The 109,714-nt window shown below is 32.8% G+C and overlaps 14 protein-coding genes across 18 annotated transcripts; 11 read left to right on the top strand and 3 right to left on the bottom strand.

Annotated features, from left to right (window-relative positions):
- The first annotated feature begins 6,210 nt into the window (after positions 1–6,210).
- Positions 6,211–7,392, top strand: LOC122598235 (ethylene-responsive transcription factor WIN1-like). Its single transcript, XM_043770837.1, has 2 exons — positions 6,211–6,391; positions 6,634–7,392. The coding sequence occupies exons 1-2, from the start codon at positions 6,306–6,308 to the stop codon at positions 7,157–7,159; spliced, it is 612 nt and encodes a 203-aa protein (XP_043626772.1). The 5' UTR covers positions 6,211–6,305; the 3' UTR covers positions 7,160–7,392.
- A 7,726-nt stretch (positions 7,393–15,118) lies between these two features.
- Positions 15,119–15,502, top strand: LOC122597695. The gene has a single exon (XM_043770265.1). It carries the CDS (start codon positions 15,119–15,121, stop codon positions 15,500–15,502), a length of 384 nt encoding a protein of 127 aa, XP_043626200.1.
- A 4,223-nt stretch (positions 15,503–19,725) lies between these two features.
- LOC122597694 (embryo-specific protein ATS3B-like) lies at positions 19,726–21,744 on the top strand. The gene is made up of 3 exons (XM_043770264.1): positions 19,726–19,833; positions 21,270–21,377; positions 21,505–21,744. Exons 1-3 carry the CDS (start codon positions 19,726–19,728, stop codon positions 21,742–21,744), a joined length of 456 nt encoding a protein of 151 aa, XP_043626199.1.
- A 3,867-nt stretch (positions 21,745–25,611) lies between these two features.
- On the top strand, positions 25,612–26,988 carry LOC122597693. The gene has a single exon (XM_043770263.1). The coding sequence runs from the start codon at positions 25,612–25,614 to the stop codon at positions 26,986–26,988; it is 1,377 nt and encodes a 458-aa protein (XP_043626198.1).
- Positions 26,989–33,770: 6,782 nt separating this feature from the next.
- Positions 33,771–36,836, top strand: LOC122595785 (probable polygalacturonase At3g15720). Its single transcript, XM_043768228.1, has 9 exons — positions 33,771–33,932; positions 34,200–34,340; positions 35,196–35,366; positions 35,526–35,549; positions 35,677–35,884; positions 35,974–36,055; positions 36,133–36,238; positions 36,314–36,430; positions 36,571–36,836. The coding sequence occupies exons 1-9, from the start codon at positions 33,783–33,785 to the stop codon at positions 36,802–36,804; spliced, it is 1,233 nt and encodes a 410-aa protein (XP_043624163.1). The 5' UTR covers positions 33,771–33,782; the 3' UTR covers positions 36,805–36,836.
- Positions 36,837–40,408: 3,572 nt separating this feature from the next.
- LOC122595786 (probable polygalacturonase At3g15720) lies at positions 40,409–43,732 on the top strand. Its single transcript, XM_043768229.1, has 9 exons — positions 40,409–40,609; positions 40,726–40,866; positions 41,315–41,485; positions 41,613–41,636; positions 42,106–42,313; positions 42,403–42,484; positions 42,615–42,714; positions 42,816–42,932; positions 43,404–43,732. The coding sequence occupies exons 1-9, from the start codon at positions 40,409–40,411 to the stop codon at positions 43,632–43,634; spliced, it is 1,275 nt and encodes a 424-aa protein (XP_043624164.1). The 3' UTR covers positions 43,635–43,732.
- LOC122595784 (DCC family protein At1g52590, chloroplastic) lies at positions 40,611–46,766 on the bottom strand. 4 transcript variants are annotated; one of them, XM_043768226.1, is made up of 8 exons: positions 46,526–46,766; positions 45,920–45,977; positions 45,183–45,290; positions 44,607–44,699; positions 44,425–44,507; positions 42,603–42,665; positions 41,911–42,029; positions 40,611–40,879 (listed from the first exon to the last, which is right to left on the bottom strand). In XM_043768226.1, exons 1-5 carry the CDS (start codon positions 46,731–46,733, stop codon positions 44,426–44,428), a joined length of 549 nt encoding a protein of 182 aa, XP_043624161.1. In that variant the 5' UTR covers positions 46,734–46,766; the 3' UTR covers positions 40,611–40,879; positions 41,911–42,029; positions 42,603–42,665; position 44,425. The 4 variants fall into 4 exon arrangements, with proteins under 4 accessions (XP_043624161.1, XP_043624160.1, XP_043624159.1 ...); XM_043768225.1 differs by having other exon boundaries at positions 44,416–44,507; positions 46,526–46,764; XM_043768224.1 differs by lacking the exon at positions 41,911–42,029 and having other exon boundaries at positions 46,526–46,765.
- A 15,286-nt stretch (positions 46,767–62,052) lies between these two features.
- Positions 62,053–63,030, top strand: LOC122598549 (metallothiol transferase FosB-like). The gene is made up of 3 exons (XM_043771142.1): positions 62,053–62,292; positions 62,411–62,516; positions 62,624–63,030. The coding sequence occupies exons 1-3, from the start codon at positions 62,135–62,137 to the stop codon at positions 62,894–62,896; spliced, it is 537 nt and encodes a 178-aa protein (XP_043627077.1). The 5' UTR covers positions 62,053–62,134; the 3' UTR covers positions 62,897–63,030.
- Positions 63,031–67,617: 4,587 nt separating this feature from the next.
- On the bottom strand, positions 67,618–70,727 carry LOC122595839 (probable polygalacturonase At1g80170). Its single transcript, XM_043768295.1, has 9 exons — positions 70,370–70,727; positions 70,020–70,151; positions 69,757–69,927; positions 69,657–69,677; positions 69,349–69,556; positions 69,060–69,141; positions 68,844–68,952; positions 68,215–68,331; positions 67,618–68,062 (listed from the first exon to the last, which is right to left on the bottom strand). Exons 1-9 carry the CDS (start codon positions 70,592–70,594, stop codon positions 67,778–67,780), a joined length of 1,350 nt encoding a protein of 449 aa, XP_043624230.1. The 5' UTR covers positions 70,595–70,727; the 3' UTR covers positions 67,618–67,777.
- Positions 70,728–73,118: 2,391 nt separating this feature from the next.
- Positions 73,119–76,203, top strand: LOC122598201 (DNA replication complex GINS protein PSF1). 2 transcript variants are annotated; one of them, XM_043770803.1, is made up of 7 exons: positions 73,119–73,358; positions 73,562–73,666; positions 74,625–74,692; positions 74,782–74,895; positions 74,990–75,146; positions 75,266–75,412; positions 75,932–76,203. In XM_043770803.1, exons 2-7 carry the CDS (start codon positions 73,592–73,594, stop codon positions 75,956–75,958), a joined length of 588 nt encoding a protein of 195 aa, XP_043626738.1. In that variant the 5' UTR covers positions 73,119–73,358; positions 73,562–73,591; the 3' UTR covers positions 75,959–76,203. The 2 variants fall into 2 exon arrangements, with proteins under 2 accessions (XP_043626738.1, XP_043626737.1); XM_043770802.1 differs by having other exon boundaries at positions 73,120–73,358; positions 73,546–73,666.
- A 2,992-nt stretch (positions 76,204–79,195) lies between these two features.
- LOC122598030 lies at positions 79,196–82,624 on the top strand. The gene is made up of 3 exons (XM_043770635.1): positions 79,196–79,482; positions 80,973–81,204; positions 81,989–82,624. The coding sequence occupies exons 1-3, from the start codon at positions 79,382–79,384 to the stop codon at positions 82,250–82,252; spliced, it is 597 nt and encodes a 198-aa protein (XP_043626570.1). The 5' UTR covers positions 79,196–79,381; the 3' UTR covers positions 82,253–82,624.
- Positions 82,625–83,476: 852 nt separating this feature from the next.
- LOC122595687 (biotin carboxyl carrier protein of acetyl-CoA carboxylase-like) lies at positions 83,477–88,275 on the bottom strand. Its single transcript, XM_043768110.1, has 9 exons — positions 88,124–88,275; positions 87,553–87,741; positions 86,345–86,424; positions 86,168–86,227; positions 85,838–86,071; positions 85,692–85,754; positions 84,511–84,579; positions 84,324–84,369; positions 83,477–83,870 (listed from the first exon to the last, which is right to left on the bottom strand). The coding sequence occupies exons 1-9, from the start codon at positions 88,131–88,133 to the stop codon at positions 83,803–83,805; spliced, it is 819 nt and encodes a 272-aa protein (XP_043624045.1). The 5' UTR covers positions 88,134–88,275; the 3' UTR covers positions 83,477–83,802.
- An 8,167-nt stretch (positions 88,276–96,442) lies between these two features.
- On the top strand, positions 96,443–104,562 carry LOC122595662 (lys-63-specific deubiquitinase BRCC36). The gene is made up of 10 exons (XM_043768077.1): positions 96,443–96,770; positions 98,240–98,365; positions 98,858–98,945; positions 99,187–99,272; positions 100,616–100,831; positions 101,887–102,047; positions 102,512–102,670; positions 103,202–103,282; positions 103,367–103,421; positions 104,053–104,562. Exons 1-10 carry the CDS (start codon positions 96,660–96,662, stop codon positions 104,245–104,247), a joined length of 1,278 nt encoding a protein of 425 aa, XP_043624012.1. The 5' UTR covers positions 96,443–96,659; the 3' UTR covers positions 104,248–104,562.
- A 2,613-nt stretch (positions 104,563–107,175) lies between these two features.
- LOC122597692 (late embryogenesis abundant protein Dc3-like) lies at positions 107,176–107,466 on the top strand. Its single transcript, XM_043770262.1, has one exon. The coding sequence runs from the start codon at positions 107,176–107,178 to the stop codon at positions 107,464–107,466; it is 291 nt and encodes a 96-aa protein (XP_043626197.1).
- The last annotated feature ends 2,248 nt before the right edge of the window (positions 107,467–109,714 follow it).

The following is a 109,714-nucleotide window of genomic DNA, read 5'->3' as shown; positions in this document are numbered from 1 at the left end:
TTGTTATGTACCTAGCTTGGGTATAGAATCCCTCATATCTTGTTTTTTTTAATCCATAAAATACATAGGAACCCATAATTTATTCAAAATATTAAAAAATTTAGTATGTGAGTGGTTCTATACCTAACTTAGGTACATGACAACCACACACTCACTTTTCTCATATATATATATATATATATATATAAGGGAATATGAGGCTGTTAGGCACCTAAGTTCGGTGAAAACCTCCTCAAATATCTTTTTTAAAACCATAAAAATCATGGGGGGCAAACATTTATTTAAAATATTAAAATATAGGTATGTGAGAGGTTTTCACCCAAATTGATTGCATAACAGTGTCATACTTATTTTTCTCATATATATATTGCCTCATTCCATAGTTATGTTAATATTTCTAAAATAGAATTTCAAAATATCATCTAATATATATTATATAAGATATATATTGTTATGTACGATTAAAAAACATAATAAAAATATAATTCTTTATAAAAAGATGACTTTTTAAACTCATAATATTCTATTAACTTTTTTCTAAAAAATAACAAAATAAACAAGGTAATGAAAGATTAGGATTAAAATGAATAAATAAAAGCTAATAATCGTGTTATTTGGTCAGGTTTGGGAATACCCAATTTATATATGTGACCATCCAATACGCAACTCATATATGACCACCTAACCCAAACCACCCAAATAAAGTTCGGGTTATTTGGCCAGGTTTTGAAATACCCAAAATAACGTTTTCATATTTTATATATTTGAATAATCACGTAGTCCAAATGTCAATATACACCATTTTATTTATTCATGTGATGTTATTCAAAATAACTAAGGGTCTGTTTCTTTTTTTAGTCATTAAGGGTCGAGTGTATTAAGTGGTTGAATGCATAAAAAAATGTCTGTATGTATTAACTAAAATAAAGGTAATTGACAGTTATTGTTGTTTATTAAGTCAAAAAAGAAACATAAAATTTGACTAAATAATTAAGTTTTTAATTATTAAGTTCATTAAGTAAAAGAGAAACAAGGCCTAATAAGTACATTTAGATTTTTGGGATCAATATATTTTAATAATTGAGGTCGTATATACGTAATTTAGATTAGGTTATTATAGTTTTTATTACCCAATTGATAATTTTCTAAACCAAAAGCAAACCATTTAACGACTTCCTCATTCGATTTCACTCAAACATTACACCAAATTCGAATAACCAAATCCAAATAGTACAAATGTCAATGGATAAAGGGTGTTTGAGATTGCGTTATAAAGTGATTATTTGATTATTGTGTTTATAAAATGCAGATAATCTGAAAAAGTGTTTGTATGAAAAAGTAATTATTGGCTATGAAAACGCAGTTTTAGAGAAACATGTACCTATATGCTTTTTCAAAACTTTAAAAAAGCATAATCTATTTTAAAAATACAGATTCTGTTTTGTAATCGCAATACTAAACACCCCTAGGTTGGTTATTTAGTTAATCCAAACAAAACAATGTACACCCCTCACTAGAGATATCGTTCTCTTTTGAGTTTCTTCATATAATTATACTATGGACTATATGCATTTTTAAGACTTTTAATCAACGTAATGTGGCCCAGATAGCCCAAATTCGTGGGCTGTACAATTAGATTACAGAATCGCAAAATAACATAGACATGTTTCTTTATTATTATTATCATGGGCATAACATTTGTACTCGGACAAGAAAATGATGTGAGCAGAAATAGGGTACTGTGTTTCCATCATTTCCCATATTATTATTAATAATAGGAGTTTACAAAAGTAACCCCGCCCCATTAAGTACTACCAATGTTATGCTTACTTAGTTACTTTTAAAAATAACCGAACATTTTTCAAACTCCATTAGTTTTAATCACAAGTTTATCCAAGCACGAGAAGGAAACTCGTACAATACAGTGATAGTGACAACGATTGACAGTAATGATGGTGGCGTCGACAACTGACCGTGGCGGGTGGTGGTAACGGTGGCTACGACGGTGACATCGAATAGAGTAGGTTAATTATTGATTTATTTGTAATTGATATAAAGGATATTATAGTTATTTTAGGATTTGATATTTTATAAATTATTTTATTAAAGATATTTTGGGATGTCACTCAACAAAGTAAGTGGGGTAATAATAAGTAATGTTAGTTTTTGGGTTACATTGATTTTAACATTGATTAAAACACAATTGATTAAACTAGCACTTTTATACTATTTAATAGCATTTCTTCACCACTTTTACTTTTTTATTTTTTATTTTGACAATTGATTAAACACAATAATCATAAAACACACATATAAAAGAGAAACAAAATGTAAAAAAAAAGGCATTACATTAATTAAAAAACATATTATTTTTTTGAAAAAAATTACACTATACATTCTTCATCATTCTCTTCTCTTGTCATCGCACCAAACGCAACACCATATTCCCGTCATATAAGATCTTTTAGTATTTTTTCAAGCCTTTTTTATTATGTTTCTCCAATTGTTAACGGGCAAACCCAATTAAAGAATAAGCCAAAAATAACCATTTTATAAAAAGAAACAACTGTATTTGAAGGGAAAATATATTACGATTATGACACAGGAAGTAGTAACTTGTTGACAAAAGTATGCAAATGAGTGGGCATGTGTTTAAAATTAGAATTCAATTAAAAAACATGAAAATTTATCCATGTTTGCTCATAGGGTAAACAAACAAGGAAAATACTAAATGAAATTCTTAAGGATTCATACATTTCAAATAATTGTTAAATAATTTAAAAAATTATTATTAAACCTTACTGTTCAAATAATTGTTTTAAATGTACCACTTTATTATCATTATCACCATAGCCAAAAAGTAAAGTTTACATTAAATGCAAAAATTGACACTGCATTTGTTATTCTTCAATTTTTGGGGGGAGCGAGGGTACCTTCACAATTCGCATTACATCTCATGCCATGTGAGAGAGTCTTTTTCAAATCATGAATGGCGACTAACTAATTTGATTTTGGTAACGACGTACGTGGAGGACAGATTGAGATACACGTTTCTTCGTCTACATAAAACCAGTATAGCTAGGTTTGGCCACCTAACGTAAATTACTACGGTTTAGAGTCTTTCATGTAAAATCTTTGATAAAAACCATTTTACGCATTTTTCATATGTAAAAATACACACTATAGATATATTTAATTTATTAATTACAAATAGTACTTTTAATTAGACATGCTATAATATCAAAAAAAAAAAGAAACATCATCACATTGATAATTGCTATAACATCATCACATTGATAACTTGTACTCATTCTGCTTGCTAGTTAAACTTTATCACTAACTAAACAACATGTCAGTCGCGAATTGAAGTTAATTAACTACGTTTCGAACAACTAGCTAGTGTTAATGTGTTATCATTTTATTTTTTCTTTTAATTATAATCATGAGGCTGAATAACAATAATTTAAATCATCAACTTAATTACTTCGAATAATTTATCTAGAAAGTAAAGCACCTAACAATAATACAAGCACTAACTTTTCACGTTGAGTTGGTGGTGGGTTCTATCGCAGTAATACTGCCGACGCTAGCTAGTTAATTGATAGACCCGCAAAATAATTAACACAAAATTTTGAATAATAAACCAATTGTATATACTCGTGTATTATCGATCCAAACCAACATTTGTTAAAACCAACCGTCGGCCGCTATCAACCATGTATATACTCCAATTTAAATTGTTTCAAGATCTTTATACGAATATATATACGTTATCACATATTATTCGGATAGTCGGATACAATATCATCAGTAATATTATAAAAGAAGCAAAAAGACGTACTTATAACACTACAATCATGTAGAAACCGGACAACTCATTAACATCATCATGTATAGTTGTTACTCGACGTCATTTAAATAGTCCTTGAAGGTGAGAACGACTATATAGACAACTTTATCGAATGAATGGTTTAACTATAGGTTTCTCCAAAGGGCATGTTCAGTTCAAGATAACATTATCCTTTGTTTTTAATTTTTATATTCGACGTCCTTTTTTGAATCAATGTGGAACAAGAAAACAAGTTTCCTTTTCTCTCTCCCTCTCTTAAAGTTGACACATGGGTCAACTTTTGGTGCTTGATGTCCGATCCCGATTTTGACCCGATGCGTTGTTCTGACCCGCTTGTTATTTCCAAATATATTTTTGGAAACTTTTAACTATTTTAATTTTTAATGGATTTCTTGTTATTTATATAAAGTTCAATTGAGCCCTCCTTGTCCTATGTGTGCGACCCTAATGATCCATAGAAATGCGGCCGTATAAATATATTAAAATATTGTCATAATTACAACAAAACTCCAATCATTTTTTAAAAAAATTATAAATGGAAAGCTAGATAATAAAATTTTATCATCAATTTACGTTCATGTAATTAACATTTAAAAAAAGACACTATATTATATCTCCGTCGTTAGAGTGTTATTCTTTGTATTAATAAAGTTATTGCTTTATATTATCACTACAAATAATGTTGCATTTCTCAACACTTTTAGTTACTGTGAACAAATTAAAAATTTTGTCATGCTTTTATGTGTGTAAAAATATGTAAAACTAAAGGTGTGTAAAAATTTCTAAAGTGTGTAGAATTAAAAGTTCACACTTTTTAGTGTGAACTTTCATAGTTATTTTGTAACATCCCATTTGTCCACGCTAACTAAAAAGGTAGCGTGAACAAATGAGGTGTTACAAAATAATTATGAAATTTCATACTAAAAAGTGTGAACAAATGCAACATTATTTGTAATATATGTTTTATATATCTTATTATTTTTATTGTTTTGATACGCTTTTGTTTTTTCTTTTACTATTTATATCACAATATACTACTCTATATTGTTTGTATCTAAAACTTTGTCATGTAAATAATATGTTTCACATCAATAATGTGCTCGTACAATAATGACTCGTTTTTTCTGATTAATAAACAGTTAGAAAGTTTTACTACAAAGTACACATGGTAACATAAAGTTGGAGGGGTCGTGAAAGTATTGAACCAAAAGCAATCGTCACATCATATATATGAAAGACGGGGCTTTGCTGGACCACGTTAAAACTTTACATTGTACTACGTACTGAACTTTTTTAATATCACACTTTTTAAGTTTCTAAAGTTTATACTATTTGTTATGAGACGATGCAAACATATGAATGAGTGCCAACGATCAAATTATCAAGATATCATCTAGCATGGTACGTCAATGAATGTTTGACTTGGAAAGACCTAGTTTGGAAAATTACATATGAGTTCAAATCACACTTCTCAAAATATTTGTGTGGGTAGATTAATAGAAGATTTTTTAAAGGTAGTGATATTACTAGAATATAAATTAGTGATTTATAACAAATGTACAAATTTTATTGTATAATATAACTATATAACGCATGTATTATTGTAAATAGCTGGATAAATGTTGTTGACTTGTAGCAATATCATTTCTCATTTTTCAAGAATCTTGGGTTTCAACCACTATATTCATGTAATTTATGAATAGAAGCAAAATAGAATGTCGTTCTAAAAATTGTTGTCATGCTTTCAGAAAGAAGGGACAATGGGTTTTCTATATGGATCGTGGAGGTGCAAGGCCCGCGATTCGTATGGCGGAGCTTGGCTGGCAATGGTGGCATTTTGCCAATGGGTCATCATCATTCCCGAATGCAGATGCACTACAAACAATATTGCATTTGTTTACACTTTTAGGTGAGTGTGAACAAATTAAAAATTTTGTCACGCTTTTTAGTGTGTAGAAATATATTGAATTAAAAGTGTATGGAAATTTCTCCACACTAAAAAGTGTGTATAAATAAAAGTTCACATTTTTTAATGTGAACTTTTATAGTTATTTTGTCACACCTCATTTATTCACGTTAACTTTTTTAGTTACCGTGAACAAATGAAGTATAATTTCATTTAACAATACACTATACTATAACAAATTTTCGAATACGTACATGCATTTGTACCCTGGCCTAAATCCTCATATATTTCTCAAAGAGAGATACTTCTCTACATGAAGCATGTTACAAAACCTCTCAAACCACATTCCATTACATATTTAATTACGTACAATTAGACATATACGACATTTACTCTAGCTAGCTAGCTAGGCTAGGCTGGATATATATGTTAACATTACTATTGGCTATGCTTGTACACCATTACTTCCCCCCTCTCTTTATATTCTCACCACATATGATGAGTCTGACAACATACTACAAGTAATTTCACTTTCACAATCACACATATATGGGAGCTCGATCTCAAAAAAAGTTCAGAGGCGTACGTCAACGCCATTGGGGTTCTTGGGTTTCCGAAATTCGACATCCTTTATTGTATGTATATACTATTATCTTCTCCATCTTCATTTCTTTAATTTTAAAGTATCATAAAAATTGTTACACTATAAGGGGGTTATTGTCTTTTGACTACTATACACAACATTGACCCATGAAATGTCTACGCATATCCAAATATCTTTTTAACTACTTCATTTCTATAATTCATATATATGGTTAATTATGGTTCAATTAACCGCCCGCATTTTATTTATGTTTTGTGTAATGTGTACGTGTAGGAAAAGAAGGGTATGGCTAGGAACGTTTGAGACCGCAGAAGAAGCAGCTAAAGCCTATGATGAAGCCGCGATTCTAATGAGCGGTCGCAATGCCAAAACAAACTTTCCTATTGTGAAACCGGAGTCGGACAGTAGCAGTACTTCACCTTCACCTTCACCATCAACTACGAATACATCTTGTTCCTCTAGTAGTACTCTTTCCACAATGCTAAGTGCCAAGCTTCGGAAATGCTGCAAGTCGCCTTCCCCTTCGTTGACATGTCTAAGGCTAGACACGGAGAGTTCTCATATTGGAGTGTGGCAGAAAAGGGCGGGGGTACATTCGGATTCCAACTGGGTCATGACCGTAGAGCTCGACAAGAACAAGAAGAAGCAGGCCGCCAATACTACTATTCATGATCAGGAAAACCTTATTAAAGAGGAATTAGGCGTGACTTCTGATCAAGTTGAAGGTTGTCGTACAAGTAATGACGAAGAGGATAAAATTGCTTTGCAAATGATTGAAGAACTCCTCAACTCAAACTAACTACATCCCTGGCTAGTAGATGTAGCTGCTATAAATTATGTAGAATAAATTAATCTGTCACTAGTGTACGTAATTCTCGAATTAAAGGGATCGATGGCCGGCTTTTTCAAGTTTAATTAGTGTTTTTCTTTTTCTTTTTTAAGAGGTGATTCGTGTGATTGTATCTTGCATAAAATTATATCACAATATATATATATAGCATACTACAGTACTTTTTAGTTTAGTTGTGAAGTTATATATGGTCTACCATTGATCATTTTTATTTATGATATATTAATATTTATACTTTTTGGAAGTACTGATTTCGAGAAATATTCTCTTATGGAGCGAGTAATAATATTTACTGTGTTTAGCAGACACGCACGAACATATATATGCACTACTTGGAGTTTAACTATCTGTGCGGTGATCAATTAATTGTACTTGAAACCATTTGACAGGCCGAGTCTAGTACTCAAAAGACCCAACTTCCTACAAGAGGTCAATTTTCACTAAGTAACTTCTTGAGATTGTCTAAAATTAATATAACTATATGCACATAATTTTTATCTATGATTTTATAAAATATATAGTCTGTACGCTTTGAATGTGCATTAGATTTTGAAATTTTCTTAATTAAAAAATTTATATGGGTGTCTAAAATATGAGTCCGCGCGCACCAAAGATCATTCTAATTAAATAATTTGATGTTTTTTATTTTAACTTATTCGTGATTAAAATATGTGACTCAAAAGTCAATTAAAATGCCCAAGTCAAAAGGGTCTACTCCCTTATAAAGTCGTATAATATATATATATATATATATATATATATTAAAAACAAAGTCTTAAAAATCGTGTAAAAAATAATATATTTTTTATTTTTTTATTTTCACCACATAAATTTCAATCTTTACATTTTTAGCATTAAACTATAATATAATTTAGTAAACTTTTTGTTTAATTTATTTTCACCACAAAACTTTCAATCTTTACACTTTTAGCATTAAAATATAATATTTTTTTAAGAATAGTATACTTTTTATTCTTTTTACTTTCACCACGGAAGTTTTAATCTTTACACTTTTAGCACTAAACTATAATATTTTTTAGTAAATTTTTTATTCTTTTTATTTTCAACACAAAACTTTCAATCTTTACACTTTTAGCACTAAACTATAATATTTTTTAGTAAACTTTGTATTCTTTTTATTTTCACCACAATATTTTAACTCTTTACACATTTAGCACTAAACTTTCATAGTTTTTAATTTTCTTTTATTTTAAGATATGGGAAAACGTGTATAGAATAGTAAACTTTTTATTTTATTTTTTTATTTTCACCACAATAGTTTCACTCTTTACACTTTTAGAACAAAACTTTTATAATTCTTAGTAAACTTTTTAATCTTTTTATTTTCACCACAATCTCTTAACTCCTTACACTTTTAACACTAAATTTTTCTACCCTTTGATAATCTTTTATTTTAACTACAACATTTTAACCTCTTATACTTTAACAACAAACTTTTTAACACATATATTAAAAAGAAATGTACGGGAAAACTTGTAAAGAATAATAAACTTTCTATTCATTATATTTTCACCACAACATTTTAACCCCTTATACTTTTAGCACTAAATTTTTATACTTTTTGATTTTCTTTTATTTTCACCACAACATTTAAGTCTCTTACACTTTTAGCACTAAACTTTTACTCGAACGACTTTCACTTTCACACAAAACTTTTACAGTTCATTTTTTAACTGACAAATGTCAGTTTTTAATAATTTGAATAATATATGTTTTCTTCAAAAAGTTTATGACACATTATCTCTTGAATAATATTTTTTATTAAATCGTTAACAAATGTAATGTCTCACGGGGCAACGCCCGGGTGCATATCTCGTTTCAGCTAAAAAGTAAATAATCAATTTATCAAATGTTAAAAGTTTTTAGTTCTACAAATCATTTCATTGCCCTTATAAGTTATATCCAACAAAAATTTAAATATATGTATGCAATTTAATTAATTTTTCAAAGTACAATATAGTGAAGACATTGCATTATATCTAAGTACGTAATGAAAATTTTAGACAACGACAAAAATGAATTTTATTTGTCCTTGAATCGATGTCTTGGACTGATCCAACATCGTAGAATTGCAAGATTTTGGTAGTTGGAACTGAAGTATCCTATGATCATAGTAAATTGATTAAGACATCGATCATTATCGTTATTTCTAGCTAGCTAGGAAAGCAAATTATCATCGAAAATGCTAATTAAACCTTAAACCTAGAATCCGGCAAGTACATTACATTTAAGGAATATGAATCGTGATTTAGCATAATGACTAGAAAAGTATTAACAGCGTACAAGTACATGATAATTGGAGAAGTATTGAAGATTCAACAATGTTCTGGTCCACACCCACAAGTAAGCATTTCAAACCAGCCCGATGATATATATATATTTGGAGTTCATAGTCATGTTACTATATGTGTTCATAGCCATATAGGCATTATAATAAATGAATATTAACGTCTCTTAAAAATAAGGGTGTATATTTAGGTACGACACTTTTATGTACGTGTACAAATATTGTTTTTGACAACACATACAAGATAATAGCACAAACACGAATATATGTACTACAAATCTACAAGTTAAGGATAAAGACAAGGAAGGTGTAGAAGATTGGGATTGAATTTGGTTTGAAAAGGAATAGAATGAAAATCTTCACGTTCTAAATACAACTTACAATTTTTGGGACACATCCTCCATGTGAATACTGTTAATTTAGGTGTTGAATGTGAAATTTCAGTATGTACTGCTGCTACCTAGGTAAGAATCTCAACAAAGTCTAATAACCTCAATTAGGTGGTTCAGTTATTCCGATACATGATTTAATGGGATTAGTGACCTATTGGTAAAATTTTATACTCTGAGAAAATCTACCAGATTTCAAATTTTACCTTCTAGAATTGTAGGGGTGAATGAAGGGATTTTTCGATAGTCTTGAGTTTCATCTCAGACATGCATGCGTGGTTCATCAACCTCTGGATCTCGAATGCAAACTACTAACTCGTTGTAACAAAAAAATAAATTTGAATTTAAAAAATTTTATATACAAACGGAAGAATTTGTTGGTAACTTTGTTAACGAATTCCATCTTTAGTGACGGATTATACCGATCTATAGTTTCACTATTTTACTTCCATGAATAGAAGTAACTTTGTTAACAAACTCCAAATATAATATTTGACTCGATCGAGTACTCCACGTACGTACTTTCTTTGTGTATCATTTACTTTCTTATTTTCTTTAAGGTTAAATGCTTGTTATATTCATCCAAATACTTCTTAAGAAAAGAGCCAATAAATGGAAATTGAAATTGATGTGAATGACATAACAAGCAACAAGAAGTACGTGGTTTTATATATGTTTCACAAGAGTGTTTGCTTAAGTTGTACAAGAAGAGTGTATCTTGGTTGTTTTCACTCTTGGGAATGGTATAAATGATGGGTCCAATTCGGTCTAACTAGTTTTAACATATATTCATTCATTCTTTCATTCATATATTCATAATATATAAGCTAGTACACAAAAGTGACATTGCACAAAAACATGTATAAAGTAACTCTTAAGAAAACACCAAACATAGGAGTAACAAATATTGGGTGAGAAGAAAAGATTAGGAATTAAATTACGAAAAAGACACCATACATGATTCATCTGAAGCTACTATACAAATCTTATTTCCATTAATGATACTCACCAACCATTCTTAAGGAAAGGAAGAAGTTTTGAGACAAAGGGTAATGATTAATCTTTTTAAGTTATTAGCATAAAAATCTTCTTAATTAATAAAATTGTGATATGTAAAAAGTTAAAAGATGAAATTAATAAAAAGAATTAATAGAATTCACATATTATATTTATATAGTTTTAAAAAGATTATTAAGCTAACGTTTAAAAAGATTATTTTTCTTTGAAAACGTAGTACTCATTCTCACCATTGCAGAAAAAGTACACCAATTACCTGTGTACTGTGCGTGTACTAGCCCGTGGATTGAGGAAGATTAAAAGGCCCAAAAAAAGCCCTTACCAAAAAGGCAAAAAGCCCCGCAATTAATCATCAGTTAAGCTAAAGTAGCGATAATAAAAAATTAAAAAAAAAAAAAACATAGGCGTATCATTAGTTGTTAGTATAATCAATACTCCTCTATAAATCAATACTAGATTTTAGACCCGTGTTTAAAACTGAACATAAAATTTACGATATCATCAATTTTAGATCTTCATACATGTAATTCATAAAAGCTTATAATCTCCATATATGAAAATGACTACTTTACTCTTTCATTTATCTATCATTTCCTTATTCTTAGTTAATTTAGTTAACATAGTTGATATTTAAAAATAAATCAAAATCAATTAAATTGCTAACAAAAGTAGTATGTACCAACACAATACAACGGACCAGATACTTCATGATCAGCGATGAATAGTAATGGTCGTGAATGGTTTACTTTTCGGTTCTTTTTATATAGATATAAAATCAAAATGAATGCATAATTGTGCAAAGTTAATTATATATCAAAAAGATTACGAGAAATTAAATTTCAAAATGAATGTTTTAAATTATTTATTTAAAAATTTTAAATTAAATATGAAACTAGCGATTTGATTGATATTAAATGTCTAATTTTGAATTATCAAAATTTTACTTTTAATATTGTTTGTAAAAATTTTTGTTTAACAATTCATATAAAATATATGAACACATTGAGTTATAAATATAATTTTCGTTGATATATGATTTTATCAACTATTATATAACATAAAAAATATATTTATGGTGAAAGTCGAAACAAAAAGACTTTTTTAATCTGAGATAGAGGGGATATTAGACTTCTATATTTTCTCCCAAATCAAATCTCTTGCTTAGTCAAAGGCACTCTCGATTTATCCAAGGTCTTCAGTTTGATCCCCAGGGATGACAAGCCATGGAGTTTTTCTCTCTGAATACTTGTAACGACCTATGATCAACATCTCGTTGTTTGGGGTACGTGCAAGGCTTCACCATTATACAATGAAATTTTTGATATCGTATTTCGACTGAATTTCCAAGAGAAAATCTCTTACTTTAATGTACTTTCATTTTACAAACACAAAAATATTTCAAAAAAATAAATTAAAACCTGAAAATTTAGAGGCAAACCTATTAATAATAAAAATTTTGTGGCTTCTGCCAGTGTGTGTATGTATTTCTTTTCTCAAACTTCCCATGTTATCTTTTAAACTATAACGAGAGCAAGTACTCGCGCGTTGCAGCGGTGAGATGGTGGTGGTGATACTTAGGTCATAGAGTGTGATAGGTTATAGGAGTTGATATGTCATAAAGTATGATAGTCAAATGCCTTATACGGGCTCCGCCCTCGGATTTAAAAATTTGTCGAAAGTATATCGAATGACATCTCTAATGAAAGAGCATGAAATTTTAAGAACACCCATACAATTTTTATAATTTATCGATGTACGGTTTTTGAGATAAAAGATTTTGAATGAATAGGAGGAATAAATGATTTATGGAGGAGAGAAAAAAAAGATGATTGGTTGAGATTTGAGGAGAGAGAAAAAGTATTATAGTTATTTTAGGTAAATATAGAATAGATAGAAGGGACATTTTGGAGAAGTACTTAAAATCAATATTGAAAATTTCAAGTTCAATGTTGAAAATTTAGGGAAAATCTACTTTATAATATAGTATAGATAATATATTAAAAATAAATTAAAACCTTTTCAATGTGAAAATTTAGAGGCAGACCTATTAATAATAACAACTTTGTTGCTTTTGCTAAGTGTATGTATTTCTTTTCTCAAACTTCTCATGTTATCTTTTAAACTATAATAATATATTTCAAAAAAATTAGGGCTGTCAATTTCGACCCAACTCGAAACTTAACCCGAACCGAACCCGAAAAAAATCAGGTTAGCGTTGAGTATTTTCGACCCGCCAACCCGTCAACCCACCAACCTGATTTTTTCTGGGTTGGGTCCGGGTTGGGTTGTTGGGTTGTCAGGTCGACCCGCCAACCCAATATCTTTAAAATAATTGAATTATATATAATATTTCATACTCCACATTACACTAATTCATACGTCCTATTCTCATTTTTTATATTTTTAACCTAAAGTAACTTCAAATATGAAATAAAAGGAGGATTCAAAATTCTGTGAGATGATAAGTGATGTACGATGAGGCGGTAAGTTTGTTAACTTTGTACGATGAGGAGGATTCAAAATTCTGTCAAAATTCTTTTTTGTACCATTCGTTTTTGGCTTACACCATCAATGATAAAGCTTTATATTGGTTGATTTATTCCATTTTATATTTATATATATTTGCTTCTCGGGTCACATGGGTTGGGTCATGGGTTGGCGGGTTGTGAGTTAGGGTTGAAATTTCTGACCTGAAACTTTTAGTGGGTTGGGTTAGGGTTGGAGTTTTTCAACCCACCAACCCGCCAACCCGAACTTGTCAACCCGAACACGAACCCATTAACAGCCCTAAAAAAAATAAATTAAAACCCTTTCAGTGTAAAAATTTAGAGGCAGACCTATTAATAACAACAACTTTGTTGCTTCTGCCAAGTGTGTATGTATTTCTTTTCTCAAGCTTCCCATGTTATCTTTTAAAGTATAATAATATACTGTTATTTTAATTATTTAAGTTTTTTTTTTCGGATTTTGACCGTAAATATCTTTGTTTGTATTATATATTAGTTGATAAAAATTATATCAATGAAAAATATATTTAAAACTCAATCAATTCATTTATATTATATAAATTGTGTTATATAACACAAATAATAAAAACTACAGTCAAAATTGAAAGAAAAAAGACTCAAAAAGTCAAATTATGACACTAATTAATATGAGACGGAGAGAGTATTAACTAACCGTGATCTTGTGATTTGTTTAGCTAAAGCTTTCGGGTGTTTCAAAATGAAAATAATTTTTCTATACACATTACTGTATTTGTAATCATGTCACGTTTTGGTTGTTGTTGCTATCTTGTAATCATTGTTTCTACGTTGTGGTGGTTGTTGCTATTTTTTCATGTAATCATTGTTTCTATAGTATAACTTGACTATGTTGATTTGTGATTCCTAATCTTGCCTTATTTTTAATATATTTTTTTCCGAACATTTAGTCGGTATGCGACATCATGAAAACCTCACCGTATAATGGTGAAGCCTTGCACGTACCCTAGACAACGAGATGTTGATCATGGGCGTTGCAAGTATTCGGAGGAAAAAACCACAAGACTTGTTATCCTTAAGGATCGAACTTAAGACATAGGATAAAACCTAATGTTAGACTGAATATTCAAAAAAGAATATAAGGCAATCTAATTTATTTACAAGTTTAAGTGTTTAAATAACGAATCAAATCAATCCAATCCATAGAATAATAGATTTTCGAAACCCTTGTGGGCCGGGCCGGGAAGACGCCTATATATAAATATAATTAAAGTGCGCTCTTGTTTTGAAACCAAAAGATTTAGTCGTCGAATAAGTTAGGCCGGTGCTTATAACCGTCCTCCCGAGCGTCCTAGGTGCTCCAAGACGCAGCCAAGCTATAGGCATCGATCTTCCTTGCTTTAGCGTCCTTGTGGTTGTTCTTTGCGGAGAAGTTGAAGGACGACCATTGTGGGACCAAAACTAGTTGTTTGGCTTTTTTTTTTTCCTTTAATGGTAAACTTTTTTTTTTCCTATTTAAATACTAACCTTATTCTCATTTTATCACACAAACAATTCATCAAACAAACTTCTCATTTCATTTTACATAAACATTTCATTTCAAACACCACTCCAATATACTGTTAACGGTGAGGAGTTTGCCAAGGGATATTATCTAGCTGACGATATTTATCCAAAATGGGCGATACTAGTCAAGTCTTTTAAATGCCCGATGGATCCAAAGACTGGAAAGTTCAAGCGCTATCAAGAGGCTGCAAGAAAGGATGTCGAACGAGCTTTCGGGGTGCTTCAAGGTTGTTGGGCAATCCTTAAACATAATGCCCTCCCGTTTTCGGTGAACAAAATAAAACGTATTATGTATGCTTGTGTTATTCTACATAACATGATTGTTCAAGACAACGGTAACGCAATATCCGACTTTGAGGAAGATTATTTGTCCAATCCAACTAATGTGCCAACACGTACGTGGGATGAAAGGGTTGCAACGCAAATGCGGGCCTTCGGGGAGTTACGTGATAGAAGGACGCACCATCGACTTCGCAATGCTCTAGTGGAATATGTTTGGAACCTCCCGGAAAATTACCGTCAACGTTGATGATGTTTTATTAATGTTTTTATTATGTCTAGGATCGTAACTTTTTAAATAAATGTTGTAATGTGTTTTTATTTATTTATGTTATCGTGTTGTTGTCGTTATGAATAATTGTGGTTTTATAATAAAATGTGCTTTTTCAATTAATTAAGTGTGTTTTAATGTTAAATATATATATAGTTATAAAAAATGTTAAAAGAATTGATAATGTGGTGAAGAAGTTCCAAAGAAGCTGTCCTTATAGGCAGTGTGTGTCCTGGTAAAAATCCTGAGAAATGTGATGTTGACGTGGCAAGCAAGATGTCCTGAGAACGGCCTGCCTATAAGCACATGCCTTAATAAAAATTAGCCAAGATTTAATTAGTCGTCGTCGATTAACAATGTTGTGGTGCGGCGATTTCAGGTGGCCTTTTTCTTAAGCTTGCCATTCGCTTTGGTTGCCGTAGTTATCTCCCTCGTCGGGTCTATTATATATGGGATTGGGTACGTATATTATTCTTATTATGTATACAATTTAACTTATAATTAACTATATCTATACAACTAATAAAACAATAAGAATCCTAGCTTTATAAAGCCATCCAACTCAACTTAAAAATATTTTTAGACTTTGCCACGTAGGAATTTTCTTACGTGTCGCCTCCATATTTTTTTCGAATATTTATATACAATATAATTAAATAATAATATAAATATATTTTAAAAATATTTAGACTTTGCCACGTAGGAATTTACTACATTATCAATTTACATTTGATTTATTTTTACACAAATGGTGTTGTTGATAATATCAAAATATCTTAGGGTAAATGTTCTCAAAAGAAGTGTTTAATAACCACGGTAGGTTGAGTGATTGTAATATTGACATGTTAGAAAAGTCAAAAGGTGACCAGAATTTAATCATGAACTATAACATAATCAATTTCCACATAATAAACTTATAAAATACCTATTTACTAATATATAAAATAACCTTTATAACTAGCCGCGCATCACGCGGGGTAAAATACCTAGTATATTATAATCCAATTAATGATTGCGTTATCGAGTTATGTATAATCAATTTATTGTTTTTACTTTGTGGGCATATTTTTGTTAACGGTATATATGTAAATCAATGAGATGATCATACATATATATATATATATATGTTTGTGCTTGATTGCAGGAAGTTGGTGACTTGCACATATATTATTAAGGATATTACCTAGTTTAAGTATAGTTTCCTAGTTATATTATATTTAATAGATTGATATCTTTTATATATTTAGTAGATTATAGTTTCTTAATAATTAGTTGTCTTTACTTGATAAACAAGTTATATATTGGCTATATAAAACCCTTCATTGTATCATTAATATCAAGAACAATTCACATCTCAATATGGTATCAGAGCCAAATCCGCTTCAACGAGCAAATTGTTCTTCCGGAGAAAAAAAAACCGCATCAATTTTTATCACTTCGTAGCAGACTTTTTCTTCGTTAAATCATTTTATGCATCGCCACTTCGATTCATTCGCAGCCATCAATTTGTCAACAAAACAACAACAATTGAAATTCATATTCCCAGCTCCTAGTTGCCGACAAGCCTAGACGTGGCAATCCAAATTCCATAACTCCAAACATAGTTCGACTCCAACTCGAAAAGTCGATCAACCTCTAATAAATAAATAATTAAATACCTTTTTTTTTTCTCTGTACAAGCTATTTTTCTTTTCGCTTTAGTTCGACCAAGAACTAGACAGCATAAACAACAACAAAAATCATCAAACTCCAATGATCAATTTCATCTCTCCCATACTGTAGTGGCAAGTTAATTTTTTTTTCCTCTTATGCCCATACCGTAGTGGCCGGTTTGAATTAATGTTTCTCCAACGAGCAACCTCTCTTTGCCCATACCGTAATGGCCAAATTTCTTTTTTCGGGTGTTGCCTTCCAACAATGCGCAACAACCTCACTTTACATCTTTTTACAAAGCTCCAATGAGCAAATTCATTCGTATGCCTATACCGTGGTGGCCGGTTTCAAATTTTTTTTTTCTTCTCTCAGCCCATACCGTAGTGGCCGGTTTATTTAACTTGTAGCCTTCAAATAATGCACAACAGCTTCTCATAGCCCATACCGTAGTGGCCGGTTTCAATTTTTGTTTTTCTTTCACAACCCATACCGTAATGGTCAGTTAATTTTTTTTCTCAGCCCATACCGTAGTGGTCGGTTTCATTAATCAAAAGCTCCAACGAGCAATTTCATTCATAAGCCCATACCGTAGTGGACGGTTTTTATTCGAACAATTTTTTTTCCTCTTATTGCTCCAACGAGCAACCAATTTATTTATTTATTTTTTCTTTTTGCTTCAATGAGCAACCTACTTTTTCTTTTCTTTTTTTATTTATTTTTCATCAAATTTTTAGCCCCTCAGTCGGGTTCTTCGCTACCTCAAAAAAAAACCGGTAGTCATAGATCAAGCTTTCAAGTTCAAGTCCAAGATATGGTCAATCATCTTGCGGGGGCATATTAAGGAAGTTTTCTACAAGTTCAAGTACAAGATTTCAAGTCCAAGATTGGCTTCTCTAACGAGTCAGTCATCTTGCGGGGGCGTATTAAAGATATTACCTAGTTTAAGTATAGTTTCCTAGTTATATTATATTTAGTAGATTGATATCTTTTATATATTTAGTAGATTATAGTTTCCTAATAATTAGTTGTCTTTACTTGATGAACAAGTTGTATATTGACTATATAAAGCTTTTCATTGTATCATTAATATCAAAAACAATTCACATCTCAATATATATGCCCTTGCTTATGTTGTATTCTTCCACTCGTAGAGTTTGCATATGGCCTTGTGATGCTTCCAGTTTACGTAGTCCTATGGTTTCTTGATTTTATACCTTGTTGACGATCATCGCCGCCAACAAGAGCTTTACAATATTCCTGCTCTCGTGGTCGTCTTCTTCTATCTGCTTTTTTTATTTTTTATTTTATTTTATAATAGAGTGCAATATCTCATAGTATCGCGTTGTAGTGATCACCGAATATATATAGATATTGTTGACTAGCTAGTGCTTTCGTGGTATATACATCGCTTTGGTACCTATTTTTTTTGTGTTCAAACAATGTGTTCTGGTACTTAATTTGTTTGGCTTGACATTACGACTATAGGACTAGGACCGTAAACGAATGGGATGACCACAAACAAAATCTTGTTCATATTTGCTCATTTCACTTCATGAACAATTTACAAATGGATAAACAAACATAAAGTTGTCTTTATGTTTGTTCATTAAGATAATTAGTTAATTTGTTTATATTTGTGTTTATAAACAAATGTTAACACAAATGAATGAGCATGAACAAACACCAATAAACAAACATATAACTAGGAAGATAATAAGTTAAATTAAAAATTGTAAACATATGATTATGATATTACCCAACATTCCTAATTATAATTCTAATATTTTAACACAAAAAGGTTTGTTTTTGAGTAGTATATTTGTATTTAGTTTTTGTTTTAGTATAGATAACTGACTATTAATTAAGATATTTAGTATTTACTAAAGATATTTATATTTAGATAAAGAATTCCAATCAAATTATGATGCTATTTTTATAATTAGGGAATTATCTTTATAATATAATACAAACATTTATATATATGGTTCATGAATTTGAATGAACGACGAAAGATTTGTTAAATAGTAGTTCTTAATTAAACAAACAAACACGAATAAATTTTTTGCAAATGGTTCATGAACTTTTTAGTTAATACAAAGTCTATTTACTTAGTAGACTTGCACATGCCTAACAGGGTTAGCTAGAAAACCTATATACTACGTGATTTAGAACATATATGTTGTAATAAAACCAACCAACAATTGTTTTGCATTTTATTAATCTGAATTGAAGTACCGAAAGCTGTGAATAAAATTTTCTGTTACGTAACCCCTCCAAAAAAATGACAAATAAATGATTTTACAACAACATTGTAAATTTATAATCATATATTACTCACACATAGATGCATGTAGCTAACAAGTGTAAGTTGACTAGCACTCCCAAACGTCCTAACCTCACAAGAAAAAACACAATAGTTTGACAAGTAGCTAATCGATTCAGAACGATGATCAGTAGTACTACTTTATCAACACACATATCATCATGCTGATCATCATACAATCCTTCATCAAAACAAAGTAAGAGAAATAGCAAATAGCAAATTAAATATGATGAGATCATCGTCAGCTGTGTGTTTTATTGTGTTGTGTGCCATAATAATCTCAACAACATCACAAGCAAAATCAATCATCAAAACACCACTATCTAGTCATCAGGTTCGTACCAGTAATATAACTAATTATCATAAACTTTAGGCGTTAATTTAGCATTGACAAAAAAAAAAAAAAGAAAAAAAAAGGAAGAAGTGTATTTAACATGCACATTTGTTTTATTTTGTCACTAAAGTCTATTAAAATCTTAATCGTATGTTTCGAACTTCCAATTTCTTTTTGGTGTATTTGTTGAAATGGATGTAGCATATTATAACTTGTATACATATGAATTATGACATATTATCAAGTTTGGTTCTTTTAAGTTTTGAGATGACATCTATGACTCGAATGATAAATGGCTCAATTATTGACTTTTAATTAATGAAAGGATCACCTATGGATGTTTGTAAAACCCCAAGGACCATCCGTGTATCTAACTCTTTGATATTCAATTCAGAAATAAATGAAAAGAAAGTAGGCTTGCCGTCTTTTTACATTCTATTACACATCACCCTTCAACTTTTGGCTTTATGCACTTAGCCCTTTTACTTCTACATAAAGATATATATGTAAAAATTAGTTCCAAAAGAAATTCTCAGTTAAATACACATACATGATAATCAAAAGAGATGCATGTGTTTAAAGTACATTTTCATGCACTTTGTTTTTAAAAACTTATATATATATATATATATATATATATATACTAGGTCTTTTACCTGCACGATGTGCGCCTGTTTAGAAAGTTTCTTTAAAAAAATGTAAATATTTTTAACATAGAAAACCCCGATAAAACATAAAAAAAAATTTTTGTTTTTAGCTCACTCACGGAATTAAAAAAAAAATTTGGGACCAAAAATTAGTTGAATGAAAGATCAAAATTTGCACCGAATAAGAAAAATACTTATAATTAGTTGAATGAAAGATCAAAGTTTTACATAGTTTTGTTTTGGATTGGAATTTGAGGTTGTATAGGCCTATAGGGTGTAGTCAAGTTCACAAAAAAATATAGTAAAAACAGATTTTAGGTTTTATAAAATAAATATATTTAAGTAAATCACTAGTTAATATACCAAATTATTAATGAGATGTATATATGATATAAAATGTATAGGTATTTGATAAATATATAATTTAAAAATATATGTTAAGTTTGTACGGGATTTAATTTTGATATGGGATGTATTTTTGTTATTTTTTTTATATAATTTTGTGTATATTAAGTGTTTATTTAATTTAATATATTGTAAAAAAAATATGAAAATGACACATAGGATGAAATCTTAGGTGTCTGTTATTTTTTTATATATAAAGTGTTTATTTAATTTAATATATTGTAAAAAAAACTTGAAAATGACACATAGGATGAAATCTTAGTTGTCAAAGTTTTAACATAATTTTAGGTTTAAAGAGGCCTTTAAAAAATTAAGATTCTTACTCTTTTAATATATATACAGATATGATGACTAACCTCATGATATGTATATATATATATGCAGAATGAAAAAACTTGTTCCTACACCGTACGGATCGTAACGAGCTGTAATTCAGTTGCATACACTCGAGACCAAATCCATCTCTCGTTCGGTGATGGGTACGGTACTCAGGTTAGATTTAATATATAATGTTCAAGTTTATAATTTCTACTGATTGACAAATTGTTAAAAAGATATATAGAACTATATATCATAGTGATAATAATGATCGATGATAAAACTGACGATAAATCTGCAGGTTTACGCACAGGGTCTAGACGACCCGTCAACAAGGACATTTGAACGGTGTTCAGAGGATACGTTTGAGATATACGGTCCGTGTACGGAAGACATATGCTATATAGACTTTTACAGAAGTGGATACGACGGATGGTTACCACAGAATGTAGAGATATATGGTGAGAATATGAGACCGGTTTCTTTTGAGATAAATGATTGGATTCCAGGGGATATGTGGTATGGAGTCAATTACTGTTAGATCGGTCGATGGATGCTTGGCTTTCTAGCTAGCTTGGTCTAGCTACTTGTGTGTATGTAGTTCGATAAATAAATGACTCGCTCGATGATCCTATTTATATATACATTACTTTGATAATAAATGGATCTTGATGTCTAGCTTGTTGAACCCCACTTCTGATGATTTTAGTACTTGTTGCTCTTAATTAATTCGTTTATGAATTCTATGCTTTTCTATGCTAATTAGTTCTTAATTTCTTCTTTACAGTTGCATATGTTTCCGGATTATGGCCGGTTATCCTTACGACCTTACCATGTCCAACTTAGCCATTTCAAAGCTTAAGTTTGGATCGACTTTAAAGCTTGATTGATTTAGTGAACTTTTCCTCAAAAGTAGCTAGGGACAGGGCTGTTTCGTTAAAATATCGAGTAGGCAAAACTTTTGCATAGATATTAAGAATAAGTTAAATTCGGACTAAATGATAAAATCCTTTTTAAGATTAATCTAAAAAGCGTCTTAAAACCACATGAATATAACACGTAATTTTTTTATTTTTTTTATTTTTATTACTTTTTCATAAATATCTTTATCTTATAACTAAGAGATACTCTCTTAGATCCTAAAAGAAACTAAAATTCTGGGCCTCTATTTGGGCTACATCATTAATTATATACACAATCAATAAAAATAAAAGTATAGGCCCTTATTCAATATAGGCCATGCTCCATTGAATATTGAATATGTTGGACAACCCAATATTTGGCCTTGACTAAAAGCTTAAAAGGGGCATAAAGTTGGTGACAATGTGATGATGATTGGTGTGTGATAGAACAATATACCAAATGATCATGGGAAAGATTTGACATTCATAACTCATTTGCTTCATAGATGCTATAACTTGTAAAGAAAACCATTCTGCTTTTTAAATTTGATCATCTTGGCCACATTATTGTGGTTATACACTTATACTTTTAAAATTAGAACGGTGTAAAAAAAATTAGAACGGTTTAATTTTTAAAGCTTAAATGATGCTCGAAACCTTCTAACTAGAATTCATCCCGATAAGACTTTAAAGCTTGATTTTTAAAGCCTAAATAATGAACACTTTCAATTAATTTCGTGTCCCACTTGAAACATAACATATTATTAAAAAAGATACGATTTATCAAATCTTTAGAAGAAAACCAAAGCGTATCACGTATTTGAGATGTCACATGTCACAAAGTAAAATAGCATATGCAAATAGCATAATAGAGGGCGCTGATTACTAATATAATATATGGATTAGAAGCTGAGTTGACCTTTTACATATCATAAAAAGTCCCACCAAGCTTGAGTAAGGGTGACCTTTGCAAATATTAACTTTTCCTTCACTTGTAAACCAACACTTTACGTTAAACCGGAACTTATCATTGGTACTTCGTTTAAATTGCATAAATATTGTCACTGTTATTGTTAAAAAAAAAAAGAAAAAAAAAAAAAAAGAAAAGGGAAAGATCAAGAGAGAGAGACGCGAATAAAGTGCACATCTCTATAATAAATAAAAGACAATTGTCTTTTAAAAGTATTTTTAGAAAAAATGTGATGTGACAAGTTTACAGTTTTACTTAAAAGGTTTTTATTTTAATTATAATGTCATAAATAATTTACACTACTTTTAACTAAAAATAGATCACTAAATGCTTATTTAAAGCTATTAATCTTTTAATACAAATAAAGAAAATTATTTTATATAATATAATACGGAGTATCTTTTTATGTTTTGTTAATGTAATAGGTATTTTATTAATTTATAAATATTGTGTTATTTAATTCACTATCTCCAAAGATTACTTGCATATTTTTTAGGTGATATAATTTTAATTAAAATGTCCCGATTAAATCCGGATAAATTCGCTAGTTTATATATAATTTTATCAATTACTACGTTTGTAGTTTATATGCGGTTGTAAGAACGAATTTTAATCAACACTTTGAAGGGACTTTGACTCGATCATTTGATCCATGAGACATGTTCTTTAATTTTTTTAGTCAATTTTATTTCAAGAAATACTAGACTTAAATACTTATTACCTAAGAAACTTTTACAAATAGACTTGGCAATATTTGTTTCTTTTTTTCTTTTTTACTCTCTTTAATTATTATTATTTTGATTGATGATAACACATTAGTTTATAAAAATCATTAATTTGTTTGTAACTTATCATAAGTTTAGTGATGGCGTATCCATATTACGCTACGAAGGGCCTGTCAAACAAACAAGTACTAACCCGCAGCGCTACGGAGGAACCTGCGTGTGAAAGGCGCCCAGCTGGAAATAATACTCAAATAAAGAAGAGATTACCCAAATCTCTTCTTCCCTAAAATAAGGACGATCGGTTCCAACTAATTTAGGAAGTTAAATCTATTCCTTTAAACGGGGGAAAACCTATCTACAAGGGAGTTTTCCATCCTATATAAAGGGAGACGAGACGAGATGAGAAGGATATAACACTCCGACTTTGATTGGCGTAAAGAGGCTTACACTCTACCTTCAGGGAATCGCTAATAATCAGAGCCACAAACCTCCCCCATCTATCCCTAGCGCGATCCGGTGCACAAACATTGGCGCCATCCGTGGGACAAGTGCTATTTTGATCTTGCAAAAAAAAAAAAAAGGTACCGAATCAAGGCTAGGAAAATGGCTGACATACCACCAGGTTTCGAATCACAAGTTCAGCGATCGACTGGAAACGAACCGGTTGGGAATACCCCACCCACTTCTGGCCCAGCAATTGTAACACCTGCTGGCGATAATCGACAAACAGGTTCCCTCGTTGAAGGCGGCGCAGAGCTCACTAACCAAACACCCGAAGGCCGCGGTAGATTTTCACAGGGATCCCCGACAAGAAACCCAATGCTGTTTGACCCTGATTATATCATCAGGAATTACGGTCATATCCGACAAACTATTAGTCATCTTAGGAGAACTGGAGCACTGGGTAGCACCAGCAGGGTGCTAGATTTTGATGGCGAGACAGATGACGATTATGATGCAGAAACTCCGCCAAGAGGACTTCGGAGATATCCCAGAAATTCAAGATCTCGAACTAGAGCCGGATACGGCTTTAACCTAGGTAGCGGGGGCCTCGCACGCCAAGATCCTCGAAGTCAACCAGAAGGAGGGAGGCCCGAGGGCTCCGAACCCGGGGACTTGCCCCCAGAAGGAAGGACTCGAGATGACACCCGCACTAGGAGTACAGGACCTGAGGATCAACGTCCCGAAGTACCTAGGGGACAACCTGCTCCAGATCAAAACCCGCAGCACACTACAGAAAATCCCGGAGGTAACAACAATGGCCCATCACGAGGTGCGCCTCAAAATCATAACATCCCTTCTGGGGCAAACACAGGACTTTCAGGCCAAACCACCAGGCACCTCCGGGTTACACCTATCAGAGACCTCCGGGGCTAACCATCACAGGACCTTCGGACCAAATGTATCAAGGCTTATATAACCAAGGATACACGGGCCAGGGTTATGGAAACACGAGCGGCCCACAGTATCATCCACAGCCATATGGCAATCAGGCGATGGGGCCCTTACAACAGTATTTTGCACCCCAATTTGCAACACAGACCTTCGGGTCGGCACCAATTCCAAGACCATATGGGCCCCAGAACTGGGGGGCTACAACGTACCAAAATGCCCTAGAACTCAGTTTGGTTGGAGGGAGCGTCGAAAACTCACCCTTCGTCGCCTGGATAGAAAGTTACCCCTTCCCGACAGACTTGAAATACCCTTCCCACCTTGGGACCTACAAAGGAAAAAGTGATCCGGATGATTTCCTGGAAGCATTTGAGGGGGTGGCAGAAATGTAAGCATGGAACGTACCCATTGCGTGCCGAATGTTTAGGTCTGCTCTCAAAGGGGATGCCAGAGAATGGTTAAAGAGCGTAACAAAAGGGTCAATTGTTAGCTTTGACGACCTCAAGGAAAAGTTCAGAGCCCGATTCAGTCAGCAGAAGAAACACAAGAAAATCCACGTGGCAGCCCACGGGATAAGACAAAGAGAGACAGAAAGCTGTAGATCGTTCATCGACAGGTTTACCACGGAGACAGAGGATATAGTAGACCTCGCTGAGTCCCAAAGGATATCAGGACTAATTCATGGCCTTCGACACAAACCGTTGGTAGAGTTCCTATATAGGGATCTTCCAAATACTTATGAGCAAGTCCAAAAAAGAACGCATGTATTCTTGGATGCGAGAGAAATAGCTTCTAAAGGGGACAATAGTCCCCCACATGACAAAGACACTTCGGCAAAAAGGGGAAAATGGGGAAATGATAGAGAAAAACATAAATATAGCCCATACCAAAAGGAAGATAGGGGGTTCCACAAGACTATTCTACCAGAACTGAATAAAACCCCAAAAGAAATCCTGCTCACCGAAAGCGTAGCAAAGAGTTTCTCCACACCACCCCGATTGAACCCAAGGAGCAGAAGAGACACTTCCAAATATTGTGAGTTCCACCAGGATTACGGTCATGATACTAACACCTGCTGGCAGCTAAAGAAGGCCATAGAAGAAGCTATTAGTGAAGGAAAGCTGGCACACCTGGTTAAAAGTGTGAGGCAGCAAAACCCCAAAAAAGAGGATGAACAAGGAGAAAAGAAAAAAGGCCTAGAAAAAACTATCTATGCTATCTTGAAGAAAAAACCTGTGGAAAAGCGCCCACTCCCAAAGATGTACCGGGGCGATGTAGGCAATATTTCATTTCCTTCAACATACAAGGTCTTCCGTGACCCACTGGTAATCACTGCCCTTTTGGAAATATCAAAAGTTAAGGAGATAATGGTAGACACAAGGAGTGAATGTAATGTGCTGTACGAAGAAGCATTCTGGAAGTTACACCCTGTGTCACGAATGAACCTCAAGAGGACAGACGCTTCGGTACAAGGGTATTCCGGAGAAACAGGTAACCCCATGGGAAAGCTATCGGTTAAGATGACTATTGGAGAGGGAAGGTGGAAGCGAACTGAGAAAATTAGTTTTCTGGTAGTCAATGGAACTTCCCCATTCCAGGCGATCCTAGGAAGACCCGGGATACAAAAGTTTGAAATGATCCCATCCGTCATCCACGGCATGATCAAGTACCAATCGAATAGAGGCATCGGAACCTTAGTAACAAAGAACAAAAAGCTATCTGAAGAAGGCCAGGATGGACCACATTACCTGACATGGAGCGAAGGACCTTACCTAGGCCGCATGGATGGATACTAAACCACCTACCAAAGACAAGGCAATTTTAGTAAGGGAAAACCTTTTTATTAATTATTATCTTTTATTTTGAAAAGCCTAGAGGGTATGGTATGTAACCTCAAATGTGTTATTAAATAAAGGCTTATGTTCCTTTTATTTGTGTATCTCTCATCGTATTTAAATAGAAGTGCATAGATTTGCGCATAAATTTAAAAACATACAAGGAAAAAGAGATACAACATTAATTCGTATACGATGAAAAAAGAAAATGGGGACGCCCATAAATGTATAAAAAATCTCCGGAGAAATTTGCAAACGTCCGCCACAACGGACGTTGACATGTAAAGCATGCTAAGACGGTTCTCAAACCGCACGTAGCATAAAGTACCTTGCTACGCATAGGTTGTTCCCAAACCATTTATAGCAAAATATAATTTGCTTACCGATAAAAAAGGGTTTGGTTCTTAGACCATGTAAAAGTAAAATGGTTCCCAAACCATATAAGAAAAATTTTCTTTTATGAAAGATTATATAAAAGCAAATGGCTCTCAAACCATACAAAAATGGTATATAACACCACATAGCGGTTCGCAGACAGTATAGCGCAAACACAATCTGCTGCAAACAATTACGCACATATAGTATAAAAGATTGTAGATGTAAGTCATAACCACCCTGCGTTATATTCACAAATGCAGCACTATAGGAGTTGCACAAAATATCCATAAACACAGCCATATAAGGCTGTAAAAAGATGATAATTGTTTCAAATCCACAGGCACCATAGTTAAAGATGAAATTGTCTGAGTTGGCACATACGCCAAATACCAAGGCACGCAGGCCTGATCACTGGGGTCCTTCATTGTCTTCCGGTTGAATCACATCAGGGACAATCTTAAGCAAGTCTTCAACAGCAGCATGAGGGTCAGCAACAACCTTCTCCAAGAATGGAAAAACAGCTTCCTTCCACTTGTGATCAGCTACCTCCAGCTCATGAGAGGGGTTAGGGACGAAATCACCCCTGCAGGTCAGGTCATACTTTCCCTCGGCCGAAAACTCCTCCAACACAGTGGACCTCTCATCAGCCCTCTCAGCAGAGGTCAAATCACCCAACAGCTGCCCAACCTCATCGCTATAAAGCAAAGACTTGCTCACATACGGGATCACCTCAGTCACTACCCTTGCTCTGTCAATCTTCAGCAAATCAACCTGATCACGCAGCAAACAACTATTTTCCTTTTCCTGATCAATTTCTTTTTGGAGTTTGGCCAAAGACTCTTCATGGACAATGGCGTCTGCCTTCAACATGTTCAGTTGCTGCCTCAAACTCTGAACCAGATCTGATGCTTCAACAGTAGTCACGAACCTGGCCTCCCTGGCTTTCAAATCTTCAACAGTGGCTGTCAACGAATGCACCTCCAAACTTTTAGATCTCAGATCAATAGCCATTCTGGTAAAACGCCTAGCAGCAACAACATCAAGGTAAGCATGGAACTGGCGATCTTTTTTGAAAACCTTCAGGAAGGTCTCGTTGTCCATGTTGTCAATTTTCTTCACATCCTCGGCATTCATATTGTCACCATTCAACCAATTCAGAATTTCTTGATCATGCAAAGCTGCAAAAAGGGAAAAATCAAACAAGAATTTTGGGGAAAATACAAGCATGTCAGGAAAATGAAGCCACTAAATGATACATAGCTATTGACAGAGAAAAATGACAACGAAGCAGGATGTAGAAAAGTAGGTACCAGTCTTAGGGGAAGAGGGCTTACGGAACTCAGAATCCTTTGCTTCATCGCCTACTTTCCTTCTTTTCAATTGACCTACAACAGACTGGGGGACACTTGCGCTTGGAGCTGACTTCTTCTTCTTCTTCTTATCAGTAGCAGATACTTCAAGAACTTCAACATCAGAATAATCCACATTCAGGATTGGTGGATCTGCAGCACTTTGCACCTCAGGATTGTCGTTATGGATGCAAGAAGATCCTGCGTTCTGGGAAGGCGCATCAGCAGTACCACTTCTGATGTGACTAATTTATACCCATTACCCACATCATTATTGGACATTTATTTATATGTTTTAAGTCTACTTTGTGTGCATTTGGCGCGTTTATGGTGTTTGTTAGTAGTTTCAGGCGCTTAGCAGGTTACGTAGTCATTTGGCTCACATTTGGAAGACTATTGGCTAATACAATAATTCATGAAGTCGAGAGTTGATTTATGCAAAATAAATGATGAAAGTGGCGAGTTGAAAGTTGAAAACGAGGTGGTCGAAGTCTTTGTGTCCACTGCGACGCAGTGGAAATGCACATTTGCCCACTGCGCCGCAGTGGTTATTCATGCACGAGTGATTTTTGTCCAGTGAGATTTGGCTGCGCAGCAGTGGTCGTAATCGAGGATCACTGCGCCGCAGTGATCAAGCAAGTCAACAGAGACAAGTCGTAGGGCACGACTGCGCCGCAGTGGTGGGTTTGTACGAGTCCACTGCGCCGCAGTCACCCCTTTTGCACGCGAAGATTTGGCAGAGATATTTGGCTGCGCCGCAGTGGATGGCATGCACGATCCCACTGCGCCGCAGTCATCCATGTTGCATAGGAAGGGAATTCCAGTGATATTTGGCTGCGACGCAGTGGAGGCCTTCACATGACCACTGCGCCGCAGTGGGAGGCTGGTCAACAAAAGTCAACGGCCGACTTAAAGCCTTATTTTTCAAGAGGTATAAATATAAACCCTAGGCACGAATTTCGAGGTATTCAAACTCTTTCTAGGAGCTGCTCTATCAGGATTCTTCCTTCTCCAATCAAGTGTTTCACTTAGGCGGACTCATTGAAGATATTACGGGCACCCATCTAGATCGTATCTACATTATTGTCTTGCAAATTATTTTCTTCAAACAATTGGTACTTCATGTTTCTTTTCCGTTTCTTTGATTATTGTGAATTGATCATGAGTGGCTAACTGTTTAATCGTCCACCTTGATGAAACTAGACGGATAATGTGATTGCTATATTTTTAATTTAAAAGGGTTTATTTAATTATCGTTGTTCCGTGATCTTGATGGTTTTAATTCTTTTCATTTAATTAAAATCGATATTGGTTGCATATGATTCTTCGTTGGTGGTACCAGTCGAATGTGTATGTGATTTTAAAACGGTTACTTGTCTATAAGTAATTATCACTAGTTCATGGTATGATAGTGAATATCATTTTAAGTAAAGATTAAATTTGTCAACGTGATTGATATCGGTTGGTGGTACCACGTTATTGTCACATAGGTTCAATTGATAATTTGATAAGTAGATAAAAACTATCGTTAGAAGAATTGTCTTGGTCTTGGTGGTACCGGCTTGGGTAATTAGACTAGTCAGGTGGATCGATAAATTATTCATGGATGGTGGTACCATGTGAATAGTTTAATCTTGTCACGACTACTTTTCAAACTCTTAAGAATTTGTTCCTCATCAAATGCAATCACATTTGAAGTCAAGGGAAGTCAAGGTGGATGACTTTTAATTATTTTGTCTGAATCTTTCTTTAATTTTATGCAATCAATTGGCAAATCAATTTGTTTAATTGTCAAAGGGAATTTCGAGCAACACCTGTTTTCCAAACCATTTAACAAGCAATTAATCATTTCACAGTCCCTGAGAACGAACTCAGACTTACCTCTTTGCTATATTACAAACGATCGGGTCCACTGCCCGTGAGTGCGTAATAGTTAGTTCTTTGGTAGTTTTAGTTTACAAATATTAAAGCTCGATTTGGCACATCAACTTCCCTGTCCTTCAATGCGAGGCACAACAGTAACCTCCTTCACTCCTTTCCTTACAAATTTCCTAAAAGTCATATCTGCAAAAACAGATATCAAAAACTAAAGTATTAACAAAAAAGAGGTAAAAAGGATGATGCGATACTTACCATCAATATTCACACCACCAGACAGAGATGGTATCAGTTTGGCTTTATACAAAACAACATCAGGATATGCTACAACTGTTATGGGATGCAACCGAATTTCTCGACACAATGTATCAACGACATAGTCTGGGAAAGGGTTGTCATATTTGGCATGGACACACAGTAACTTTTTATCGGTGACAGACTCGTATTCCTTAGGGATTAACGATGATCTCATGAACACAAATTGACTTTTCCAGTCATGAATATCCAACCCACCCCTCTTAAAACAACCCGCCTTAGAGCGATTGCCCACTGTAGCCCAATCACCAGAGGGGCAAGTTTGAACAAAGTACCTAAACAAATCTAATGACGGCTCTCCGCCATATGCCCTACACATCACCTCAAAGACAATAATCCTAGACAACCCTAAAGGAGTGATGGTAGAAATATGGATTTCAAAGAAGTCAAGGACTTCAAGCATGAAAGCAGAAAAAGGGTACCTAACATTGCCTTCAGATACTGACTGCAAATAAAAACCCACATACCCATCAGGAGGGGTCAAAACAGTGTCACCGTCAGATGGTATTTTAAACAAAGATATTTTACCAGGGAAAAACTTATCAACAAAAGTAGTTAGCTTTGATCGAATAACGGTGGACTCAGTAATTTTTATGCCCTCTTTCGACATCAGAACAGAGAAACGATGAACAACAATAAGAATTAAAGGGAAGGAATGACGTACCTACTGCGATGACCGGAGATGACAAGTTCGGAAAAAACCCTAGAAAAAAGGGATTTTGTTTTGAAAAATAAAAAAAGTGGAAGTCGAAAATAAAATCTAAATGAAGATGAAAATCGGCTTTATATGGAAGGCTGCATGCTAATCAGGGCCGTCGAAATCGTGCCTTGAGATACACGCCGAACTACCACTTTTAAATACTGATTAAAACCTTTCAAATCAAGAGATTAATTAGGATTCAGACAAATTGCAATATAGCCCCTGGTAGACACCAACATTCAGTATAGTCCAAGGGAATGACCATTTGGCAAAAATCATCCCCTTGGACTGGGGGGCTTGATGGCGTATCCATATTACGCTACGAAGGGCCTGCCAAACAAACAAGTGCTAACCCGCAGCGCTACGGAGGAACCTGCGTGTGAAAGGCGCCCAGCTGGAAATAATACTCAAATAAAGAAGAGATTACCCAAATCTCTTCTTCCCTAAAATAAGGACGATCGGTTCCAACTAATTTAGGAAGTTAAATCTATTCCTTTAAACGGGGGAAAACCTATCTACAAGGGAGTTTTCCATCCTATATAAAGGGAGACGAGACGAGATGAGAAGGATATAACACTCCGACTTTGATTGGCGTAAAGAGGCTTACACTCTACCTTCAGGGAATCGCTAATAATCAGAGCCACAAACCTCCCCCATCTATCCCTAACGCGATCCGGTGCACAAACATTTAGCTAGTATTATTTCTCATTTCTTAAGTCATTTACCCGATCACCATTCAGCTGGTCGATCAATTTAGCTAGTATTATTTCTCATTTATTAATCATTTACCCGATAACTATTCAGCTGGTCGATCATTGTTAATTAGTAAAATGGCCTAGAATTTATTCTAAAAACAATTTTAGATATAAATTAATAGAGGGCGACAGAAAGAATTATTTAAGAACCCTTAAATAAAAAACAACGTGATAACCATTCTGGACTACACATTCTTTTTTCTCTCTCTTTAATAAAAAATGAAAATTCATGTGTATCATTCAAAATGTTTTATCTCACAAATCGTAAATCGTTAGATGGAAAAAAACATGGTAGTCTTAAAATTTCGTACTCTTTCATTAAAGATGCGATTCGATATACTTTTGACGACTTTTAATTTTCATTATTTTTTTCTCCTTGTACTTGGTAACTTACAAATGTGTATGATCTTTGTTTTCACATGTAAATTACTAAATGATTATTTGTAAACAATAACGAAGGTTAAAGGCGGAGCCTGTCAAGCCATAGCAGCTAAGGGCAGAGCCCGTTAAGTAGATCACTCATCACCGATCACCCCATATATATGACCTATCACGCTATGACTCATCATCCTCTATGACCTATCATCACACCAACTACCCTTTATGAATTTCCTTAAGGGCGAAGCCCGTTCCGGATAACAATTTTTGTTTAACGTATACATGCGTAGGTTATGTGTGTAAGTAAAAAAAAAACCTAAAAAGTCCTGAAAAATATAATCGAGTTGTATTGGCTTTTTATAATTTGTTTGAGAGAATATAACCGGAATAAGAACCTTTTAGTTACATATAAGTAATCCTTCATATCATTGGAAGTCTTATATAGCAAGTCAACCATACAAAATACGGAGTACAGAATTATGTACTACGAGTATCTAACTTAATTCTAACGTTAATTAGTGTAATTATATATGTGTAGAAATTAAGAGGAGTATATATATAATGTGTGCACACACCGTCACATAGATCGAACGTATAGTAGTACGGACAGGCAAATTAGTAAAGTCCTCATTCATTACACATTTTATGGAGTCTGACAGAATGGTGAGTTTAGTTGTCTTTCGTTTGTATATTTTTGAAAAAGATATATAATAGTAGGGAAATTATATAAATTTATATAAAATAGGCTATAACATTTGGTAATTGCATGTGTACCCTCCGTTTCGATTTTAACCGTAATTATCTTTGTTTGTGTTATATATTAGTTAATGAAAGTTATATCAATGAAAAGTGCATTCAAAACTCAATCAATTCATATATATGTTATATCAAGTGTTATATAATTAAACAAAATTATTTACAGTCAAAGTTAAAAGAAAAAGACTCAAACTTGGACATCTTGCTAATTATTATTAGTAGTAAATTTATGCATCACAATATTATATGCAGGTTCAGTTGATCATCTTGCTAGTAGGCATGTTGTCCACTACTTTGGCTTCAACTAGTCTCTCTAGAATTAGTCTTGTGTCGACCACCATCTTCGATGTGACAAAATTTGGAGCTAAGGGAGATGGGAAGTCCGACGACTCCCAGGTAATTAATTTCTAAACAACTATATCATCTAGCTAGCTAACTCTAAGGTTGTTGTCGTATTATGAGCCCATGCATGATGCATGTACAAGTTTATGTTTTACACAATTGTATAATCGTATAGGTTTAGATATGTTTATCTAGGGGTAAAAATTCTAACTTTAAATAACTCATAACTCTTTCGACTATTTATATTATGAAAATTAGATTTCGGGAAGTAATATAAATACTTACACAATACACAGTATGATGAAAATTATGTATATATAGGCATTTGTGAAGGCATGGAAGGCAGCATGCCAAGCGCAACGAATCGGTAGGAGTATAATAGTCATACCAGCAAGGAAGACGTTTTTGTTGAAGCCAGTTTCTTTCAGTGGCCCCTGCAAGCCCTCCCGTGTTTTTGTGCAGGTACATATAATACATATGTATGATTTATCCTAGCTAGCTAATTGATGGCGCGCATGGGTTAACAACATAAGTTGCCCTGCTAGCTATTGTTATTGTTAGTCCCAAAACGTTTTTTAACTTTTTTTTTTTTTTATTTGCAAATTGGTTATTGTTTAAGCTTTAAAAAGTAAACCGTACATTCTAATTAATTTGTACTAAAGTACTATATAACCACAATACCTCGGCCAAGATTATGATAAAAAAAATTTGAAAATTAAACACAATGGTTTTACTAACAACTTTTAGCATTTTATTAGTAAATGAGTAATATATGTGAATGTCATATCCATCCAAGATCATTCGGTATGGTGTGTTCTACCACTAACACCACATTGTCCGTGTATTATACCCCTTGTCCCTATTACTCAAGAGTCAAAACCGTAAATTAAGATTGTGCTATATGTTCTATGAAGTACGGCCCATATCCAATAAGGGCCTATAGTTTTATTCCAAATTATGAAATAGGGGCCCATATCAAATAAGGGCCTCTAGTTTTATTCCAATTAAGTGTGTGTATATATCAATAGAGCAGCACAAGTACATGACCCAATCCATAATTTAGTTTCTTTTAGTATTATTTATTTAACTAATTATTCTTAAGTTTATGCCAAACCTTGGAATACAAAAGACCTAATTTTTACTTATTGAGCAAGGCCCATGAAATAGACGGATTGCCCTGCTTCTACTCAATCCTTTTAGTCCTAAAGGCCCATGAATTAGACCATCTATACAAATTGGTTAGCATCATAATCCCATGATTACCCAATGGAAAAAAATTTAAAAAAAATATGTTAACTTTATCTTGAACAAAAACAGGTATCAGGAAACATTGTTGGTCCAGCAAAGAAATCCGATTGGAGTGGTTATCATCTCGATTCATGGCTTTCTTTTTCGATGGTCAACGGTCTTACAGTGAGTGGTAATGGACGAATAGATGGTCAAGGCCCCATGTGGTGGAAAAATGCCTGTGTTGGTAATCCCCCACCAGTAAGTTATATCCACTTCATTCATTGTTGTTCATAACGCCAAAATTTAATTTGCTAAGTTATTGAATCTTGAATTTGTAAAGTATATATCTTGGATTATGATATCATATCATATAAAAAACGAGTACAATCTTATTTATATATGTCACTTAATTTGCAGGGTACAACTTGCCATGCTCCAGTTGTAAGTTTCCTCATATATCACTAGCTACTTGTATAGTTAACAATATTTTCAGCTCAAAATGAAGTATGATCGAAAAACTAGTTTACAATCCTATCATTATTATGGTTTTACTTTTGTGGACCGGCAGGCATTAATGTTTAAAAGATGCAACAACCTGCGACTCAATGGTTTAACACATATAAACAGTCCACGAGTGCATATCACAGTGACCACTTGTAAAGGTGTCATCTTGTCTAATCTGCACATCATTGCCCCCGAAACAAGCCCAAATACTGATGGCATTAACATAGCTAGCTCCACCAATGTCAATATACGCGACTCCATCATTGGAACAGGTATGGTACTCTCTGCGCGCCATTCCTCTTTTGTTAATAACGATCTTATCTCACATATTGATCATTTTCCAAACTCATCATAACCATAGGTGACGATTGTATTGCTATTAGTGGAGGTTCATCTAATATCAAAATTAGCGGGATCATGTGTGGGCCGGGCCATGGAATTAGGTATATATATCGGGTTGCACTTGTTTTAATGAAACAAATTAAGACGATAAACAATTTACACATGCATGTTCGTGTAGCATTGGGGCACTAGGGAAAGGAGGAGTTGATGTGGTAGAAAATATACAGGTTCAAAACTGTACCATGACAAAAACCTTGGCTGGAGTAAGGATCAAATCTTGGCAGGTAGGTAATCTTAAATTAGTTATTATATCTTACTCAATAATGATCTGGTCTGACTCTGTATGATTTCTTTAACAGGGAGGAAGGGGTTATGCAAGAAAGATTTCATTTAAGGCCATCAAGTTTGATGCAGTGTATAACCCTATCATGATAGATCAATACTATTGTCCCACCCAAAAGGACTGTATAACCTCTGTAAGCATATATATCTTGTAGCTACATCCTTTTGATTAAGTTAATCGAATATATAATACTTGTTTCGCATATTAATTAATTTTGATTGATTTTTGACGCTTCTTTTGTGTACGTGGAATATATAATATTTGAATAAACAGACATCAGCTGTGAAGATAAGCGATATATCGTTCATTGGAATCGCGGGGACATCACAAATGGACAATGTGGTCAATCTAAGTTGCAGTAAAAGTGTGGCATGCACCAATATAGTAATGGATAGTGTGTATATCAGCTCATCAGTAACTCCAAAAAGAAAGGTTTTTGGAACATGTATTAATGCCCATGGAAGAGTTAGCCATGTGAAACCTTCTATTAATTGCCTCAAGCCTTAGAAGAAATTCATAGTTAATTTAATTTATAGATGTTGCATTTCATATTTAATTTGTATTTGTATGTCATATCTTTGCTACTTTAATTAATCATGTATAATAAGATGAAATGTAAGTTCCTACACATGATCATTTAATTAGCAATACGTACATAATTAAATATCAATCTTGTGATACACGTCTTCACTTGATACACCTAGGATAGGAGAGCGTTACACCGTATATATACAATTAGTACAAAAACCTTCAAAGTGTACGCGATGTATATGGCATATCCTTAAAACTAACAATTTCAACTCACGTTTTTAAAACTAAAATCACCATATGAGATAAAAATAAAAAAGTAAAAAAAAAAAAAGGGGCGGGTGGGGGGGGTGGGGGGGGGGGGGGGGGGGGAGTCCCTTGTTTCATTCGAGGATAACTTACAAAAAAAAATGTTCAAACGAAAGCTTAAGGTTATTTAAAAAAATAAAAAAAAGAAAGAAAGAAGTTAACACTGGAAGAGAACTATTAAAAAGTATGCTTAAAAGTGAAATGCAACCACATCTTAAGGTGTAAATTGAATTGAAAGTTAACGGTTAAATTATAATGATATTAAGAATTTAGGGTAAGAAGTTAAAGATGGAATTAGACTAGATAAGGTTTTGATTGAAAAATTTTTGAGTCAAGTCAGGAAAATTAAAAAAAACTTCTGGGTAAGTACTTAAAAGTTGGAAAGACTACGGTACAAAGCGAAAAACTTAAAAGTGAGCCTGAAAAAGTATGTTAACACGGACCAATTAACCTTTTCCCAAATGCCTTGCAAGTAGCAACAAATTTTGTAATATTAATAATCTTTTTTTGTTGAGATCATTTATAGTTTCTGTTAAGTTTAATATGAGTTCGATGCAGTTTCAGTTAAAAGCCACATGGTGATAAAAGAAAATAAGAAATAACCTGAAACAGTTTGCTTGCCAAAAAAAAAAAAAACCCTCAAAATAGCATGTAACTCATTTTTTTTTTCTAATATAGCATTAATATTGTTTTCACATTTTCATAATGTCTTTCCTACTATACCTTCAACTATAGCGGGCTATGGTAACGTAGTATTATCGGTACAAAGAGGTTCATATATTGTCTCTGAACGGTAGAATTCTTGTTTCCGATCGTTACTTTTACAACAATCAACAAATAATGATAATGAGCCAATGAGTGGCACAAATACATGTGAACTATCAATGTAGCGAATCTGGTTAACTTACAACTTACTAGAAGAAAAAAAATACAATTAAACCATATTGTTAGCGTTTACAAGTTATTGGTTACTTACAATGAAAACAAATCTAATGAATCTTATTTCGACTTTCGAGTTACACCCTGTAATGATTAGTGATTAATTACTCGTATATCTTTATCGTTCAATTTAATACTAGTTGGAGCTTAGAGGGTATGAATTGTTAACTCTATTCATATTTATATTTTTGTTTAGTTTAATTTAATTTATTTTTTTGGATAAGGGATTTTAGTTCTTTCAAGAAAGATACATATCTTCTCTAAATATATAATGGAAAACGATGATTTAATCCGAAAACTCTAGCCTAGTATATAGACATTGAAACCCAGTTGTAGGAAGTACGAGCCAAAGATCTATCCAATAAATTGAAAAGATAATAAAACCAGCAAATGAAAATGGCATAAGATACATCGAATTATTTCCTCCTCAAATTATGGGTATTTGTCTATTTAACATGAAGATTAGCTAAGAGCAAAGCAATGGTTACTTTAGATTATAACCAAAGTTTTTGTTTTTAGGTTAGTTAAATAGATATTATGAAAGTCCAAATAATCCCATTTCCAAGCATAACGGGTCGTGGTATGAGTCATTCGATCACAAAATAAGTACATGTGAGAGTATGTAATATTTGCAAAGAGCTTGCTTTTCCTACACTTAAGACACCCATTTTTTTAACCATGTGCATTATGCAACACACATTCTGCCAGATATTTCGTCCTAATGTAACAAACATGAAAAAGTCATACACCCAAAGCATCTTCCATTTATCAGCAAGAAACTTGCATTAACTACGTTGATGATTGATCACACTTGTCGTGTATATAGAGTGAAGATATTGACATCGTGTAATAAAATAAAAATTAGATGGTTAAGAACTTGGAAATGAATCACAAACAACCAAAACAATACGAGTTCGAGCTCCATCTAGGAGTCTAGGACAAAGTAGGAATATTTGCCATTTCAAAAATAACCAAGAAATAATTATTCGATTAAGTTTTGAGGATAATTACTAGGCTCCAAACAATAGTTATCGCTTTCCCTTTCCAAACCGGCACCATTCCTTGTACTTAACTCTACATGGTTATTGGTGTAAAATTCATCTAGGTATCCCATTACCCAAAAAAAAAAAACCCGGCACCATATGAAGCACCTCAGTGGGTTGTTGGTTTCTACGATTAACCAACGTGGTAAAGAAGAGGGGTGTGGCCGCGTGTGGTTTTATCCCTTTTATATATGTGTGGATGCATGTAGATATGTGTATAAATTAACAAAAATGTTAAGAAAGCGATAAATAGGGTTGTTATTTTTGAAATGAGATTAGTATTCTGAAATGTAACAAACTTTGCACGAATGTCTATAATGTGAAATAACTAAAGTTGTGTTCATTGTATGTAATCATCTTTAAATAATTTGTATTGTACGTAACAAAATGTATACGACCAATAAAAAACTAACAAGTGACAGCTATATATAGTTGTCAAGCATGCATTCTTACATACAATACACATTTTTTAAAGATGATTACATACAATGAACATAACTTTAGTTGTTTCACACTATAGACATTCGTCCAAAGTTTATTACATTTCTGGATTCTTATCCCTCTTGAAATCAAAGTGATAAGGTGTGGCAGGAAATGACGAGAAATGGCATACCCCATTGGGAGTACCTGTAGCCTAAGAATCAGCTCCAAGACAACTTTACTTGGTTCTCAACTTTCATTTTTCATTCATATAAAGATCTAGTTAAAACTTCTTATTGCAACTTTGAAAATGCAAGTCAAACGTACAAATTGTGTCAAAATACGCTGTTTGAAGCTATGTTCTTCATGTACCATGACTTAAACTTAGCAGTCTCAGCAAAAGTAGATTACATACACAAAATTTTACCTGATAAAATATTGTTTCTAAACCTTACCCGTCACCTTTATGAGTTACTATGAGTATTTAAATCGGTTGCTTAAAGTCAAAAACCTTGATTGATAAATTAGACAAACTTATAAAATTAATAATAATGTCTATGTAACTTGACTCTGAAGTACGTGTATGTATATATACATGTATACACAAATGAAAATGACAGTACGGACACATTAGTGAGAGTTGATAGTTAAATATGTTGTCTTGGCAAATTGGCAGAATGGTGAGTCTTCTTTCATTTTCAATGCCCTTTAGCTGATTCTTGATTTAGTAATACATAAAACAGAACATAAGCAGATTTTGGAACAGGGACTGTTTTGTCTTTTTTGTACCATGATATAATAGGACAATTTAGTCAGAATATATATGTGGTAAAATACTTGGCAGTAAGTTGTCACAAGAATGGGGATTTAAAATGATGGTTTTGCTAATAGTGAGCTTTTGTATTATGTTCTTGCAGGTTCATTCAATCACCTTGGTTTTGGTCTGGCTATCATGCATGCTCTCATGTGCTTTAAGTTCTACTACTAATTCAAGAGTCAGTCTTGCATCAACCACCATTTTCAACGTGATGAAATATGGTGCTAGAGGAGATGGAAGAACCGACGATTCACAGGTTAGTCAAATAATCAAAGTGGTACTATATGGATTGCATGTTTTGAGCTTGTATAGTACAAATCTATGATGTACGTATTTGACCACACCCATATAATATATGATGTAAATATACAGGCTTTTACAAATGCATGGAAGGCGGCATGCAATTCACTACCAAATGCTAAGAGTTTATTAGTCATACCGAAAGGGAGGACATTCATGTTGAAGCCTATTACTTTTGGTGGTCCATGCAAGCCTTCACGAATCTTCGTTCAGGTATACGTTTATCCTACAACAACACTCGTAAGAAAAAATCCGTATGAACTTCAAAATATTGTGCTCTAGAAAACAATGTAGAAGTATGACTATATGCAGAAATAAGTTAAATATTTATGAATACAATTAATGGGAAACATTCCGGGGTTTTGACAAGTGTATGATGTTTTGTACATATAATAATAATGGTGTTTTCATTCAAGAAAGTTTACTAAAAAGACTACAAACGGAAGGATCATGTGACTACACTTGCTAGTTTTACATGATCTCATTTTGACTACAACCAGACCCAAAATCATTTTGACCAGTTTTACACAACTCATCCTTTTTTGACAACTTAAAACCTCCTACATAACAAATAACATTGCATGAAACTTATAGATCAATTCTTGTACTTCATGTCAACATATTATATGTGTAATCATATCTTCAATACTATCAAAAACAGGTATCAGGAAACATTGTTGGCCCAACCCAGAAAACGGACTGGCTTGGCCATCACTATGATGTGTGGCTTTTATTTGAAAGGGTGAATGGTCTAACAGTGAGTGGAAGTGGACGAATAGATGGTCAAGGTCCCATTTGGTGGAAAAATGCCTGCATTACGACTCACGTTCCAGTAAGTAACCATCTTCACAATTCACACTTATAAGTTTCAGCATTTCTAAAAGCTTTGATGGTAAATTTTGAGTTAGGTTATAATCAAGAAAATATGGATTCTTATATATGTGTGCCTTTTATTTCAGGGTACAACTTGTCATGCACCAGTGGTAAGAAACCAATATCCTTGCATTGATTTTTTATAGGAATTGCAAATTTACTAGATGCGCAAGTTTTGAGCCATCACTTATTGCAGAAAAATTCTGATTATAACTATCTCTAACAAGTCAAATGGAAAATGGTACAAAGCGTTGATGCATAAACCTCTAAAATCTTTTTATTCAGATTATTAGTATATTATCAAACTAATATCTATTTTTTATGACTTTGTTCATCATATTTGAACATCCTAAATGTTAATAAAAAGTTTATAAGACTACTCACAAAAAGTGTCAAGGTTCAATCCGAACTCATCTCAGAAGTTTTGAGGCAGTATCCAACCCCGCCCAACCGGTTCATTTGTCGGTGCATTTCAATACAAAATAAACTCGGTCCAAATTTACCTGCAGAATGAGCTATGAAATTCGGCTCTATTGTGCAACTAATCAGATTGTTAAATTATGTAACTTCTATGAACAGGCCATGCAATTCAAAAGATGCAATAGCTTGCGACTCAATGGTTTAACACATGTAAACAGCCCACGTGTTCATCTCACTTTTACTACTTGTAATGGTGCCATTGTATCTAATCTAAAAATCATAGCCCCTGAAACAAGCCCGAATACCGATGGCATTAATATAGAGACCTCTACCAATATCAATATACGTGACTCAATCATTGCAACAGGTATTTCCCTTTCCTCCTACCAATTTTGTCATAGTAATCTTATATCCACATATCCAACGTATTTTGACCAATAATTTGCATAATCGTAGGAGACGACTGTATTGCTATTGGTGGAGGTTCATCTAATATCAAAATAAGTGGTATCATGTGCGGGCCAGGCCATGGGATAAGGTAGCTTGCATATATTACTGAACTCGTAATATAAGGGAACAAAAAATTGGGAACAATAATTAGATCTTAAATTTATAATCACATAAAGCATGTTCAAGATCCCTAATAAGATGTGTACCTTTTCATGTAGCATTGGAGCCTTAGCAGGAACTGATGTGGTGGAAAATGTAGATGTCCGCAACTGTACCATGAGAAAAACCTTAACTGGAGTAAGGATCAAAAGTTGGCAGGTAATATAGACTGTAAATTAACCGGATACTGAGAAAAAAGTTCTTTTTTCTATAAATCTTTATCAAATAAAAGTCAACTTATGGTTGCTTTCATTCAACAGGGAGCGTTTGGTCATGCTAGGAAAATCTCATTTACAGGCATCAAGTTTGATGCAGTCAACAACCCGATCATAATTGACCAATACTATTGTCCCAGTATAAAGAGTTGTCCACTCTCTGTAAGCATATTGATGTTTGATACACTCACTGCAGTTAGAGTTGGCAATCATGACTCATTTACTAATAATAGGGTCAATTTGGGATATGTTCATCTCTAACAGATCAAACGGGTATAATAAAATAGGTTAGCTAGGTAGGGAACGGGAAATTGATGCAATCATGCCATAAAACCTCAAACTATTTTAATCAAAAATTTATACTATTTTCGTGAAAAGTTTCATTGTAATCATATTCGCTAACTTTTTACAAAATATCAAAACTCTAGGACAAATTGGGATGTAGATCAACCCATTTCAACCCTTACCAAAAACCATGCTTTTTGCCCGTCACCCAAACCACCTGACCCAACCATTTTACCTCCTCTAACTTTAAATTTTAGCTCTTTTTCGCATAAGATACTGAATGAATGTTGTTTCAACTTACTTAAACTTATTGGCCTTTTTATTTATGTGGGATTCTGGAATACAAAGACATTGGCTACGAAGTTGAGTGACATCACTTTTAGAGGAATATCAGGGACGTCAAGCATGGACAATGTAATAAATCTAAGTTGCAGTAAAACTGTTGCATGCACAAACATTGTGTTGGATAGCGTGTATATTAAGTCAGCAATTCCGGGAAGAAAAGTTTATGGAACCTGTATCAACGCCCATGGAAGAGCTAGCCATGTTAAACCTTCTCTAAATTGCCTAAAACCTTAGAGCAGTACTTATACGGCTCATTCATGGTGTAGCCCCACATTTCTTTTACCCTGATAGCTGTTGAATCATATTTATGCTTACTTTACCCATTTGTAATAACATATGAACTACTTCAGTTCATCAATATATTTATTTGATATCTAATGAAAATACATTCTGTGCATACGAACTCTAGATAGCCAATTTAATGAAGCACCAAAATACTTGTCCGCTAGACTAAAATCCCAATCCGGGTTTTGACTTAGTCGAGTCTAAGTTTCCAAAAACTCATGACCCCCCCCCCCTCCCAGTCCTTCTCTCTCTCTCTCACCGATTCGAGTCCTCCCCGAGTCAGTAGTTTCTTAGAAGACGACAATCATTTTGGGACATACTAAATAGCAAGGTGGATAAAAATCTTGGGATAGAGGAAGTAGACAGGGTTCTGATAGCAGCAAAATATGGCAGTACAGAAAAAAAAAAAAAAAAAAAAAAAAGATCCATGTAACAATTATGTGCATTGTAGACAGCCTTACCCCTACCAAAGGTAGAGAGGCTGCTTCTAGGTTCTACCATAGGTAGAAAAGGACCTCCAGCCTTGCTGGGCATGAGGATCGAACCCATGACCTCTGTTTCTAGAGGCATGAGCTCCAACCACTGATCCAACCCAGTTGGTTAAAGATGGTACATGACACTAAAATGATAAAAGTGACCAGAGCCGACTATTAAACATACAATAATGAACATCCACCCCTAGACATATCGTGAATTTGTGGTAAGTATAAAAAGGCATAAGATGCCTTACAGTGAGTACCCTATAGTTCACAGGATTCTGATCGACCAAATACAGCGTAACGATTATCTGCAATATTTTCATACACAAAATCCCTAATGAATCTGCACCAAGAAACGCACAAAGTTATACAAATGATGGTTATTTAAATCATTTCACTTGTGAAAGACAACAGTAACAGATCAACATTAATAAGTCCTTACAAAGGTACAAACTGAATAAAGAATGCTAGCTGGGGAAAGGGCAAGTCTATGTACTCCATGATCTTCAACACAGCTTCTGATTTGATATATGATCTGGAATGATACAGAGTTATAGCTTTAATGGTTGCAAGTCTAACGTCAATATGACTGATGTGGTCAACGATGGAACAATGAACAGGTCAAGCAAGTTGGGTAACGGGTCAAAACAGGTGTATGTTGAAACAGGCCACATTTTAGCAAGCGTCCCCCGCATACTTAATGATTCAAAACAATAGTAATTCAATAATAATAAAATCATTAGATACAAAAGATTATAGAGATTCTATATATTAGATATAGACCTGCAACCCGTTGGACCCATTTGACTCATAACCCCTTTAGCTAAGTGCCTAAGTACGAGTATTTGATTTGGCCGGTTAGAAATGGAATACAAACTAAATCAACCCATTCAAAAATTGATGAGGTGAAAGTGATACTTCTAGTCGTGAATATCTTACTTAATAGTACAAAGGCACCATGTTTCTATTTACAAGAGCATGAAGATGCAACATTCACTCAACATGAATACAAACTTACCTATTTTGCTCTACAAGTACAACACTTGAAATATCATCAGGAGCTCTTCCAGACCTCCGTAGTAGACTTTTGCCTGCATCGCTTTGTAAGGCTTCAAACCTTATATTTCTGAAATGAAGGCATGGTATTCTATATAAGCGGATTTCATTATCATAATTATACAGAAGATGGTCAAATCTTAACACCTGGATGGGTTGTAAATCTTAACACCTCAAACAATAGACTTTAGAGCCGATAAATGATAAGATAGTAACCCCTTTCAAAGTATAAGAGGCCAACCCGTAATCGTTTGACGCTTTTGGGAAATAGAGCATTAAACCTGAACTACACAATGATCAAAAGATATTGTATTTCATGCAACTTAGCAAGAACTAGTCCAAACTGTTGGCCCGTTTAGTACATAATGATATTCTAATCTGTAAAGACTCTACTGCCCAACTGGTCAAGTTAGGGTATATAATTCTAATACACTATTGAGTACCCTAACATATCTTTGGATTCGCAACGACTATGAAGGGAAATCAGTGTTAACAACATTTTCTTGAGTTATGCAAAGCCAGTTTTCTAAATTACCCAAATACGTAATTTTCTCATCACAAAGCAATATTCATAACTCTGACTCGAATAATAAAGTAGATAAATAAAAGAGTGAAATGACTAAATACAAATGTAGTTAAAAGCCAGTCAAAATAAAGCACAAATAAGCAAAGTTCGGGGCATGACTAGAAAGTAGAAACCTTTGCCGGTCATTATCACGTACAAACTTCACACCTCCATTACACAGGTTGCACACACCTATGAAAATTGAACAACTCAGTTTTAGTATGCAATTGGAATGGCTTATTGTCTATAGATTGTATCGTGTAGAGTTATAATAAGCAATAACAAACACTTCCTTACGTCAGAAAAGTCACTCAACACTTTGTTTCTCTGGTTGAACCAGACTTTTTAATCCAGTATTGTATTCGGATGATTTGTGTCAATATTTTTTCTACAAACAAAAACAATTGAATAAATCTTTTTTACAATATCTCTCCTTTTCAGACAATGACAAATAAGTAACGTTGAATTTTGATTTTGCTAAACACACCCTTGTGATTATATAGTTAACATGCACATGGATATACTAACACTCATAAACATTAACAAATTAAACATAGCCTCCTCCAGTATTATTGCCCAAAAAATGCGATTATTATTTTTTTACCAAATATTCTCTAAGTAGTAGTTATAAAAAAAAATTTCCTCTAAGAATAACACCTTGTATGTGTATATCATTAATTAATTAATTAATTAATGGAAAAATAAAAGTAGCCAAAAGAGAAGAAGAAAAAGTAAATAACCGTCAAAAAGCATGATAGGTCTAGTATCTTGTTCAAACAAGTATGATGTTGCTTCCACCCAGTCCACTGCTTCGACGCCACGTGGCGGGGAAGATAAGCTAGCTTGAACTGCCCATCTACGGCGAATTGGGGGTTTAATTCGTACCACGGTGGGTAACACGCTGGTTGCAGCCATTGTACACGGAGCTGCGGGGATCATGAGCGTCATATGTTACTTTTTGTTTATTATTATCATATCATTATTTATTTATTTATGGAGTTAAATAAAATGATTTATGAGCGATTGGGGATGTCCACGTGGAATTTCAAGGTCCGGATATTATTGCATGCGAATCTCCTCGGTCTCTCACTGGAATACATTTTAGAGTTAATTTTATTAGGTACCTGTGGTTGTCGATAATATTTCTTTCCATCTTGTGTTTTTTTATACCCTTATGGTTCATGTTAATTTCATTACATGCCCTTTTGGCTAACAGACGTTAATCTCTTTCCGTTAAAACGCCCATGTGCATTGCACATGAGGACATTTTCGTACTTATGCATCTAAAACACCAGCTGATTCTTCTTCATCTTCTTTTTTTTAGATCAAACCTATTTTTCCATCAAATACAATAAACCATCAAATAATAATTACAATACACAAACAATAAACCATCATCATCCATAACACAAACACATACCATACATAAATACATAAACAAAATTACAGCCGCCCTTTTTTGGATATATCATAAAACACCCACGAAACTTCTTGATTTGCTTTAAACAATGACAACAAAAAAGGAAATACGACAAGTATATATATATATTATATATATTTATTATATATATATATATTTTTTTTATATATATACATGTTTTCCCCAAGTCTCAACATCATCATCATCGTCGATATCAACAACAATACGGCAACCACCACTGCTTGGAACCACCACTTTTTTTCTTCTTCACATGAGTTCATCTCCGATCTTGAAAATAGTGATGTTGGTGGTGGTGAACGGATTTTGTATATGTGGTGGTCGGAGTAATACACACACACATATCGATATTGTGGTGGGGTGCCCAGATTTGGGTTATTATTGTGATATATATACAACAACGATCGTGGGTACTTGTGGTGGCTGGAAGTAATGTGGCGGAGAGAGTGGTGGTTCCATGGAGGAAAGAGGTGAAGAGATTTTTTAGGGTGGTGTATGTGTGTGTTTGTTTAGATCTTTTGGATAATATATATATACTAGATTTAGATATGTATATACTAATATAGATACAGTATCTATATATAGAGAGAGAGATCGATCTAGTTATGTATAATGTATTTGTGAGGTTAGTTCTGTGTTGTTATTTTTGATGATATAAACCTGGGAAAGAAAGCATATAAGAAGAAGAGGGGTTATTTTAGAGGCACAAAGACAAAGATACCCTACCCTCACGTGATGAGCACATGAGGAGGGTAAACGGAAAGAGATTAACGTCTGTTAGCCAAAAGGGCATGTAATGAAATTAACATGAACCATAAGGGTATCTAGCAACGAAAAAAAGCACAAGGTGGAAAGAGATATTATCGACAACCACATGGACACCTAATGAAATTAACTCTACATTTTAATTAGTTCGTTAGTTTTTTCAAATCTCGGAATAGAGAGCCACTCATAAAATAATCTTTAAATAAACTTCAAAGAATAAAAAAATAGAATCATTCAAATATTTAAAAAGGAAACTTTATTCCAACCTATCACGTGAAATTTAAATAATTGTTGCCACATCTTAAAAATGTCTAGTACTCAAATATAAAAACCTTTTGTGAAAAAATATGCATCCTTACCACTAGACTATTTGATACTCTTATGTTATGTTTTTGAGTTTTTTTAAAAGACGAAAAGAAAGAAATTCAAATGATTTTAAAATGATTTGTGTTTTTGAGTTTTTTTTAAAGATGGAAGAGAAATGAAATGATAGGAAGTGGAGTGATAATCTAGTTGATTTTGTTTCCAAAAAATTTTTTCCACTTTTGAGATGATTTGAAAGGATTCAATATCTTTTAATCTCATCTTATCACTTCACTTCTTTTCTTTTAATAAACAACTCAAGAACATATACCACTAGACCATTTGATGCTAGTTTGGTTCACATAATTAAACATTTTTTTTTACATCCAAACATGTTATCAAATGGAATTCAATTCTTATTATATCATAACCCATTACGATCTATAAAATCAAATTAACTTAAATTTTTGTTTTCAACTGTATAATAGCTTTAATAATAAATTGTGTATTTTTCAATATTAGTTATCGAAACAATAACAAAAATGTTTGATGGTAAAAAAAACTTGGTTATTAAAAGTGATAATCAAAACTATATGTTTAATGTTTGTTTCAATGAACACTTGCGGGCTATTTAAAACACTATCACACGTCAAGCTTACATCGATTCAATTAAAACTAATAGATCGATCTCACGGAATGAATATCTAAATATCTTGCTTTCGCTTAGCTTAACCCCTCTAAATGTACACATGACGAAATAAGACCATCTAAAGCTTGTGGGTTTTACAAGCCAGACAAACAAAAGCATTTAAAAACCACTGGGTTGATAGCCCAGTGGCCAGTCGGGCCCCGCCATGTGATGCCCTATTGAATATAAAGGATTGCAAGTTCGAATCTCGGTTTGCATACATGAGGATTTATTCTGCTGTGGGGTATTTGGTGGAGGGGTTTCACAGGGACACGGGTTGTGCGGCCTGTTCGTGTCGGAACCAATGCGGTTCCGGGGATCGGTGTTCCCTCCAAGCTACACCTTTTTGAACAAAAGCATTTAAAATGGTTTATGGGGTAAACGGATAAAAATCTCTGGTAGTCTGGTTAAACTATTTTTAAAAAAGGGATTAGTTTCCTGGAATGTAACTATCTTTGACCGAATGTCTATAGTAGGAAAAAATTAAAGTTATGTGTATTGTATGTAAGCAACTTGAAAAAATGTTTATTGTATGTAAGAAAACATACGTGGCAACCATATACTGGTGCCACTTGTCAGATTTTAATTGGTTGAAACGAAATTCTTACATACAATAAACATTATTTCAAAGTTGTTTACATACAATACACACAACTTTAGTTATTTCTTACTATAGACATTCGTTCAAAGTTTCTTACATTCGAGGAAACTAATCCCAAAAATTGGTTTTGATGTACCCTAATTAACCAGTATTCACTATTCACTTGTCACTTTTTATAGTTTTCTTAGTGAACTCGGTTTTTTATATTAGGGATAAGTACCTGATAATGTAATAAACTATGCACGAATGTTTATGTTATGTAATGAACTACCTATATGTTTATTGTATGTAATGAACTTTCAAATCTCGGTTATTGAATGTACCCGGGTATATGTGGCAACTATCTAAGCTGCCACTTGTACGCTTTTGATTGGTCGAATACATCTAATAACCTAGATTTGAAAGTTCATTACATACAATAAGCATCTATGTAGTTCATTACACAACATAAACATTTGTGCATAGTTCATTATATTTCTAGGTACTTATCCCTTTATATTAAGGTTCAAAGTGGCTATTTCTAATAAACCTTACTTTTCAACTTGAGTGCATCCTTTAATCAAATTAAATAATATTAAGAGACTTCACCTAAAGTGATAATGAATATGTTGAACAGGAGACATTACTTGTTAAACTGCCTAAATGATCCTTAGTTCCTATACGTATAAAAAATGTCAAAGTCAAGTTCCACTTGTATGCTTAGCCGTCACATATAATCTAACATAAATGGCACTACCCACGCATTCGTCCACCATGTGAAGTGTTATTTTCATGCCGCTACCACCCGAGCTCTTGCGTTTTCTTGTCTAAGCTCCTTTGACTCTCTTAACAAGATTACATAGATATAGATATGCATATTATAACTCCAAAGTCGTCAACAATATTTATTGAGTACAAGGTACGTCTATTATATTGTAGTATTTAGGACATACACTCATATTCATATAATAATAACGAGATGGGTATCCGCGCAATGCGGTGGCGGCAACGTGTGGTGCTGGTGGGGTGATGGTAACGATGTGGTTATTGATCTAAAAGTGATTGATGTAAATGGTAGTGTAGTTATTTTATGGTTATGGGATGTTATCTTTTGTAAATAACTTTATTAAGAGTATTATAGAGATATTATGCGAAAATATTTAAATTAATGAATAAAGAAGAGAGATAATTTGGATAAATATGGGTGAAAAATATTTTAAGGATATATTAGGTAGATTTAGTATGTGAGTTAAGAATGTGTTGAAAATTAAGGGTATTTTCAGTATTTTAAAGGTAAAGAGTTAAAACGCGGGGATGTTAATTTGTTTATTTATCTAAATCTATATCTATACTATATTATAAAGCAAAATACTCTTTCTCTCTCTTCAAATCTTAACCAATCATTTTTTTTCTTTCACCTTCATAAATCATTTATTTCTCCAATTCATTCAAAAAAGTTTATCTCAAAAACCGTACATCGATAAATCATAAAAATTATATGGGTGTTCTTAAAATTTCATGCTCTTTCATTAGAGATGTCATTCGAAATATACTTTCGACGAATTTTTAAATCCAAGGGCGGAGCCCGTACGACTAAGGCATTTGGCTATCACACTCTATGACCTATCACCCCACCATCTTACCACCGCAATGCGGGGATACTTGTTCTCGTTAATATAATACTACTACTACTACTAATAATAATAATAATAATAATAATAATAATAATAATAATAATAATAATAATAATAATAATAATAATATCTTCAAATTCACAAACATATTATAACTCCAAAGTCTTTGATGTGTATCTCTTTATCGTATTAGTAGGTTTATTATTAAAACGCAATAAAGTGATCTCCTCAAAAGTTTTAAAATTGTTGGTTAACTAGCTAAGTAACCCAGATTCAACCTGGGTATTCGAAACGAGTTTCCTAAATACATGTCTATTATCATAATGAGGCATAAAAAACCGTAATGTGAAAATGTCTATATTTTTGCTCGACAAGTTATCAATGTTGTTATAATGAAAAGAAAAGATTCGACCTTTACTACATCATAAAAATAATGTTATTATACATTATGTTTATTTTACATTAAGCTTGATAGTTTTAAAAACTTTAAAATGAAGGGACTAAAATTTAAAATTCAAAAAATGATATCATAAATTAATTAGATAAAAATAAATAATTAATAAGAAAAAATCTAATGATTCCAAATAAGATTTTCTTAAAAAATATAGATGTTATCACAATTTTATTTTATTAATATAAGAGATTGGGTAGTATCAGAGACGGTTTTACCTTGGGGGCAGTACAATGTAACTTTTTTAGAGGTATATTTGAAATGTAAATAAATAAAAAATACATACAAATTAATACAAACAAATGTCACGGTAGTTGTCATAAGCTTTTTCTTCAAAAGTACGTTACTTATGTTGGAAGCATTAGTTTTAAGATAAATCTTCTATAGATAAAGTAAAAATCTTGAGTTGTTTTGTTTTTAAATAGAGTTGAAAAAGAGAGGTTCAACAAGGGTGAATTCTCCAATTTAGACGTGACTTGAGCAGAGACGGTTTTACCTTGGGGGCAACTGCCCCCATTATAATTTTAGTACAATGTAACTTTTTTAGAGGTATATTTGAAATATAAATAAATAAAAAATACGTACAAATTAATACAAACAAATGTCACGGTAGTTGTCATAAGCTTTTTCTTCGAAAATACGATACTTATGTTGTAAGTATTAGTTTTAAGATAAATCTTCTATAGATAGAGTAAAAATCTTGAGTTGTTTTATTTTTAAATAGTGTTGAAAAATAGAGGTTCAACAAGGGTGAATTCTTCAAGTTAGACGTGACTTGAGGGTAAAGTTGAATGGTTAATGAAAAAAATGTTTTCTTTGTTTGGGTAAATATATTATACATTAATATAGTATAATTGTATGTGAAAATGTTATTTTCTTTAAAAAATTAGTACGAGTATATACACAATAGTCATGTAAAAAATATATGTACAGGCTAAATTGTATATCATTTGAAACGCCTCGACTCAATTTAGTCCCAAAAGTATGATCATAAAAGAAAAGAAACGCAAATTAGATAAATTATACTTAGAAAAAAAAATACGGTCAATTTTCGCGAAAAAAATCAAAATGTTCCAATTCAAGAAAAGACACTTGGAATGTTCTTAAAATGATGTTAACAGACTACTATGCGAGTTTCAGGACCCGAAAAGATCAAACGAAGCCTCGATAAAAAAAGTGTAAGAATTACAGAGGAGCACGGCTCTTGTGTCCTGCAGAGGCCGTCCACAAGAGCCGTCCTCTGCACAAAGGCCGTCCTTTCTGCTGTACACCAAAAACACTCCTTTTGACGTTTTTCAACGTTTCGACTCAAAAATACGCAAGGTAAAAGTATCCGTTGACCAAACATTCACTTTACCACCAATGGGTCAATTACCCGAGTTGACATCTTACAAATGACGACGTACAAAATTAGAAATTTCGGCATGACCCATTCGTAAAATCATCATCCAAACCTGTTACGGATTATGAGTTTGTCCCAAACACGTTTAAACAAAATCAATACATTACAACTACAAAACGACCCATTTAAAATCCCCAAAAACTCAAGTCCAACACTAGACATCATAATAATTCTCCAAAAAGACATAACAAGTGTACAAAGAGCCGATAGTTCAAAGGGGTCACTATGGGTCCTATTACCCATACCATTATCCCATTTAACCAAAGCAACCCATATCCATTAAGCATCTTTAACTTCAATCTTTACAATACTTACCTTCTTCCGCATCCGGGACAACCTATAAAAGGGTAAACAACTAAAAAGTAAGCAAAGCTTAGTGAATAATCTTGCATACGTTTATACCTACGAAGGAGGGCAAAGTGCAAGGACTTTCACATGTAACCTATGACACCGTCATGCCACATTTACATGCTCACCTTGCACACTATCAACACATATATGGATCCATATAAGCTAAACAATCATAACAAATCATATCTATCGGGATTCTTAGGCCCGGAGGTTCTTAGGCCTCATTTCACATCAACTATCGGGATTCTTAGGCCCCGGAGGTTCTTAGGCCTCATTTCACATCAACTATCGGGATTCTTAGGCCCCTGAGGTTCTTAGGCCTCATAAACAATGCCCCACATGGGCTTCACGCCAAATCAATTACCATGCTTGGAACATTCACATCTCATGGTAATTGACCCAACGTAAACATAAAGGTATGCAAGAGTACTCACCTCCTCCGCGACAACCAAAATCATAAATCAAGAGGCCGCATGAACACAAAACATGTATGCTTCAACCTAGCAACAAATCACAACGCATATAGGATCATCAATCCCATACTAGGCCATCTAGCCATAATCACTAACATTTCAACACCCAACCCATCATTTACAATCTTATATTAATCTTGGGTTGGTTCACATAACATGTATCTCTTACATCATTTTCAATTGGCCAAGAGTTACTTTCGCATCAAAATTGTCATTAACATATTTGACCTAGCAGACTTCAAACAAGCATAACTCAAGTTCTACTTACTCTTTTTACTTGATTCCAGTGGCCAAATTTAGGTGACACATATACCTACCTTTTATCTTTAGTGACCAATATGTGAATTGTCCTTCAAAGGTGACTTCTGGTCGTTTTAAAAATCAAAACTGCTGCTGTTAAACAGCTTTGACCCTACTGCCTTCAAATGACCATAACTTGAGTTTTACACCATATTTTGACCTCATTCCAGTGGCCACTTCTTCTTAACACATTTTAGTACATTTTATATTCAGTGACCAAAACATGAATTAACTTGCAAGAATGTGCTTTACCCGATTTAACAACAGACATCAGAATCATTTTGCTGAAAGATCAGCATTGCGCCACTGGATTCAAAAATTCATAACTAGAGTTCTACTTCGAATTTTGAACTCATTCCAGTGGGAAAATTTTGCTAACACAATAACCTACATTTTCTTTTTAGGACTCAACAAGTGAAAATGCTGTCATGAGGGCGTTTAACTCGTTACAACATCAGGGCAGAATCTGTCCAGATTTCCTCTTACTTCCATTCATCAAAATTTACCATCCAACCCAATTAAAACCCTAAATTTGATTAAACCCTAATTTGTATTATAGAAATTAGCTCATATATATGAAAACCCCCAAATTTCCCAAATTAATTTTCTAGCATGAACCCTAATTCATAGGAACAATTAAAACTAGGGTGACAATAGTTAAAATTACTCATACCTTCAAGACATGGAAATGATATAGAGTTAGAATCACATTTGCTTCTTCCCCCTTCTTATGAATTTGAAATTCACCATATTCATACACCTTAATTCACCCAATTAGAAAGCTAGAATACATGGAGGTTGAATTTCTTGTTATTATTACTTGAATTGTTATTTGATTGATTTAGTTAGAAACAAAGTTTTCATAAGATTATAAGATTGGAAGATTTAGGAGAGGATAGAAGAGAATTAGGAATGGGATTTGAAGGTGGAGAGTGACTCACCAAGTAAAAGAGATGGCTGGCCTCACCCCTTAATGCCACGCCCCTGATGAAATTAAGTGGGTAAAAATACCGCTATTCGCTAAAGTTCCAACTAATTGAACACTGTAACTTAATTTTAAATGCTAGGAATTTATTTTAATGTCAAAACTATAATAAAGGTTAATTTTCATTGGCCTAAAAAATTTGGGATGTTACAACTCTCCCCCACTTGGAACGGATCACGACCTCGTGATCCAAGCCGCATCCAACAACGACAGTAATTAGAACACCTCTTAAAAGCACACGTAAAACCTTGGCGGCATAAAATTTCATAAAACGAGAAATGTGAGAGATAGAATAGATTTCTTGGAAGCTTCTCGGATGATTCCAAACAATCAGTAATCTTGTCGTCTCGAGCATGTATTATGAATGAACAATTTAAGCAAGATCTGGCTTCTTCGCATGCAGAATTGTAACACCCCGCTCCATATTATATAAAAACCAAAATTGATCTTAATAAGTCTCACTCTTTTATCTATCTAAGATTCTTGCTGATCACGACCCTCCTTAAGTTGTTATCTTATCGCTTTGACTCTCTCAGTCGATATCATGTCCATACTCATGACATACAGCTCTAGTTACTCCACTTCTCTCCATAAATCAAAAGATCAACTTGTCCATTTCTTCTTGACATTTACTTCAAATGCATGAAGCAAAACGTGCATTTCTGCCAGAAACATTGAATGACGGAAACTCCATGCCTCGTTACAACTTTCTCGACACAAATGTTGACTACCATTCCTGACTTGTGAGTATTCGAATTGGTAGGGTTTACGCGCCCTTCATTAAATGTTAAGCAACAACCAGATAAAATCAGATTGGTCTCCAGACGTCTTGAGAGATTTCGTAACCGTGTCCATCATGATGTACTCCCATTTAACTTGAAGGTTTCCAAAGATTGACATTTCCCATAAGACTTTTGGTGTTAGGATTTTGCTTACGCAAAAGTGTGGCAACTTTTAACATATTTCATAACCTTCTACTTCATTTCGAGTCACTAATGTCCTTTCTTTAAATCTTCACACACCTTTGCTGTACCTGGCTAAAGAAGTATTCAGGTTTCATGGAGCAAATTCGCTTTGGTTTCGTTAAAGAGAGGATTCTAAGTTCTGTCATGACATCTAGTGAATCCGCAAAATTCTTTAGAAAATATTTCGTGTAATCTGACTCCTCGTTTCATTAGGTTCTCATTGCAACAATCTCTTCGGGCGACACCAAACTTCGTAGACATAATCTTTTGAAAGAGTTAATCATTTTACTCGGCAATTTTCACGAAAAGAAAATACTTTAAGACTTATATGATCAAAAACAAATCGTAAACTTGACGGTATATAGGTAAAACACGAAAATTTTAAAGTACAAACAACTCCGATGGACTTTGAACCGTGAATGAAACGATTCTTCTTCCGTTCTTTTATTACCTCGATCAACATCTCATTCTTTTCTCCTAGTTCACTTCGCATTCTTTCTAATTAGTTCAGTCAACGGTGAGACTATCTTCAAGTGCAGAAAGTAAAGTGACATTTATCGCCTGTCAAATACGAAGCTTCTAATCTATATTGATCTTGTAGGTTGTCTCCACTTCATCACCGCACCATTCCAAGTCGAATCAACCTCGATCCCTCTTCTGGGTGATCCCACGATAGAGATAATTTCACTTTTCTTAATCTACTCATCTGACGATTTGACAGGGAAGTCTCCCTTTTTATATTATCTCCTTTACTTCGCGTAAACGAACTTAGTAGCCGTGTTGACTTTTAGAATAAACATTGTCAATGAAAACATTTACGATAACGGAAACAATTGAGGTTCGTAAGACTCATGAAAATTTGCAAAATCATGGATAAAATCGAAGAGCATAACCACAATTTCAAACTTCTCAAAACAAGTGTAGATAGCATTTCCAGAAACCTCTTCCTCGCTCGTCTTGAGTTGATGATTAAAAGGAACGAAAATTCATCTTAGAGTAATAAGAAGATCGAGTAGAACATGATTCTTGTCGACGGTACTCTTCTTCGACTGTTACCTCTTTTAACTCACGAAAGATAAACACACGCGCGTAATGCCATCTTTGATTTCGTCAAAAAGGATAATTATACCACTCGGAAATGACTAGAACGAATAAAAATCAACGGAAAAGACATTGAGGAATTTCCTGAACAACAAGAACATTTTCCATAGACCATGGTTTCCATTCGGCGTCGGTGATCCAAACACATGAGACTAGACTATCATGCAACGATTATCAATACGTACGGGCGAAAGCACCAATAAAAGTCGACCGTTTTCCTTTCTACCGCCAAAGACAATTACATTCACTCAATTAAGGATATTCAACTAGGTCGCCTTCTCCTCCCACAAATTTCTGTATCATCCACACTTAACCAATCTATTCTCAAGCATTGCACTACGCGCTTGTGAAGGAAAAGAAAAACGATTTGGCTCGAAGGATTTCCGATTAGGTTTCTAACTCTTATAACTACCATACTTATCAATTACGAATTCATTGTTACCATAATATCTTCATGTGTTCACTATGCCAATTCCAACTTAACTTCTATTATCATGCATCAAGTAGTCAAATACTCATTCAATAAAAATAGGTCAATCAAAGTCAAAATCACATTCACCATACTCCGTATGGTCTTTTATCATACACATAAATAATCATCATTATATTAGAATTTCTAATTTCTAAGACTTTATACCAATATGTAACATGCATTCATTACATTAGACTATGAGTCTCCAACTCTACAATCTTATATTAACACACATTATGTGCCTTCATAACATTAATCAACCAATTTAAATCACATCACATCACCGCACAATTGATTTTCATTGCCATATCTTGTATGGCCTTCTTAACACAATAATGATGCCACGGGTCTCACTACCCAATGGTCTTACACAAAATAACATCACACTTCATTCGCATACATTCAACATTCATCAAGCATTCAACATACTTTTTCTTTATAAGCGACAAACCATCTCTTAAACTTATAAATCACTTCAGCTTTTCACTTTTATGACCTCATGGCCACTGGATTCAAACAAAACTTATGCTCTATCACATTCGCATACTTTTCACGTTTATCATGTATTTATCATGCCTTCTTCTTTACTATCATCAAACAATATATTAAACTCCTAAACCAATCTCAAATTTTCAATTCTAACCATTCAATAAACCAGTTAGCATGCAAAGCTAATATTCTATCATAATTAGATATCAACTAGTAAAAACATAACACAATTCACATTGCCAAATAAGGTCTCCAACCTATGGCTTCCTACTAACATACTTCCATATTCAACGGACTTAACTTGAGCTATTATAATATGTGATCATAATAATGCTGCAGTCATTATCATGATTACTTATCATAACACCTCAAGTGAACTGCGCTAAATACATCCATATGTCACTAGAAACCAACTATGCACATAAGGTCAAGTCACATCTATGGTTTAAGTCTAGGTATCCGTGTAATAATAAAATACCTAAATCCCTTAAACCTGGGCTCTGATACCAACTTGAAACGCCTCGACTCAATTTAGTCCCAAAAGTATGATCATAAAAGAAAAGAAACGCAAATTAGATAAATTATACTTAGAAAAAAAAATACGGTCAATTTTCGCGAAAAAAATCAAAATGTTCCAATTCAAGAAAAGACACTTGGAATGTTCTTAAAATGATGTTAACAGACTACTATGCGAGTTTCAGGACCCGAAAAGATCAAACGAAGCCTCGATAAAAAAAGTGTAAGAATTACAGAGGAGCACGGCTCTTGTGTCCTGCAGAGGCCGTCCACAAGAGCCGTCCTCTGCACAAAGGCCGTCCTTTCTGCTGTACACCAAAAACACTCCTTTTGACGTTTTTCAACGTTTCGACTCAAAAATACGCAAGGTAAAAGTATCCGTTGACCAAACATTCACTTTACCACCAATGGGTCAATTACCCGAGTTGACATCTTACAAATGACGACGTACAAAATTAGAAATTTCGGCATGACCCATTCGTAAAATCATCATCCAAACCTGTTACGGATTATGAGTTTGTCCCAAACACGTTTAAACAAAATCAATACATTACAACTACAAAACGACCCATTTAAAATCCCCAAAAACTCAAGTCCAACACTAGACATCATAATAATTCTCCAAAAGACATAACAAGTGTACAAAGAGCCGATAGTTCAAAGGGGTCACTATGGGTCCTATTACCCATACCATTATCCCATTTAACCAAAGCAACCCATATCCATTAAGCATCTTTAACTTCAATCTTTACAATACTTACCTTCTTCCGCATCCGGGACAACCTATAAAAGGGTAAACAACTAAAAAGTAAGCAAAGCTTAGTGAATAATCTTGCATACGTTTATACCTACGAAGGAGGGCAAAGTGCAAGGACTTTCACATGTAACCTATGACACCGTCATGCCACATTTACATGCTCACCTTGCACACTATCAACACATATATGGATCCATATAAGCTAAACAATCATAACAAATCATATCTATCGGGATTCTTAGGCCCCGGAGGTTCTTAGGCCTCATTTCACATCAACTATCGGGATTCTTAGGCCCCTGAGGTTCTTAGGCCTCATTTCACATCAACTATCGGGATTCTTAGGCCCCTGAGGTTCTTAGGCCTCATAAACAATGCCCCACATGGGCTTCACGCCAAATCAATTACCATGCTTGGAACATTCACATCTCATGGTAATTGACCCAACGTAAACATAAAGGTATGCAAGAGTACTCACCTCCTCCGCGACAACCAAAATCATAAATCAAGAGGCCGCATGAACACAAAACATGTATGCTTCAACCTAGCAACAAATCACAACGCATATAGGATCATCAATCCCATACTAGGCCATCTAGCCATAATCACTAACATTTCAACACCCAACCCATCATTTACAATCTTATATTAATCTTGGGTTGGTTCACATAACATGTATCTCTTACATCATTTTCAATTGGCCAAGAGTTACTTTCGCATCAAAATTGTCATTAACATATTTGACCTAGCAGACTTCAAACAAGCATAACTCAAGTTCTACTTACTCTTTTTACTTGATTCCAGTGGCCAAATTTAGGTGACACATATACCTACCTTTTATCTTTAGTGACCAATATGTGAATTGTCCTTCAAAGGTGACTTCTGGTCGTTTTAAAAATCAAAACTGCTGCTGTTAAACAGCTTTGACCCTACTGCCTTCAAATGACCATAACTTGAGTTTTACACCATATTTTGACCTCATTCCAGTGGCCACTTCTTCTTAACACATTTTAGTACATTTTATATTCAGTGACCAAAACATGAATTAACTTGCAAGAATGTGCTTTACCCGATTTAACAACAGACATCAGAATCATTTTTGCTGAAAGATCAGCATTGCGCCACTGGATTCAAAAATTCATAACTAGAGTTCTACTTCGAATTTTGAACTCATTCCAGTGGGAAAATTTTGCTAACACAATAACCTACATTTTCTTTTTAGGACTCAACAAGTGAAAATGCTGTCATGAGGGCGTTTAACTCGTTACAACATCAGGGGCAGAATCTGTCCAGATTTCCTCTTACTTCCATTCATCAAAATTTACCATCCAACCCAATTAAAACCCTAAATTTGATTAAACCCTAATTTGTATTATAGAAATTAGCTCATATATATGAAAACCCCCAAATTTCCCAAATTAATTTTCTAGCATGAACCCTAATTCATAGGAACAATTAAAACTAGGGTGACAATAGTTAAAATTACTCATACCTTCAAGACATGGAAATGATATAGAGTTAGAATCACATTTGCTTCTTCCCCCTTCTTATGAATTTGAAATTCACCATATTCATACACCTTAATTCACCCAATTAGAAAGCTAGAATACATGGAGGTTGAATTTCTTGTTATTATTACTTGAATTGTTATTTGATTGATTTAGTTAGAAACAAAGTTTTCATAAGATTATAAGATTGGAAGATTTAGGAGAGGATAGAAGAGAATTAGGAATGGGATTTGAAGGTGGAGAGTGACTCACCAAGTAAAAGAGATGGCTGGCCTCACCCCTTAATGCCACGCCCCTGATGAAATTAAGTGGGTAAAAATACCGCTATTCGCTAAAGTTCCAACTAATTGAACACTGTAACTTAATTTTAAATGCTAGGAATTTATTTTAATGTCAAAACTATAATAAAGGTTAATTTTCATTGGCCTAAAAAATTTGGGATGTTACATCATTGCTCCAAAATTGCAAAACCAATATTCATGTAAAAGATAGATATTTACATAGCCGGCACTCACCTATGGTAAACCCGGTCTTCCCAACTGATCATTGATAATCTGACTAAACCTGACGTAACGTAATTCTTTTAGGAGTCTATTTTTTTATTCTCGGGCTAGGGCCCATTTTTTAAAAACTTTTTCCCTGAAGATGACTCTAATAAATATAATAAACGACTCCTAAATTTGACCCCTTACAAAAAATATTAGGGCTTCGTCCCTAAGGTAGTATGTTGGAATAAACATAGAAAATCAAACACGTCCTCACACCCACGGCCCACCAGTCCACCACACACCACGTTCGCAACCACACTGACCAACACACCAAGTGCTGTAACAACAACAATCCGAGGTCTTGATGTGTTGAGCCCGAACCAATTCGAACCTTTCTTGTGAGCACATGTTATGTACAATATGGGTAATACCGTTGCCACTTGGCTAGAATCACAAATGGCTTATAAAATCATTCCCTTTTAATATACAATTTATTCCTTTTTTGCTCCATATCCAATTTGTACCATCAGTCAATCACCCATATAACTATATAAGCCATTTTATATGATATCTCTGCCTCATACCCTTTATTTTTAAGGTGATCAACAAACATTCTATTTGGTCATAAACCAACAAAACAACATTATATCCTAACTTTTATATCTACAAAAATACTCGGTCACGAAATGAAAGAAATAGTAGGAATTAATCCTCTACATCTAAAATCTCTGAATCATGTATCTCTTCTTTGCAACTCAGTTGAAGAATCAATTAATTTCTACACAAACATTCTTGGGTTTGTTCAAGTTAAGAGACCTGGGTATCTTGATTTTGATGGTGCATGGTAAGTTCAAATCATTTAAATTTATGTGTATAAAAGCAAAACAACCATAATACTCTGTGGTTTTCCTCTGTCTGTAAGTGTTTGTATGTTTTTCATTTGTTTTGATGGTTGTATATAGGCTTTTTAGCTATGGAATTGGAATACATCTGCTTCAATCAGAGAAACCTGAGAAAATAGTGAAGAAAACAGAAATTAATCCTAAAGATAACCATATTTCCTTCCAGGTACTGAACAAATGTCTCTATCGAAAAATGAACATTACAAGATGTTTGTAGCTAAATTGATGTTTTCCAAATGGGTGATGAATAACAAACAATTTATGTAATTACAGTGCGAGAACATGGGAGTTGTGGAGAAACGGCTAAAAGAAATGGGGATAGATTACAAGAGACAAAGGGTGGAAGAAGGTGAAATTTACGTGGATCAGTTATTTTTTCACGATCCAGATGGGTTTATGATCGAGATTTGCAATTGCGATAGTCTTCCAATGATACCCATAGCAGGAGATATGGTCCGCTCCAGCTGCTCCCGGATTCATGTTCATGCTACAGAAGCTGCTGTAACAACAAATACATCAAAAGTTTGTTCAACTGTGAAAAGCTGACAGAGTTTGGAATTGGTAATTGTGTGTTTGAAATTAAATTGTATTCATGTTATATTGAATTTAATTTAGTGTTAAAGTTTATTATAACTTTATAACAGCCAGGATTTGATAAAAAAAAAATAATAATAATTTTTTTGTGGATATATTCATAGCAACAAGATCATATGTTTATGATATATAACGCTACATAACATTCGGCCGCAACTGCTTTGATTGGAAACAAGTAGTAATGTACATCATGAAGGCCGAAAATACAAATTTAATTGGTCATGATGTCAATGTGGACTCTTGACCCGTTTGGTTCATTTGGCTTTTGTTACTGCTGGTGGGATCAAGTCAAATAAGGTCGATCGACTTGGGTTCTATAATCACGTTTGAACCTTTTGATGTGATTTTTAAAATTCCGTAAAGTTATTAAAATAAAGGTTTGAAGCATGTTTGCAAGCGGTTACATTCGAACTCCGGCAATGCTGGATGTTCACTCAGCAATGTTAGACTATATTTTCTTTCTAAAAAGGAAAATATTGTCTATGATAATGAAGTTTGAAAATACAGACTAGGTTGAAACTTGAAAGGATATTTCTTATGGATGAAATCCTACTTAAAATGCAAATACTGGTGGGCCAAATTTAACTTAACCTCATGGCTTTACAAGACTTATAAATTCGAGATTGAGTATGGCTCAAAATGAATCAAACCATGGATTTAAGCTATAAAGAAAGAGTTTGATGCAATACTACCTTCATCAGATAACGAATGACATAAAACTGATATAATTAATATAATCAATCGTAAGCCTTATAAGAAAAATATTTCTATCCCCCAAAAAAGTAACTCGACACAGATATTCTAAGATAAGGTCTTGTTAGTAAGACCTTCTTGACAGTACTTTAGACGGTCAAAAGAATCGCATAACTCGGGTAGATAACTCCCAGTGCCCCATTCATAACTCGGTTAGATGAGCGGTCCACAAAGTCTAATAGAGCTCTGTCATGGCCAAAGCAAACATATTTGATGATGTACCCTTTCAGCGATACGCAGGACCTGCCACACGAAGGAACAGTAACACGTTATGACACGAAGGCTGTTTGTAACGAAGGCTTCCGCGGTAAGGTAAAAAGGATAAGAATTATTCTCTTATAATTTCGGGATTTGATCTTATCACTTGCAGCCAATAATTAAGGAAATAATATTCCTGGCCTAAGACTTAAGGAAACCCTAAAGAGGCTTAACTTTCTCTCCAAGATAAATTCTCCTATAAAAGGAGATTCATAAGACCTCACGAAGGCATCATTCATTCATTCTTACTCATTCATAAACTCTATCAAACAGATCAGAGTACATCTAAAGTATAATAGCACGATCTTAATCAGCTAACAATCAAATCATAATTGATTGGCGTAAAGAGATTCACTCTGCCTTCGGGGAATCGCCAACAAACAACCAAAACACTAATCATTCCCCTTTCTAAACCTAATCTCGGTTTGGTGTACAACCAATATTTGTTTCAGTTTCTTCAGCCAACCTAGTTAACAGTTAACACCCGACCCTAATTTGATGCAAAAATCTCATATTAGTTCCTAATTTTTGCCATGATAAAGAACCATATAATGACCAATTTATAGGTCATCTAAACAAACGTGTTTTACTTAGATATAGACATCATAGAAAATTGATTTGTTGTATTTAACAAATATTGACATGATAGCCCTAATTAAGCACAACTAGCCAAGACATGTTCTACTAGCTAAATGCGCCCATTAGGTTGTAGAATATATATATATATATATATATATATATTAATGTGTACGTATATATATGTATTCGCAAAAATGATACTGCAAGTTCAAGATACTATGTATAATTACAAAATAATTATAGATAACAATAATACGTACAAATTAATGAATGATATATCATCATACACTCGTTATTTAAGTACTATTTATAACAAAAGTGTGCGTATGATATGTATGTCATGTCCCACGGGCTAACATTTTATTAAAGTTATCGATGGATTCCATCCTCTGAATCTTCAACTGGTTTCTAAACTTGATGATGAACTCCTCCGCGCTTTGATCAATGTCAGACGGCTGCACCACCAGTGGCTTACTACTCTTCCCTTCCTTAGCCTTTGTTGGTGGCCCTGCCATCTTTATGGGCGGAGCCACCAATTCTGTCTTCTTCAAACCTGCCTTTCGTCCTCTTTCTTGGGCCCCCGTTTGTAGATCCTTTCTATTGATATTGTTGTGAGAAAAAGGTGATTTGCTATACTTCTCCATATCTAGATATATAATTTGGGTTGTTCTTACACATAACCTTGTGCAATTTGCTCTCATATTTATAGGTGAGTAAATAAAAGACCTAAAAAGGTCAACGGGTATCAAAAGAAAAAGTTTGGCATAGCATGTGATATCTCTCGACCATCTACCGTCGCATTAGGGACGGAAGTACACTTATAATTTTTTCGTTTATACAATCTTTTTGAGATGGTAATATTTTATGTATCGTGAAGTTCATGTATAGTCATCAGTCAAAAGTCAAAACTAGAATTATAATCAAGTACTTTTTAACAAAATTTTTCCATAAATACAATTTTTAAACCCATAACAGTTTACAAATATGCATGCGATTTAGCTAATACAGTTTATAATAATTAAGATGATAATTTACATATTAAAAGACTTTTAAATTTAAGATGCATTTTCCTTCAATCTAATATAAAAAATATACACGTACTCTAAAAACAATTTATAGAAAGCAAAACTTTTCTTTTTTAAGTAATTTCCTTTTTAAGGATTTGGATACGACCCGCACATTGTGTAAGTATAAGATATGTAAATTAAAATGAATACAAATACAATAGACCGATGAAAGCGTGTGATGTTTTTTTTCTTTCTTTTCTTTTCTTTTATTACGAAAGGAAAATGTGTTTGCAAAAGTTGACAACGTTTACGAGTAGGTTGTGGCTGAAGTTATGGATTTGGACGGTGACCCAGCTTCCTACGGATTTAACATCCATCCCCTTTGTCTTTGATTTGTATCATTCCAAGTTTCATCATTTTGTGTCTTGAATATAACTTCTTAACTATTAAATTATTATCTTTTCTAGTTTCTAACTTCGAAATGGAAGTGAACGAACTCAAAGATCAATCAAAAAATAACAAAGGATTATTATCCTTTATTATTATTATTTATTAATTTGTAAAATAATCAGTCGGCTGTAAATATCGACTTATAGAGTTCGATTATTACAATGATATGATCAAGATGATCAGTCAGGAGATTGATCAAGATAAATCAATCTTTATCTAAAATAGAATTACAAGAGAAATATTGAGAGAACAACGATTTTACAGAATATGTGTATGTGTGTATATACTTCATATATAACCCTAATTGGGTATATGTACTTCTAATCTTCCAGCTATCACACCGACCTCCTTCCACTTAATCTTCTTTATAACTTTAGTCCTTCAAGAATTCTGAATAACAACCCTGCACAAACTCTTAACCCTGAAGTTAGATAGACCTTGTAAATTCAACCCTAAGTTTATATTAGTTATTTTAACAAGAAGATAAGGGGAAAGACTAATCTAAAATAACACTGTATATTGAAAAATAAATGTAACTTTTATTATTATTTACCTCGAGTCCTTGCGTTGCAAAAAAAAAAGAAGATAAACGGGCTATTAATTTTGTTGTCTATCTTCTCAATTACTTTACTGAATAGGTCACATTTTCCTACGATCGCACCGTTTTTCTACTTTACTGAATAGGCCACATTTTCCTACAATTGCACCATTATTTTGTGTTTGCTATGGAAAATTAGTGATCATGTCTATATTAATGATAAAATGGGGGAAAATCAACTACTTCTTTTCCCCCTCTCTCTTTTTTTTTTTTTTTTTTTTTACTAAGTCACCTCCAAAAGATATATATCCTAAATTCCTAATATCCAAAATTCCAAACGATGTTCAAATCTACAATATATGTGGACTTGACTCTATCCCAGCATAATTGAATGTAGGCCCAAAAGTTCATAATAGTGTACAGTCCAGATTAAGGCCCAAATACCAAACCAGATAATAATCATAATTTCATGATCTTTATTAAAATATTAAAAACGAAAAGGAATGGATATATAAGGTTTATACCTAAGTTTAGATGTGAAACACTCACATATTAATTTTTAATCCATAAAATACATGGGGAGCCATACATTTATTCATTAAACAAAAATTATTAAAAGAATTATATGTGGGGTTCCACATCTAAACTTATGTGTCAGACAACCTTATTCACTCTTCCCATAACTAAAATATGGAAGGAATTCAGCGGCTAACACACCGTCGGTCACCGTAATTCTCCCTATTATAATGTGGTTTTTTCTAACCGTGACCTTTAGGGCTGTCTAAAGCTTTTCGTGTACGGAAGGTGAAGTGCTAATGGGTCAATCAAACCCAACATGCCCTACCCTAAAACTTGTCAATTACATGTTACTGAAGTTGCCCCCAAGACATGACATATACATATATATATATCCACTATAATATGCAGCTTGGGGTTGTGGTATTTGTTGGTAAAAAACTTAAAGATGGAAATAATTGACCTCATATTAGTTAAAGGAGGCCGTAACAATAATATAGCATATTTTAGAAAATTTAAAAGTTACCCTGCCTCAAATGTATTTAATAATGTAGTAGAGATAAAACAGCCGCGATACGACAAGGGCTGCTTTCAACTTATCCAACATTGAGGTTTTTAACAATAAGGTGCCTTTTGATTAATGCTCGATCAAGGACGACATACAACTTTCATTGTATCATATACAAGTATAACCCTAATTTGTGGGAATTAATTTACTGTCGGAGATGCTAGTCATACGTCTTGAATATGAGAGATATTAGATAAAATAGTCTCATTAATCAAGCTTCCACTAGTTGAGAAGCAAGCAGGAGGGTATACAGTACCGGAACTTGACCCTAAGGCATCCCAGCAAAATGAGGTTGCGATATCATCTGAGGCTGATACAAGTTCAACATCTTCCAAATATAACCCTTCACAAGGAATAACGTCACTACAAGCAAATATTATAGCTTCTTTAGTAGCTACAGTTCCTTTAACATTGACAAAGGATATGTCGTGCACATTGATTGCTTCTGTCTGCAGATTCAAGAAATACATCTTTTAATCAAATCAAACATATACTTAGATACCCACATTTGCATTTTTGTATATTAGATCCATACGAAAATGGAACCTAAAAGAAAAGGGCTAAATGACTAAAATGAATGAGATATCTGGATAATATGTACCTTGTTTGGGCATTGCTTCTTTGAGTCACAGTAATATTGGTCAATTATGATTGGGTTTGATACGTTTTCCATCCACACATCCTCGAATTTCACATTTCTGACAAAACCACTACCTCCCTGGTGTAGACAACAAATGATTTAGAGTAACATGATTATTTAAGTGATTTTGTTGTACTCTGCATATTACTTGGGAGGTTCTACACATTAGAGGAGACAATTTCAATCATTTACTTATAAACGGGTCGATTTGAGTTGTTATTAATCAAATAGTCAAACGAGTCAATCATGTCAAGTAGGTTGAAGTCGCTAAAAGTTTAAGTTTAATGCATATGATCTCCTAAATCCTTTTTATTACAAAAGCTTACAGTACTTGTGTTTATGGAACATGAAAAAAGGGTTTGTGGGTCAACCCAAACGACGCAGTCTGTTTGAACCATAATAAACAATGACATATTTCAACTTTTCACCTCAAACCCGCTTTAACCTGTTACCTAATCTGTCTGACCCGCCCATCTTGCCACCTTAATAAACATGAGTATGAGATCTCTCATAAAAAATTTGATGTCGAAAAGCAAATTAAAATCATATACTTATCACCAGTAAGAAGAGAATTCAAATGAAATAGGGACCTGCCATGTTTTGATCCTGAGTCCATTTTCAGTGTTGGACAGAAATGCCCCACGAACACTCACATCGTACACTTGATCACAAGTGCCTGACTTTCCCAAGCTTCCAATGCTGCCATAATAGATATAATATAACTCAAACTTATACAATGGTTATTACTGTAGCATTTGTATCCACCTCTTTTCACGATAAAGACGAATAAGAAAAAAGGTTTTTACCTTATCCCGTGTCCTGGACCACACGCAATCCTCCTGACCTGAACTTTTGAAGAATTGCTGACTATAGATATGCAGTCATCACCTGAAGCATTTACTGATAAGCCTACTTTCAAAGAATTTGCATATCTAACATTTAAGCAATTCTGTGTAAGGCAGCGTGCAGATAATGTCATAAGACAATGATAATAAGAAACCTCCAATTCTCCAAACGATATGCAATTCAAAGCCGAATTGAATAAAAGTTGTGGCTAAACAATTAAACGTGATATACATAACTAATTGTACCAACCTGTTCTAACGGTAGAGTCTTCGACTCTAACATTAGTGGATGCACTTATGTGAATACCATCCGTGTTAGGGCTACCACCAGGAGCGAAAACACTCAAATGTGATACTTTGACCCCGTCGCATGTAGTGAATGCCGCTTGCATTTTTTGACCATTCACAATCAAAAGATTCTTAACTACCAAATTGTTGCATCTGTGAAAGGTTATAGCCTGCATAAATTTTATTTAGAATGTGTTACAACCTTATTCTCGGTTGGACATAATAACACAGATTCCATGAAGCTAACTCCATTGCATCATCAGTTATTACCGTTGGAGCATGTCTGCAAGGCTGAAGAAGGTTCATAAAGAAGTTAGAGGTTATCTTACATTATACATATTGAACAGAAAAAGAAGACAAAATCAAGTACATTTTCTGGGTTGATCTTGCAAGAACGAGCCCACCATTCATGCCCCATCCCATCAATCATCCCTCGACCTTCAACCGTGAGGCGATCTACATTATGAAAATACAACCACTTTTGTGTATTACTACCATTCCAATCATCAGGACTACTTGGAGCGACAATAGCACCGGATATCTATGGAGATAGAAAACACAAATTCAATCCCAAGGGTATAGCAGTGTAGGCTATTGAATAATACTATCTTGGTCAATCTAATTTTCTCATACCGTCAAAGTTACTTTTGAGTGGCATGGACCTCCGAAACTAATCGGTCCAACAAGACAATAACTTGTGACCGGAATTATGATTCGTGATTCTACCTTTGAAGAACATGCCATATTCCAAACATCTTCCAGGACCTAAATAAAAACCAAAAATGCATCCAAATGTATCCAACTTTCAAACATTTTATTGTATATATCAAACTTTTCAATTTTTCTAATCGATATGACAACTTTACAAGCTGAATGTCAACAAAGATTCCAACTTCTGATGAAAAGGTAACTAGATACATACAATAGCAAAAAGTCAAAAAAGTTACAGTAATTACTACAACTGTAAAAACTCAAGTAATCACCTGTGTATCATCTTGAACACCATCCCCTACTGCACCATAATCTTTAACATTCAACACCAATGCTCTTGATCCAAATATCTTGCTCAAACCCCATATCTTTTGCACTAAAGAGTTATAATTACTCACTGCATTTACTGAGCTTGATAACAGTAATACTGAGTAAATTATGATTACTACCCCTGTAGCAATATATTCACTCCCACTATCTGAAGATGCTTTCCTCATCTCTATAACAAACAAAACTTATTTTTTATATTGAGAAAAACCTCACATCACGATGTATTTTAAATTTTAGACATTTTCAAAACCAACATTAAGGAATGAGCATTGTCGGTTGAACTTGAACCCGAGAACCAAAGTTGGGTTTTGCTATGTTTATTTTTATTATTGGTTCTTTCTCTATTTCACTTTATTCCTTTTCACTTTCGTTAGTTTCATTAAAGCCCTTCTATTTTAAATTCATCAGTTTTGGTGCAATACTTTGGCCATGCTTCGTTACCTTTAAGACTTCAACTATATTATATTCTAGTTCCGGATGCATAGCTAGAGCCTAAAGTTGGTTTAACAATGGATCACTTTTGTATATTTCATAAAATGATGTGAGGTGTTAGTTTAATATCTTTATGGTCGACATCACTTCGTCGTTTAGTCAACTCGATTTATCTCATGTAACGGTTTGATATGTTCGATTAAAGTGTTTGGTAATATGTAAATTTACATTTTAGATTTTAACTATAGTGTTTACCATTAATATTTTAGGTTTTCATTCATTGAAAAATATTTGTATATAAATCACATGTATACATGTCATATACTCATATAATACATGGGTGGTACATGAATAGTAGCACATTTAGAAAATGAGTTCTGATAGAAATGAAATTGCTACCAAGATGGATGTTTTTGGTCTTCTGTATAATTCACGCCACAATCATGACTATCAAGCATTAATTTATAGTATAGCCAACTAATTGGTTTTGTCCATCCAACTTTGAGTAGCGATTATAGCCTATCTTATAAAATTTAAAGACTTATTTAATATTTATAAATTTATTAGAAAGTGTTATACTAAGTGTGTAGTGCCTTGTTGTGGGTGCCCGTTGGAATGAACTTTGTGGTTATTTCCCAATTTATTGTGTGAAGATACTGTGACACAAAAAAAAAAAAGAAATATGGAAAAAATATGAACCGTCATCATAAAAGTTACCTTTTTTTAAAGAATATCATTTTTTAGATTATTTATACAGTGATATTTATTCGGTTGGTGTTACATATTTTTTTTGTTTTTAAAAAATAAATTTCGTTTAAAACTTAATGTGTCAACTGGATCCACGCTAAAGAGTTATCTCGAAGTAAAAATGCCTATTTTTTAATTCCTGATGGAAAACCCCTACTAATTTCTCGGAAGACACGACGATAATAATGGTAAACTTTGTTCCTCTGACTTGAACCTGGTATATCTAAACCAAGCTATCATAGAGAGACTTCTTATAACCACCCTAAACCTTGAACACAAGGACCTCTTAATTTGAGGAATATCCTTTCAACCACTTAACTAATGTTTAAAGACGATTGGTGTTACACATAATGTGGAAGAAAAGTGCTTGCATTGTGACATTCTTTTAATAAGATACTCTCACTCATTCACCTACTTTTTATTCTTTTCTTATCATTTTTTTTAAAGGAAAATTGAAAAACACATAACTAGTGATAATCATTTAAAATTTAATTTGCTAAGTTCTTACAAAAGATGTATGCTACGTTTCTGAGTGTTTTTTTTTTAGTCTTTTATGAGAAGTAAAAGATGAACGGGTAATAATGAAAATTTTTCTTTTTAATTAAAGAAAAAAACCGAAAAGTAATAAATGTTAACTAATGCTCTTTACGTCTTATTAAAAGTGTTATATTTTAAAATTTTAAAGTTTTTTTAAACTTTAAACTTTTTTGTTTATGTTATATAATCTCTTATATTAATAATATAAAACTGTGATGATGTCATTTTATTTTAAAAGAAATTTCCATGACATGTTAATATAAAATTTTGATATTTTTATAACATAATTTTAAGGAAAATTAAAAAATAGCAAAATAAAGAAAAAATATTAACTTATTTCAAGATATTATGATTTTAAAATAATTTTAATGGATAATCATGAAAGGTTTTTATTAAAGTCGTTATTGAAATAGGGAACAAATTTGTAAATCGAAGATAGTTATTGTAATACTATTTCGGAGTTAAGAGATATGGATTTGATTTATCGTTAATTATCTTAACATAACTAATGTTACGTATATGTTATGATTTTTAAACAAATTGTAATTTTAATATCGCTTACTCAAAATATACAATATAAAATTATATAATATAGTAAAAAAAAAAAATTAAACACATTCATTGTATCATATAGTTATAATTTTTATCAAATATTATATAACATAAAAAATATATATATGATTATTTATACTATATTATAAACTAAAAATCCTCTTGTCTAAATATTAAGTTTTAACATTTTACTTTTTTAAAATGTTTTTTATCTATTATATATTTATCTAACATAACTATAATACTATTTTTCTCCTTAAATTTCAACCAATCATTTTTTTTTTTCCTTTTCATAAATCATTTATTTCTTCAATTTATTTAAAATAAAAAGATGATTCAATATTTCAATGGGGCGTTATAGTTTAATACTCGTAGAATAAAATTGGGGCCTTACAGTTTGCACAGTTACACCCGGATCCAAACACTAAAATAAGTGATTCAAACTTCAAAATAGATTCAAGTGTTTTCGTACGCTTTTCTCTTGAAATAATCCCGCCAAATATTTCATCTAAATTTTATTTTATTTTTTATTATAAGAGAAGTTCCATAAAGCTACTGTATAATAAATAAAGATAAAAAAATCTCGACACCAACATTCATTCTTGTAATCAGATCTATCTTGTTTCTCAATTTCAAATTTTCCCAGTCAAATTAACATTGCAGGTATGTCAATTTAATATCCCTATTTCTATTATATTTATTTTTCTGAATATAGTTTTACTGCTTTCTTAATAATGTTAATTTGTGTATTAAATTGCCTCATTAAACTGTATTCATTTGTGAAAGTTTGGTTTTATATGTTCAATGTAGTTAAGGTGTTCGATGAAATGCTTATGTGGGGTTGTTGTAGTTGTTTTGTGTAAAAGGTTGAGGGAGGGACTATCCGAATCAGCAAAATGTATGGACGAAAGGCGTCTCAACTCGTAAAAGAAGTCGTTAGCAGTGAACCCGGACAGCTCTCAACCTTTAATGTAACACTTTTGATCCCTTCCTATGAAATTAGCAAGGACTGAATCTATCTTTTTATTTATTTTATATGAAAAGGTTTGGGTGGTTTTTGTTAATATCCCATTTTCAAGTATTTCGCCTTATTTCATCAATGTGAAAAAAGAAAGACAAAACGGAAAGGGTACTATTTGTATTCGTGTATGTGGTTGTTCACATGTTTCTCGCAACACAACTAGACAATGAGAAGTGAAGTAAAGTAAAAAGGTAAATCGGTTAATGGATGAGGTTCACTATTTAGGCTACCCGGGGAAGACGAGTCCTTTTGACTCAGATGTACGCGGTTTGATCTGATCCTGTATGCACTAAGCGGGATCTGAATATGAGATCTCTTATAAAGATGCCAGGGTGTTAACCACCAGGCCACCTTGTAGGTGGTGAAGTAAAGTAGCAAGGTATTAATCCATAATCCGTGGATTTGAAGGCATCTGGTATGCAGGGGTGTCAATCTTTTATTGTTGGTGGTTTCACATGTCCTAACCCAAACTCAACTCATTTAGCTACGTGTGTTGAAAACTTGAAACCAAAGTTTTTTCCTTTAATAATTGGCTAAGTTGCGTTGATCCAATTTTGAACTCTTTTAAATCAAAAGGTACACGATTTACATTATAAGCTTAGAGTCTGGATATTTTAATTGCACATGCTAAGTATTAGGGCATGTGTTTGAACTACGTAAAAGGCTTTAAATAGCAATTTTACAATATTTATGTTTGTGTTTGTAGTTTAATCGGGTTAGGAAGGCAAAGCGAACTCGGCCCATTTATTTAGTGTGTTAGCCGTGTTGACTTTAAACCCATGTATTGTTGTGGTAACATTATACTTTATGTAAATGTATTCTGACTAGGGACACATGGTGTTTGTTTTGTGGACAAAACTGAAATATTTGAGGAACATCAAATTAATTCACTGTTTTATTTGATATAGAATGATCTTTTTGCTCAAGTCATCGAAGAATGTAATCAGCATATTCTTCAACTGCAAGCTCTGTTTAGGTACTTTGTTCCTTCCTTTTGCAATATCATTTGAATAAAAGTCAGTAGAACTAAGGGATTATAATTATCATTAACCTAATGTACGACAGAAAGATGCAAGAGGAAGGAACAAGCAATCAGCCAACTAAAAATCCTGATCATTGTGGGGCACTTTTTCACCATCTCACATTGGTCCGAAATAAGCGTTGTCTCATGGCTTATGTGTAATAATTACTTGCTAACCTTTTTTTCTCTAAACTTGAATTGAATTTGCATCACTAGTAGCGTTTATGTTTATGTTGTATTATTTCTTAATAGGTACAATCGAGCAGAAATTATTCAGAAGTTGGTGTGGACCATCAATATCCCCGGTGAAATTCAGGAGAAACTTAGCAGCACGGAGAAAGAATATTATGATAAACAAAAAAATATTCTAGCAAAATACAAGCACAAGTTGGATATCGATATGTCCTTGGTAAGAGAGACAATATTTTCAATGGTCACGAGTCACTAGAAGTTCCACTCCCATCTGTTACTTGCTGTAGATATTATGAACTAATATGATCTTTGACTTACATGGTTATGTGTTATTAGGACCTGGTGCCACCCAAAGATCCCTACATCAAGGTGAGGGTTCTTGAAGATATGGGTGATTGCTTTTTTGGTGCTCAAGCAACTAAGGTGGCAAAGCATGCAATTCTCTTTCTTAGGCGAACTGATGTAGAAAGTCACATTTCCGAGGTATTTCTTTAAAGGGCTGTTTGGATGTTGTGTTCTGAAAGCTATTATATCGAATAATCAATAATTGGATAACCAAATTTTAATAATATGGCCATATGGGTACTGGAAGTTAAGGTATGTTGTAGTTGTATTAATAAACTAGATAAGTTTGTTATTATTGTTAAATAGCTCAATAGATAAAGTAACAAAAAATAGAGATTTTTGTGGAAAAGGATGAGTTGTCATGTGAAATTCGAGTATAAGTCACTCATATTAGCCTAAAAGAAAAAATAAATAGGTAATTTTATTTATTCTTAAATAGTCAGTTTTGTTGCTGCTTATATGAAAGTGGTTCTTTGACTTATGCATAATCTGTATATCCATATCCATACATTTAAAAGCTTATTACCGTGACTTGAGATCGTAATAATTTGATAATTAGTTCTAAAATGCCAAACAGCACCCTTTTAGTATTATGTTTTTTACGTAGTCTTATTTCATTATTCAGTTCTAGCTTTTAACCGTCTTTATCATAAATAGGGTAAAATGGAGGAGCTCACCAGTTGACATGTACCTTTGGTCTACCCAAAAGCCTCTGGAGGTTCCATGTATAATTTATTAGCTAATTGAGTGGCAAGGTACGTACCATGTTCAAAAGAAGGTGCATCAACCAATATATCTGTGGAGAAACATTGTTCATAATTAGACGTTTTATACAAGTCTCATGCAAGTGTAATGTACTCATATTATTACTTCTCCGGAATGTATCTAGCTATTATTTCATTAATAGATGTTCCCTTTTCCCATAAATTACCTGCTTTGTTTCTAATCATGCATGAAGCCATGAAGGTTGAACATACGAGTTATAAACATGTGATTATGTAGCCAGAATCTACACCGAGATCATTTTTTGGCAAGTTTACTTTTTTTTTTTTTCATGTGACCTAGATTTCATTTAACCGAGTTTTCTACAAACACGTTTTAATTTTATACAGTTATTCTAACAAACAGCATGAGATCTTTGTCAATATCTTGAGATAAGGATAGATCATCCCAGTTTGTAGAGTGATCAATTTCATTCATGGTTTGCTTTGGGCTTTCGTTTAAACCCCATGGCTATTTATTGATATTTTCCAATTGTTTATTGTTTTTGATTTTTCTTGTTTGTTCCCCGGGAATAGCTTTTGGATTCCCAAACAGTTGGTAATAAAAAATTCAACCTCTTGCTGCTTTCTTCCTGTACCTGGCAAGATTTCTTATATAGAAGTCAGCCAATCTTAATTTCAACATGTGTTCTTGTTCTAAATTTAGAATTTGTACATATCTTGCTCCAGTTTTCTAGTGTCTGCATTTACTTAAACTTTTATTGGAGCTAACCACGGTCTCCTGCGTTCTTTGTTTGCCAACATTTGTATTCCTTTAGGGACATGATCTTTTGGTTGATCTTGTTTGAGTCTCTTTTTCCCTATAAAGTCAATGTCAGAACCCATTCATTAAGATAAACTTAACTACTCACTAAATTATCTCATGAAGCACATAAGAAAACAAGTTAGTATTATATTAGTTTCAAAACAAGTTTAGGAAATATGAAGATTTAAGTTTCATTTAGTAATTCTTTTACTGAAAGTTTAGGTTGCAAGATTGCCGTGTTGAGAAGATTGGGTAATGGGTCAAAAGATCCTGGTTGGGTTGTGCTATGTTGACTGGCTAACACACAACAGAAGGTAATCTGGTTGTGCTATCTTCTTACTAGCTCTCTTTGTGAACCTCTTAATTCACCAAAAATCATACAGTAGTGTTTTGTAATTTCCTTTCTTCCCTTCATATTTGCACTATTCACCTTGCCTTTTCATTTCTTCTTCCCTGTCATTTTACATGTTCTTTTTGATGGCAAGTAGTTTCTGCTTTACTCTTCATGTTCTTCAACACGTGTTTCTTGTCTCTGAAAGTTTTACTTGGAGTATTCTTCTGAAATCTTCACACGACACATTTAAAACCTTGTAAGTAGTAATGTTACAAACAAAATATCTTAGGTAATCCGTAATTGTGGTGTGCCACTTTTGGCTAACACAAGGGTCTTTCTTTGGGATTAGTAGATGTGAATGTAATTAATTATGGACAAATGTTTATAGTTTGAAAAATTTAAAGTTGTGTTTATTGTATGTAATAAATTTTGAATCTTGTCTATTGTATTTGAAAGTTATTACATACAATGAACACAACTTTAGTTTTTTCACACTATAAAGATTCGTTCATTGTTAGTTAATTCACATATATTTATCCTTTTTTCTTTCACATATAAAAGTACTGATGTCACTCGAACCATCCAAAAAAAGATATGCCCATACATCATCTTCAGTATGCGACAATCGGTCTACAATCTGTGTAATTTTGGGGCATTTCATATTTTCATCTACCTATTTAGTATTTTCTAGATGATCGTTGTGATATTGCTATATAGATTGCAGAGGCAAACGAATGCTATTATTGGGCATTGGAATATAAAAGGAAATGATTAATCCTCTTAATTTATTAGCCTAAAATTCCTTTTAATTTATTGGATGGTGATATGTAGAAATTCAAGGGGGGAGATTAGGAAAGAAATTAAGTAGAATCTACTTGTTACATTCCAAAGGTTTTAGGAGGATTTTTAGGCTAATGTTTAGGAGGATCAATCATTTTTCAAATATAAATTAAGACAATGTTTATTGTTTCTTTTCTACTTAATAAACATAATAGGTAAGAACTTAATCATTCAGTCAAATTTCATGTTTCTTTTCTGACTTAATACACAAATAATCGTCAGTTACTTATATTTTACTTAATACATACAAACATTCTAATGCATTCAATCACTTGATAAATTTGGCATTTAATGACTAAAAAAGAAAACGGGCCTTTAATGGACTTAATAGGACACATCGTTCACCATGTGTAACAAGTAACAATCATTAATTCTTGTGTCGTGCGTGTTCAAGCAGAGATAATTATATGTTGGAAAATAACCAAGTGTAAGATGTCTTTGTACTCCAGATGATTAAGCGCTTAAACTATGTTATGTCGTAAGTTAACGCAAGCAATCAACTATTCACTACTCGTATACTTTCTTTTGTGGATGAATAGTAATTTAAAGTGATTGATGATTCATTAACACCTAATTTTCATAATCAGCAACCAGAATCAGAATCTATCCGAAGTCGATATCCCCATCCAATCATTGTGACATACAGAAAATATACAAAAATAGATGTCAATAAATAGCTTAAACTATTGATAAAAGTCCACATGTCATTTAGCTAATTAAACAACACAACTGATTAATTTTCCGAATCATTATCCTACTTAGCCCAAATTTCTACAATCATTAATCAACTCAACGAAAAGCTTTAAGGACTTTGCTTAATAAAACCTTTTCTAATTTATGTATATTTATTATTATATACTAGCATGGTATTCGTACAATGAGGCGACGGCGACGACTGTTTAGTAGTAACGGGTGGTGATGACATAGACAATTGGTGTCGAATGGTTTAACCGTATAAGTTGATGTAATGGTGATAGTGGAAATATTTTAGAAAATAAGGACTTTGAGTGTAAATTAGCAAGATAAGAGTTTAAAGTGTAAATTAAAAAATTTGTTAATATCTAATAACCATTTTCATATGAGATGTTAAAAGTAATTTTGTACTTATGCATTTTCTAACACTTTTCACAAATAAAGAGTTGTTTTCCTTATTATTAAGGCCTATAGATAAACACTTCAATGAAGAAAATATATGATGACATAAATAAAGTACGATTAATGAAAACGGTTATAAGTATTATTGAAGGCGATTAACTTGATGTTTTTATCGGAGTAGTTTAACGGCCGCCAATCGCCGTCCCTCATTCAAACCAAATTTTATTCTACTCGTAATATTTTTTTCAGATAATAAAGTTTTGAAATAAACAAAATATTCTAGGAAACCCATTATTATCATTAAAAGAAAAATGGCAACATCATCAAAAGTGAAGAAAAAGGCAACAATCATTTCATTCATATCTTCCAGAATCTTCTTTTTCTTTATCTTCTTCCAAATTCCTCTTTTCAGGTATATTCATCTTTATATAACTGCAATTATATATAATATATATAATTATATATAATATATATAATTGCCAGTATCTGTGGCAGTTGCGAATTTGTTTATCGGAAATTGTCATACATAATTTGCAGAATGTGTGAATTGGTTATTGTTTCGTGCAATCCAATTCTCAAACCTGTTTATCAAACTTTTATATTCATTGCGATTATATACCTAGCATGTGTTATAACGTGTAAACCGGTGACGTGGCAGTAGTGGTTGCCAGGTAAGCAAAAATTATTTTTGTTAACTAACAAAACACGAACACGGACTGAAAGGTGGATACATTTTTATGCAGTTTGGGGAAAAGGTGTAGTCGCAGTTTTAACATAGGTTCCTCCATCGGCACTTTTTGACAAATTGGTTCCCTTAGGGGCAAGGGTGTAGTGCCAAAGTTTTGGCACTTTGGCAAAAAATAGGCCAATACAATAATGACACTTGTCATAGCAAAAAACTTGCCAATACTAGCCAAAATGTTGCCAAAAAGTGTGGTGTAGTTGAGTTTTTTTTGCCAATATGCCAATTTGTTGCAAAAAACATCCACTTTCACTAGGAAAAAAAAAAAAAAGGTCACCATAGATGCTCCCAACATTCATTAGCATCGGCCAAAACTAGCCGATGTAACAGCCAAAAGTTGCGATTAAACTTGCCAAAAGTAGCCAATGCATGTGCTATAGGATTGCCAATGAGCCAATAGTAGCCGATGCTTTTTGCCGACTACACCCTTGCCCCTTACACCCTTGGCATTGGCAAGTTTTGGCATGGAGTCCATCAGCCTAGTGGAGCCGATGTGGCTCCTTTTACCCCTTTCCTTTTTTTTTTTACCTTTTTCCGTGTTTTGGCAAATTGGTTCCTTTTGGCACATTGGTTCCTTTGCACCCTCACAATTTGGCAAGTATTGGCACTTTTTGGCAAAAACGGTAAAGGACACACGGCAACTTGCCATTGGCTAAAAAACAAACCAATATGTGCCAAATTTTGGTTCTTTGGCACTACACTCTTGCCCCTTGGTCCTTTTGCATAATAGTTGTCAAAATGATTAGTATTTGTTCATTTGTGGATAATGTTACGGGGACAGTCGGACAGAGCTACAATTTATTTTCCGCCATTTCAAAAGAAACGTTGTTATATAACATCAGCAGGTTTATAATCCGAAGTTATGTTGAATTTACATTAACGTTATACATAGATATATAGAAAATGAAGTTGTCCGCGGGTCTAATTGGGTTGCATTTGGTACAATGAAATAGTAAAGAACCGAGCCATATATGTTTGACTTGTTTTGATTAGTAGCAGGGCTGTTTGAGTAAGATTGTATATCAAGTATGGTATCAATCGGTTTTTATAAAACTATGACTCTTTGAGGGAGTTTGATATATTTCTTATGGGCAGCTTCTGAGAAATACTTATGTTCGGATAATAATTCAGAATTTATTACCTTGTATATCTTCATGCAGATTCCCATGTCGAATTGGTACATGCATGTCGCCAATGGAGCTAACATCTTCACAATTGGTTGCAAGTGAAGTGATTCCTGCAGGGGTAGTCAAGGCTCTCCTGTACCCTGGTGCCATTGGAAAAGCAATCTTTAACAACAAGCCTATTCCTAAGTATAAGAACATACTAGACACCTACAAGTTGAGAAATGTTCAACAAGGTCCTTCATCATATGATCTCCAGCATATCGAGGTGTGTGTTTTGTTAATGTTCTTTTACCCTTTTGGGTTTTGCTTTTTTATGTTCTTGAGCATATTGCGTTGATCACCAAAATGTAACTAGAGCTGTGCTATGTGTGTTATCACAACATTATATCAAAAAAAAAAAAACTTCAAATGTAATTAGTAACTTAGAGAATAAATGTCAATTGAAGTATTAAACACAACAGTTGTTTGAAGCTTTTTTATGTAGTGGACAAAATTATGAATACTCAAGGTTAATACATTATTTTATCATCCATAAAAATTGCTAAATTTTCAAAATATTACTAATTTGGGTAACTGATACACTTGGTACAACTATGCTAGTAGACAGTGACTCGGCCGCAGGTCGGGGAAGGACCATGTTCAGCGATACCCACCTAACCGAAGTTGAAAAGATAAAGAGTTGGTTACAAATTAGAAACTGTTGAATTTAGGTTACCTAACATGTAAAGAAACAAAGTTTTTTGTCTTGATTGTTTCTTTTAAAGAGTTTATAGTCTTTTTTATGATTTGATAAACACTATGTTATCCAAAATAGGATTTTGAGGAAGTTGTTACCTTTTGAATTCTGATGCAATTAGCCCTAAAAGTTACTATTATAGTAGGTACATATCTACACAACATCATATCTGCCTAAGTTCAACTGAAAGACAAATAAGCAAACCAGGCAACCTATAAAGAATCTGCGCAAAATGCATACCTAAAAATTGTGAAGAAAACCCTATAAGCTCGTAATAAGAATATATAATTTATGAAAGTTATGTTGGCAACAGGTTCTAGCTGGAAGCTATCTGGCTGTGGCAGGAGCGATAATCGGTCTCTTCAGATCAAGAAGATTGGGCCTTTTTGGTATGCTTATGTTAATCTGGGGACTTTCCAGGGAACCCCGTTTTTCGAAAGGTCACAAAGTTTCCGTTTCTGTCTACTACCCTACAATGTCAATCGCGGTCCTTTCTGCCTTCCTTTCTATAAGAGATGATGTTAAAAAGATTGCTTCTTGTTTCAAGTGGACCTTTTCAAAGCCCAAGTACAAATGAACCTTTGAACCGCCAAACAACATCACACAAGTTTCACATTTCTTTTTTATCTACCAGTTATTCACATTAGATCCACTATTAGCATTTCCCCTTTGTGTTTACAATTTTTCTAGCTGATACTTTTAACCATTAGTATGGCCTTTCTCAATCATGATCCAAAAGGAAGAAGTGTGCCAAGAGTGTAGATGGGAGTTCATGAAAATTTGTAAAGCTAGCTTAGCAACACTGTAAATGCTGGTTCCGTACCCAGATCACAGTGAGAAATAGTAACACCAGATCATGATCATCTTTTGGTATTCTAATCTTACATTAGTTGGGATTTATGAAGAAATATCTTGTTTTTATATATGTAATAATGTCTATTCTTGCTTATGGTCTGTTCATCTGATAGATGTAAGAGAATATGGCACTTCCAGTCCAAAATGTGATTTCCAAGCTACCTTTGGAGTCCCGTAATTTTGTTGTATGGTGACTTATAGCTTGTTTGACTAGGCCATCGTGAAATTCGATATTACCTTATACGGTGTGCTTAAATCTGGATATCTTTTTTCAAAAATTGCAATGTTATTGAGTTATTGATCAGTCTTTCAGAGAAGTTTAAAACTACAATTAGAACCGATGGTTTTAAAGTAAATATTATGGTTAGAAATGCTGTGTGATTTTGCTACTCCCAATTATGATGCACATCCTTTGAGTCAACATTTTTCACTATAGGACTGAGCATGAAAACTGTTGAAACAGAATTTAAGAATGACCCGAACTTGACATATCTGACATGGAAAGTTCCAATTACCAATGCCTTCAGAGTCTTGACACTGATCCCAAAAACTCAAAAAACTACTAGAGAGATCAATTTAGGAGAAACAAAGGCCAGAGGTTTTCAAACGGATATGAAAAACAAAAATGTTATCACCAAACGAAGAATACATGGGATTATTGGCAGTGACACGGCTTGACAACATCTGAAGAGAGACCTATTATTGATTTGATGAACTAAAGTATGGATGCACGATCCCTCGAGACCACCATCCGGGCAGCAAAATTACTAGGTTGGATCACGGACATCTAAGTTTCAATCTTGTCGCAAGCACCAAGTTAAAGGATGGTTTTAGAGAAACTAAATAGTTTTCTCCACAAGTCATTAATATTACCATAATTATATACCAAATAGGTCAATATCATACAATGACTAAAGTACATATGCTTTGCTTTTGGTACATCTGATGCTTGGAAACGTTTGAAACAACTTTTTAAATAAAGCCAACAGATCAGCTACATGTCCAAGTTTACAAATTTTGAATAAAATAAGATTTGAAAACAATACAAGTTTGAATTTACATCTTTATTAGATGAGAGCTCAGTCATACAAGTCACAAATATAAAATATCTTCCTAAGAAAAAAGATGGTTCAACGATTCTCTTGCTGTAAAAGGATTTTCTTATATGCATGTATGAGTATTTCAAATTTCAATGATCCAATCTCAAAATAGATAGTGATAACCCATCTGCGCAGGAAAAAAGTGAAGGGGGCTTGTAGTCGGGCCAACCTACTAAAGCTTCTTGATCCCAGGAAAAGAGGGAAGAACTGCAATTAGAGCATCACCATATCCCACAGGTTCTGTTCACATAAATATAAATTATGTAAGATACGAAATTGTATACATGGTGTCCCATACTAGAGGTGGCAAGGCAGGTTGGGTAAAAGGGTAAATGTATAATACGGGCCGGGTCGTATGGATTGACCTGAAAGACCTTGTCCCGAATAATAGTAATCCAAGTCTTCCCCAAAATTAGTATGACATACAATTGCGTAGACTGTTACTGAAGCTTCTGGCCCAGCATACTCTAACTAGTTTAATAAAACTATTGAGCAGCTTTATGCATTAAGATGACACTTAGTGCGACTTTCGACTAGTTAAACCCATTTGACATGTACTTTTTTGAACTACTTTTTATTTTCAGTATGAGAGGTTAGAGATAATAAATAACCCCAATCTAACTTTTAGTAAGTAAATTTGCCACCTCTGGCTGACACTATTAATAGTCTTCGGTAAAGATAAATTGTGCATACCGCCATCCTCACGAAGTATTTTAATAACTTCACCAGCTACATCAGACTGTAAAACAGAAGTATAACGATAGTAAGGTGAACATCTAAGTTGAAGTTAACTTATTAAATATGGTGGCAATCACTTTAAAAAGGGAAACAATCATTTAGGTGAAACAAGCTTAAGAGTTAAGAGAAGAAGAAATTTAACCTCAATGGGAAGCTCTCCACCAAGCTGCTCAATGTAACAAACAACTTGACCCTCCTTCACAATTTGCTTCTGTGATCGCGACACAGGTATCAATTGAAGATAAAACATTATATATATATATATATATATATATGGTAAAGTTATTTTAAGAACCCCTAAAAAAGCAGGAACTTCTAGGAACCTTCTTTAAATTAAAATTATTTACTATATGATTACTTACACATGATCATATGACTATATAATTGCTTACACATGTTCATATGACTATCTATGTACATTTGATCACAATCTATCTCATGAAAAATTTATTTACAAAAAAACTTGCATACATGTGATCATAATAATATTCGTGCACATGTGATCAAGAATCCATATCTCCACATAATTGTATAACGGATGATAATCCATGTCTTTACATAATTGTAAATTCAAAATTATACATATATTATTCAAAAAACAATCATCATGTAAAAAATAATCATTGGTTGAGCTTGATTTGGGAAGTTCCTAAAGGTTCCTGACATTTTAGGGGTTCCTGAAATAACTTTTCACTATATATATATGTGTGTGTGTGTGTGATAATGATAGATTGAGTTGCAATAAAAGTAGGGAGAGTGTTTCCTTGCATATAATAACAGCTTTTTGCATATTATTGACATAAATGGCAGCAAATAATATTCCGTTTTTAGGGAAACGGATCAATTGGATTCTCTAGGTAACGGGTCATACAAGTTTATAAAGAAATTAAATAAATAACAGAACGGGCTAATGAGTCAAATGGGTTAAGTAAGTGGGTTGATATGTGTATTTAATGCTTATAATGTCCAAAGTCATTTTTTTTTTATAAATAAAGCACTACTTTAATATATAGTTTTTGTAATCATATCTGTTACATCAATTATTTAGAAATCTAAATAAATGTGTAATAGAGAATGTTTGCAGGTTAACCTCACGTATTTTGGCCAGGAGATAGAAATGACCTTCTTTTAATACTATTTACCCACCCATATTGAAGCACAACTAAACCAGCCCGATCCACCTGTTTTATCACATCTAGTAGAGATGAAGATTTAAATTGTGAAATATTGGAAGCAGGACAAAACAATCTTCTTAATGGAACTAGGTAATGATGCATAATAAACTATAGCTTTCAAATTTCAAATCAGGTCAGAAGTGCTAACCTCTTTGCATGGTGGAGGTGCTCGCTTTCCCTTAATTGTCCGTGATCGTCTAAAGAACCCAACCTGCGTTTGACATTTAAATTGAAGTTATTTCTAAAATTATAACTCTTGTATGATAAAAACTATATTCAGTATATGGTTGTCACCCTGGGAGACTGAATTATAGCCAATCCTTCATCAGCAGCTGTATCCAAAATCGTCTGAATCCCAACTGAATTAGGTTCAGCTTTAGTGATAGCTAGAGATAGTGACGATGCTGACCCATTCTGTTCAGGTGGTGCCTCTACCGTTGCACTAACTATTGGAGCGGAAACAGGAGGTGGAGAACTTGTGCTTGGTCCTGTTAAGTCTCTCAGTACATGTAACCGAAAGCCACCAAGCTAATAAGATAAAAAAGTTAGTTCAGAGATATGAATAAACACATAGAGAGATACTAAAGTCTCTAACCGAAGATAATAGGATTTACAAGTACTCACTTTCAAATCAACCTCTGCAATTGAAGTTGTATCACAAATTTCCGTTAGAAGAGACTCCACCTACAAATATAGTATAATTGGAACATATAAATTGTATTACTCCCATTGATACGAAGTGGTGCATGTGCTATATTGCTTCGCACATTTACTTTAAAATGAATGACTAAAATCACTTACATCTGTAGCACTTGGATTGAATTGGCTTGTTGATTCAGAAGATACTTCCACCTCAGAGCAATCTTCTAAGTCTGTACCAGCTGTTACATGGTAATGGTATAATTTATAAAAATGAATTTTGACTTTTGAGTTTTAGTTATATATGTGCCTTTAGGAAATGATACTAATCGTAGCCAAACAGAAGTTACCATTGTAGCTATGGATTCTTTGGGGAAAAAAAAGACATCAATACGGTTCAATGAAGTCATAAAGGGTTGCAGACTTTTGAAAAGAACTAAATGTGAAGTCTCAATTGTTTATTAATCTAACCTTTAAATACAAGGTTGCATTGATGAACTAATTGCTTTATATCTGCTACAAATAAGGTGCCCATTTACATATAACTACTATAAATAAGTTTCTAACGCCTATTCATGAGTTCCATTCAACAGAATGTTTACATTTAGTTCCAATCAGAAGAAAACAAGCTGCAAGCTTTGATTACAACTATTTAGATTATTATGGTATAATGTAAATCTTCAAGTAGGAGAAGATGCATACAGTTCCCTATAAGTGGATAATATACTTAAGCAATAATCTAACTTTCACTAGCCTAGCTACAGAAACGCTAACTTTGAGGATATGTTCAACCGTAATTCAAAATTTCAAACAATATTGTTCAAGAGGAGAATGATATATTAATTGTGTGGCTAACTTTACTAACAAGGAGAATGATATATTAATTGTGTATCCATGTGTCATACACTGCAGGATTAGACCTGTTTTAGGCTTATACTTTAGACATACATATAATTAAAAGCAGTTAGCCATTATTCCAGACTCATACCAGATTTTCCGATGTTTTAATACATTCTCTAAATCACATCACCTAATCGATATTCTTCGCAATTTGATAAATAAAATAAAATAAAATTTCGCTTAGGGCTACGGTTAACATGCGGCGACATGTTGTACACGGTAACTTTTATGTACAACATTTTACTATGTGTTAACCATAGTCCTAAGGTATGATTAGCAATCCACTAAAAGTCAGATCATTTCACCATCAAATCAATCAATTATCAAACCCTAATGTCTATAAAGAACTTGCTGTCAAATATATTACGACATACGAACAATTCATTCTCCATCAACATATCAAACTTCATGGTGATTAAAATCAACTCAAATCGAAAAATTATAAACAATACACAAACAAAACTTCTTACATTGGACATCATTCTTGACAGGCAAACAAAGACATCCGTTTGACGCCTTCCCTGACCGGTGTGATATCGCCAAACCATCAAAACGTTGCGAATTCGATAGCCTTAGTCCATTCTGATGTAAATTGGCTAACTCAATTCTAGGATTTAATCTTAAGTTACATGGTTTTAAACTTGATGCACCAAAACTACCTGTTATTTAAAACCCAAATGCATAATTCAGTTTCATGATACAACATTAGATATAGATGCAAATTTTATTATATATCTAGATGTCAAGAAATATTATAAAGTTGCAAACTTTATTCAAAACCCAGCTGCATAATTCAATTTCAACATACAATATTACATAAAAATGCAAACTTTATCATATATTTCATTAAGCATAAATAGAAGGAAAATATAGAGTTTAAACCTTTATTCAAAACTCAAATGCAAAAATAAATTTCAAGATACCAGTGATACAACATTCCATAAAGATGCAAACTTTGTCATATGTCTAAATTTTAATAAATACAAGAAAATATTCATATATATATATAACCCTAAAAAGGAATAAGTATGGGAGACTTACTTGCAGCCATGGGAAGTGCTGAAAGTTTAGAGGATTGAAATTAAAATTAAAATGGAAAAAGGGGAAGAAAGAAAAAGATGATGAAGATAAACAGAACAGCTGGACTGTGAAGTGTTGCGTTTGTTTTCTTCTTCTTCCGTTATGTTCGAGGCCCAACCATGAACTATCTGGTCTTGGGCTGGTGGTACCACAATGACTTTTGACTAGTATTATTGTTAGGATAAACCAACTGGGTTGGATTAGTGATTGGAGCTCATGCCTCTGGAAACAGAGGTCATGGGTTCGATCCTCATGCCCAGCAAGGCTGGAGGTCCTTTTTTATCTATGGTAGAACCTAGAAGCAGTCTCTCTACCTTTGGTAGGGGTAAGGTTGTCTACATACCAACCTCCCCATACACCGTCGAAGACAGTATTGGGACCCAAAACCCGTGGAAGACGGTATTGGGAGTTACTTTTATTGTTAGGATAACTTTTTGTTTTTTTTAAATATAGAGGGATCAGTAACTAACACCCCAATTTTTATATTGGTGTGCTCATCTCGAGTTCGATTCCTGATTACGTTTTATATGGTTTACTTTCTAAGTCTTAATGGATAGCGTACCTAAAGGCCCCTCATTAAATTTGCAATGGACACGATTCGAACTCTTGCCCCAATGACGAAACTATTTTGTATAAACCTCTATAAACATTAAGCTAAGACTTTAATAGTTTATAGTTAATTGTTATTATCAACTTTATATGTTGTTGTTAAAAAAAAAAAAAAAAATTTAACAAATTCCTTCATTCCCCAACATGGAAACATACATGAAAACACATTTCATAGTTTATTTCTTTTTAATATAGCCAACGTTTGTTGAAACCCGATTCGACATATAAAAGATCGATAAAAACAACTGATATCTTGTTTATTTTTGTCTTATCATTTAATGGACACGATTCGAACTCTTGCCCCAATGACGAAACTAGCTAAGACTTTAATGGTTTATAGTTAATTGTTATTATCAACTTTATATGTTGCTTTAAAAAAAAAAAATTAACAAAATTTCTTCATTCCTCAACATGGAAACATACATGAAAACACATTTTATCATGTAGTTTATTTTTTTTTTTAATATAACCAACGTTTGTTAAAATCCGATTCGACATATGAAAGATTGATAAAAGCAATTGATATCTTGTTTATTTTTGTCTTATCATTTTGTATGCATCAACAACAAACATTATTTCTTAAAAGAATGCTTAATGCTTTAAATTATTCCAGGTTTTATTTCTTGTGATTGGGTTCATTAACAAGTATTTGCATATGATGAAGTTTTGATTGCAAATTCATTTTATATTTTATACTATCACAATTCATTTCACTTTACTTTAATATTTCTTTTATCAGCTTTTCTTTTCAACTTTAGTTGATTGTCAATTGATGAAATGCTTGACGATGCTTAAAACTGTATGTAATCATACTTAGCACTTTAGTTTAACTTGTTAAAATCCCAACCCACAATCGGCTTCATTCGAACAAGTTTTTTCAAGCTGAGTTGGCCAATTATTGGTTTTTCAAGTTGAGTTGGACAAATTACTGGTAATGTCGGCAGTTGTGGCGGCGATGTGCGACGAAGGTGGTGGTGAATATAAAATTAATTGATGTAAGAGGGGTTAGTATGATTATTTATAAGTTGGAGGATTTATGTTGTAAATTAATATCATTTTAGATATTGTAGTTATATTAGATGAATATGTTTAAATTAGTGGGAGAAAAAGATGATAATATGGTCATTTCAAAGTCTGAATTGCTTAAAGGGGGAAAGAGTAGTTTGTTTACTGAATAATGGTTTATCATCCTAAATATTAATCTGAAAATTCGCATAAAACCATATGAATGTGATAAGTGGATTCCACTTAATCTCTTCCTTAATATTACCCCTTAAATTTTCATATGTTTATCATCTTATCAATTAGGAGGACTTTTAGGCTTATGATTTATGAAGTAGAAAGATCAATCATTTTCTTTTTCTTTTATATAGTAATAAAGGAGGATTAATCATTCCCCTTGATTTATATAATAGTATAGATAATTTTAATTTACCTTTTTACTTACTTTTTTGTTATCTTTTATTAACATGATAACTTTCATAAACATCCATGGTTGCTAAATTACCAACATTTTGTTATTTTCTTTTATCTATAGTAATATACGAGAGTAAGTATCCACGCATTACAACGGTGAGATGGTGGAGGTGATAGGTCATAAAGTGTGATAGGTCATGGAGAGTGATAGCCAAATGCCTTAACAGTACGGGTTTCGCCTTTGGATTTAAAAATTTGTCGAAAGTATATCGAATGACATCTCTAATGAAAGAACATGAAATTTAAGAACACCCATATAATTTTTATAATTTATCAATGCACGATTTTTGAGATAAAAAATTTTGAATGAATTGAAGGAATAAATGATTTATGGAGGAGAGAGAAAAAAAATGATTGGTTGAGATTTGAAGAGAGAGAAGGAGTTTTAGGTAAATATAGAATTGATACATGAACATTTTAGGAAAGTAAATGTTGAAACTTAAAATGTAAACATGAGAAATTTGCTTTATAATATAGTATAGATATAGATATAGATATATACCTTATAAAAGAAGAACTCCCCTCAAAATTTAAAAAGATAAATTGATATACCTAAAATACACTTTATTAATAAATTCAAACATCTCTATCTAATATATCTATAATGCTCTTAGGCTAAACGGAGCAAGGCGTGATACGACGCTCCTTTACCACTTTTTATCTCCATAACGCCATGGAAAGTGGAAGCCATGAATGTTGGCCCAAGGGGCTTTATGTAGGAAGCTATGGAAAACTATGTGAAGGACATGAAAAATAAGAAGATATGGGATGGCGTTAAACAAGTGGAGGGCCCACTTGGCGTTATGGAGCACGCCTTGTATCTGATAGTCTTAATGAAATACTATACAACATAAATCTATCAATTCTTAAAATAATAAACATCTATTACTTTTACATTCACCACCATTTCATACCCACCACCCGTCACCGCCACCACCCCCGCCACCACCATCGTGATCACTGTCACCCCGTTGGTAACGCCAGCGGAACATTATAGGGGTATCTACCAATATATATATATATATATATATAACAAGGTCCTAAATTCATCTATAAACAAATAAGAACCCTTAGATGAGTTTCATATTTGATTTATAACCATTAGATCAAATTTAATTATTTCAACTTTATTAAATGACAATATTAATACTTATATTTTATATGAGTAGACAAAAAAACCCCTTTAAATTATATACCATATATAATTATTATTAATCATGGCCGTAAATAATTAGTATAACAACACATGTACATGTAAACTTCCCTTCAAATTCATGTGCCATAAAATTAATAATAATGATAATAATATTAATACTAACTAAATTATTACCGCCGTAATACGCGTGAAACATATAGAATTAATGAAATGTTAAATTTTTTTAGTATCATAAGTTGACAAATATTTAACCAGGTAAGAATAAATCCACTAGAAAACATGAAGTTACATTAGTGGTTATTTAGATTTCGGTTAACAATAATCATACAGTTGAAATATGGATACATTTTAATTTATATGCCATTGGTTAAGTAATATATTATTATTATTATGATCACTATTTAATTTTTTAAGGCTAAATTCTTTTATGAAGAAACAAGAATTAGATGAGTTCAAATTTTTAGTTACAACCCTTAGATCAAAATAATTGTATTATTACCAAATTTATTTTTAAGCAAACACGACATTAAAACTTCTACGTAATTATTTAGACAAAATATAAAGCGCATTGAACTTTTATAATGATTTTTATCTATCAATAATTTAATCGGGTAATATAAAAAAAATGACTATTTCTAACTACTAAATGTTATGCATCTAACAACTAACACTAAAATGTAAGGTATCTATCTATTTTATATTAAACATAAAGTTTTAAATTATATTTTTTTTTTCTCTTTTTGTTAACATAGCTAATTTTTAATAGCTCTACTATTGTTATCAAACATCAATTTTAAATATGGTATTCAAACTTTAAAGATAAACTAATAATAATAATAGCTATTTTTAATGTATATTCACGGAGAAAAAAACTAATTCTTTTGAACATATTATTATCATGAGCATGCATTGTTTCTTTTCATTCTAATATTATTATTTGTATTTTAGTTTTTATATTATATATTATCTCTCTACATATATTGTTTAAGCGGTAAAGTTTTTCAAAATAATAAATTAATAACCATCAAAATAATTTTTCTTGAACATAAATTCACATAAACTATGTGCTGCAATATATACTAAAATAGTTTTTAAAAAAATCAAAAAAACATAAATTTTGAATGATAGTTAATAAGAAAGGGTTTGAATAAAATAATTCATATAATTCTTAGACATGAAAGGCTTAAAATTAACTTAACTCAAACTTAAGTGAAAGATGTCATCATCTATATATAAGAGAGTCTTAAATTATACAATGGAGAAACAATGGCCATTAGATGAGTTTTCATTTTTAAAGCACGGTACTTGCGTGATGTGGCGGTGGTGATTGTGACGGCGTTTAGGTAGTGTTAGCGACAAGTGGTGATGTTGCAATTACTGGTGATGGTGGCGATGTCGAGTGGTGCAGATTGTTGTAAATGTAATTTATCTAAAGGGGTAGTGAAGATATTTTAAAAGATAAGATATTAATGGTATAAATTACTTCGCTTAGATCAAAATGATGTTATAATCATTGACTTTATAATTGGTCAAACACAATTTTAGTTATTCTATTTTAAAGTTTAGACAAAAGGTAGATTCAAACTTAAACGATAAAATAATAATAATAATTATTGCTATTGTTTAATGTATATTTGTGCGCTAATTCTTTCTAATTTATTACTATCATTATCATGCATTATTTATTTTCAATCTATTACTATCATTTGTATTTCATTATATCTCTATACACTTATTGTTTAAATGGTAAAGTTTTTTAAAATTGTAACTAATAAAAAGAATTTATTTATATATAAATTCACATAAATTATGCGCTACAATTTATTAAAAAATAATACAAAAATACCAAATATAGCAACAAAATAGTTGAAGGAAACAAACAAACCATGACTTAGTAAGAAATCAAAGGGAATAAGCGATTATGGTTAGGAATTACAGTGAAAATTGTTTTTGCATTCGGGCTAAAGAACTATAATCTATCAAAATAAAGAATTAAAAAAATTGTAGAGTGAACTCTTACAAGATATTTTAATTAAAGTTGAAATTTTTTAATAAATCACAATAAACTTTTCACAAAAATTTTAAACGATAGTTGAAGAGAGGGTTTGAATAAAATAGTTCATACAATCCACAGTATGAAGGGTTTAAAGTCGACTTAACTCAAACTTAAGTGAAAGATGACATCATTTATAAATAAAAGAGTCTTAAATTAACAATGATCATTAGATGAATTTCGAATTTTAGTTACAACGTTAATATCAAAATGATGATTCATCATTGAATTTAAAATTGGTCAAATACAACATTAGTCTTTTTACTTTACTAGCTAATAACTTGGGTTCAACCGGTGCATTTTAATAAAAGTTTTGTAAAAACATGTATTTGCCACTGGAGTTGTGACGAAATTGATTGGGTATATACTTAAATATCTATGTTATAATTAACTGAAACATTTTATAGTTTTGATAAGCAAAATGCATATAGCTACCTTTAAATTTTTGTATCAAATATATTTAGTGTGCATAAACAACAAATTATGTATATTACTCATAACTTCATAATATTATACCTTATGTTTCATCAATTTTCCATAAAAAATTATAATATAAAAGCAACAGTTGGAATCAATTGATAGAAATAGAGGAGATTATTATGTAACCATATTATAATATTATATAATAACTGTACAAGCATATAGTAGATATGTTTACATTTTTAATAGGTCATCAGGTCAACATTTAGTCAACCAAGTAAAAAATAGAAAAATATGTTGGTGATATATACTAATAATCCAGTTCAATTGGTAACTATGTAAATGAGGGAAAGTACATTAGTAATCCAGTTCAATAAGCAACCATGTAAATATAGATTAACCTATTATAGTAGGTCATCAGGTTAGCAGTTGGTCAACCATGTAAAAAAATGAAAAGTTTATGGGTGATACACATCAATAATCCAGTTTAATGGACAACCATGTAAATGACGATGGAAAGTACATTGTTCATCTGGTGACTTAACCTTAATTTAATAACTGTTATTACAAAAATATGTAGATGACAGGAATTTAAAAGATCATGTATAAGTTATTAGAGTTTTTATAAAATAAAAATAAAACTTTTTTTGTTAGAAAAAATGACATCATAAATAACCAAAAATAAAAGTGAAATAAATCATAAATAAAATAATCACAATATTTTAATTTATATAAGCCATAGGCTAGAAAAAAAATAAATTATAAATAATAAATAATTAGAAAATGACTTAAAATTTAAACAAAGATGATGTTATAGATCAATACAATAAAAAATAAATAATTGGTATAAAGAATTCTAATAATGACAAGTGTGCATTGCTTAGAAAATCATGATGTCATAAAAATTTGGTTTTATTTATATATATAAGAGATATCTTAAACAAAATATAACTTTCTGTATTTAAATAATATTAATATATGATAATAAAAGTATATATAAAAATTTAGAAAAGGTTTTAAAAGAATAAACTTTACCTATAAAATTTAATTTGTAAGTTTTGATTTTATGTTATGCATATATCAACTGAAACTATAATATACGTATTTATAACATATAATTGAAGGCTAAGTTAATTTCAAATTTCACCGAATCAAATAGCTTTAATATTGACTTTGTATTTTATATACCATGAAATTATAAATGTTGACTTTGTAAACAATCTTAAGTTTCAAACTTAACCCTGAATTTTGATTACATGAAATTAATATTTTCTACTATATGAAATTGAAGAATAAATAATATGTTAAAAAAATTATATTTGTATGATTTTTCTTATTTAAAATCAAATAGCTCATCTTATGTAAATTATCAAATATTTATATATAAAATCAAATATTTATTACTTTTTTTTATTTATATCAAATAATATGATGTCATGAAATGATAACATGTTATTAACTAACTAATTAACCCGAGTTCAACCCGGACTTCTTAATAAAAGTTTTATAATATTAAGTTACGTTAATGTTTAAAAAATATGGGATAGTTCAACCATACTCATAACCTCGGAATATTATACCTTATATTTCGAATAAATATAATTAACTTATTTACCCGCATAATATGAGGATAAGTTAATAGTCTTTTAGAATAAAATTATTTAGATTATTGAAAGTTAAAAGACAATGTATAAAATATAAAAGTTTTTAAAAGAAAATAAAAAACTTATATTTTTTTTTTTTATAGAAAAGTACATTATAAATATAAAAAAAATGAAATAAATTTAAAGAAGCAAAGTACGTATACCATAAGTAAAAAAAAATCCTAAACTTTAAGAAAGAATTTAGAGATGACAAATAAGCTATTTTAACAGAATGACGATGTCATAACAATTGTCTTTTATTTAATATACTCAGACTAATTGATAATATTAAGACGAAAAGACATGGTGATATTATTTTGAAAGTCTTTTAAAAAGAAATAAATTAAATAATTACATTTTAATTTACATGAGACTTAAGCTTGGAAAAGAAAAAATCATAAATTAACTAAAGAGTTTAAACCTTAAATAGGAGAATTTAGAGATGACAAATAAGCTATTTTTATAAAATGACGATGTCATAACAATTGTCTTTTATTTAATATACTCGGACTAATTGATAATATTAAGACGAAAAGGTATGGTGATATTATTTTGAAAGTCGTTTAAAAAAATAAATTAAATAATTATATTTTAATTTACATGAGACTTAAGCTTAGAAAAGAAAAAATCATAAATTATTAACTAAGTTTAAACCTTAAATAGGATGATGTCATAAATCAAGATAATAATAAAGATATAATTAATAGGAATGGAGTCTAATAATGACGTGTAAACATTTTTTAAAATTTAATGATGTCATAAAAATTTTGTTTTATTTATATAAGAGATTATATATGAATACCCGCGTATTATGCGGGTCAATAATTTAGTTATAACAAAAACAATAACCTTTCAAAAAAAAAAATTAACAAAAACAATAAATAGATTTTTTTTAAAATCTTTCTCACTCACTTGACCAAAAAACCACACACACGCACACACCCCCAAAGTCATAGCCACCACCCACAGCGGTCCTCGTACTTTGTACACCGAGGCGATCCTACCTAACGTTTCCCGACCACCACCACCACCAACAACAACCGACACACACACAAAAAAGTTTAGCATCGGTAACCCTAGCTCAATCCTAATTAACAAAAATTTAGACCTCACAGATTTATATAATCTAACAAAGAAAAAATGTCGTTAACGAGTGTGAAAATGGGGGAAGATGTATGGATGACGTGTCTCACTCATGCATTGTCTACCGAAACTGAAGAAATCATGGGCCTTTTGCTTGGTGACATTCAGGTCTTTTTCTTCTTGTTTTTATACATTTTTCACTATGTTTATATAGTATTTTTTACTCTTTTCCTTAGGGTTTGTATGTTTTTAATGCATAATTTTGGAGGAATAAAGGTTTAGCTGTTAAATTGGTTCACATCAATTTAGGATCTTTTTGTCTCAGATGTGCCACTAATCTCAAGATGTTTACCTAGTGATGTTCGAACCAGAGACCTTTTTGAGGATATCGGAACGACTGATCCCAAGCCACCTTGTTTGTTCGTTATGTTTGATTATTTGTATGTGCTACACGGGTACTTAAATGTGGTTTGGTTATATAACAAATTTGGAACTTTTGCACAACTAGTTTAACAGGAAGGTTAACAGTTTGATTTAGTCTCAGGGTTTTTTGATAGTGTACTACTTTCGCAAAATCTTTATGATTGGCGATGCTGACTGACCCATACGCCCCTTCCCAAGGATAGTTTGTGGAAGTCATTGTTAAGATTGACTTAGTGGCCCACTAAGGAGAGTTTTCGCTCATTTTCGGAAACATCACGATATCTGCAAAGCTATGTGCGGGTAGGCTGGTCCTAAAGTTGTGGCATGTGGGGGTCTTCTTTGGATATCCTATCTCTACCCCCAAGTTGTAACATAGCACATTGCATATGCCTAGACTCAAGATGGTCTTTTTATATAAATTTATCATGTTTTCAAAACATAGTGGCGGCTTCATGTGAGTATCATATTTTTGCAGAGCGGTGTCGAAAGTTTGCAGACTGAAAACCTAAATAGATCATTCTTTTTATCCTTTAATTTTTAGAAAGACAGATACTCATATATATTTACATTTGGTCTACGACAAGCCTTGAACCCACAATCTCTTGGTTTATGAATCACGTTGAATATCGCTAGGCTGAAGTCTCTATGGTCAATTTAAATAGAATTTTGGTCGTGTTCGAGTGTTTACTTTTTGCTTTGAACTACCATATATTTTTCTCATAGGTATAGATGTCATACCAGGCCACTATTTAAAAAAGCCAATCTTCTGTACTTGTTCGGGCTTGGGTCCCTTACTCCTGTTGTTTGGCAGGCATCAAGTACATGTGCATGTATCATCACTGATTAGCCAATTTCTAAATGATGGAGACCTGCAGTAGATCCCAAAGAAATTCCACTTTCTCATGATTCATGAATTTATCTTGAATCAGGACCTTTAGGCTCAACTTTATGACAGTTCTGCTGATGGAGCAACTCTATTTTTCACTTTGAATTGGTCAAAATATGCGGACTCCCTTACTTTTGTGTAGGATTAGATTTGCTAACTGGAACCAATATTGCACACCATCATTTAGCTATTAAATTGCCATATGGGGAATCTTGTAGTGAATTTATTATGTTGTAGTTTTGCTCATTGGTTCTGTGTTGAGGAGTATATATTGGTTTTTTTAATATCTCCTTAATGCCCAATAATAATGGAAATATGCAACTTTCAGCATTCCAAGAATGGAAGTGTGACTGCCTTGATTTGGGGAGCATTGCCACAACCACGTTCTGATAGGCAGAAGGACCGTGTTGAGACAAATCCTGAGCAGTTGACAGCTGCATCAGTTCAGGCTGAGATATCCTTTATAAGAATTCACTTGTGTTTGTTATTACTAAAAACATCAGTTTTTCTAAATTTGTTACTGTTCGTCTTCTGTTAAAAATAAAAGTTTTCAGAACTGCATTAACATTAGTCTTGTTAAATTGTTGAATAAATGCACCGGAGAAACATTGCCTCACTGATAACAGCCATATGAGGGGTAATATTTCTCTTTAAAAGAGTGCTTAGGCATTTTAAAGTGCTTATTGGCTTGTTGTGTTTTCTAAATACAATAACTCAGTAATCACTTTTGAGTGTTTGTATGGAAAAACTAGTTCTTATATACTAATCTCGTGTTGAAATAATATCTTTTTTTTAAGCACCATTGGAAGTGCTTATTTTGAAAGTGCTTAATAATGGTGCAAAATTCCAAACATCCTATAAATAAATAAATATATGAATATTTGTCTGTGTTGTAATTAGTTGAGAGTGAGAAGTGCTTGTATTTGTTTACTTAACTCTGTTACACAAAATGACTGTGGAAACCGGAAGAACCACACGAGTGATTGGCTGGTACCACTCGCATCCGCATATCACAGTTCTCCCTTCTCATGTTGGTAAGTGTTTGTATACCGCTACTAGTCTAATAAGAAGACTTATACGTTGCTGTCATATCAGTCTTTCATTTCAGAATAAAAAGGTCTATTTATGCCAATGTCAATTTAAGTGACTTGTACTATTGTTATTGTTAGAGTGGAAAGTATAATGCTTATCTATCATCTTTTGTTATGTTGATGTATTTATTTTCTTAATCTGAATCTGAATTAATGTGTATCATCGTGTTTATTGCTTCTGCAGATGTGCGAACTCAGGCTATGTATCAACTTCTAGATTCTGGCTTTATAGGATTAATTTTTTCATGTTTTAATGAAGATCAATATAAGGTTCTAACTTCAACTACAACTTTGTTGAAATTGTTTTCTAACCTGTTACTCAGGGGGTGTTTGGATTGAGTCTATCTATATGGCTTATTTGCTTATAAACTCACAGCAAGCTCATACCTAGTTTATAGTTTAGCTTAGGCTTGTGGGTTTATTTGAGCCTCTTTTTGTAAGCTCATTTCTGGTAGCTTTTTCAAGGGCTGGAGATTATTTTTAAGTAGGTCATGGAATATTACATGCAGTCATGCACCCTTATTTTGCCATGGCCATTGATTATTAGCTCCGCGTCTTTGTCTTTCTAAATTTTTATGTGCACTTTCCTGGGAACATCTCACAAATTCCACTCTATAAAAAGTGCAATCTCATTAATTATTTACACGTTCACACACTGTAAAGGACTAAAGGTCATCATTGTTTCTTGCTTTCAAAACTATTACAAGTACGAAACAAGTTTCAATAAAAAATATTCCTAGTTGCATATGCACCTTTCTTCAAAAAAATTTGTATGCGTGTTTGATTTTCTTTTCTTTGATTTTGGTATTGAAGTCTTGAACTCAAACAATGATAGTATATTGTTGCAAATGACAAAGTTGTACACCTGTAGAAATTGTTCATAAACTTTATTATTTCAAATACTAATTATTTAGTCTATTAAGTGTCCTTTTTGGTCATTTTACAAAGCCCTCATAGAGAGATTATCAGCTTATATATAACATAAGCAAATCCAAAAACTCAGAAAATGCTTGTAAGCATATAAACCATAAGATATAAGCTGCTCATTGTAAATAAGCTTAAGCCATAAAAATAAGCTAACCCAAATACCCATTACGATAGTTTTCACACGTGACTCGAAGATAAATTCTGGAGTAGTATTTTTTTTGTCTCTCTCGATGTGTGTGGCAATCCTAATATCTTTAAATAGTAGGATGGGAAATTTTGACCTATGTACTTTTGAATGGGGCTGGTTGAGGGTTATTTTTATACAATATTTTTAACATTCAGCAAAAGAAAAGTTTAAATGGATGATACGTTGCATAGCTTGTGATTCTTTTGTATGTAACCTCCTAAATGTTTTTCATTTAAAAGAAGGATTAGTTTTGAAACTCAATTTTTGTAATTATATAGTACATTAATTGTGTGAAATATTAAATTTTCTTTAGGCGAAAGGTGTTTCGACCAATCAACCCCTACAAAAAGTCATACATTTTGGCCCATTACCTAACCAGCCTGTTTTGCCACCTCTAATTGACGGTGTGTGTAAAATGACTCAATCATATACTTTTATTGTCTGTAAAGAAGATAGTTTATTGACGCGTATAATTTGAACGATTTTATAACGGTATCAGGTTGGAAGAATACAAGTGACTGCATTTCAGTCCTTAGATGGAAAGCAAAATAATGTGTTAAGACCTATTCCCCTATCTCCTATAAATAAGAGCTCAGTTATAGACCTGGAATCTTCGTTAAGTACAGATAATTCACTCACAAATTCTGGTTCAACAAGGGTAGATTGTCTAGAACTTGACACGGGTGACTCAAAAGCTGCTGTAGGAGCTTCAAAGGTATATTGCCTGATTTTGATTGCAGATATAGTCCATAAATCTTTTTTTTTTTTCTCTGAAAATCTCATACATCTTATTAAGTGTTTATACCCGTAGCATGATGAATTTAAGATCTTTGAACTATTAGTTATTACAAGTTACTAAAATATTTAGTATTAATATAAGTTACTGTAAGTTTTAAAATAAAATCTGTAAGTGTATAGTTTTTTGAAGAGAGAGATACAATTTCTTACATAAAAAGGTGGCTTCTGGTATGTACACCACTTATATTACATTACACACTCAGGGTACAATATTAACAGCAGAGAGTACAACAACACAGCAAGAGTATGTGGTGTGCGAATGAGTTTTCGGTGCACAATCACTTGAGTCACTTCATTAAGAATTTACCTCAGATTAGATGCGCAAAGCTTGTAAATTTATCAACTCATGAAAGATGTATACGAGACCGAAACTTCACATCTCTTCTACATGGAAAAAACAGTTTAACATATCGGGCTCAAGGAACCTGGCCTGTAGGACTGAGTAATTGGGCCTAATTGAATCTGATGCTTTGCCTAGGATCAGGATTTTTTGACATTGGCTGCTTAATAATGGGGTTTGAGACTACAAAAAATAAATTCTAAAGGAACCCCACTGTGGGGCCTAACCGCTATTCTTTTCTCCCGGAGCGGTAGTTTTGTCGGGCTTAACCTGGCTTTCTTATGAATAGAGCAAATTGTATCGAGCCTAACCATTATGCAACTTTTGGATCAACTTTTCTCAGGATGATTGATTATGCACCTGTTCTTTGTGCCCATCTACATAAAATTTTTATTATAAAGAGTCCACTGATGCTTTAAGTGTATCTGTCTTTTTGAAAGTTACTCTAGTCAATCCACAGAACGGAGTTATTTGGTGGTGCTCTAGATACTTTCTGACTGAACATTTTGCGAGTTAATGCTGAATTATTAGCTTGGATTTCTGATACAAACCTTCCATCTAAGTACATACCTTATTGGCTTATAGGTCATTATGCTTTAACTTTGCTCATGTTAATCCATATGATTTTTCAGGGTGGAGGGAAATCATCTGCTTTGAAAGGGTTTTTTGCAAATGCAGATAGAGGAGTGAACTACCCTACTGGCAACATAGAAAGTTCAGTAGTTGATATTGACCCCATGGATATGTCTGAAAGTATGCAAGAGGCGATGCATCGATCCACTATGGAAATGAGGTACATGATGTTCATACTTCTCTTTAACATAATATCTTCTATAGACTATAGTAAACCTGTAATTTTTGTTTGGGTTAATAAAATGCCATCAATTTACCCACGACTTATAACCTACTGTTGGCATTTGGTTTCAGTTGTGTTAGTGCCTGGCAATCAGTCTTTGTTAGATTAAGTAGTGTTTTTTTTTCTATTCTAAGTTTATAACTTCGTTATTGGCAAAAGGACATCTGTAAAGTATACAACTATCAGCAAGACTTCATGTATAAAATCCTACTTCATTCATCCATTCATGAAAGTAAAGGCTAAAGCATGAGAATCACCAGCCAACTAAAAACCAAGTGGATTTATGACAATTATTAATAAAAGTGGCAATTTTGACCTACTCTGCCCCATCTATGCTTTCTTCACCTTTGTTCTGTTTTTATTGCATGTGCATAACTCAAAAACTGGCTTTATATCTGCAGTGGTGCAGAATACGTACGGAAAGAAGTTCCCCTCCAGGTTTTGCCAACCTTGTCTCTTCTCAGTCTTGACTCACCTTTGGCGTCATACACTGATTTACAATCTGTGTTGTATGAGGAGGAGCGGACAGCATACCATCAAGCAATCCTCCAAAATATGAGGTAAAATATGATACTTTACCACATCATCATATATAATAATCAAATGGCAATTTTGACCCATTTACTTGTGGATGGGTCTATTCAGTTCATGTTTTATGTCAAACGTGTAAGATAAAACCCCCAGCTAAATTAGTAACAGGTCAAAGGCTGCTCAAAGTGCAATCTTAATGCATTAAACCACCATAGTTAATTAATAAACAGTTGGATTATCATTATGAATTATTAATTTTTTTTGTCATTTGACACCATAATTATTTATCAAAAAGTTTTTGAAATCTTGTACAAACCAGTTTTTTATGTCAACCCAACCTCTTAGCACAATAACAGTTGGATTATCATTATGAGTTTTATATAATTTGTCTTTGACACCATAATTATATATAAAAAAGTTGCTGAAATCTTGGACAAACAAGTTTTTATGTCAACCCAACCTCTTGCTAGCACAATACTAGGCACCCTTTTATTTGATCCACCCATTTGCAATTTCTATATATACTGCTTGTTCCTATGGCCATCTTCTATTCGATGTAGGGACGGGAAAGTCCACCCGCTTTCTTTCATTCATCATACTTCAACTTATCAAGCTTCTATCTGCAAGTTAATGGAATATTGGTTAGCATTTACCATCCTTCCTCTATGAGAAATGGCGTATTAGTTTTATCATCTCATCTCATGATATTAAACTTTGATTTGCAGCCTAAGTCCTGCCATAAATGCACTTCAGGACCGTATAACAGAAAATGAAATTCGGGTATGAAAGTATACTCTTTCATTTGTATAGATTATTAGCTCTGTCATGATGTAGATTAATAGCATGACCACCTCATGTTGGTTTAAGTTAGAAGTGATGACTATTTGATGTGGGTTGAGAGTTGCCCAAAGTCTCTTTTCAGTACATACAATCTCCTAAATCGTTTTATTTGATGAAGTAATTTTAATTACTCGTATATTGTTTCTGTAACCATGATCAACGTCTGAACTATGTATGAAATTTTCAGAGTTCCACTAAAGAATTTGTGGGTCAACCCAACCCGACCTGATGAGTGCTAAAAATGACCTGCTTCAAGCTGAGTCCTTTCTGTCTCGTTACCCAAGTCATCTGATCCATCCAGTTTGATATTTCTAGTTTAACACCCAAGTGTTACACTTCAACCTGAGCCCTTTCTAGTTATTGTTGCAGATTTAACCATTGTGCATCATAGTTGACTTTTTTTATTCTATACACACTTCGGAAATATATAATCCTTAACACTCCTGTAAGAACGGTAATTTGCCAGAATTTTTAAAAAAGTATGAAAAAAATATCATGAGCAGAAGTTTATTTTGGATTGTTAATTAATTAATATTTATGATATACACATGCAAATTATCTTGTGAACCAGCTGCGAATGCTAGCAAATGAAGCCAAAATTCTGGAAAAGGAAAGTGCACGAGGGGCTGATTCAAGTTCAAGTTCTCCACGTAATGTTTCAACTCATGGACATAGAGGATCTCCTAAGGATTTGTACAGTCCCTTTGAATCCAACAACGCGAGATCTGTTTCTGGTTCTGGTAGTCGTAGTAGAAAAGCTTCTTAGTTGTTTTGAGATGTGACCTCTTAATTGGTTGACATATGCTGCAGCTTTTTGTTCATCAGTGGTTTGGAAATTCCAATTGTAAGATATCAGATTCATGTTTCATTAGGCAGTGACTGGACAGTAAATGGCGATCGAGTTACCTATGTATATTTTTTTGATTAAGGATTGAATCGTCAAATGGAAAACATCTTGTCGTAGAACGTGAATCGACTGTTGGTGCTGGTTATATTACCATTGCCCATTGACTTTGAACTTGTAAGTCTTTTCATTGTACCATCATTTCCTGAGCAATTCAGTTATAACTATTTAACCTCACGCAGTTTAGTCGCCAAATGCAAGTATTGACACAGGACATGTTCCCTAATCTCGTAAAAATACCAAAAACCATGATAGTAAATACATTTTTACACGAGTTTCTTTTTGATTTAAGGATAAATTTGTCAAAGTAATAAACGAGTTCCGTTCCAAACAAAGTCAACCACAATGCAATAACGATAGATCTTCCCTAATTTTACGAGGAAGGACAAGTTATCCGGACATTATATGTGAAATCAAACGAAGCAAAGTAGTGCAATCCGAATCAGTATCTGGGATTATGTTGTGGCTGTGCGTTAGGAAGGGGAGTATGGAGATTGTGGCTCTCTGGGTTATTTCCAAGAGTATTCCTAACAGCTGTAGCTGCACCTTGGGCTAGGTTTGCTGCGCCCATGGCGGCGCCTTGGGCTAGACCCATTGCACCTCTAGTAGCTCCGGTAGCTATGTCAGCTGCCCCATATGCCATTGTTTTGACTGAATCACTCGTCTGCATTAACATGTCAAGTTTATATTTTTGTACGTACGTTAACTGCATCAATACACAACATACTTTATCCTAAAATGTGCTTCGTATAAACGATAACAAAATGTGAGTTTGTACTTTTACGGGTTTTAGAAATCAATATGGTGATTACTTTTTGGCTAAACAATGAATTCGATTCTAGAACAACATTTTTAAGGTTAATATTTAATTACCTGATTAATAAGACTGGAACTTTCTGTTTGTTCCGACTCCAAGTCTTCCCTGTGTAGCTGTAACAAGAGAATGAATACATTACAAATCAGGCTATTACCTATCGATGGCTAAGAAATTAAACGAAATGAGGTGGAGGAGCTGAAAGGTTGTCTAAATTATATTTCCGATTAACAAAATTTCATTATTTACGTTAGTAAAACTGTTGATTGTTATATGTGACGCACTGCTTATATAAGGACGATGATATTTGTTTGCGCTTCAATCAGAAAGATTTTCCAAAGGAAATATTTTACATGTTTATATGTATGTACGATATATAATGTGTTTTCGTGCGCTAACATAACATCCTATTATCTGATCATTAATCGATTCTAACCATAGGTGACATCGGGCTAGCTAGATGGGGTTGTATAACATCTTTGTTATCACATCAATGTGCCTATATAGAATTAATTTATGGAGTATAATACAAGCTACAAACCACGGCATATTTAAGGAGATTATCTGGCCTGACTTCGTACCTGACCCTGTCCAAGATCATCACTGCTATCGTAGCTGAGTAATGCTTGTCGATTTTGCTGGCTTGCCATGTATATATGCTTTTCGTTTCAATGTACGTTGAAGAGTGCAAATTAAATATGAGAAATTAATGGTTCTTTATATTCTATATATGAAGAGACGTCAAAGAAGATTAATGGTTGGTGGTTATGAGGTTGTGGAAGATCAAAGAACACAATGCGTTAATATATATATATATATATATATATGGCAATTAACATATTATGGTTGGATGAGAGACATTTTTCTGATTTTGATGGTTAGTAACTAGACTTGGTCAAAGATTTGTGAGAATGAGGGGTATTAATTAGTTTTACTCTATTCATTATCAATATTATGATGTTGTAGGTGTTATTCTTTTTAATTTTGTAGCCCATGTGACAAATTCGATGAAAGACGACTATGCTAATGTACATTTTTTAATTATTGGGAACTAAATGTTTCTTTTTTAGCCATAGAAGTAAAACTATTAATGATTTAAGTTGGTTTAAAAGGATTATAGACGTTGGGGCGGGCGAACGCTAAGATGAAATAGGCCTGCTAATATGCCCAAAGTCCCTGCCGCAATATGATGAGAGGCTATTCCTCCCAAGGCTGAACACATGTCACATTTTTATTTCCAAGCAAAACGGTTTAATAATGTAATAATATATACAACAAAATTCCAAAAATTATTTTAAACATATGTTATCAGCATACCATTAATTTTTTTTTTTGAAAGGTATGGATTGCAAGACTCAAACCTGCTTCACTGAAAAACTTTTATAAAATTCTTTTTAAATGTCTTTTTCATGTCTTAAACTTGAGACTTCAGGTATGTAAAATTGATTCTCAACCATTAAGCTATAATAATGGGAAGTACATCATACCATTAATTAGTATGCATGTATAATTCATTCATCTACTCTACTTCGGTTTATTGTGTTACCCATATATATAAAAACTTTTGTAACAGAAAGATACATTTATCCATTTTATCGTAATTACTCTTAATAATTTATATCAGTTTCTAACTAAATAAAAAACTCTTTTTAGATTAATATATTGAACTTTCTGTCTACCACCGTCTTGAAAAAACACAGATCGATCAGTAGGATAACATAAGATAAACAAAGAATGAAATCCATAATTAATGAGCGAATCAGCATCAAGTAGCCACATATATCTTACACGCGTCAACAAACTGATACACGTGTCACATTATTACTCCTCAACCGTTCCTATATAAACACCCCATTCCATCTTTCCAAATAAATTCATCAATCTTTCCAAAATCGATCCCAAAAATACACATTTCACAAAAAAAAAAAAATAATAAAAAAAAATACACACTTCAAAAAACAGAATAACTAAGAAAAATGGCATCTCAAAAACAGAGTTACAGGGCAGGTGAAGCTAAAGGCCAAGCTGAAGAAAAAACACGACAAACCAAAGACGACACAGCAACTGCCAAAGACAAGGCAACACAGATGGGCCGGTCCACAAAAGAGACGACGGAGGCCGGGAAAGAGAAGACTGGAGGAGGGGTGATACAAAGGACTAGCGAGCAAGTGAAAAATATGGCTCAAGGGGCTGCTGAGAAAGTTAAATTAGACACTTTTGGAATGGCCGGAAATGGCGAGGATGATGATGATGAAATTAATTTGTAATAGAGCATTGTGGTTTTATGTTGTTTGTAATGATCCGGGTCGGGTCGTCCCAGTGATCCCTGTAGGTACGTTTTTTTGCTTTTGGGTTAATTTGGGACTTTGGGTGTCATCATGGCGATCGAGGTACCTGCATGTACGTACTTGCCGTATATCGTTCTATAATAAACGACGTTTATTTTATTTTCTAATAATAAAGATACATTTGCTTTATATATATGGATTTTAAAATAAGGTGTTTTATTTTTTAATATAAAACTAGTCGTTGACCCGGGCGTTGTCGTCGGATACGTTTTTGGCGAGTTTCTGAGTGAGAAAGTGAGGGCTTGAGGAAGCGGAGAATATACAATAAAGTTTGGCAAATTTATGTCAAATATTCGAACTCAAACTTTATGAATTACAACTAAATATCTAGCAATAATATTAATAATAATGTAAAGGAATAATAATTCGTATAAGAACACAATAATAACTATATTAATGCTTTAAATGTTTCATAAATATAATATGTAAGCATGATGAAAATTATTATATATCAGAAACGAGTAAAACCATAACTGTGTACAAATTGTATGATGAAAACCTGAGAAACTAAAAGTTTAGTGTCAATAAAAATAAAAACAAAATTTTTGATGTGGGATACAAATTAAAAGATGAAAACTTTCATTAAAAAAATAACTAAACATGTAGTAATACGATAAAAATAATGTAAAGAATATTAAGATGTATAAAAACATGAACAAAGAATATTAAGATGTATAAAAACATGAACAACAACTATATTAATGTTTTAAATCTAACATGAACGTAAGACATAACGATAATAAAAGTTATTGTATAATGAAAACGCTATATGTATAAAAAGATAAATGAAAATAATCAAAAACCAAATGTTTAAAAATAAAATCGTAACTGTGTGGAAGTTGTTTCATGAAAACATGAAAATTTAAAAGTTTAGCGTCACGAAAATGAAAGCGAAAACTTTGATGTGGAGTAAAAGTTAAAAAAATAAATATTTTTAGGGGTAAAACGAAATTTGGTTTAAATTTAAGGGGTTAAAAGGAAATTTGGTTAAATTAGTATGTGCTTTAAAAGCTTGTACATTTCACGCATAAAGTACTTGTACATTTACATAGGTTTTTAGTATATATATAATGTAAATACTTTGCAAAAAAAATAAATATAAAATGTAAATATTTTTCACGTATAATTTACACATATATAAATTTATATAAAAAAAAAAGTTAAAAAGTCCTAAAATAGAGTGAAATTTCAAAACTACTAATAGTTTGATCATTAAGGAAAAAAAAAAGTGAAAGAGACCTCCTTATCTTTTTAAAAAGATAAGAAAAGATATGTCTTTATCATTTAAAAAGAATTGAGAAAGAGTCATCCTTGCCCAACTAGAGCGAAACATTATATTGTGTTGTAGCCTTAAGTAGCTACGCGGTGTTGATGTATTTGGAACCTAAACTGGTTAGAGTATTATGGTTGGATAGTTGTTCAATGATAGCATGAAATTCTCCTATTTAAGTTACAAGGATATTTAAAAATATATATATCATTTTTCGTTTAACAATTTATAATTCTTGAATAAAAGTTTTAATAAGTTTTAATTTTATTATATTAATAACTAGTAAGATACACCCGCGCGTTGTTGCGGGTTTTTCTTTCTAAAAGCATCTACAATGGTAAAGGTAAACGTCTGTTTTAAAAGTTTTTACAAAAAATTTCTTCACTCTGACAATAAAAACTTTAAAATTTCTTAATTTTCTTTAAATTATAATTTAAAGTGTATGAGAGGGTGTATAATAGCTTGATTTTAAGTCCAATAGTAAAACGTTTTTTTAAAAACATTTCGTAATGTTAATAAATCTAAACAAAAGCCTCACAAAAATACAATTAGAGTTGCTCTAATTAAAACTTAGTGAAATGATTTCTGAATCAAACAACTAAATAATGGAGATAAAAGGAGATTTAACAAGAAACTAAAAGATTGATTATTATAGATAGTAAGTTCAGATACATAAGAAAGAAAGATATCCCATAAAGGGAACAAAATACAATTAACGATCTACATCTTGAATATTTCAATTTTTGTTAAATATGGTTTTATGATTTTTCTGGTCAAGAAGACTGCCTCTTGTGCTGCGGGTGTATATATAGATCAATAGAATTAGATATGACCGTTAGGAAGACATCTAATTCCTTTTGTCCAACATTTAGATTCAGCCCATAAACAACATTTTGG

This window comes from Erigeron canadensis, chromosome 4 (genome assembly GCF_010389155.1).
Source record: "Erigeron canadensis isolate Cc75 chromosome 4, C_canadensis_v1, whole genome shotgun sequence".
In the NCBI taxonomy this organism is placed as follows: Eukaryota; Viridiplantae; Streptophyta; class Magnoliopsida; order Asterales; family Asteraceae; genus Erigeron; species Erigeron canadensis.
This window is presented reverse-complemented; position numbering and strand designations above follow the sequence as displayed.

Excerpts from the sequence above, each read along its gene's own strand:
- LOC122598235 (XM_043770837.1), top strand. The coding sequence starts at position 6,306 with ATGGGAGCTCGATCTCAAAAAAAGTTCAGAGGCGTACGTCAACGCCAT. Across the intron at positions 6,392-6,633 it reads GAAATTCGACATCCTTTATT|GAAAAGAAGGGTATGGCTAG; the intron begins GTATGTATATAC and ends GTGTACGTGTAG.
- LOC122597695 (XM_043770265.1), top strand. The coding sequence starts at position 15,119 with ATGGATCCAAAGACTGGAAAGTTCAAGCGCTATCAAGAGGCTGCAAGA.
- LOC122597694 (XM_043770264.1), top strand. The coding sequence starts at position 19,726 with ATGATGAGATCATCGTCAGCTGTGTGTTTTATTGTGTTGTGTGCCATA. Across the intron at positions 19,834-21,269 it reads CACCACTATCTAGTCATCAG|AATGAAAAAACTTGTTCCTA; the intron begins GTTCGTACCAGT and ends ATATATATGCAG. Across the intron at positions 21,378-21,504 it reads GTGATGGGTACGGTACTCAG|GTTTACGCACAGGGTCTAGA; the intron begins GTTAGATTTAAT and ends ATAAATCTGCAG.
- LOC122597693 (XM_043770263.1), top strand. The coding sequence starts at position 25,612 with ATGTTTAGGTCTGCTCTCAAAGGGGATGCCAGAGAATGGTTAAAGAGC.
- LOC122595785 (XM_043768228.1), top strand. The coding sequence starts at position 33,783 with ATGCAGGTTCAGTTGATCATCTTGCTAGTAGGCATGTTGTCCACTACT. Across the intron at positions 36,239-36,313 it reads TAAGGATCAAATCTTGGCAG|GGAGGAAGGGGTTATGCAAG; the intron begins GTAGGTAATCTT and ends TTTCTTTAACAG. Across the intron at positions 36,431-36,570 it reads AAAAGGACTGTATAACCTCT|ACATCAGCTGTGAAGATAAG; the intron begins GTAAGCATATAT and ends TTGAATAAACAG.
- LOC122595786 (XM_043768229.1), top strand. The coding sequence starts at position 40,409 with ATGATGGTTTTGCTAATAGTGAGCTTTTGTATTATGTTCTTGCAGGTT. Across the intron at positions 40,610-40,725 it reads GAAGAACCGACGATTCACAG|GCTTTTACAAATGCATGGAA; the intron begins GTTAGTCAAATA and ends GTAAATATACAG. Across the intron at positions 42,485-42,614 it reads GGGCCAGGCCATGGGATAAG|CATTGGAGCCTTAGCAGGAA; the intron begins GTAGCTTGCATA and ends CTTTTCATGTAG.
- LOC122595784 (XM_043768226.1), bottom strand. The coding sequence starts at position 46,733 with ATGACGCTCATGATCCCCGCAGCTCCGTGTACAATGGCTGCAACCAGC. Across the intron at positions 45,978-46,525 it reads ACCTATCATGCTTTTTGACG|GTGTGTGCAACCTGTGTAAT; the intron begins GTTATTTACTTT and ends CAATTTTCATAG. Across the intron at positions 44,700-45,182 it reads GTACTTGTAGAGCAAAATAG|ATCATATATCAAATCAGAAG; the intron begins GTAAGTTTGTAT and ends GTATCATTCCAG.
- LOC122598549 (XM_043771142.1), top strand. The coding sequence starts at position 62,135 with ATGAAAGAAATAGTAGGAATTAATCCTCTACATCTAAAATCTCTGAAT. Across the intron at positions 62,293-62,410 it reads CTTGATTTTGATGGTGCATG|GCTTTTTAGCTATGGAATTG; the intron begins GTAAGTTCAAAT and ends GGTTGTATATAG. Across the intron at positions 62,517-62,623 it reads ATAACCATATTTCCTTCCAG|TGCGAGAACATGGGAGTTGT; the intron begins GTACTGAACAAA and ends ATGTAATTACAG.
- LOC122595839 (XM_043768295.1), bottom strand. The coding sequence starts at position 70,594 with ATGAGGAAAGCATCTTCAGATAGTGGGAGTGAATATATTGCTACAGGG. Across the intron at positions 68,953-69,059 it reads GGTCCAGGACACGGGATAAG|CATTGGAAGCTTGGGAAAGT; the intron begins GTAAAAACCTTT and ends CTATTATGGCAG. Across the intron at positions 68,063-68,214 it reads AGAAGCAATGCCCAAACAAG|ACAGAAGCAATCAATGTGCA; the intron begins GTACATATTATC and ends TTGAATCTGCAG.
- LOC122598201 (XM_043770803.1), top strand. The coding sequence starts at position 73,592 with ATGTATGGACGAAAGGCGTCTCAACTCGTAAAAGAAGTCGTTAGCAGT. Across the intron at positions 74,693-74,781 it reads CAACTGCAAGCTCTGTTTAG|AAAGATGCAAGAGGAAGGAA; the intron begins GTACTTTGTTCC and ends AATGTACGACAG. Across the intron at positions 75,147-75,265 it reads TGGATATCGATATGTCCTTG|GACCTGGTGCCACCCAAAGA; the intron begins GTAAGAGAGACA and ends ATGTGTTATTAG.
- LOC122598030 (XM_043770635.1), top strand. The coding sequence starts at position 79,382 with ATGGCAACATCATCAAAAGTGAAGAAAAAGGCAACAATCATTTCATTC. Across the intron at positions 79,483-80,972 it reads TTCCAAATTCCTCTTTTCAG|ATTCCCATGTCGAATTGGTA; the intron begins GTATATTCATCT and ends ATCTTCATGCAG. Across the intron at positions 81,205-81,988 it reads ATGATCTCCAGCATATCGAG|GTTCTAGCTGGAAGCTATCT; the intron begins GTGTGTGTTTTG and ends TGTTGGCAACAG.
- LOC122595687 (XM_043768110.1), bottom strand. Across the intron at positions 85,755-85,837 it reads CTATAATTCAGTCTCCCAGG|GTTGGGTTCTTTAGACGATC; the intron begins GTGACAACCATA and ends TGTCAAACGCAG. Across the intron at positions 84,370-84,510 it reads GTGGAGAGCTTCCCATTGAG|TCTGATGTAGCTGGTGAAGT; the intron begins GTTAAATTTCTT and ends TCTGTTTTACAG.
- LOC122595662 (XM_043768077.1), top strand. The coding sequence starts at position 96,660 with ATGTCGTTAACGAGTGTGAAAATGGGGGAAGATGTATGGATGACGTGT. Across the intron at positions 102,048-102,511 it reads CGATCCACTATGGAAATGAG|TGGTGCAGAATACGTACGGA; the intron begins GTACATGATGTT and ends TTATATCTGCAG. Across the intron at positions 103,422-104,052 it reads TAACAGAAAATGAAATTCGG|CTGCGAATGCTAGCAAATGA; the intron begins GTATGAAAGTAT and ends CTTGTGAACCAG.
- LOC122597692 (XM_043770262.1), top strand. The coding sequence starts at position 107,176 with ATGGCATCTCAAAAACAGAGTTACAGGGCAGGTGAAGCTAAAGGCCAA.